Below are 144,179 nucleotides of genomic sequence, written 5' to 3' on the forward strand. Positions count from 1 at the left end.
GGCATTTCTGGCAAGGTATTTCTATCAAAAATGAAATAAATACGAAGAAAACACATCGCAATATCTTGAACAGAATTTTCAAAACAAGTCAGTAAAATAAAGAAAATTATTAATTAGACCTGATCCCTATTTTAAAATTGATTTACTGCAATTGGAACACACAGATTTAGTTTGTTGTTAACACATCCTAAAGCAATTCAGATAAATTTCTTGATGTGAATTAATTTCAATTTTAGTTTTTAAATGAACGTTAATTAATCACTGCAACCACCGTTGACAGGTTATTAAGAACGTTAAGAGAATTTCATGACAGATAACTGGAAACGGTCAATGCATTTCTTCACTAAGGCGATGTGCTTCCCAACAGTTGGAAATCAACTGCCACTTCTCATGCAAAGTTACTTTCCCACTCATGATAGTATTTACACAGGATGTGTAGGAAAATAACTGCAGATGCTGGTACAAATCAAAGGTATCACAAAATGCTGGAGTAACTCAGCGGGTCAGGCAGCATCTCAGGAGAGAAGGAATAGGTGACGTTTCGGGTCGAGGCCCTTTTTCAGTCTGAAGAAGGGTCTCGACCCGAAACTTCACCATTCCTTCTCTCCTGAGATGCTGTCTGACCCGCTGAGTTACTCCAGCATTTTGTGATACCTTCGATAGTATTTACACAAGTTGTTGAAATTGCATCTTATCACAATTCCGTTATCTGAAATGGACTCATGGTTCTATCTCACTTAGTATTCAAAAATAGCAATGAAAAGCAATTTTTCAGAATAATTAAGAACAGCATCAACAATAATAATTTGGAGAAATAAGAACTACAGAAGAAAAAGGACACAAAGTCCCAGAGTAACTCAGCAGGTCAGGAAGTATCTCTGGAACGGGGGGGGGGGGGGGCGGGCGGAGGAGGGAGGGGGGGCCTGGGGGGGGGGTGGGGGGGGAGGAGGTTTGGGTTTACCTACAATTGGAGAATTCAATGTTCATTCAGTTGGGTTGTAAGCTACCCAAGCAGAATATGAGAAGCTGTTCCTCCAGTTTGCATCTGACCTCACGCTGGCATGGAGGAGGTCCAGGACAGAAAGGTCAGTTTGAGAATGGGAAGGGAAGTTAAAATGGTTAGGAACCATGACAATCAGCAGGCCAAAACTTTGAGCTTTTGCTTGGTCTCGCTGATGTACAAGAGGCTACATTGGGAACACCATATGAAGTTAGAGGTGCACGTGAACCTCTTTCTCACCTGGAAGGCCTGTTGGGGTACCTGGATGGAGGTGACATCATCATCATCATCATCATAATAATAATAATAATAATAATAATAATAATAATAATAATAATAATAATAATAATAATAATAATAATAATAATAATAATAATAATAATAATAATAATAATAATAATAATAATATCTACTTTGATGCTCCTATATTGAAATAGTTTTTCAAATAAATCTACTTCATTATTTTAAAGAACTTTTAACATTTTGCATCAAAATAACTAAGCACTGCCACTGCATTCATTTTTCTGGCAGAAATGAAGTAAACTACAATGAGTGGTAGACATTGCCTGGTCCATCACAGGCAATGATCACCCCACCATCAAACAGATCTACAGGAGGCACTGCTTCAAAAAGGTAGTGGTTGCGTAGCGGTACAGCTACTGCCTTACAACGCCAGATGCCAGGGTTCAATCCTACTTTGGGTGCTTGCCTGTATGGAGTTTGTACGCTCTCCTTGTTGAGTCTATTCTAAACGGTCACTTCGACATTGGATCTTGGTTACTCACATCTATATACTAAAACTCTCGTTTGTTTGTTTGTTCCTGAACTACAGCCAAAACTGTACACGATAGCGCAACAGTTTTAGGCCCATCTTACTCACCGTCATCCCGTGATCCTATAGAAGAAGTTTAATTGAAATTGGTGAAATTACTCCAGCATTTTGTGTCTATCAGTAGTTTCTTAATAGTGGTTGCTTTTTGTGGCATTGATAAAGTAATTAGACATTTGGAAATTCATGCATGGACCTGTTCCAAAGTCTTTTAAATATTATTATAGTACCTGCCTTAACTACTCTCTCTGGCAACTCATTCTATATACCTACCACACTCTGTGTGAAAAACCTGTGTGGTCGTCAGGTTCCCATTAAATCTGTCCTCCCTCACCTTAAACCAATGTCCTCTGGTTGATGATTCCCCATCTCTGGTAAAAGACTCTGTCCCTATCTATTTTTCTCACGATCGTGTACACCTCTGTAACATCACCCCTCATCCTCTTGCTCCCCCAAGGAATAAAGTCCTCGCCTACCCTGGAAGAATATTACTTTTTCTAAAATTATAATTAGTCCCCAATGTTCATGAATCTCCATCTAATATGTTTATTGTTATCACATCTATTTTCCTGTTGTGAGTAGTATCTTTAAAACTGATTTTTTTTAAAGTCACAATTTAAGATTCCCACGCAATTTCCAAAACCATAGGTCAACAAGAAACAATATGCCTCGTGATTTTTAAAATTATTTTTAAGGGGTTCACTTTAAACTTTGGTACTTAAATTTAACGTATGTAACATCTGAAACTTAAATTTAATAGCAACAATTTTTTTTACTAAATTAATTCTTTTTTCAGAAATAAATGGTTTGGGTCCTTATTTTATGCATGCCACTATTCACATCATATGCCAAGAATGCCTGTGCGATCCATTAGCACAAATTATAAGGATTTCTAGAAGGATTAATTGGCTAAATTCCACAAAGCTCTCTGAACACATCCGAATATTGTGCTGAAACTAAACAAAAAGATGATTATATGAAAGGTTCAAGGGCAAATATGCTTTCTCCAACTTGATATCTTTCAATTCTATTTGCCCCACTCCCTGAGTAACTCATAAGGTCATAAGTGGGCGCCAGGGGTCACCGCACGATGGTTGGCTCGCCAACGGTCTAACTTCGTCTTTTTCCTTCGTCTTTTTAGTTTGCTGTACAATGCATGTTTTAGTTTATCTTTAGTTTTGTATTATGTGGGGTGGAGGGGTATGGGGGGAACTTTTCTTATCTCTTTCCCCGACGGAGATGTGACTTTTTCCGTGTCGTATCTCCATCCGCACTGCGGCCTAACATCATGGAGCTGGCGGCCTCTTGCTGGGACTTCTAGAGATCCAAAACCGCGGAGCATGTGGACTTTAACATCTTGGAGCGGGCGATCCCTTTGCCAGGGGTCGGCCTCTGCTGCTCCAATCTGCGGGAGCTGCGGACCTTAACATCGTGGAGCTCGCGGTTCCCTGGTTAGCGACCGACTTCTGGAACTCCAAGCCACAGGAATTCGACCGCCCCCAACATGGGAGCTCGATCGCCAGCTGTGGATGGTTCGACTCCCTCGACCGCGGGAGGAAAGGAGGAGAGAAGATAAGACTTTATTGGCTTGCATCGCAGTGGGGAATATGGAGGAGCTGCTGTGGTGGATGTTTATGTCAAATTTGTATGTAGTTGTGTGTCTTGCCGCTTTTTTGGTATGACTGTATGGCAAACCAAATTCCTCGAATGTTGCAAAACGTACTTGGCTAATTCTTAATAAGGTTTGTCATGGTTTGATTCACCAACCTGCTGAACCATTTCAGAGGGCAGTTAAGAGACAACCACAGGGCTGTGCATCTGTTGGTACTAGTGACCAGCTATGTGGTCAGGTGCATTGGAATGCATCTACAACATGCCTGTGAGTTGCTGGCACTTCCTTGCAAGAGCATTGAATAATGCAGCTTCTCAATCACATTTACTTCTAGGCTCCACTATTTTTAGACTTTTCAACAAAGGAGGTTGTTGCATGGTAAAACATGATTAGGATTATGATTGGAGCAGAATTAAGGCATTCGGCCCATCAAGTCTACTCCACCATTCAACCACTCTGAATAACGAAATTCCTCCTCATCTGCTTCTTAAAGGAACGTCCTTTAATTCTGAGGTTATGATCTCTAGTCCTAGACTCTCGCACTGGTGGAAACATCCTCTCCACATCCACTCTATCCAAGCCTTTCACTATTCTGTACGATTCAATGAGGTCCCACCTCATCCTTTTAAACTCCAGCGAGTACAGGCCCAGTGCTGTCAAACGCTCATCATATGTTAACCCACTCATTCCTGGGATCATTCTTGTAAACCTCCTCTGGACCCTCTCCAGAGCCAGCACATCCTTCCTCAAATATGGGGCTCAAAATTGCTCACAATACTCCAAATGTGGCCTTACCCACGCCTTATAGAGCCTCAACATTACATCCCTGTTTTTGTATTCTAGCCCCCTTGAAATAAATCCTATCCGTTACCCTTAATCTGTTACCCTCAATGGGGTTTTTTTAAGCTGCCTTTACCCGTTTGCTTTCTTTTTGTATATTACTATTTTGCAATCCAACATTTTTTTACTGATTGTAATTTAAATATTCCTTGATTACAGCTACCCAAGTAATTCATTTACTTTAGGAAAAAAACTGCAGATGTTGGGTTAAATCGAAGGTAGACACAAAATGCTGGAGTAACTCAGCGGGTGAGGCAGCATCTCGGGAGAGAAGGAATGGGTGACGTTTCGGGTCAAAACCCTTCTTCTTCAGAAGAAGAAGTATGGTCTCGACCCAAAATGCCCTGCGTGTGAACTTAAGATGACTGATAGTTTTCCTCTTGTGGCGGCATTTCTAGTGAGAATGGTCTATTGCAGCGTTGGATGGGTTAGAACATTACTGAGTTGCATCTGAGATGGAGGGGCTCAGGTAAAGTGTGATTGAACTCATCATCTATAACTCTCTTACTTTTTCAGATAGAATAATGTAGTTGAGTACCTCTCGTAAGTAATTGATTGCTGTTCTGGGCAATGTTTTATTCATCTGTACACTCTACATGTAGTTGAAGCATATTTGTTTAGTTTCCTGTGTAGCAGATGCAGCAAAATTGATTTCAGATCACAACAAGCAAGCTAAAATGGTCAGCATGTAAGTCTGAAGCCAAACCAGCTTTAGTTGTTGTGTCTCATTTACATATCTGCCGTAAAGAGCTGGAATATATCTATGAGTAAGTATGGCCTCTGGCGTAAAATGTAGGTGGAACTGGGTCAATGGGTTTGAAGAGGGATCCTGACCTGAAACGGCACGTATCCATGTTCCCCTAAGATGCTGCCAGGATTGCTGAGTTACTCCGGCACTCTGTCTTTTTTTGTAAACAAGCACCTGCAAGCAGTCTGAAGAAGAGCCCTGACTGGAAACGTCACCAATCCATGTTCTCCAGAGATGCTGCTTGGTGCGCTGAGTTACTCCAACGCTTTGTGTCTTTTTTTGCAAACTGGCATCTGCAGTTCCTTGTGTTTACTCTCAATGGATTTGATACTTATATTCAGTCCGGTATTCAGCAACCTTGGATTCTTAAGTTGCGTATTTGTATGCCTTCTTTGTTATTTTCTGGAATACCTCTGACATGATATGATATTGGGGCTAAAATTCAACTCTACAGGAGGTGCAATTTAACCATTGGCTGGTTTGCCAATCCCACTCCAATACCTCCAGCAACTCACTGCTTTCAACACAATTTTCAACTCCAATGAATTAATCATCAAAATCTCATTTCATCCCAATCCATGACCTGCCTCAATCTTGGTCAATAATCATAATCATCAAGTCATTCCATGAATTTAAAGTCTTATTCTATCGTAATAATTTAAATTCCTTACCCAAATATGTAACCGTTTTGAAGTACAGTTGCACTATATTACAAATGATCATTGATCTTTAAGTGCAAGTTATAATCAGCACAAAAGGAGTTTCCATATTCTCTTCCACTTGTATAAAAACAGCTCACTAAAAGTTGACATTGTCCATAAAGCACCTCATTACCAGACCCGAGGATAATTGGACACATTTCTGCAGAACACCAATGAGAATCCAACAAGTATCTTATTTTTGTGCTTTGAATGTTTTATTTTTAATTCACCAAGAGTCTAATCAGTTTCACAATTTAACGAACAAATAGTTTTAAAGTAATTTTCATAAATTGCTTACTCACAGATTTGTAAATCAAATTTTTTTTGGCAATGGATTTATTTTTGGTTAAATGAACCAAATGACACCAAGTTACCACAAGGAACCTTTATTAAAAAAAATACAAAAGTTATTAAAATTCTGCTGGATTGCACTAACTCACATTAGATTTTGTAACAGCAGAAACTCAGAAAGAAAAATCATTATAAGGCTGAAATTTGTGTGCAGATCAACAGTGTCAATTGGAGCAAGATTTCGAATCTATTTAGTGGAGGTTTCAAAACTTCTCTTTCAAGGATTTTTTTAGCCACAGTCAATGAATTCGCAACTCGAAATGGCTCTTTGTGAGATCAGCATAGTTGAACTATCCTTTCATGACCCCACAAGAATGCACCAGAAGTCTCCATTCAATGGGGTGGCACGGTGGCGCAGTGGTAGAGTCGCTGCCTTACAGCGCTTGCAGAGACCCGGGTTCGATCCTGACTACGGGCGCTGTCTGTATGAAGTTTGTACGTTCTCCCCGTGACCTGCGTGGGTTTTCTCCGAGATCTTTGGTTTCCTCCCACACGACAAAGACGTACAGGTTTGTAGGTTTATTGGCTTGGCAGAAGTGTAAAGTGTCCCTCGTATGTGTAGGATAGTGTTAATGTGCGGGGATCGCTGGTCGGTGCGGACTCGTTGGGCCAAAGGGCCTGTTTCTGCACTATATCCCTAAAGTAAACTGAACACTACCCCCACAAAGATTTAGCTGCCCCTGTGACAAAAACATGTCCTCCTGTCATTAATTATATGCAGGAGTCAATTCAAATTGATTGCTTGTGTTCCACAGCTTTGATGCCATCTGAACTGCTCAGCAGGCAATTGCTGTCTGAACTGCCCAGTATTCAATCACATGGGGAATTCTTCCAAACTACAAACCAGAAGGAAAGGTCAATGAGAAAGTTAAGTTTTTAAATATTGTATATTACAACAAAGTAAAGTCAGTTTTGTCCAGAGGCTCTGATTTCCTCCCTCATTCCCAAAACATACTGATAGATTAATTGGCTACTGCAAATTATCCTTTGGCATTGGTAAATGATAAATTAATTTTAAAAGAGAAATTGATGGGTATGTTTCAGAGAATAAATACTTAGGCTACAGGAGAACAGGTGGGGGGGGAACAGAACTTCTGTGATAGCTCTGTTGCAATCCAGTATAGAAACATAGAAACATAGAAAATAGGTGCAGGAGTAGGCCATTCGGCCTTTCGAGCCTGCACCGCCATTCAATATGATCATGGCTGATCATCCAGCTCAGTAACCTGTACCTGCCTTCTCTCCATACCCCCTGATCCCTTTAGCCACAAGGGCCACATCTAACTCCCTCTTAAATATAGCCAATGAACTGGCCTCAACTACCTTCTGTGGCAGAGAATTCCACAGACTCACCACTCTCTGTGTGAAAAAATGTTTTCTCATCTGGTATGAACCTGATAGGTTGAATGGCCTCCTTCTGCCTTGTAATAAGTCAGTAAAGATCAGAACAAAAGCAAATTATTGAGGTAGAAGCTGAAATACCATAGAACATATATGCTTTTAGAACCAAAAGGTTTGCTAATCATTAATTATGCCATTAGTGCTCACATTCACATAATGAAACATAGCATCAGGTTCCTCAGAGTACCTTGCAGCATAAAAATAAAAAGTCCTGGAAATACTCAGCAGGTCAGGCCGCATCTGTGGGAGAAGAAATCGAGTTAACAATGGAAGACACAAAGTTTGGAGTAACTCAGCTGGTCAGGCTGCATCTCTGGAGAACACGGAGAGTTGGAGTTATGGCTTGAGACCCTTCTTCAGATGTTCCCGATCCGAAATGTCACCTTTCAGTTTCAGTTCAGTTTAGTGTAGTGTCATGTGTACAGAGGTACAGTGAAAAGCTTTTGTGCGTGCTATCCAGTCAGTGGAAAGACAATACATGATTACAATCGAGCCATTTACAGTGTATAGATACATGATAAGGGAATAACGTTTAGTGCAAGGTAAAGCCAGTAAAGTCTGATCAAGGATAGTTCGAGGATCACCAATGAGGTCGATGGTAGTTCAGGACTGCTCTCTAGTTATGATAGGATGATTCCGTTGCCTGATAACAGCTGGGAAGGAACCTATCCATGTTCCCCAGAGATGCTGCCTGACCCACTGAGTTACTCCAGCACTTTGTGTCTTTTATTGTAAACCAGCATCTACAGATCTGTGAGTCTCTAGAGTTAACAAAGGGTGTCTTCCCAGTTTTGACAAAGGGTCTGTGGCATGAAATGTTAACTCTGTTTCTTTATCGGCAGATGTGATCTCTGAGTATTTCGAGCCTCTTAGATTTCTAGCATTTCCAGTTTCCTTTTGATTTTCAGTTGCTGGAGAAGGTAACAATTGAGGATTACTGAATCAATGATAGCTCCTTCCACGCACAGAAACCAAGAAGCTGCATTTCACTGAGGAATGGAAACAAAACACTGATATTTTCACCATCATTCCTCAACAAAATTTGGGCATCAATTTGTAATAAATCCACAGTTGCTGATTCTGGTAATTCTATACAGCAAATTTTAACTGGCTATACGAATTATTTGCACACAAATGTACCTTGCATGGTAAAACTATAGTACATATCTTAAATTCAACATAAACATCAATCACCAACCATGTTCCCATTATCCAGACTGCATTTTGAGGAGAAAACTCAATTAACAAATGCAAAGATTTAGAGTAGATCGATTGGGGATAGGCACAAACAGCTACAATATTTCTTGGCTATGACAGCACTTCGAATGTGGGGAGAAACATCGAGAATTAGGGGAAGAAAAGGATATTTTGGGACCTTTACACTGTATTTGCAGGACACCTCAAACTTTTACAAAGTTTCATCTCTAATTTTCAACTCTTTTGGTACTACTGATTGAATTAAGCGCTCCTATAAAGTAACAACATGTGTCAAAACGTGCAGGAAATAGCAGTTAAAGAGACAAATCGCTACTAGTACCGAGTTTAAATAGAGACCATTTTCAACAGAAGATATGTTTGTGTTAAACATTTTCTTCAGTGAGAGCGAAATACCACACTCACTTATCATTTTCCAATGTGCCAGTTCTCACAGGCTTTCAGTACAGTTGTTTTAAAAGTCAAGCTACCGTTCTAATTATTTCATAATATTTAGAGAATCCGTGCCCAGTGTGCATGTAAAACATTCAATTCATGGAGGAATTTAACAAGAAGACTTGTTTACTCAGTGCTTGAACTTCATTGCTGGTCAAGTAACATGGCCAGAGTGCAAGGTCTTATATAATCCAGCTGTAAATCTTGTACTCAGGCTTTGCTGTACAGGAGCTCCCTGGGTTACCAATGACCCGACTTATAGAAAAATGACTTCAGGCAAATTCTTCCAGACAACGCTAAAAAGCATTTACCATACTAGTAATGAATAAAAAACAGGTTTCGTGGTATTCATTGATGACTGAATGCAACATATATTCCGTTAAATTAATTGTGGGTACGATTAGAGTGATTATTAAATGGAGGTAAAGAAGTATAACAAATGCAGAGGTATATATGGTATTTACTGTATTTACTGTAGAAAATGGACAATTGTTCTTCAGGGAGGAATTGGTGTGCGGAACGCTTTTATAACCCAGAGTCTGTCTGGATTGAGACTGTAAAATATATTGCTGTTTATGTCTTCTCAGATATGTAGAATGTAATCACAGGATGTCAGCGTAAGGATCCCCAATTAACCCTGTTAATTGGGAAGAATAATTCCTTTGGGAATGCTGAGAAATCTGCGTGCGTAGTGTGGAAGTAATGACTACTGTAGCTTTCAGTATCAATGAACCTTGACTGAGTGCTTGAGGCAAAGAATCATTTTGAGGTAAGAAAGTTGTCATTGAATCCTGGCTGCTTGGTCGCCACCAGCTGCTGCCTGAACATATCAAACCCTTTATGGAGCAACCTGTATGTTCATCCTTCCCCTTCATGCTGCCAACCCCCAAACTCACAGCTGCACAGCCAACAGAATTTCTTCAAGGGCAATTTGTCCACCGTGAAACTGTATTTCAACAGAGCAAATAGGAGATCATAAGGTCAAAAGTGGTAGGAGTAGAATTAGGCCATTCGGCTCATCAAGTCTACTCCGCCATTCAATCATGGCTGATCTATCTCTCCCTCCCAACCCCATTCTCCTGCCTTCTCCCCATAACCTCTGACACCTGTACTAATCAAGAATCTATCTATCTCTGCCTTAAAAATACACCCCTACATCTGCTGCAAAGGTGACACGTAAAACAGCTGAAATCTTTGGTCTTGGAAGTGGAATTACATCTTCAGGTGTAGAAACCACAGGTTCATGTCTACCAACATGTCGCCCAGTACTACACTGTTTGATGTATCACCTTCAGAAGGGAGTCTCAGAATCCCGAACTAGAACTGAAGCTGCACCAAATTGGTCTTGCCAAAGTTCTTCCATTTTATGGAAAGGCAAACATTCCAGTGATTTCTGAGATCAAGGCTTGTCAGAAGATGATAAAACTGTTAGATGAAAATGCAAAAATCAGGGCCTCTTGCTGAGCTCAAACAAATGGAAACTGAAGTTACTAAGACCTTTCAATTATGGCCACCAAATGCTGCGAAGTTGATAAAAAATCAAGAAAATCTTCAATTTCTTCAATCAATGAAGACAGATGGTACCGCATCATTCGGATCTAGTAACAAGGTACTTGCTGGAAGAATGCAGTGCAAGGAAGCACGTACAAATGCTGAAGCAAAAAGAAAGGAAAAAGCTCACCAAGAGATGGCTGATTTAGCTTCAACTAGTTCACAGAGATTCAGTAGCAGAGAAGACAGTGGCAGTGAAAATAACATGACTGGTATTGGTGATAGTGTACAATGTACATCTGTATCTTCATCTAGTACCCCCAGGAGTCATTGTCTCACCTATACTGGAACAACTGCCTTCATTTCACACAATATATTGAAATCACCAAAACTAGTTTCATTGGCAACTCGGATGGAAATAAAACATAAGGCAGCTATTCTTTAATTATGTCAATATCTATCAAATAGCTGCCTCATGCTTAATTTTGTGGATATGAACAGTAAAATGATTCAACGTAACCTTAAATAGGGCAAATAGAGGATCTATATAGGAGCTATTATTTTTCAGAGTAACTCATTGCATAAATATAGCTGCCTTTTGCATAAACTGATAAACTTGCGATACAATTTTGATTGGCTTGTGGACTCCCTTGAAATCAATAATTGTTTTCAACCAAATTTTGTATGAGTGGTCCATTTAGGAATTGGAACAAACTGAGGGCAGGTAGAAGTTTAATGCAACCATTTTTAAAAATCATGGGGGCTCCAGAAACACCCTAAGGAGCCCCCTCATTCTTCTAAACTCCAGCGAGTACAGGCCCAGTGCTGACAAACGCTCCCCACTTTGGTGTAATTACTGTCAATTGGTTATACCAGGTGGTGCCGTACAATGGCTGCCTCGCCAACAGTTTGTCTCATCCCTTTCTCTCTGTTGTTTTTTAGTCTGTAGTTAAATGTTGTTTTAATGTATCTTCAGTTTTGTATTATGTGGGGCGTGGAGGGGGGGATGGGAGAAACTTTTAAAATCTTGTTCCTGGATGGAGATGCTACTTTTTCCTTATCGTAAGTCCATCCGCACTGCAGCCAGACATCGAGGAGCTGGCGGTCTCATGTTGGGGATCGACCTTGGGAGCTCCAACTGCGGGAGCCTGCCGACTTAACATCTCAGAGCTGGCGGTCCCTTTGTCCGGGATTGACCTTGGAAGCTCCAACCGTGGGAGTCTACGGACTTAGCATCGTGGAGCTCGCTGTCCCTGGTTCGGGACCGACTTCGGGAGCTCCAAGCCACAGGAGCTTCGACCGCCCTGATCACGGGAGCTTCGATCGCTCCGATGTGGGAGCTTCAATCGCCGGCTGAGGGAGCTTCAATCGCCCCGACTGCAGATGGTTCAACTGCCCCGTCCACGGGAGAAAAAGGAGGAAAGAAGATAAGACTTTATTGCCTTCCATCACAGTATGTGGTGGAGCCTTTTTGATGGATGTTTATGTTGAATTTTTATGTGGTTGCGTGTTTTTTGCTTTTTTGGTATGACTTTATGGTAAATCAAATTCCTCGTATGGTTAACATACTTATTTTGTTTCCATACTTGCAATAAAATCAATTACAATGACAAAAAACCCTCAGAAATACTCCTCAAGGAGCTAGTCTGATTCTTTTTGATGGAAATCAATCATCTTTTGTGATACATATTGCACTATTCCCCTTCATAATAAATACAAATGTACAAAACAATGTGCAAAGTTTCGTGTGGGAAAATTTCAAAGGTCACACTTTTGATTCATTTTCTGTCATTAAGAATAAGCTATGTGCAATTATATTATCACTGGTGGCAATTATGAAGCATGAGAGTGGATACAAGATTAAACTGCCTGCCAATTTACAAATGGGCAGGATTTCCACCAGAACTGGATGCAAATACTTAAAAAAGGGAAAATGTTGCTTTATGTGCACATTTAATACATGAAATTGGAATAAATGTGTGCAGTCACCAGACAAGTATTTCTCTATTAAGCTCTATTTGAAAAGTATTACCGTATGTTTGTCAAGATGAAACTCACAGGATTCACCTGCCTCTTAAAGATATAGAGAACTCTTCTATTCTTTGGTCTACATTCCTCATATGATTTTATCAGTTGGAAAAAAAACCTTTCAGAACACCCAAGCAAACACAGAGAAATGCAGCAAAACAACACAACGACTCATACCTGGCTTCTGACAACAACCCACCCTGCCTCCTGCACCCTACAAAGACTCTATCCCCTACTCCCAATTCCTCCGTCGAACTGTGATTCCCTCTGATAACAACAGTTCATTTCTCCATTTCTGCCGGCTTACGTGTCAATAAAACAACGAAGTCGATGAACTACTATTTAACAAATACAACATACATCACACAATATCATAAAGTGATTTCAAGGTTAATACATCATTTCAAATACTTTCAAATTAAGTTTTAACTTGATCAGCAAATCAAAGGAAAGTAATTTGTTATCATTCTAACTCACAGAACTTTGCATAACTTTCAGCATGATTCATGATATGGTGTCTAAACCTCTGTTGCCATAAAATAATTCTGGCATGATGACAGAGAAAGCCAAAAATACAGAGGAATACTTTCAGCATCGACAAAGACTAGTGATGTACTAGTTTTGCTTCAGGTAATGTGCATAATGGAAGGTCATGTAACATTATTCCAAGTTGGGTAATGCTAAAGACACCACAATTTGAGTTACTGTTCATTAAGATGTTTGAAAATCACATCACAATTTGTTTTAAGTGAAATATGCTTCTATATTGAATCAGGTTTTATTGTGGATGCAGTCTGTAAAGCAATATTTGAAGGGATTTATTAGTATTTGATAGGATTAACTAAAGGTTATTCTAGTCTTATTACAGAAATGCTATATTTACATGAGGTTTATTTCCCACATCTAAATTAATTATTTTCATTTAAATTTAATCTTTTACATACTCAGAATCTTCCAAGGAGCATCTTCGGCAAATAATTATTATGTTTCGCACAAATTTTTATTTCCTTATGAATGCAAATTCTTAATTTAATTTTGTTTTATATAAAGGTTTGTCATCACAGAAATGCATAAAGTGTCTTAGGGGATAAACAGAGCACTTGACTTGGTGCTGAACAATGTAGGCAGCAGGCTTCCAAGTTCCATCTTTATTTGTTCAATCTGCACTGGAAAAGCAATCTCCGAAAAAAACAATATCATTGCAATGAATCTCAATCTCTTCATGGTAGATATTTAACCAGTCTTTTCCTAATCATTACCATTGATTGGTACTGGAAAACAAATTTCAGTGGAATTTAGGAAGGATATTCAAGAGTCAAGAGTGTCTTATAGTCAGAGGTAGACACATAAAGCTGGAGTAACTCAGCATGTCAGGCAGCATCTCTGGAGAGAAGGAATGGGTGACGTTTCGGGTCGAGACCCTTCTTCAGACTGATCAGTCTGAAGAAGGGCCTCGACCCGAAACGTATCAGTCTGAAGAAGGGTCTCGACCCGAAATGTCACCCATTCCTTCCCTCCAGAGATGCTGCCTAACCCGTTAAGTTACTCCAGCATTTTGTGTCCACCTTCGATTTAAACCAGCATCTGCAGTTTTTTTCCTACACGTGTCTTATTGTCATATGTCCCAGATAGAACAATGAAATTCTTACTTGCAGCAGCACAACAGAATATGTAAACATAGTACACTGCAAACAATACAATAAACAAGAGAGAAAAAATAAAGTTCAGTGTGTGTATATATACACAAACTCACAAATACACATATATATAGATCATATATATACATATATATTACAGGCTTCCTTGTGATTGTTCAGTCCTCTACATGAATGGGCTCACCAGTCTCTACAATCGAAAAACATTCCGCATTCAATGTTTAGTTTGACACATGAAGAACAGTTAAGGTTATCTCCACCCATTATGGCAACCCTGAAATCTCCAGGACAATATGTTACACGGTGCAGGAAGGAACTGCACATGCTGGTTTACACGAAAGATAGACACAAAATGCTGGAGTAACTCAGCATCTCTGGAGAGAAGGAATGGGCGACGTTTCAGGTCGAGACCCTTCTTCAGGCTGAGAGTCAGGGGAGAGGGAGGCATAGAGATATGGAAGGGTAATATGTCAACGCACAGATCAAAGGGCACGATGATGAGGAAATGTAGAATGGTTCATTGTTAGCTGAGGGGAAGGTGACAATGAGGCATACCATCAGCAAGATATAATCAGGAGGACAATGAAACTAGTTGGAGAACTAGGGTGGGAGAGGGACGGAAAGAGAGAGGTCAAGCAAGGTTTACGTGAAGCTAGGGAAATCAATTTTCATACCACTGGTTTGTAAGCTGCCCAAGCAAAATATAAGGTGCAGTTCCTCCAATTTGCGTTGGCCCTCACTTGGTGAGGCCAAATAGTGCACCAACTAGAGAACACAATTCACCACAATATGCTGCCACAACTTGCTGTAACACATGTGTCATCTATGCTCACCACTCACCTCGGAGGCAATGAAAACTTTAGCATTTGTAGCTCTCCATTTTCAGTTTGCATTTCCAAATCAGCACAATCTCCAATATGCCCGAATGACGTTAGGACTCCACACAGACGAGTGGGGCAGAACACAGCCCACTCATAGTTGGGAAGTTGGGAAAAAATACTTGGACAACTGGCTAAGTCCTATCACCCTGCTTAACCAGATGACGAACCAATAAATCCCTCGCTGAAATGCTCTGATATTCAAAATCCTCATTAAAATCAAACACTTGAAACATCAAAAAGTATATATAAAAAGGTAAACAAATGACACAAAACATTTCAGAACACTTTTAAACAAGGCAAAATATCTACCTAAAGTTAATTTACAATGCTTTAAATTGTACAATAGATATTTTGCTCCCTTGCACCTATAATTCTCCATTTAAATGAACAAAGTTATTTCTGTGTAGGAAGGAACTGCAGATGCTGGTTTACACCGAAGATAGGCACAAAATGCTGGAGTAACTCAGCGGGACAGGCAGCATTTCTGGAGAGAAGGAATGGGCGACGTTTCGGGTCGAGACCCTGTCTTTAGACTGAGAGTCAGGGGAGGGGGGAGACTAGAGATATGGAAGGGTGAGGTGTGAAAACAACAGATCAAAGCAGATGCTGCTCAAAGACATGTGGAATGGTTCATTGTTAGCCGAGGGGAAGGTGAAATCGAGGCATATGCATTATTTCTGTATCTGATGTAATCTTGCATAGGTACAGCAGGCAGATTCCCCAAGGCATGAAGTTGGGAACTGGTTGAGCTCTGCCACAGCACTCGATGAGGAGTCCAACATTGATGCGCAGTTAGGAAACCACCAATGATGCATGGATGACTGATATTTCACTGAAATTCACTAATAATGTCCCTTTCTAGCAGGTTCTGACTAGCAGTTATGAGATATATTTGTTCTAAGCTTGGTCAATAAATAGTTTGGTTATGGACGTTACATTGACATATTTTCAAGAATAAATGAGCAACTCCTTATATTTTTCCCGAGAATTAAAATATCTCTTTTCATTACATTGTTGTGCACGGACATTCTAATTAAATAAATCAGCTCCTAAAATAATTCTGGATTTTGTGAATTTAAATACATTGTGTATATTCACGATATAACATATTAAGGACTGCCTGGGTACTTGCTTTATGTAATTGGATAAACCACTCTCAGATACAAACTCAAAGTCAAGAATTAATGGTAATTGCTGGCAAAAGCTGTTCCCATGGATATGGATGAAGGTTTGACCTAGTTTTCAGAAGTAGAAACTTCAGTGGTTGCTTTGTCCAGAGGAGTGATAAAGTTCTCTCTTTTGTGTCACTGAAGATCCTTGTTAAATTGTTGGCAGGTACCACATCCAAAAATTAGCAGCACAATGCAAGGATGAAATACACGAGCAATATGATCATGTGGCTGACAGGACACCAAACACTTACATCACATTGCTTAAACTAAAGATAACTACCAGAGTGATGTTACTCCATTCCCCTCAATCCTACATTTAGGACACATTTACCACAAACAAGCCAGGTGTGCAAACACCAGGTTTTTAGTTTAGTTTAATTTAGTTTAGTTTAGAGATACAGCGCGGAAACAGGCCCTTTGGCCCACCGGGTCCGCGCCGACCAGCGATCCCCGCACATTAACACTACCCTACACACACTAGGGACAATTTTTACATTTACTAAGCCAATTAACCTACATACCTGTACGTCTTTGGAGTGTGGGAGGAAACCGAAGAACTCGGAGAAAACCCACGCAGGTCACAGGGAGAACGTACAAACTCCGCACAGACAGCACCCATTGTCGGGATGGAACCCGGGTCTCCGGCGCTGCAAGCGCTGTAAGGCAGCAACTCTACCGCTGCACAAGACGTACAGGGTACGTCTTTGTACCTACTCCAAAGATGTACAGGTATGTAGGTTAATTGGCTGGGTAAATGTAAAAATTGTCCCTAGTAGGTGTAGGATAGTGTTAATGTACGGGGATCACTGGGCGGCACGGACTTGGAGGGCCGAAAAGGCCTGTTTCCGGCTGTATATATATGATATGATACCACCGTGCAGTCCATTCACTAAATTGATGAATTTGGGATAAAACCCAAATATGAAGTTTCTGAGTGGAAAGTTTCTCCGACAGGAGCTCTCTGGGAAGCTCTCTCACTGCTGCACCTCTGTGATCCCTGCTGCTCTCTTGCCTTTCAACCATGTTCCCGAGGAGACCGAGGAAATTCAGCACGATTCCAGTGACTCTTACATACCTTTACAGATGCACCAAAGAAAGCATACCGTCCGGTTACAACACAGCTTGGTTTGGGAACAACTGCCCAAGACCACAAGAAATGTCAGAGTTGCAGATGTAGCCCAGCCATCACACAGACTCATCATCTCACCACTGACTCCACCTATACCTCACGCTGCCTCGGAAAAGCAGCTAACATAATCAGACATTCCACCTCGAACATTCTTGGTTTGTTTCATGTGGGGGGTGGTGGTGGGGGAAATTGGGAGAAACCTTTTTTCAATCTCTTATCTCGACGGAGATGCGATTTTTCTCCGTATCGTATCTCTGTCCCTTCTGCGGCCTAACATTCAGGAGTTGGCGGCCTTTCCTGGAGACCGGCCCGGCGCTTCAAGCCGCGAGCGCTGCGCGGACTTTAACATCGGGAGCTGTGGTCTTTTGCCACGGATCGACTGTGGAGAGCTCCAACCGCGGGGCCTGTGGACTTTAACACCGTGAAGAGGCCGACTCGGGAGCTCCAATGCCGCACAGAGTGTTTCAACCGTCCCGACGCCGGAGTTTCGATCATCCCGAAGCGAGGGCTTCAGACCGTCGGCAGCGACAACCGCGGATGGTTCAACAGCCCCGACTGCGGGTGAACAAAGAGGAAGATGGTTGATCTTTATTACCTTCCATCACAGTGAGGAATGTGGAATCCGCTGTGGTGGATGTTTACGTTAAATTTTATTTTATGTGGCTGTGTGTCTTGTTGCTTTTTACCCAGTATGGCTCTATGATAACTCAAATTTCACTGTACCTTAATTGGGACACGTGATAATAAATTGAATCTTGAACATTCCTTCTTCTCCCTGCTCCAGTCTGACTAAAGGTACAGAAGATTAAAAGTGTGCACCTCTAGACTCAGGAGCAGCTTCTTTCCCTCTATTATCAGGCTTCTGACCGTCCTTCCATGAGCTAGGGTCCTGTCTAATTCACCTCTACCCCATTGCAGACATTGGACTTTGTCTGTGGGATTGATGTGCGACAATGCTGAGAAGTATGTCCTGCACTCTGTATCTTCCCCTTTGCTCTATCTTTTGCATTCAAGTTTGACTAATTGTATTTATGTATGGTTTATCTGATCTGTTTGTTGACAGCATGCAAACCAAAGCTTTTCATTGCACCTCAGTACAAGTGACAGTAACAAACCTTTTGTGATCTTGTTCTATGTCTGTATGAAACTGTGCGAGTCTTCAAGGTACAACAGAAGTCTTTATTACAGTAACTCAATGCTGGCAGCAAGACAACTAAAATGGCTGCCACCCCACACTCCACACTGTGTACAGCCAAGATAACTATGTACAAACATCTCCCTTTGTCCTGTGCAGCGCCACCTGCTGCACGGGAGGAGCAACGGGTCCTCCCACCCCACACAGTACACCAAACACCACAAAAACCTAAATTTAAATTGTTCTGACCTACATTCGCTACTACAGCTGCGTGTCTTTCCTCAGTACTTGCCTTCACCACCATCTTGTCCCACACAGCTTTCAGCCTCCCAGATCAGGTCCAGACAGGCTTTAAGAAGCCCACAGTCCATCCACCTCTTCTCGCAACAGTTCCATCTCCGAGCCTTATCCTCTACCCTGTCTGGGACGATGCGCCGGCACCTTCTGGCCTTCAGTCACTCCCACAGCTCAACACTTCACTCTTCCTGAGGCCCCATAGCCGGCGTGTGCACGTCGCGGGGCTGGAAACTGGAAGTGTCCTGAGCTAATTCTGCTACCACCATCGTCTATTGTACAAGTGATGGCTCCCACTGATTGTCGTCGGAACCTGCGCCCTTTTCAGGACGGACGATGACAGCGATGTAACATTTGAAACATAGAAGTTGGACACGAAAGAAGAAGACTCTTCCTGACTCTTGAAACTCACCTGTATTTCATCCTCTGCCAGGTCCACACCTTCAGCCAGTGTTTCTCCCGCGCTCCCTGCTGCCGCCACTGCCAGATCGCACCAAACTCCTGACCGCCTCCAGGACAGAACCCCGATGCTATCGCCGCTGGATCAAGCAGGGTCCCCACACCATGCCACCAAATGGTGCCACTTCCCCAGCCACCCCTGGCCGGGATAACTGGCATTGCCAGCTGCCAGTGGGCTGGGAGTACTGATTTTGCAGGATCCTATGTTCTCCCCCAGCCAGGGGCAGTTCTATGCCAGGGCCAATGACGCTGCCTGCTCTATGCCAGGGCCAATGACACTGCCAGTTCCATGCCAGGGCCAATGACACTGCCAGTTCTATGCCAGGGCCAATGATGCTGCCTGCTCTTACAGCTTCCTCGCTCAGCCACGATTAGGACAGAACCGTGGACTCTGCTGGGTCCTCCTGCTCCCCTGGCACCCTCCATCCACACCTCATGGCCCTGCTAACTATTCTCTGACACCTACGCTCCACTCCTATGCCACCTCGTATACGTCTCTCTCTTCTGAACCCCATTCCTCCCTCCACCGCATCTACCCTGAGCCTCCTATCCTCTCTCTGCCCTTCTCAGACCCTGTGTCTGACCCCAGTCCCAACTCATGTTCATAAGTGATAGGAGCAGAATTAGGCTAATTGGCCCATCAAGTCTACTTTGCCATTCAATCATAGCTGATCTACCTTCCCCTCTCAACCCCATTCTCCTGCCTTCTCCTCATAACTCCTGACACCTGTACCACTCAAGAAACTATCCATCTCTGCCTCAAATATATCCATTGACTTGGCCTCCACAGCCTCCTGCTGTATTTTCATCATCCATCTTGACCTCCCTTCTCCAATGCTGACTGGACTGTCCTCAACAGAGTGCTAATCCTTGTACTCCTGGTGAGTTTCAAGCCGCCATGATGCTGAGCTCTTCTTCCGCCACCTCAGCGCCTATTTCACTGGCAAGGAATCCTCGCCTCTTTTCTCCTGTCTCGAACATTCTCTTCCACCTGGACCATCCTTTCACCATGTAATCTTCAACTGCTGCCGTGACAGAGACTGTCAAAACTTCTCCACTCCCCTCACCCATGCCAATCACAACCTCTCCCTACAAGCAGCCATCCTGCTACCTGCCTCCATTACTGCCTCCAACTGATGTCAACTACAACCCATCAACTCTCACAGTTACCTTCACACCTCCTCCTGCCCTGCCACTTGCAAGGATGCCATCCCTTACTGCTAGTTTCTCTGCCTCCACCGCACCTATTCCCAAGATGAGGCTTGTTGATGTTGTATTTTTCCAATAAGCATGGATGGAGCCCTCATCCACGTCTCTGTGTCCCACAGTTCTGCACCCACTCCCCCACCATGACGATCACTGTCTCAGCCTCTCCACTCCCCTCACCCATGACAATCACAACCCCTCCGGACACATAGCCACCCTGGTACCAATCGCAATATTGTCATCAAACCCGTTAACAAGGGACGTGCCACTGTAGTCAGGCAGGTTGACCTCCACCATGCTGAGGCCAACCATCAGCTCTTGGACCCTCCTCATACCCAGCCCCTTGACCATGATCGCACTGAAGAACGCAGATGCCCCTTCCCCCAAACCATTATAGGTCCTATAGTCACCAGCAACGGCCCCTCCACAGCCTCCAAACTGTTAGTTAACTACCCCCGCACTGCCCGTTTCCATCTTCTGACTGGTAGCCCAATTGTTCTGACTGTTCCTGCCCCACCAAAATTATCTCAATACTTTGAGATGATTTCAAATACCTCGGCTGGATGGCCGAATAGCATCCGACTATATTATAAAGACATGTGGAATATGGAAATTTTCTGCAGATAAATACTGGATTTCAGTGTCATGAAGTCATTACGCGTGTGTATAGGCCCTTTGATGCACACAAAAAGTTTGAGTAACAATAGACAATAGACAATGGGTGCAGGAGTAGGCCATTCGGCCCTTCGAGCCAGCACCGCCATTCAATGTGATCATGGGTGATCATTCACAATCAGTACCCCGTTCCTGCCTTCTCCCCATATCCTATCTGTAAGAGTTCCATCTAGTTCTCTCTTGAAAGCATCCAGAGAATTGGCCTCCACTGCCTTCTGAGGCAGAGAATTCCACAGATTTACAACTCTCTGAGTGAAAATGTTTTTCCTCATCTCTGTTCTAAATGGCCTACCCCTTATTCTTAAACTGTGGCCCCTGGTTCTGGACTCCCCCAACATTGGGAACATGTTTCCTGCCTCTAACGTGTCCAACCCCTTAATAATCTTATATGTTTCAATAAGATCCCCTCTCATCCTTCTAAATTCCAGTGTATATAAGCCTAGTCCCTCCAGTCTTTCAACATACGACAGTCCCGCCATTCCGGGAATTAACCTTATGAACCTACGCTGCATGCCCTCAATAGCAAGAATATCCTTCCTCAAATTTGGATATCAAAACTGCACACAGTACTCCAGGTGTGGTCTCACTAGGGCCCTGCACAACTGCAGAAGGACCTCTTTGCTCCTATACTCAACTCCTCTTGTCATAAAGGCCAACATGCCATTAGCTTTCTTCACTGCCTGCTCTACCTGCATGCTAACTTTAAGTGACTGATAAACAAGGACACCCGGATCTCTTTGTACTTCCCCATTTTGTAATTTGACACCATTCAGATTATAATCTGCCTTCCTGTTCTTACCACCAAAGTGGATAACCTCACATTTATGCACATTAAACTGCATCTGCCATGCATCTGTCCACTCACACAACCTGTCCAAGTCACCCTGCATCCTCATGGCATCCTCCTCACAGTTCACACTGCCACCCAACTTTGTGTCATCCGCAAATTTGCTAACGTTACTTTTAATCCCTTCATCTAAGTCATTAATGTATATTGTAAATAGCTGCGGTCCCAACACCGAGCCTTGCGGTACCCCACTAGTCACTGCCTGCCATTCTGAAAGGGACCTGTTAACCCGTTTTGTCTGACCTGAACAAATAACAACCATCAGAGATAGTGTTGTATGACGAACCTGAATTATGTTTTAAAATAAAGGCAATGGAAACCAATGAAAGGGAGCTGGAATAATGTGGACTGTGGTTTGCTGATGCATGCTTGGGGCAGCTGAGAGGTTTCCCACTTGCAAGGACTCACACAATCAAATGATGCATGATCATACATCCCAGCAAAGCCTTGCACTCAACTTCTATGATTGGTTTTATTTCCTGCTATTTCCCCTCTCTTTTCTGCAGAGAGTGCTTCATGCAACAGTACATCTGCTGTAGCAGAGTTGGTGCACTGAAGTAATGTACCGAGTGTCCATTTATCATACTTAAGTCTGAAGAAGGGTCTCGACCTGAAACATCACCCATTCCTTCTCTCCTGAGATGCTGCCTGACCCGCTGAGTTACTCCAGCATTTTGTGTCTGCTCTATCATATTTAAGATGTCAGTTTCTCTTTCAATGTTTGTGTGATGATGAGCTTCAATGGATAATAATAGGGTAGGTGAATAAATTCTCCTGAAGCATCTGAAAGTAAATATCTCAGATAGTATGGAGTCGAGATAAATGCCTGGAATGAATAACCCCATACGTCCCAAAGGTTCAACATTCTGATCAATGGCAAGAAATGGTCAAGTAAGCTTGATGCACATGAGAAAGAAAATGAAAAGAAACAATCAGGACTCCCAATGAAGCTCCCGCCACCAATCTCTGCCACCCCCAACAATTTCAAAAAGTCCTGGCAGCTGATCAGTGATGAGGACACTGGAAGTGTTGTACAGTGTCCAACCCATTGACTGGTCCGATCTATCCTTACACTTGAGCAATGACCATTTGGCTGGTGCCCCGAAGATGTCATGGTGTCCGAGTAGGCGTTATCAATGTGAGCAACTAAAGTCATGTCAAGAGTGAGGAACAGAAGCACCAGTGAACAAAATCCACAGTTTCCACTTTGGCATTGCCACAACGGGATTTTAAATCGGATAAAATCCTAGATTGGTGGGTGCCCAATTGGAAGAACCAAGATAAGACATGCCCAACGAGTTACAAATGTAGGATGTCGATAAAAACAATAATGTATTCAAAATAAACACATATCAAACCCTGGTGAATAATATTTTGATGAGGTACTGAAATGTCATAGCAACTATGACATTCTGCTCGACAACTCTTCTACAACTACTCTACTTCCCTGTACAAGCATTTCACAGTGAATGCTACTTGCAGATGGTATTGGAAGCCCTAAAAAGTGAATCTCTTCCATAATATGCGAAAGAAGAATAACTGGATTGGGATTGATCATTTAGTACATGATATTATTTTAGCTTCATATTGTTTGTGATATATATATATATATATATAAATGATCTGGATGAAAATGTACATGGTCAGATTAGTAAGCTTGCACATGACACAAAAAAACGGTGGTGTTGAGGATAGTGTGGAAGGCTGACAAAGGATACAGCTGACAAAGGATGGAGATAAGTTGGAAATTTGGGTGGAGAAATAGCAGATGAAGTTCAATCCAGACAAATATGATGTGCTGCATTTTGTGAGGTTAAATGCAAGAAGAAAGTACGCAGCAAATGTCAGGACCTTGAGGAGCATCGATGACAGCAGGAACTTGTGGTCCAAGTCCATAAATCCCTGACAGTAGATGGGATAGTAATGTGGACAGGGTGGTAAAGAAGGTGTACAGCATGCTTGCCTTCATTGGTATAAAAGTCAGGTAGTCATATTCTTCTGTACAAAACTTTAATTAAACCTCATTGGGAGTATTGTGTGCTGTTCTGCTCACCACACTACTGGAAAGATGTGGAGACCTTGAAGATCCATCTGAAGAAGGGTCTCAACCCAAAAGGTCACCCATTCCTTCTCTCCAGAGATGCTACCTGTTCTGCTGAGTTACTCCAGCATTTTGTGTCTACCAGGGAATAAAGGGATACAGACCATGTACAAGCAGATGGGATTAGTCAGGTTAACATCATGGTCAGCACAGGCATGGTGGGCTGAACTGACTGTTCCTATGCTGCACTGTTCTAATGGGTACATTGTGTACATCTGCTGATGTTGTGAGCAGTTAAACACATTTTGAGACAGTGGAATTACACACAAGAGAGTATGTGAGTGGAGGGATGGTGTTTCCTGCTGTCAGGAACAGCACAACAGCAGTCGACCTGCATCACACCCGTATTTAGAGTAAGTACAGCTTACAAAGTAGTAATCCTAGTTGAAGTTCATCCAAAGACACACACGTGGGTGCAAACCACAAAGTGCTGAAGGAACTCAGCGGGTCATTATCCCGAGGTCCTAAACCACTTCCTAAAATCATGGGAAGTGTATCGCTAATGTGACGGTGGGTATTACAGGACCAAGCTCAGATGGATCATCTACTCAGCATTTCTGACCAAACATTGTCGCAAAAGCTTCAGCCTTTACTTTAGCACTCGCATGCTGGACCTCCCCATCAATGAAGAGATGAGATTGTTGGAGCAGCCACTTTCTCATAAGCTGTTTTACTGTGACAAAACACGATGGGACTGCTCAGGTTCGATTTGATCTGTCGGTTGTAAAATCTCTTAGTTCTGTCCACTGGATTCTCTGTCTCTTGGCTAAATGGCATGTATATACAGTAGTCCTGTATTGCAACAGTCACCTCAGTCTTAACTATGCCTGGTTTTGCTACTGGTCTGCCCTTCTGCACTCGCACGCTGTATCTGCAATATTTTGTGGTGTCATATGGAGAGCTATTCTGCTTTTTCACAATAATAAATAAGTGTTAGATTTAGAGCCATAAACATTGGCAGCATCAAAATAAGAAAGCGATTTCAAACCAGCTGCTGTCTAAGGATGGTGTGAACAATATACTGATCTGGCAACTAGCGTGAGTGCCAGGATCTGACATTGTGTATTCACCATTGCCAAAACCAAAGAATCAGAAACTGTACCAGGGAACGCAAGTGATTTTTTTAGAACTGGTTCTCAGACTGCAGCGCATATTTGTTTGAACATGGCAGACAATAGACAATAGACAATAGAAAAAAGGTGCAGGAGTAGGCCATTCGGCCCTTCGAGCCAGCACCACCATTCAATGTGATCATAGCTGATCATTCCCAGTCAGTCCCCTGTTCCTGCCTTCTCCCCATACCCCCTGACTCCGCTATCCTTAAGAGCTCTATCTAGCTCTCTCTTGAATGCATTCAGAGAATTGGCCTCCATTGCCTACTGAGGCAGAGAATTCTACAGATTTACAACTCTCTGACTGTAAAAGTTTTTCCTCATCTCTGTTCTAAATGGCCTACCTCTTATTCTTAAACTGTGGCCCCTGGTTCTGGACTCCCCCAACATTGGGAGCATGTTTCCTGCCTCTAACGTGTCCAACCCCTTAATAATCTTATATGTTTCGATAAGATCTCCTCTCATCGTTCTAAATTCCAGTGTATACAAGCCTAGTCGCTCCAGTCTTTCAACATATGACAGTCCTGCCATGCGGGAATTAACCTAGTAAACCTACGCTGTACGTCCTCAATAGCAAGAATATCCTTCCTCAAATTTGGAGACCAAAACTGCACACAATACTCCAGGTGAGGTCTCACTAGGGCCCTGTACAACTGTAGAAGGACCTCTTTGCTCCTATACTCAACTCCTCTTGTTATGAAGGCCAACATTCCATTGGCCTTCTTCACTGCCTGCTGTACCTGCATGCTTCCTTTCAGTGACTGATGCACTAGGACACCCAGATCTCGTTGTACGTCCCCTTTTCCTAACTTGGAATCCCATGTGTGGCCACACGTCATGGAAGAATTAATTTTCTGATTAAACTGAAACATAACTCCAAACATTTTATAAATTAGTATCTTTAGCATTTGAAGCAGTGTGACCACAGATAAATAATGGAACTAAGCTTCTATTGATCTTGCACTTATCTTTCCTATCATAAAAGTTGTCTGAAAAACACCGGATCACCATCAGTCAGTTTATGTTGTAAAATCTGATGACAAATCTGTGTTATTATCATAGATAAAAGATTACCTTTCCAGCTCCGAGAGTGATATTTTGATATCAGTTGACCATTTTCATTGATAGCGGATGCTGACTGACAGGTCATGAAAAAAAGATCTGCAAAATATTTCTTGCTCCTTTGTATCCGTGCATGCATTATTGAAGATCAAAGTCACGCAACTGGAAAAGACAAGTAAAAACAAGTCTGTTCCACTACTGCACTTAAATGGGCACTGAAAGAAGCTGTCTACAGAATTTCTTTTATTATTCAACTTGTTATTTGGAATATCTAGCCCGGCAGAGAGTGTTACAGACATGAAATAAAACGACGTCACGACATCTGGAGAGTAATGCCAGGTACCACACTGAGCAGTCCAAAGTGAAAGATTCCACCAACACATATTCACACGCAATAACTGGAACAAAAATATTAATACATTCCTCCATTTGATGGATTTTGTCATGAAGTATATTATTGCGTCGTCTCCCCATCACAAATGAAAGTTGTTTTGAACCGATTAGCTTCTGACTAAGAGAGGAAGAGAGAAAGGCAAGCTTAATAATGGCAGCTGTTTTAATGTAAGCGGAACACAGGTGTCCTTTCATCAAGCAGAAGAATATGTAATTATAGCGGAAAAAAACCACATCACTGCTTACTCAGGTGAACAATTAGTTGAGCCAAACAAAATATTCAATTCTTGTTGTTATTCTAACACGAGTTATAATTTCTCAATTTTTTTGTTCATTTAACCCACATTTGCTCTCCCTGGATTTGTCTCTTTAACTGGGTGGGCAACACAGCGGATTGGCTCCAGACATTGTGAACTTCCAAAGGTCTGTAATGGGCCAAATCTCCGTACAGACAGCACCCGTAGTCGGGATCGAACCCAGGCCTCCGGTGCTGCGTTCGCTGCAAAGCAGCAACTCTACCGCCCGGCCACCGTGCCGCCCTGCCCACAAAACTCCAGCACGTTAGTCCACGCAGGTATAAAGAATACAGTCAGGTACACCATCTTTCCAAGGGTTCACCCAGTGTAGGATTTTGTGACATTGCCCTTTGTGACTGAGATTGCACCACTGCCTCTAAAAATACAACCATGTTCTACTTGATTTTGCTCTATGGAAGTGACGGTGTGCAAGCCCTACCACATCTGCCCAATGCCCATCACATCCTCCAGCATGGACCAAATGTGTCTCTTCGCTTTTCTGATAGCATGATCAAGGCTGCAACTTGACATCCCGTATGATCCTGCATCACTAAACCTCAATGCCCAATCTCAACAGATGAAACAAACCTCTGAACTGAGTATATCCACTGGGGTCAATGCAAATCAGCAATCAACCAGGGCCTTCTGATTTGAATGGCTTTGTGTTGAATAGAGTCATCCATTTAGGCATGGCGCCATTAAGCCAGTTCCAGGATCTGCTTCTACTTGTTTTGTAGATTGTTGCTTTTGTCTAGAGCCTAAAAGAGTCGATGCAGCTGTGTTTGGTCGGGTGAAGGCTAAAGCAGTGTGATCTGCTATCTCTACAACTATGACGTAACCTTCAACAAATTGAAGAGCTTGAAGTCTTATTCTTAACTCTGTCTTACCTTTTTCTGAAAAAGCTTTGACAAGGCTGCTCCTGCAAGCAGTTGTTCTTGCTGTTGTGTGTCCCTTGCATCTTAAGGAATTGGACAGGCTAGATGCAGTAAAAATGTTCCCGATGTTGGGGGAGTCCAGAACCAGGGGTCACGGTTTAAGAATAAGGGGTAGGCCATTTAGGACTGAGATGAGGGAAAACGTTTTCACCCAGAGAGCTGTGAATCTGTGGAATTCGCTGCCACAGAAGGCAGTGGAGGCCGATTCACTGGATGTTTTCAAGAGAGAGGTAAGGGCCTGTCCCACTTTGGCGATTTTTTTTAGGCGACTGCTGGCGACTGTCAAAATCGTAGCAGATCGCCGAAAAAAATAACCGTACGACAATGTCCACGACAATGCCCGCGACAAGGTAAGACAACCTACCACATAGGTGACGGCAAGCTGACGAAAACTGGCAACTCAAGGGCCTGTCCCACTTAGGCGTTTGTAAGGCGACAGATGGCGACTAGGCCCCACAATCTTATTGCGGGCGCTGTCCCACACTGTTCCCAGGTATGCAAGGTTGTCGCCTGTACTTTATCATGACATGTCATTCACAGATTCTATTAGCATTCAATTTGACCATTAAAATCAAATGCTGACACACACACTGCGCTATGAGAACTCTTTTCATTCATTCACTAAGATTGTAAAGGAATGAATGAAAAGAGTTCTTATAGCGCAGCGCGTGTGCCAGCGTTTGATTTTAATGGTCAAAATGAATGCTACTAGATTCTGTGTGACATGTCATGATAAAGTACTTAGAAATTCAATACATTCCGACAGCTATTTTTTAAGAAATCAACAAAATCAACTTTATTCAAAAACAACATATTCCTATGAAAGATGGGTAATTGCATGCAAAGATTATTATTTTTTAAACGGGCACTTCAAACAAATGCAAAATATACCTAGAAATTTCACTGGCCGGACCTTGCTGTGGGTTTGTTCACGTGTGAGTTGTGCTTGTGACACCTCCACGAGTGTAGGTTGTCGTTGGTTGTCTTGCTTGCCGTGGTCCTTCTCGTAGTGGACGTCCTAGGTAGCGAAGAGTGAGTCGCTGGTTTTCGTCAGCTTGCCGTCGCCTATGTGGTAGGTTGTCTTAGCTTGTCGCGGGGATTGTCGTGGTCATTGTCGTGGACATTGTCGTACGGTTATTTTTTTCGGCGATCTGCTACGACTTTGACAGTCGCCGGCAGTCGCCTAAAAAAAAAATCGCCAAAGTGGGACAGGCCCTTAGATTTAGCTCTTTGGGCTAAAGGAATCAAGGGATATGGGGAGAAAGCAGGAATGGGGTATTGATTTTAGATGATCAGCCATGATCACATTGAATTGCGACCGAATGGCCTTCTCCTGCACCTATTTTCTATGTTTCTATACCAGGATACACTAATTTAATGAATAAACTTCTGTGTTTTATATGAACCTTCACAGCTGGTATTTAATTCCACTTCAATGTTTGGGTAACTTTTATAAAAAAATGTTCCTTCTTCAGTTCCTATTGTAATTTTCTAGCGAGTTATTGTGAATTCAACCTGACAATCATTGCGGTGGCAGAGATGTCGTAAGTCATACGTCCTAATGTGCAATGACAATTAGAATCTAAAGGAGTAAGACTTCAATTTGCAAAAATAAATATTCAGTGCCAGTAATTTTCATGCCATTGAAAAAAGCACGACCTAAAATGGACAAGTCCTAAGTTTTAGTCCATATCTACAATCTCAGGACAGGAACGTCCATTTAATTGAAATGGAATCCAAAGAACAAAGAACTGGGTGACATGTAAAAGAATTGTCCACCTTGGCCATTATTTTCTAGACACTTATCTGTTTTGTAAAAAGACAATGGTGTGCATTTCAAGCCGCATTTAAATACTCACAATAAATTCTGGCCTAGTGTTTCTGAACAAATTACTGTGACTCCAGAATACAAAGAACTCTCTGATGCAACCCACAGAGAATGCCCCTTTCATTGCTCCTTGTGTACATTTACTTTTCATGGATTACCAGTGAGTAGTTTGCATCTAACCAGAAAACTAGGCTTCACACAACCGTGAAAAGTCATGGTTCAGCACATAACCACCAATCGAAGAGGAAATAATGGCAAATGTAGACTTCTTCCTTAGTCCATTTGCAGATCAACAAATTTGCAGGATACACATTCTATTCAGCAGGAGAGAATTAGATTACATAAATTATTTTTTGAAGAACACTTTCAGAAAAACCTAAGGAGATCACATTGATCTGACTAGTGACAAATTGGAATGAAAGAGTAGGTATTACAAATTCATTACCTTCTGGCTTGGCTGCACATAATAGACACCACACTTACCCAGGGGAGGCATGGTAGCAGCATGGTGGCGTTGCGGTAGAGTTACTGCCTTACAGCGCCAGAGACCCAGGTTCAATCCTGACTCCGGGTGCTTGTCTGTACAGAGTTTCTATGTTCTCCATGTGACTGTATGGGTTTTCTCTGAGATCTTCGGTTTTCTCCCACACTCCAAAGACATATGGGTTTGTAGGTTTATTCACAAAATGCTGGAGTAACTCAGCAGGTCAGGCAGCATCTCGGGAGAGAAGGAATGGGTGACGTTTCGGGTCGAGACCCTTCTTCTTGACCCAGGTTTGTAGGTTAATTGGCTTGGTATATTGAAAATGTAAAATTATCCCTGGTGTGTGTAGGGTAGTGTTAATGTGTGGGGGTCACTGGTTGTGTGGACTTGCTTCCGCACAGTATCTCTAAACTAAACTAAATTTAACGGATAAATCTTAAACATCCCTTCCTTCCTACCATGCTTTAATTTTGTTCAGGTGTAGAGGACAGAAGTGGACGAAGTCAAAGAGAAATTATTTTTTTAAATACATCAACAATTTAAAAAAATCATTGCTCATCTCTTCAACACAAGAATATTTTCAAGTATCAATAGTTCCAAAAGATAATGAAGATTATTAATAAACCATCTCCTGAGATGAACCATTGCAACATAAACTCAAAAATTAAAAAAATAGTTTCAATACCTATCCCCACACAAAAATGTAAAATACGCAGTGGAGTGACTATGTTGCAAGTTATTGCAACCGAAAATTATATGACCTTGTAGATTCATTGAGGAGTAGAGAAGGACTCTACACATTGTAGTCTAAGGAACAATGATGCACATTCCCCCTTAGAAAAATGGTCTCCTGCATTCCTGGAACTATAAATTACATGAAAATCTGACAACGTGATCCCTAACCTCATGGCATCTGAGCACATTATGGTTACATGAGAATTATAGAAATGTTATTGCTAGAGGAAGCCATTTATCTCACAGTGTCACCCAGCACAGTAACACTATTCTTCACAAGCCTCCCAATGATTTTTTAGCATTCCTTCTTTTCAAATTTACTTCAATTATTCCCATTGGAATGAGAATGGTAAGTCTCTAGACTGGAAACATGTACATCAGGAATTTTCCTCCTCCTATCCTACGTGGTTACAATGGAAGTAACCTTTCAATTTTCCACCACAATAAGCTTCAACCACCAGCCCCAATGTTTCCTAACCCCATCTCTCCCCCGTAACCCTTGATCTCTAATCATCATCTGTCCCCAATCCATATTCTCCACTCTCTCCATTAACAACCCCAGCCCAGATGTCCCTATCTCTTCCACTCTTGACCATCCCTATCAAGTTTCAGAGTAATGTACAACCTCAGAGACTTCCCACATTATCAAACAAGATCCACACTGCCAGTCTCATCAGCCGTGTACATACGATCACAGCTATAGCTGATGCCAGCGCCATGGCTAATCTTTTTAAACAGTAACCTATGACTTGGTGCACGACTAGGGAAGGAGCATTAGGGTTTTGGAGCACATTGCACTGTGAAATTTCAGCAGCAGAGCATCATGAGCGTGGCTTCTGTGACATAGAGTGATACAGTGTGGAAACAGGCCCTTCGGCCCAACTTGGACACACTCGCCTACATGTTCCAGATACACTTGTCCCACCTGCCTGCCTTTGGTCCATATCCTTCCAAACCTGTCCTATCCATGTACCTGTCTAACTGCCTCTTTAACGTTGGGATAGTCGCAGCCTCAACTACCTCCTCTGGCAGCTTGTTCCGTACACACACCACCCGGTGTGTGAAAATGTTACCCCTCAGATTCCAATTAAATCTTTTCCCCTTCACCTTAAACCTATGTCCTCTGATCCTCGATTCACCCACTGTGGGCAAAAGGCTCTGTGCATCTACCTGATCTATTCCTCTCATGATCTTATACACCTCTATAAGATCACCACTCATCCTCCTGCGCTCCAGGGAATAGAGTCCCAGCCTACTCAACCTCTCCTTTTGCTCACACCCTCTAGTCCTGGCAACACCCTCGTAAATCTTCTCTGTACCCTTTCCAGCTTGACAACATATTTTCTATAACATGGTACCCAGAACTGAACACAATACTTTAAATGCGGCCTCACCAACGTCTTATACAACTGCAACATGACCTCCCAACTTCTATACTCCCCAATTCCAGAAAGGATGAGAATGCCATTTTGTTACAGGATGCATACAATAAGCCTTTTGTCTGCAATCACTCGGAGAAACGGCCAGCTAATATTTTTGAAGTTCCTCACATAACTGTTGAAATAATTCCCGGTTTACAGTCTACAAAAAATATTTCAAAAGAAGCTGTAGGTGAGAGATGACCTGAAGTTTAATATGTACTCTAGGTTTATAACACCTACAATTATTCTCTCCTGATGAGTGACTCACCCATAGTCATATACCAATCACATAATCAACAATTCAGCCCAAAGGCATCAAGTACTGTCAGTGCAGGATTGTCTACTGCGGGAAATATTTTATAGATGATTCTGTGGAAACTAAGAGACAGGATCTAAACACTGCAAGATAGACACAAAAAGCTAGAGTAACTCAGCGGGACAGGCAGCATCTCTGGAGAAAAGGAATGAATGACGTTTCAGGTCAAGACCCTTCTTCAGACTGAGAGTCAGGGGAGAGGGACACTAGTGATATGGAAAGGTAAGGTGTGAAAATGACAGATCAAAGCAGACGATGATCAAGTAAAATGTGAAATGGTTCATTGTTTGTGAGGGGAAGGCGATAGCAAGGCATGCAATCAGTAAAGTTAATCAGGAGGAGAGTGAAACTTATCAGAGAACTAGGGAGGGGGAGGGATGGAGAGAGAGGGAATGCAAGGGTTAGAGAAATCAATATTCACACCCCTGGGATGTAAACTGCTATTGGAGGCTATAAAAGAGCGCCCTTTAATTCTGAGGCTATGACCTCTGGTCCTAGACTCTCCCACCAGTGGAAATTTCCTTTCCACATCCACTCTATCTATGCCTTTCATTATTCTAATGAGTTGTTATCCCACTCATTCCCGGTATCATTCTTGAAAACCTCCTCTGGACCCTCTCCAGAGCCAGCACATCCTTTCTCAGATATGGTGCCCACAATTACTCACATTGGGCCAGATCATGATGAGTAGGGCCCATTGGCTGAAGTGCAACCCGTGTTTTAGTTTAGTGATACAGCATGGAAACAGGCCGTTCAGCCCACCGAGTCCACGCCGACAATCAATCACCTGTACACTAGTTCCATGTTAGACCCAATTTCCCATCCTCCACACCAGGGGCAATGTGCAGAAGTGAATTAACCAACAAACTGGCATATCTTGGAATGTGGGAGGAAATCGGTGCTCCCTGAGAAATCCCACTCGGTCACAGGGAGAACATACAGACTTTGCATAGACAGCACTTTGCATAGTCAGTATTGAACCCAGGTCTCTGGCACTGTGAGGCAGCAGCTCTATTGCTGCAACACTGTGTTTGTATTTCATTCAGGAAAATAGAGATTACAAAGATATTTGCATTTTATTATAGATTAGTTCAGTTGCAGAATATAAATAATCCAACTGTTTTGCTGGCACTTGAATGCATGTCTCCAGATCTTAATTTATAATGTGCATGTCGCTAGAAGGCATTTGTTATCCACCACACCTCCCCACTCTGAGCAGAGTGGATTGCTAAACCATTTACAACCTACACTATTGGTATATCTGGGATCACATATTATTCAGTGGCTAAGGACAGTTTTCAGAACAATCTAGGTTTAGTTTTATTATTATTGTCACATGCACTGCGAAAATCAGTGGAAATATAGCAGTTCAATGATTGCAAATTTTAATGGGTTTTTATTTCTGATTTATTCAATTAATTAAATTAATTGGTTTGTTGCAGCAGTGGAATTAAAACTTACTTCTCCAAATGTTCCAGGGAGGTGTTTACCAGGAATATGGGGGGAATGATGGTTCAAAGGGGCTGGCTTAGAAAATGAACTCCTGACAAAGATCAGGTCAGCTGTATTCCTTGCCGAAGAGGTGACCAGCCTCGTGGGGATATCTGGCTGCCTCCTGCTCCGATTTTTATGTGCACTGTGGATTACTCATCTTTGCGCACAATATCAATGATATCAAGTACCTGGGGATACAATGAAAAGCATGGGAAAAATTATAGATTTCCAGGAGGATTTTAAAGTTTCGTAAAAAACTGGAGTGCAAGAAGAGTGTTCCAGAGTGTAGAACTATGTTATGAAAATCTACAAAGTGGGATATATTTTACGCGTGTTAATATCGTAGTAATTTAGTAATGGTCTTTAAACATTAAAAAACATCAAGGGTTGATCTGCAGGATAATTCGCTTCGTTAAGTCCAACATACCACAAAGATGTCTTCATTGGGGAAAAGCTTAAGCAAGCTGCAAAATGTGGGGATGCTTTAAGGGAGAACTATGAATTGCAGAAGATAGTAATAGATAAAATAAACAACATGCCAAGAAACTCAGAGCATGAGCCATCAGACAACTGTGATATCCCCCACTAAAGCTGCTGAAAATGGATACCAAGCTCGGGTTGAAAGGCTGTCAAAACAAGATGCAAATGCATAAAGCTTCTCGTAGATGTTTAGATTGATAGAACAGACAAATTGAAAGATAAAGTTATTTTGTTATCATGGGATAAAGGAAGCAATGAATAAGTAACATCTTTCCGCCAATCCAACAAAATTAAGTCAAAAATGACAACTTTAAGGAGCAAATTTGGCACTTTAATTATCAAATCACTGATTTTCCGAATACTCACATCTTTGTTTTCCCTGTCATGTTGAAGGTTATCTTAGTGGTCACGGCGAATATCAGGTGACAGCTATTTCCCGTGATGCTTCAACAACTGTCAAACTGTCCATCTAGCTGTCACCTGACCAGCCGTTCCCATGGTTCCCCAGTGTTTCTATATGATGATAAATTGAGGGCCACCATTATCAGGTCCTGGTAAAGAAGGACTGTTTAGGCTTTGATAAGCTATCGCTATTCCCAGGTGAAAAGGACTGACAGCACATCAAGACAAGACAACACTTGAAACACTGTACACTAGGCAGGGTTTGCAAACAACTGCCATAATCATTCCTGGGTCTAGTTTCCCCACTCTGCTGCCATCATAGCCCATCATCATAAACAGGTTCTTACTTTGCGGTCCTGATGGTGGGGTGGTAAAATATATCCTACTTTCCATTTTACCGGGATTTTGTAACGTTCAATTGGATATAAGATACTTGCAGGGAGGCGATTCCAAGTGCCACGATGGAAAATTATGATCGTAAAAGATACACCTGAACTGAACAATTTAATTTCACAAGGAAATTTAATCTCCTATTCTCTAATTTGTTCTACCGTGAGCCCTTTATCCACGGTTTCCTGGGAGTCATGTAGAAAAATAAGTGGGCTTGTGATCATCTGGAATTTACTTCATATACTGCTCCATAATTTTGTGAAGAACTGCATCTGCAAATACATTCAGATCAGCTGAATTATGCTTATGTTGTTTGTTAAACTGAAATCCATTTATCGTAAACTTTTTTCGTAAATATCTTTTACCATTGAAACACTTGTACAGAAATAGATTTCTCCTTGTCCATAAGTGATTGCAATTATCTTTTATCAAAATGCAAGATGGTGGACACACAGATACAACAGATATCAACACAAACCCATTAATTAACCCATTACTAGTGTCAACTATATTGGCTCCCATTACAAACACAAATGCATTATTATTATTTGTTATAGTTTGGTCATCAGATGATTGGAATTGCAGTAAAATTGAAATTATTTTAATTTCTTCATTAGTAACCTCTGAAAGAAAGGACATTTTTCCAATATGCAAAATCCTATTATCAAGACAATGCATCAAGGACATTGCAAACCTTGTTTAATTGTGCTCCGTAAAATTCAATATGGTACATGTAGTGCGAAACCATGAAATGGTGTTCTCAGAAGGAAAGTCATGGCCACAGAGAGCACAGGTCAGAAATAATGTAGCCCAAATATGATCTGCCAACATTAGTGTAGACTGCCACTGAGGATAACAAGATTGTGAAATTATACCCCTATAATTTTGTTATCTTCACAGATATTTAATTTATGACACGGTTCACTAGAGATTGGAAACACGAGTTGTGCCAAACCTCCAAAAACCTGCTTTCATTTCATCTTTGTAGGAGCCATTTACGCTTAAATTAGTTACTGTTATTATATTATGGCCATGCTTAATATTTCTAGTTTCTATCTGTCTGTAATTTGGAAGGTTGGATTTGAAACGTAGAGGAGCGTGAGTACATCCGAGGAGGGTCGCGTAGCCACAGAGATTGGGGGTCAGTTTAGTCTCGGAGGATGGAGAGAAAACAGTTTTCAACCACATGGTAACGACCACACAGTAACGATTGTGTTGTTTGAAGAGGAAACAGTTGATAAGAACGATAAGCTGTGAATTATTCTTTTGATTTGTGCTACTTTAATAAAGACCAATAAATCAAGAAACAGCGTTTGGAAGATTAGTTTTAGCTATCTTAGAGTGTGGTGTGTGCGTAAGCTATATCTCCACCACATCCCCGAGCAGCAATGGCTATCGAAGTTGGACTTCGGGAAGGTTTAGACACCGCCATTACAATCTTATTCCTTGGTCTCATTGTCATATGAATAAAATAATAGCATTGCAAATAATAGCTTTGCTGTCATTAATGCATGAATATCTTCTCCAAATACTGACAGAAGTACATTTAGTGCACACATCACCACCTTGTGTACAAATAATTATTTGCATCACGATCAGTTTCTGTACATCAAAATGGAGGAGACAAGAACAAACATACTGTAACGTTAAACTCATTTTTTATTCATTTCATTACATCGTTTCTATTTTAAAACTATTTTTAAAAACGTTCTCCCCTGCTCCTACAAAAACCTTTGGGTAATACACTCCCTTGAAGTTATCAAGCTAAGAAATAAAAGAAGAGTCTCGACCCGAAACGTCACATATTCTTTTTCTCCAGAGATGCTGCCTGACCCGCTGAGTTACTCCAGATTTTTGTGTCTATCTTCGGTTTAAACCAGCATCTACAGTTCCTTCCTACACAAGGAAAATATTTTAGTGTGGATGAGGAAGTAGCAGAAATTGAAAGACTACTGAGGTGTAAGTGTGCAGTCTCCCATTTCTCAAAAAAAATCTCAAAAGTCTCATATCGTAAAACGGTATCTCAAAAAGACACGCACTTCTTTCCTGCTCTGCCCATTGTTAAAATACAAAATTAACAGATGTGAACAACTTTAAAATGCAACAGCTGGTACCTTTTAGGCACTGATGATGCTTTAGACTATAAATTATTGGGTGATATTATTTTGGCATTATTCTGTTAAGTCCGGTGTTTATTTTATCAATACTACTGTCTATATAATTCTTACTTTAAAAGGCCTTTTTAATTCCAAGTCTAATCATAGACTGATAATTTACAAGGCTGTTACAATGACAAAAAGGTCTGAGTTACAGGGAGAGGTTGAGTAGGCTGGGACTCTATTCCCTGGAGCGCAGGAGGATGAAGGGTAATCTTAGACAATAGACAAAAGACAATAGGTGCAGGAGGAGGCCATTCGGCCCTTTGAGCCAGCACCACCATTCAATGTGATCGTGGCTGATCATTCTCAATCAGTTCCCCGTTCCTGCATTCTCCCCATACCCCCTGACTCCGCTATCCTTAAGAGCTCTATCTAGCTCTCTCTTGAATGCATTCAGAGAATTGGCCTCCACTGCCTTCTGAGGCAGAGAATTCCACAGATTTACAACTCTCTGACTGAAAAAGTTTTTCCTGATCTCCGTTCTAAATGGAGGTTATTGAGGTGTATAAAATCATGAGAGGAATAGATTGGGTAGATGCACAGAGTCTCTTGCCCAGAGTAGGGTAAATCGAGGACCAGAGGACATAGGTTTAAGGTGAAGGGGAAATGATTTAATCGGACTCTGGATAACTTTTTCACATGAAGGTTGGTGGATGTATGGAACAAACCGCCAGAGGAGGTAGTTGAGGCAGGAACTATCCCAACGTTTAAGAAACAGTTAGACGGGTCCATGGATAGGCCAGGTTTGGAGGAATATGGACCAAACACTGGCAGGTGGGACAAGTGTAGCTGGGACATGTTGGCCAGTGTGGGCAAGTTAGGCCAAAGGGCCTGTTTCCACACTGTATCACTCTTTGATTTTATGACTCTACAAAGGGGATAATAACATTTATACAGTCTTTTTATTTAGTAAGTTACAGGTTTATCTCGAAACAGTGCTTAATTCTATTGAAATACCATGATTTAATATGTTATATGCAATTTCATTACAAACAGATATTAATAGAGATTTTCCATAATAAGTTAACTTTCATTCAAATGTTTTTACCAAATAATTTTGCCTGAGATGCAGAGAACTAAGTCTACCTGTTCAATTACGTTAAGATTTATTAACTGCAATATATACTCTTTTCAAAGGTATTTTCTGCAATTTACACTCTCTTAAAAGGTATTTTCTGCCATAGTAAGGGTAACATGGTAACAGGATAGTGAAGAAAAAGGAAGGTTTAAAGACCTTCAAAGCATTGGTACATCAAGAAATTGGTGAAAAAGGAAAGGTTATGTATCACGCATAGCTATGTAGTAATGCAGAATATACATGCTCATCCACCTGTGATATAGATTATTGCAATGTCTTGCAATCTGCAGGAGGAAAGGACATTTTAAAAGATTTGATAATTACCACAGTACAATTTTTCTAGCTTTTGGATTTTTGAATTGGCTTTTTGGGCAAAGAAATTAGCGCAGCGGTAGAGTTGCTGCTTTACAGCGAATGCAGCGCCGGAGACTCAGGTTCGATCCTGACTACGGGTGCTGCACTGTAAGGAGTTTGTACGTTCTCCCCGTGACCTGCGTGGGTTTTCTCCGAGATCTTCGGTTTCCTCCCACACTCCAAAGACGTACAGGTATGTAGGTTAATTGGCTGGGTAAATGTAAAAATTGTCCCTAGTGGGTGTAGGATAGTGTTAATGTGCGGGGATCACTGGGCGGCACGGACTTGGAGGGCCGAAAAGGCCTGTTTCCGGCTGTATATATATGATATGATATGATATGATATGAAATTGAAAAAATCCAGTCAAGACAGATTGGAGGCATCAGGTTCGGGCAATTCAGGTTCAGGGGTGTGGGGGTGGGGGAGAGGAAGAAATCAGCAATGTTGGGATGAAACAGTAAAGGGGATCAGTCATCATTCTAGTCTCAGAATCAAAGGAAATGGTTTTCCTAACCTCAAAAAAACTTTTCTTTTGTCACTTAACAACCAACAGTAATCCTTTTAAAAACTGCTGTTTTGTTGGCTCAAAGCCAACTTCCATTAGGCAAAGCAAGATTGGTGCATAGTCGACATGTGGACAGTTCAAAATAAAAAAAGCAATGGCTTTCCAGCAAACCAATGGTGCTTCAGGCACGAGAGAGTGTCTTAAGGTCATAAGGTCACAAGGAATAGTAGTAGAATTAGGCCATTCGGCCCATCAAGCCTACTTCACCATTCAATCATGGCTGATCTATCTCTCCCTCCTAACCCCATTCTCCTGCCTTCTCCCCATAACCTCTGACACCTGTACTAATCAAGAAATTGGAGGAGCAGCACCTCATATTTCGCCTGGGCAGTTTGCGGCCCGGTGGTATGAACGTTGACTTCTCCAACTTCAGATAGCTCCTCCGTCCCTCCCTTCCCCTCCTCCTTCCCAGATCTCCCTCTATCTTCCTGTCTCCACCTATATCCTTCCTTTGTCCCACCCCCGACATCAGTCTGAAGAAGGGTCTCGACCCGAAACGTCACCCATTCCTTCTCTCCCGAGATGCTGCCTGACCTGCTGAGTTACTCCAGCATTTTGTGAATAAAAGAATCTATCTATCTCTGCCTTAAAAATATCCACTGACTTGGCCTCCACAGCCCTTTGTGGCAAAGAATTCCACAGATTCACCACCCTCTGACCAAAGAAATTTCTCCTCATCTCCTTCCTAAAAGCACGTCCTTTAATTCTGAGGCTATGACCTCTAGTCCTAGACTCTCCTGCTAGTGGAAACATCCTCAGCACATCCACTCTATCCAAGCCTTTCACTATTCTGTATGTTTCAATGAGGTCCCCCTCGTTCTTCTAAACTCCAGCAAGTACAGGCCCAGTGCTGACAAACGCTCATCATAGGTTAACCCACTCATTCCTGGGATCATTCTTGTAAACCTCCTCTGGACCCTCTCCAGAGCCAGCACATCCTTCCTCAGAATTATTCACAATATTCCAAATGCGGCCTGCTCAGCGCCTTATAGAACCTCAACATTACATCCCTGTTTTTGTAGACAAACCCTTTTGAAATAAATGCTAGCATTGAGTTTGCTTTCTTTACTACCAATTTGACTTGCAGATTAACTTTTTGGGAATCCTGCACCAGCACTCCCAAGTCCCTTTGCACCTCTGATTTCTGGATTCTCGCCCCATTTAGAGAATAGTCTACGCCTTTATTCCTACTACTGTTGCAAGTCTAGATACACTACATCCACTGCCTCCCCTTCATCCATTTTACTTGTCACATTCTCAAAAAATTCCAGAAGAGTAGTCAAGCATGATTTCCCTTTCATAAATCCATGCTGACATGGACTTACCCTTTTACTGCTATCCAAATGCACCGCTATTACCTCTTTAATATTTGACTCCAGCATCTTCCCCACCACCGATGTCAGGCTAACTGGTCTGTAATTCCCCGTTTTCTCTCTCGCTCCTTTCTTGAAAAGTGGGATAACATTAGCTATCCTCCAATCCACAGGAACTGATCCGGAATCTATTGAGCATTGGAAAATGATCACCAATCCATTCACTATTTCGAGAGCCACCTCCCTGAGTACCCTGGGAAGCAGACCATCAGGCCCTGGGGATTTATCAACCTTCAGTCCCATCAGTCTACCCAATACTATTTCTCGCCTAATGCAAATTTCTTTCAGTTCCTCTACCCCCCTAGATCCTCTGTCCCTCAGTACATCTGGGAGATTGTTTGTGTCTTCCTTGGTGAAGACAGATCCGAAGTACCTGTTCAACTCTTCTGCCATTTCCTTGTTACCCATAATAATTTCACCCGTGTCTGCCTTCAAGGGACCCACATTTGTCTTTGCTAATCTTTTTCTCTTAACATATCTAAAGAAGCTTTTACTGTCCTTCTTTATATACCTGGCCAACTTCCCCTCGTACTTCATCTTTTCAGCCTGTATTGCCCTTTTTGTTACCTTCTGTTGACCTTTGAAAGTTTCCCAATCCTCTGGCTTCATGCTACTCTTTGCTGTGTTATACATCTTTTCTTTTAGTTTTATTCCATCCCTAACTTCCCTTGTCAGCCACGGTTGCCTCCTACTCCCCTTAGAATCTTTCTTCCGCTTTGGAATGAAATGATCCTGCATCTTCCGGATTATGCCCAGAAATACCTGCCATTGCTGTTCCACTGTCATTCCTGCTAGGATCCCTTTCCAGTCGACCTTGGCCAGTTCCTCTCTCATGCCTTCATAGTCCCCTTTGTTCAACTGCAACACTGATATTTCCGATTTAACCTTCTCCCTCTCAAATTGCAGATTAAAACTAATCGTATTATGATCACTACCTCCAAGCGGCTCCTTTACCTCGAGTTCTCTTATCAAATCTGGTTCATTGAACAATACTAAATCCAGAATTGCCCTTTCTCTGATAGGCTCCAGCAAAAGCTGCTCTAAGAATCCATCTCGGAGGCATTCTACAAACTCTCTTTCTTGAGGTCCAGAACCAACATGATTTTCCCAGTCTACCTGCATTTTGCAATCCCCCATCACCACTGTGGCATTATCTTTGTTGCATGCCAGCTTTAACTCCTGCTGCAACTTACACCCTACGTCCGGGCTACTATTTGGGGGTCTGTAGACAACTCCAATTATTGTCTTCTTACCTTTACAATTCCTCAACTCTATCCACAGTGACTCCACCTCATCATTCCCTATGTCACCCCTCGCAAGGGACTGAATTTCATCCCTCACCAACAGAGCTGTTGGAGCACAGATAGACACAAAATGCTGGAGTAACTCAACGGGACAGACAGCATCTCTGGAGAGAAGGAATGGGTGATGTTTCAGGTCGAGACCCTTCTTCAGACTACATAATTTGCATGGGAAGCACATACAAGTGCACTGCAAGAAGAGTATAGTCAGAGGGAAGGAGCTACGACTGTCCTGGGAGATCAACAGATTAAGAGCCGGGTGAAGATGTAGAGGTCTAAGAGGAGAGACACTGAATATCAAACAATAACAGGATAAATTCACCCAAAAATGCAATTATTAATTAATCACATTCAACATTTAGTCTTTGAAGCATTAACTGACACTAATTAACTCCTGAGCCAGGAGCCATTAAACAAACACCTACATCTATCCAAAATCAAACTTTACAGGGATCAGTCTATATTTAATGCTGATGGCCCTTTTTAGCCCTCTCCTGCTTCTACATCGTAGGTTGTGTTCTCAAATGCACTATTTGTTTAAAAGTCAGGAATCAACTCTCATTGATGACGCTAGGCACACAATGCTGGAGTAACTCAGCAGGACAGGCAGCATCTCTGGAGAGAAGGAATAGGGTGATGTTTCGGGTGGAGACCCTTCTTTGGACTGAATGGACATGGAAAATGAGAAACCCTTTTTGACCAATTTTAACAACTGAATGTTTTAATTATAACCATCTAAAGAGGCAGAAATTGGATGTGAAAATCCCAATGGGTACTGGTGATGTCTATCTGCATAGATAATGAAGCCCCTGTTTTCAACATTGTCTGGGCTACCCAAAATACCACCGATCAGCGCATAGATGTGAATGGCATCATAGATCAGTGCTGCCATTTTAATTTTGCTACCATCCCATTCATGTGTTGAAAGCTATTGAAATTAATCCCTTGATGTCCATGAACAATGCTGTTTATAAGAGCCAAAGCTTCACAGAAAATGAACGGCACGGCCTACTTTAAATAACAGAGATTTACATTCATCCTGTTCTTTTTCACCAGATTTCATGATGTGTTAACACAGCTTCAGGTTGGTGGGGAAATGACTAATTCATGTCCATCGAAGATAGACACAAAATGCTGGAGTAACTCAGCAGGACAGGCAGCATCTCTGGAGAGAAGAAATGGGTGACTTTTTGGGTTTTCTGCAGACTGAAGAAGAGTCTCGACCTGAAACATCACCTATTCCTTCTCTCCAGTGATGCTGCCTGTCCCGCTGAGTTACTCCAGCATTTCGTGTTTATCCAGCATCTGCAATTCCTTCTTCCACAATTCATGTCCATGGTCCATTATCAGCCTGGAATACACCATATTGAAAACTAATTCTTAAGCATAGGTCAACATAAAATAGGATTTCAAGCAAAATCTTGGACTTCATTATTCAAATATGAAGTTAGATTGAGACAATAAAAAATGAGAATCAAAATGGGCATTAAATGCTTTAAATATCATAGGGGAAGCCAATGATAATGGCACAAGTGAACTCAACAAATTAAAATATAGATAGTAAGAAATCTAGTTTTGTTTTGTTTAGAGATACAGCACGGAAACAGGCCCTTCGGCCCACCAGGTCCGCGCCGACCAGTGATCCCCGCACATTAACACTATCCTCCACCCACTAGGGACAATTTTTACATTAACCTACAAACCTTTGGAGTGTGGGAGAAAACCGAAGATCTCGGAGAAAACCCACGCAGGTCACGGGGAGAACACACAAACTCCGTACAGACAGTAGTCAGGATCGAACCTGGGTTTCCGGCGCTGCATTCACTGTAAGGCAGCAACTCTACCGCTGCGCCACCGTGACCGCACTAAAACTTGTCACGAGAGTTTCATTTTTATTTTAAATGAAACTCAGACTTGGATTTATCCTGGCAAAAAGAATTTCATTTATTTGTACATGCTATGAGGGAGACTAAAGAAACTAAGAGGAGTTAAGGATTATCCAAAATTATTCCCCAAGTGTCTTGCATGAAAAGTGCTCCCAGTATCACATCATCTAGCCACATCTTTCTTTGGTTTGAATTACACTCTTTCCCTCTTCTCGTACACCAGTGAAAGATTGTTTGTTCTGTTAATTAACTTTATTACCCTGATAGCTCCCTGCAGCCTTTGACGAAAACAATTACCATTCCTTTTCTCTGGCTAAAAGACTATTAATTAGAAATGGGCCTGGTCCCTGCTATGTTAGCTTGCCACATTCACAGGCCCTCGAGCCAGATAGCATTACATTGTCAGTAGTAATTTAGCTCTCATCTGTCTCTGCTAATTATTGTCACATTCATCAAATTCATCAAGGAAAGTGCTCTCAGAGGGATTGCATATTTGCAGTTAATATAGCATAAACTGGTATTACCCATCAGCACATTTGTGATGATGAGAGGGACACAACTTATTCAACCCTAATTAGAGCAAGCTGGGTAATTAATTATACATTCCGCCTTATTACTTCTGAGTTCCCTCATATTGTTTTCAGAAAGGAGAGGAGAAGCTGGGAATTGCAAAAGGGTGATGTGTTTTGTCACACACACTATGCTATAATTCCCACCTGACAAACTAGCTGAATCAGTGGAAAATTGCAACTTGTCACTGGTAGAATAAACTACAGTAATAACTGATTAATGTTCATCACCTGTGACAGGTGGTATATACGACTGTAAAGTTTGTTTTATCACTCCTTGCACTAATATATATTCCTGACAGGAGGTTAAAAACAATTTGTTTTTATTTCTTGACAAGTAAATGGTTCATGTCGTAAAACCAAGGAAAGAAAATTGGTGCAGGTGTTAATTGCTTCTCTTCATATGCATCTGGTCATATACTATATGTTTAAATTTTTTTGTTCTTGCAGTATGTCAACAAATACAGTGGATCACCATTCCTCCATTGTTATTGCCTGAAAGCACTTCTTATGATGTTCTATAATGTGCAGTGATGTTTTTACTGATGGTGCTGGCTCTCCACGGCTATCCTGCATGCATGAGTTGGAATGTTAAGAATTGGCAGGCTATTTAGCCATAAAGACATCACAGTTGAGCCAAATCCTTTTATCATGCTTCACTCCCTTCCCCAACACGACAGAACACTCACGAGCTCATATTTCCACGCAAGGCTACTGAAACTCGTCACGCGAGAAATTGTGTCAGAAGGAACTGCGGTTGCTGGTTGAAACTGAAGATAGATACAAAAAGCTGGAGCAACTCAGCGGGTCAGACAGCAACTCTGGAGAAAAGCAATAGGTGACGACCCGGGTCTCGACCCGAAACGTCACCTATTCCTTTTCTCCAGAGATGCTGTCTGACCCACTGAGTTACTCCAACTTTTTGTATCTATCCAAGAGAGTAATTGTGATGTTTACAAACTATATGGCAATACTGCTTACTATGGACAGAGTTAGAACTTCCACTTAAGCATCCTTTCTTGAAGGCAATGAACTCTCAACATATGGTTATGGCTGATATAAGAATGCACTAACAGTCATATGACATTGTATACTCTATACTTAAGGTCATGTGATGGATGTTTCTTTTTTTTTTTTGTGTTGGTTTGTGGTTGTGTAATTGCTTATTTTATTGCTCTTATTGTTGGACTGTGGGTGATGAAATCTCGTCCAAAAGACTTGTTTTTTGGATGACAAATAAAGGTGATTCTGATTCTGATTCTGATTCTGATGTAAAATCCTGTAACATTCTGATGAAATATCATTGATTTGAAATATTAAATCTGATTTTCACTTCCAAGAGGCCACTGGACCTGCTGAATATTTTCTATCATTTTATTTTTGCTTACATTTTCTGTTTTAATAACTCTGAATCTCACATACTCATGAGGATTCCGAATCATTTCATTGCTCTGAAAACCCCAAATCGCTGTGCAAATGATGCTCAGGCGGAAAACTGCTTGTAATAGATTTTCCTTCATTCTGGCACATCTCCCCCTGCTTCATCCTCTGGCCAGCTCATTACTTTGCTTCGCAGATTCAATTCCCAATTTGTGGTGGCCTTCGCAGCCGTTGCCATAATAGATACCTTCTGCCCCTTGCATCACAGCGCCATTATAATGTAATATTTGGTTCACTTGCTCAACCGCAGTGGAACATCCTTGCTGGCAGACTGTCACACAGTCAGCACTGCAAGGCCATTATATTCAAAGAATGCTGTTAATATTCCTTTAACATCACAGAGAGAAAATCCAAATCCACTTCAGGGGATATCGCATTTCACCATCATGTGGCTTCACCACAGCCTTTGAGTCTACACCACGCCATCATTTCTCCATCTCTTCAAGCACATAGCCATTGCGAGCAGCAGCCCAACATCGGACTTACCTTCTCCCAGGAATGCTCTGCATTTTTTACATATCTCTTCAGGCGAACTGTCATTATATTGCAGCTGTTATGTGTCAGCGTGCTGCTAAACAAACAGCGTTTGCCACATGCTCTTGTAGTGTGGAGCCAGCCTCCGGTGTACTTTTTGCTCTCTTTTAGTTTAGTTTAGAGATACAGCGCGGAAACAGGCCCTTCGACCTACTGAGTCCGCACCCACCAGCAATCCCCACACATTAACACGATCCGACACACACTAGGAACAACTTACACTTATACCAAGCCAATTAACCTACAAACATGTACGTCTTTGGAGTGTGGGAGGAAACCGAAGATCACGGAGAAAACCCACGGGGTCATGGGGAGAACGTACAAACTCTGTACAGACGGCACCCGTAGTTAAGATGGAACCCGCGTCTCTGGTGCTGCAAGCGTTGTAAGGCAGCAACTCTACTGTTGCGCCCACTTCTATGACTAAGCTTTCTTTCCCTTGCTGTTCCATGCAGAATTATAGCAGCTATCAGTCTCTTGTCTTCCATGACCATTTAGTTGATGGTGCAACCCAGGATAAGTTTCTCCGAGGTATAGGTATCTCAGAGCTTTTTAAACCTATCTGATCAATGGATGATTTGGCCGGCTCTCTTCTCTTCCCAACACCATGATTTTTTCAATCTTTGTGACTTCAGTCTGTGTGACTCAATCCAGTTGATGCCAATGACCATTGGCACAGAGTTGTGGCCTAAAACGATGATAAGCAACTGAACCTATTGATCTGCACTGCCCATCAAACCATTCTCCTCCCCCATTACTCAGATTGGGCCTCCTGCATGGAAAACATAGAAACATAGAAAATAGGTGCAGGAGGCCGCCATTTGGCCCTTCGAGCCAGCACTGCCATTCATTGTGATCATGGCTGATCATCCACAATCCGTAACCTGGACCTGCCTTCTCCCCATATCCCTTGATTCCACTAGCCCCGAGAGCTCTATCTAACTATCTTTTAAATTCATCTTTTTAATGGAGTTCAAGAACATTTTACTCTACCTCAATGGAAAGTGCTTGAGAAAGTGCCTGAGCTTACAACTCATGTGGCACGGTGGCGTAGCGGTAGAGCTACTGCCTTAGAGTGCCAGAGACCTGGGTTCGATCCTGACCACAGGTGTTTGCCTGTATGGAGTTTGTACGTTCACCCCGTGAACTGCATAGGTTTTCTCTGATATCTTCAGTTTCTTCCCACACTCCAAAGACGTACAGGTTTGTAGGTTAATTGGCTTGGTGTAAATGAAAAAAAAATTGTCCCTAGTGTGTCTCAGTTAGTGTTAATGTGCAGGAATCGATGGTCAGTGTGGAATCAGTGGGCCGAAGAGACTGTTTGCATGCTATATCTCTAAACTAAACTAAACTAAACCATTGCCCAGAGCAGATCAACATGCAAGTATCAATACACATGCTTATAATTGTGTTTTCCATCAGTAAGATGTATTGTCCTTGTAATTGTCCTTTGGTGCCTTGTAAATGCGACTTAACATCCCATTTCCATCACTCTGTATCTGATTCTACTGCATGCGGTACCTCAGTGGACTGTTTCAAATGCTTGACCCCTGACATAACTGGCATGCAGATTTGCCAGCAGTTAGTTTCCTCGGGCTCCTGTAATCCCAACAAGCATGTCCTGCCTTGCGACAACTACAGCATCAAACCACCAGGTACCCTTCGTGATTTTATACACATCTATAAAATCACCTTTCCAGCTCCTGTGCTCCAAGGAATAAAATCCTAGACTGCCCCCATCTCTTCCTATAGCTCATCCCTGGAAACTTGGCAACAACTTTGTAAATCTTCTGCCCTTTTCAGCTTAATGGCATCTTTCCCACAGCAGGATGACCAAAACTAAACACAATACTTCAAGTAAGGTCTCACCAAATTCTTGTATAATTGTAACATAATGTCCCAACCTTTACAATCAGTCTGAAGAAGGGTCTCGACCCAAAACGTCACCCATTCCTTCTCTCCAGAGATGCTGCCTGTCCTGTTGAATTACTCCAGCATTTTGTGTCTATCTTTACAATCAATTCCCTGGCTGATAAAGGCCACGTGCCAGAAGTCTTCATCACCTTATCTATCTCCAACAGCACTTTCAGGGAACTATGTACTGTACTCCTCGATCCCTCTGCTCTATAACACTCCCTAGTCTGCTCTGTTCATTGCGAAGATCCTGCCCTGGTTCGACTCAAAATACAAGACCTCACACTTTTCTGAATTAAACCCGATTAGAAATTCCTCAGATTACTTGCTCAGCTGTTCAAGATCTCACTGTAATTCTTGATAACCATCCTCACTGTCTATGATACCACCTATTTTAGTGTCATCTGCAAACGTACTAACAATGCCTTGTGCATTCTCATCCAAATCATTGATATGGATGACATAGAGCAATGAGGCCAGGGATCTATCCCTGAAGTACAACATTAGACAGGCCTCCAATCCGATAAGCCAATTTCCACCATCACCCTCTGCTTCCTTCCATGAAGCTAATTCTACATCCAGTTAGCTAGCTCTCCCTGGATCCTAAACGATCCAGCCTTCCAGTTAAGCCTGCCAATTGGAATATTTTCAAAGGCCTTGCTGAAGTTCATACAGCCCACTTTTACAACCCTGCCTTCATCCACCTTTATGCTTACTTTAAAAAACTCAGACACCATCCCCACTCACAAAACTATGCTGACGATTCAGCATTCAAACCATTCCTGTGTCTCCAAATGGTTCACTTGCACCTCCTCCAACCTCATCTACTGTATCTGCTGTTCCAGGTGTGGACTCCTATATATCGGCGAGACCAAGCGAAGGTTTGGCGATCATTTCGCTGAACACCTCCGCTCGGTCAGCCTAAACACACCTGATCTCCCGGTTGCTCAACACTTTAACTCCCCCTCCAATTCCCACACTGACCTTTCTGTCCTGGGCCTCCTCCATTGTCAGAGTGAGGCCCAGCACAAATTGGGGGAACAACACCTCATATTTCACTTGCGTAGCTTACACCTCAGTGGTATGAACATTGACTTCTCTAACTTCAAGTAGACCTTGCTTTCCCTCTCTCTCCATCCCCTCCCCCTTCCCAGTTCTCCGACAAGTCTTACTGTCTCCGACTTTATTTTATCTCTGTATCACCCATTCCCCTGACATCAGTCTGAAGGGTCTCGACCTGAAATGTTACCCATTCCTTCTCTCCAGAGATGCTGCCTGACCCGCTGAGTTACTCCAGCATTTTGTGTCTATCACCAAAAGGGTATACTTGTTTTTGAGGCAAATTACCACAGGGGATCCCATCTACATTCTGTCTGTAGCTTTGGTGTGACCACCTCACTTTCACTCCTATCCACCATGCTCTCATTCTCCTGATTCTGAGGTCATCCAGCTCCAGTTCCCTCACCTGGTCAGTCAGGAGCTGCAGCTGGATGCACTTCCCACAGGCGTGGGTCGAGGGGACACAGGAAGTTTCCCTAACATTCCACATCCTGCAGTAGGAGCATCGCAGTACTGTTCTAAGGTTAAGGAAACATAACAGAATGAAAAATACACCTTACCTTATGCTGCCATCACCCTCCACTCAGCCACCTCATCGAAGCCTTACAAGTCCAAGCCTCTACACTTACTCTCAAACGTAACACTTGCACCTCAACACACAGCCTCTCACAACACAGTCGCTCCACTAGTCCCTACCTCCCTATTATATGTTCCGAGGACCGGTCACTTCGGGATACCAATGGCTGCTTTTTTAATTCCCTGCACAGCTCCTTCTCTCAGCTGCCCATTCCCTGCTGAAACTAACTGAATCATATCCGTTTGTCAGACAAACATCGGGACAGGCAGCATCTCTGGAGAGAAGGAATGGGTGACGTTTTGGGTCGAGACCCATCTTCAGACTCACGTCGGAGAGAGGAGGAGAATTTCCTCAAAGTAGACATATCTTGAGGAGATTTTGCAGTGGAGCAGAAAAATGTGTAGGAAGGAACTGCAGATGCTGGTTTACACAGAAGTTGGACACAAAATGCTGGAGTAACTCAGCGGCACAGGAAGTATCTCTGGAGAGAAGGAAAGGGTGACGTTTTGGGTTGAGACCCTTCTCAGAATGAGTATGCCAGCAAGTTAATGAACTTTCAAAGTGTTTGAACACCGTGCAGCAAGTTCTGAAGTTGCCCAAGCCAATGTCCTGATATGAGCAGAACAGTCCTTTAAATACTGGACAAAGTAATAAACTAGTACACTGTGTCTTAGTCGTAGCGAGAGTCTTCCATCAAGGTTCCATCAACAAGGAAAAACTTTTTCATCCAGAGAGTTGTGAATCTGTGGAATTCTCTGCCCCAGAAGGCAGTTGAGGCCAATTCACTGGATGTTTGCAAGAGAGAGTTAGATTTAGCTCTGAGGGCTAAAGGAATCAAGAAATATGGGGAAAAAGCCGACACGGGGTACTGATTTTAGATGATCTGCCATGATCTTATTGAATGACGGTGCTGGCTCGAAGGGCCAAATGGCCTACACCTGTACCTATTTTACCATGTTTTCTTGTCTCTATGTTTCTATAGTCAGAGGTTGGACTTTTAAGCTCCAATTTATGCAGGTAAGGCAGAAACAGACAGTGACATCATTAGGTGGGATTCGGAAGCTTTTCTTCTGGGAATATTGCAATGAAGTTCCCATTCCAATTTCCAAGTAGCTGACATTTGGAAATGATTGGCCCATTAAACTACTCCAGGTTAAATTGACTTCTGCAATCTTTGCATGTGAAAAATAGCCACTAACTAGCCCAATTTCCTCCCTAAAACGATTTAAGAACAAAACACTGTACAACTGCTCAAGAGGCCCAAGTGCCCTGAATGCATTACGTAGATGATGGCATCTACATAGCTAGTGTCAGAAATTCACGTGCATGCACATAATTAGCACAGGTCCCGGGCTCATCTGTTTTTACCATGCCTTTTAAACCATGCTAGATTTAATAAGTCATGACTTTAGTGGAACACTATCAGAAAAGGGAAATTATAATATGAGGAAATAGAATGAGAAAGATGGGAAGAGTAAAAAGACCAAACCAATATAATATCACATGAAATCACATTTGTGATCACGTTTTCTTGATCTTAAGACATAATGACTGACACGTTAAGTTAAATTTCCAAATATATATTAGTATGGACAGGAGAAACGAGATTCAAATGTGAACATAATAAAATATCAGACTTGGAAGAATGATCACTAAATATAATTATCTAATTTTTAATATTTGCCTATATTACATAAACACAGACCAGTACAGCACGGGAACAGGCCCTTCGGCCCGCAATGCCTATGCTGAAAATGGTGCCAAGACCAACTCTTATCTGCTGGCACATAATTCATATCGTGTAGGAAAGAATTGCAGATGCTGGTTTAAATCAAAGGTAGGCACAAAATGTTGGAGTAACTCAGCGGGACAGGCAGCATCTCTGGAGAGAAGGAATGGGTGACGTTTCGGGTCGAGACGTCACCCATTCCTTCTCTCCAGAGATGCTGCCTAACCTGCTGAGTTACTCCAGCATTTTATGTCTACATAATTCATATCCCTCCATTCCCTGTATATCCAAGTGCCTATCCAAAAATTATTACACAATATTATTATTACATCATCAGGTAATATTTGACAGTAAACCTCAGAACATTGTCCTGCTGCAAGCATTTGCTAATTCATTTAATTAAACGATGGAACAGATCAATAATATTTAATGAAGTAGGAACAGAGGAGATATGTTCTGGTAGAGGGTGGCATTATATGGCCTGTGAACCAATCAGATGCAAATAAGAGTAACATTTTTATACATATTAAATAAGTCGTCGTCGTCATGGCGATCCCTCGAGGTCGAGGATGATGGTCTACTGTCCTTCACAGAACAAAGACACCTGTGCATGTGTTTGTTTAACGTGTACTTGATGTTGCACTCCAAGAAGCACGCGGTCCGTCACAAATCAATCAACTCATTCCAATGGCAAGGGAACCAAGACGACTGGAGCTGATAGATCTGTTGCAGCCTTCATCCGCCTTCACAGCCATTGAGTTCAAGATAACTTTGTCCACCTGGTCCGCCGTTGAGGTCTTGTAGGTTGGATCGTTCTTAGTCTGGACCCTCATCCTCGACCTTACCGCCATGAGTGGCCCTACCAGAAGCTAGTGCTTCCAACGACATCGCTCTCAGAATCACGGGGGCACGCAAGCCTCTTCACCACAACGAGGTGAACGTTCCGGAGAGGTTAAATAAGTATGAAAATAATGATTCATTAGTAAAGCTGCTCCATTGTTTCTGTTCATGTTAAAAGTACAATTTAACAATTGTGGTGCAATTGTGTTCATTTCTTTGGGGTTTATTTGTCCTGCACAATGTGCGTCATTTTCACAATCATCACCTCCACTGGTTGTATTCTGCTCTTGGTGTGATGCACTGAAATATCTCAAATTGGTAGCAAATTGAACTGCAGTGAACCAAAAATCACATCATTCATAAATAATAAGAAAGATTGAGAAGCTGATTTTGGCGTCTTCACTGTGGACTCAAGCAGTTACCAGGTTGTTTTGATGGGGAGCACCTGTTAAATTACAGTTTGCACAATACCACCGCATGGTGTTGTGTTCAGGAGGTTATTGAGTGCCTGACTGAAATAATGAAATAAAGAGAGGCAAGGACAATAACAATAGGCTGAGACAACCTCCAGCATCTCCATCTTAGCACCGACTGTGATTTCCCTTTCCATGAGGCAAGTTCTTCCATAGCCTTGTGTATGTATAAAGAGGCGGTGTCTTGGTTTAGTTTAGTTTAGAGACACAGCGCAGTAACAGGCCCCTCGGCCCACCAAGTCCACACCGACCAGCAATCCCCGCACAATGACATGATCCCACACACACTAGGGACAATTTTACATTTACACCAAGCCAATTAATCTACATCTTTAGTGTGTGGGAGAAAACCAAAGTCTTTGGAGAAAACCCACGCAGGTCACGGGGAGAACGTACAAACTCTGTACAAACAGCACCTGGAGTCAGGATCGAACCTGAGTATCAGGCGCTGTAAGGCAATAGCTCTACCGCTACTATACCGTGCCGCCCACTAAATTGGCTGTCTTTCTATTTGATGTAACCTTCTACTTTGTGCCTTGTCATGTTTCCCTCGCCTGACTGGCAAGTGGCCAACGGGAGATATGTTGGAAGCTCACCAAATACAAACAAATACGAGGCAACTTAAAAAAGAGACTGCTTTCTCACCTTTGCTATCACCCTGCCCAGGTTTTGTTGTCTTTCTGTTGAGAGATTAAAATGTTTCCCTCAGGTCTATGATCAAGTTAAAAATGAACAAATGACCTGAAATATTGCGCTGGACTTTGTGGAAAAAAAATGCTTGCGTCAGCTCTACTGTAAAATTGTGCTGTTGAATATAATTATAGTTCATCATAAACTTCTATATTCCTTTGCTTTGCACTCCAATGCAGTGAGCATTGCCAATTTAATATATTAAAGAATTCAGTGTGTCAATTAGGTTTCTATTTTTTGCAATAGTCAATTGTCATATGGTATCACACGCTTTTTCTGCGGAAGAATTCTCAGGACCCACCTTATTTCCAAAATTACAAAACCCAGAACTTCCACCTCCTGGCAAATTATTCCTAAACCTCAGAGCCATGGGGTAGTGAACTATCTTGCAACTGATCGTTATGATTGAAAAAAATCAGTTTGAAGGAAAGGGTAAGTACAGTAACCAGCTTAGTTTAGATATATCTTGAGTGGAAATCGCTCTAATCATGTTCCTAAATATAAGAATACGTGTCATGAAAATCCATGAAAGGTACCACAAGCGCTTCAGTCCAGTGTTTGCCAAGGAACCACAAATGACAGGCTTTTTCTGAAGATGGAGGTGTGGTAAACAAGGTGGATGATGGTAATAAATTGCAACAGAACATACTTAGGTCAGTGAGTAGTAAATGAGCAGCGGAGAGATGAGAATGAGGAGATTTAACATTGGTTAAATGGCACAGATATAAGATGCTGCAGCAAAGGAACCTGAGTGTACAGATCTTTGAAAGTAACAACAGAGCATTAGGATGCTGCATCTTGTAAATAGAGATATAGATCATAAGACCAGCGAGGTTGTGATGAACCTTCATAAAACAATGGTTAGGCTAACATTTATGTTATTATGTGCAGTTCAGTTCACCAAAGTTTAGGAAGGATGTGAGTATCCAAGACCCAATGTAGAAGTGACTGTTTAGAATAGTTCCAGCGATAAGGGATTTCAGTTTTAAAAAATTACTCTGGAGAACCTGGGATTTTTCTCTTTAGAGCAAAGAAACTTGACTGGAGATTAGATGGATGAGTACTCAATGTGATAGGTTTAGATAGTCCGAGGAAGGGTCTCGACCCGAAACATCACCCATTCCTTCCCTCCAGAGAAGCTGACTGTCCTGCTGAGTTACTCCAGAATTTTGGGTCTATCTTCAGTGTAAACTAGCACCAGCAGTTCCTTCCTACACAATTCAACTGATATTGTATTGTACAGGACATCATTGTAAAAAGAGATTTGCATTTGTAAGTTATTTCATGACCACTGGGCATCCAAAAATGCTTTACAGTCAATGTATATCTTGAAGTGTAGTCAGTGGTGTGATTTGGAAGATGTGACCAACACATGCATTAAGCTCCTTCAGATAACTATGTGATAATGACTAATATGTGTCACAGTGATGTTGCTAGGATATTGGCAAGAAACTGCCTCCTCTTCTTGAAAAATATTGCTATGAGACTTTAACTAAACGAAGGTTTAAAAACGTATTCAAAATGTTGCACTTCCAAAACTGCAGCACCAGAGAATCATCATAGATTTTTGTGCCAAGTCCCATGAGTCAAGAGTTAAAATTACATTTATATCGAAAAATTATATTATGATTTGTTTGTAGAAAATGACAATTATATCTTTAATGAAAAAGAAATAGGTTGTTTAACATGACTTTTCATTTTAGAATTCCAAATATTTTGTTTTTTTTAAATTGCTAAATGTATTGAATTGAGTTATGTATGTAGTGTAGAAGCGAAACATTGCAGACATCCATTTACAGCGGTATTGAGCAGTTAGACGGGTTACCGACATATAGACTTTCAATTTTGCAAACTGCTGACAAAACCTCTTGGATCTCTGCTACTTCTAAAGAGACTAGAGTCACATTCCTTCAGAATGTCAGATTAAACCAACATGTGCCAGTCAATATTCTTACACTGTGACCCTCAGTACTTCTAAAGCAAAACTATTAAGTTCAACATTTTCTGCTGTAAGCATTTATCTGTCAGGATGGCTTACATGTCCTGAGAAGCAGATATTAAAACTGATTGGACAATTGTAGATACCAGACAGGGGACTGAGGGCCAACCTCTGGAAATAGGGGTAAAAAATCTTAATCTTCAGTACAATACAGCTCTCTAGAAACTCTATCATTTTCACTTCCCGTGTGTCTGCAACCTGACTGTGAATGAAGTGAAAGGAATGGTTGCTGATGAAAATTGGATCAGCGCTAACATTCTCTCAATTTTATCAGCAACTGCCAAAGGTCATCTGACATAATAGCTGATGAATTTAAGCTCAGTGGATTTCATTTGCAATTTTCAATTTACTGAGGCTTCCGAACCCCACCGTGATAAGAGCCTCCCCTATCGTAGCCTGTCACAAACATCAAGAATCCGCATAAACCCACAGGAAAAAAAGAAAGCTGCAGATCATCAGAATTGACGATAAGAGGAGAAGGAGAAATAGTGCGATGTAAAAGGTGTGGAGCAGCTTGTGTGGCTGAACTCTTAAATGCCATTTGTGATGAGAAGTGTCTGTGAAACATAATCAAACAGCATTTGAATGGAAGAACAAATCTTTTACTTCAAGATAATTTTTTTAATCCCCTTTTCTTCAGTGGGATATATTAAAACAGCTCCATGCTCAAGTTAAAAAAAAAACCTTTCTTCGGATGGTTACTGAGAGGGGACTGTGACAGGCTGTCCTGTTTTACTGCAGTGATACATTTACCCAAGCTCTCTCGGGGCAAATGGGCATAGACCCAACCTTTTGTTTCATCATTTGGAGAGTTAAAATAAAATTGCTATTAGAGCAATTAAAAGAATCACTTGTGCTTAGTGTACTAAAAATATTCTCTGCTGGTGCAAGGCCAGATTGTGTCCTGTCATCTGAAGTTGGTTGGTGTGGTATAGGTGCAAGTTAATCTGTAAATGGAAGCACTGAGTAAGTTTCCAGATCTAATTTGCCTGCAGAAATAAATAATAATTAGAAGGCTGGCTCATGTAATTTTGCAGAGTACAAAATGTGCTCTTTTGCTTTCATAGTAAATTTGTTTCAGTTAGCTGCTTAATTAAATCTTCCCCATTGTATGCTTGTCACTGATTGTGGTACGTTCTTTGAACAATGTGCTGATTCAATATAGAAAGAACCATTTTAAAGCCTATTTATTACATTGTGAAATGCAGGCTTGGTTTCACAAAATTGATCGTGCTAATGCTTGGGGTACATTTACATTATGTTAGCAAGATGACAAACACTCCTTTTCCCTCGACTGCACCAGTGCAAAATGAGACTAGGATACAGCAACCACTTGTAGTCACTGTTAACTACATTGCCATTAACTATTTGTGTTACAAAATAATATGTCTTGCTCTCAGATCTGATCAGAATCCAAGTATTAGAAACATCTCTTGGTGTTTGCAACATTTCCCAATTTCTAGTTCGAGACAATTTCACCTGAATCAGCCAGATAATTGAAATCTGCCTTTAATCAAGTTGTTGTTTTCTCTCTATATCACCACCTATATCACTCATTTCCCTTTCTCCTGGCTCTCAGTCTGAAAAATGGTCTCGACCCAAAACCTTTGCTGTCTAACCCGCTAAGTTACTCCAGCGTTTTTTGTGTCTATCCATGGAATTAAATAATCCACGTTCTTCAGATTTCCATAAAATACATGCGTTGTTGTGATTAAAGAAAAAAGATCATCATGCAAAAACATTTACTCGCACATACAATGCACAACTTTGCTTCAGAATTTTTTCCCCCTCAGCCTTTTCCTATGGTTGAAGGAGATCATTCATACCACACAATGGTTCTGACAAGCATCAGATCATTCTAGCATCAGAGCTACAGTTCTTCAACAGGAAACAAAACAGTGAGGTGCCCTGTACTTGACCAAGAGAGCCCTAATAACTAAACCTGATCCATTGAATTTAATTACCTGGTTGTCACAGTGGAACTTGAACCCAAGTCATTGGATTGTAGGCCAGATCCAGAAATGTAGCCATCATGCTATCATAAATTATCTCCTCTCTTGCTGAATCAGCTGATTCCATGTAACAGAAGGACTTTAACGCAAAAAAAATTCACATAATGATACCTGGATGTGAGTGATGGTCATTTGATTTGAAAATGAAGAGTAATTTCTGGGGAGCTATTCAACTATGAGAGGCTTTTTAAAACTAGCCAAATATTCTCACAATGATTCAGAACAACTGTTCACTGATTAGACTTCCAGTAATTGGGGAAGGATCTCCATTTAAAATGGATTAAACCTCCAGCAATTAAACATGCAAGCCAAGCAGCTTATTTTTTCACCATCCGAGCTGCAGCTGCAAATAATAGACAATACTCGGCATGTTAACAAGAAATTGATCCTCGTGAAAAATGTAAGGAAACATGGGAAAATGATATTTTACTGATAGTCATTTACAGTGGATAATGAAATTAGCCACAGGAAAGTGAAAATCAATGACAAACCATTTGCATTAGCACTTTTAATATAATAGGATAACATCCGAAGGTGTTTCACAGAAGTGCTATCAACACCAATTATAACAGATGGTCAAAGGTTGTGTCAAAGAGGTGTCAAGAGGTGTCATAAAATATAAAACAGACAGTAATGTTTGGAATAGTGAAATACAGAATTTATGAGCAAAGCAGCTGAAAGTATGACTGCAATTAAAATTGGGTACAAATACAGAGATTTCAGGGGATATGAGGCTGGAGGGTTTGGAGGAATAAGGTTTGACACATTATAAACAGAGAAGTGAATTCTGTCCCTCCACCAGCACACAGCTTTCCACGGGTCATCGGAGCTGGGTTGAAGTCACAGAGAACAAGGCCTTTTTCCATTTACCATCCAACAGAGTAATGGTCAGATGCCAAAAGGATGGGAGGGTCTCTGGGAATGTGGAGGAAGCAACTGCAGATGCTGCTTTAAACCGAAGATAGACACAAAATGCTGGAGTAACTGAGCGGGACAGGCAGCATCTCTGGAGAGAAGGAATGGGTGACTGAACAAGGGTCTCGACGCGAAATGTCACCCATTCCTTCTCTCCAGAGATGCTGCCTGTCGGTGCAATAAACTCACAACAGAGCACATATCCAGAAGCAGCCCACATCATAGCCGGGGACTTCAACCATGCAGACCTAAAGTCAGTTCTCCCGAAACTTGAACAACACATAAGATGTGCTACCAGGGGGAAAAACACACTAGACAAGGTTTACTCAAATATTAAGAAGGGGTTCAGGTCAGCACCACTACCACACCTGGGGCAGTCAGATCACCTGTCCATATTCCTAACCCCAGCATACACCCCACTCAGGAGGAAAGCTCCAGTCACCATAAAGACTGTTAAGACATGGCCTGAAGGAGCTTCCTCGCAGCTGCAGGATTGCTTCGAAAGGACCAACTGGGATATTTTTGAGGATCAGGACTTGGAGGAGTACACATCAACTGTACTTTGCTACATCCAAAACTGTGTTGACAATGTCACCGTCGACAAACGCATCCGGTTGTACCCAAATCAAAAACCCTGGATGACAAAGGATGTCAGGTCTCTCCTCAAGGACCGTAACACCGCCTTCAGGTCTAGTGATAGAGCTCTATACAGTGCTGCTAGAACCAACCTGAAGAGAGGCATCAAGGATGCCAAAGCGTCCTACAAGAGGAAGATTGAAGACCACTTCTCCAACAATGACCCACGGCGGGTATGGCAAGGCATCCAGCACATCACCAACTACAAGACCAGCAACCGCACGACTGCCGACGGCGACGCCTCGCTGGCTGAGGAACTTAACTGTTTCTTTGCTCGTTTCGAGGTGAAAGCTACAGTGGCAGACATTACACCCTCTCCAGCACCTGACAGCAACACCTTCACTGTGCAGGAGTATGATGTTAAGCGCGTGCTCAGAGCAGTGAATCCCAGGAAAGCTGCAGGCCCCGATGGTGTGACGGGCAGAGTGCTGAGGGAATGTGCAGACCAATTATCTGAGGTCTTCACAAAAATCTTCAACCTGTCCCTTTTAAAATCCACCATCCCTCCCTGCCTGAAGTCCGCCATAATCATCCCACTGCCGAAAAAGTCTGTCATCAGCAGTCTTAACGACTACCGTCCGGTAGCACTCACACCGGTCATCACAAAGTGCTTCGAGAGACTGGTCCTGCAGCACATCAAAGCCAGCCTCCCACCCACCTTCAACCCACACCAGTTTGCCTACAGAGCAAATAGGTCTACAGGGGATGCCATCGACACTGCTCTTCACACTGCACTGACCCACCTTGAACACCAGGGGAGCTATGTGAGGATGCTCTTCCTCGACTTCAGCTCTGCCTTTAACACGGTCATCCCGAGCAGACTGGTCACCAAACTTTCCGACCTTGGATTTTCCCAAACCATCTGCAAATGGATCAAGGACTTTCTGACCAACCGCCCCCAGACAGTCAAAATAGGCCCTCACCTCTCCTCCACCATTACACTGAGCACCGGCTCACCACAGGGCTGTGTGTTGAGCCCCATCCTTTACTCCCTCTACACTCACGACTGCGCCCCCACCCATCCCACCAACACCATCATCAAGTTCGCGGATGACACGACTGTGGTTGGACTCATCTCAGAAGGAGATGAGACAGCCTATAGGGATGAAATCCAAAGGCTGGCAGCATGGTGTTCAGTGAACAATCTGGTCCTGAACTCCTCCAAAACAAAGGAACTTATAATTGACTTTAGGAAAACCAGTGGAGATTACGACCCACTCTACATCAATGGGGTCTGTGTGGAAAGGGTACCAGCTTTCAGGTTCCTGGGTACGCACATCGCAGAGGATCTCACCTGGTCTACCAACACCATCACCACAGTAAAGAAGGCACAGCAGAGACTCCACTTCCTGAGGATCCTCAGGAAAACCAACCTGCAGGAGAAGCTCATGTTGTCCTTCTATCGCTGCTCCATCGAGAGTGTGCTGGCATACTGTATAACCACATGGTATGCCAGCTGCTCAGAAAAGGACAGGAAGGCCCTTCAGAGGGTCATCACGACGGCCCAGAAAATCATCGGCTGCTCACTGCCCTCCCTGGAGCACCTGTTCAGCCTACGCTGCCTCAGTAGAGCAGGCAAAATAATAAAAGATCCATCCCACCCCGGCCACCGTCTGTTTGTTCATCTGCCCTCTGGTCGACGTTTCAGGTCGATAAAATCCCGAACAAACAGACTTAAGAACAGTTTTTACCCCAGGGCCATACGAGAACTGAACACTACCTTTGCACTAGGCAACACTAAAAAATCTTTGTACTTAACATAATTGTATTTAATTGTATTTATGTATTTATTTGTTTTTGCATTTATTGCATATATGTTTGTACGCACCGTCAGGATTGGCTATTTTTTAATTTCGTTGTACTCGTTGCAATGACAATAAATGAATATTATTATTATTATTATTATTATATTATTACTCCAGCTTTTGTGTCTGTCTTCGACTCTAGGAAGTTGCTGTTTTCCATGTTTGTTTCCACAGACTTTACAATTTAAAATTGTCCAAAGATATAATGTGCAGCTCTAGCTTTTGATATTCGAAGTTAGACTTCTGTCTGTTGATGTATCAAACTAATGCAAGCAAACCCTATTTTGAATACAATTTAAGTCTGATTATGCGTCTGATAGATATGTGCCTCTTGGACACTGCTTCTTTCCAATTCTAATCATAGTTTTAAAACATCTATCGCTTGATAATCTTAGGATAAAAATTGGTTTGTATATAAATCCAACATCCAAATTAAATCTATAATTTAAATGTTAGGTATAATCACAGACATTTTATCAGCTAAAACAAATGAAAATGATCCCAGTCAGTGAAAAGTATAGCAAAGACAAAAAGTGAAACTGGTCTTTGCACACAGCAAAATATTCCCAGGAATGAGTAGGTTAACATATGATGAACGTTTGTCACCAATGGGCCTGTACTCGCTGGAGTTTAGAAGAATGAGGGGGGACCTCATTGAAACATACAGAATAGTGAAAGGTTTGGATAGAGTGGATGTGGAGAGGATGTTTCCACTAGTTGGAGAGTCTAGGACTAGAGGTCACAGCCTCAGAATTAAAGGGCGTTCTTTTAGGAAGGAGAAATTTCATTTAGTCAGAGAGTGGTGAATCTGTGGAATTCTTTGCCACAGAAGGCTGTGGAGGCCGTGGATATTTTTAAGGCAGAGATGGATAGATTCTTGAAAAGGAGGGAATTTATGCTTGGAGTCAGAGGTGAGGTACTGAATGAGTACTTTGCATGTATTAGACATGGAGATAGTAAGATCAGTGTTGGGTATACTAATATTCTAAAGCAGTTTGGAATCAAAAAGAAGGTGGTGAGGGGAGCCTTGAAGAGCATTAAAGTGAATGAGTTTGCAGGGCCTGATGTGTTCGATCCTAGTTATTGAGAGGCTTTTGGACGGGCACAGGACACTGCAGGAAACATGCAGGCAGAAGAGATTAATTTAATTTGGCATCTCTCAAACAACAGATACTAGGTTAGCCCTGTGTGTCGGAAGGAACTGCAGACACTGGTTTAAGCCGAAGATAGGCACAAAATGCTGGAGTAATTCAGCAGGACAGGCAACATCTCTGGAGAGAAGGAATGGGTGATATTTCGGGTCGAGACCCTTCGTTAGCCCTAACATTTCTCTCATTGCATGGCAGTAATTCTTTAATGACATTACCATATATACTACTCATTTGTTTCACCGATTCTCAATGCAAATCATGCCCATTACAAAGAGGGACATATTGGCCTCACTTTCAACCTTATGAATCTTGCACATTTCTTGGATAGGCATGATAAACAATTCCAGCAAATAGGATTTAATCAGCTCATTACTTTCAATTCCCTTATGGTGGATGGTTCCAGAAACTTTAAATGAACTTCACTGGACTATAAAGCGTGCCCTGCTTGTTGGCACTGTGGATCTGAGAAGTGGGCCATGACTTCATAGCCCACCATGACCTTCACTTCCTTTGAAAATAGTTTCACAGCTAAAACGTGGGAACGGAAAGTTAGGACTTATGTTTCAATACAATTTTGTTCAACTTTCAAAAACCGATATATTACTCACCAAGATTCCCCAGAAATATTGCATGCACGATTTTAAACAGAAAATCAAACATTTTAAAATGAATTTATGGATCTTAAATTGCTGTTATTATGCTATGAGAATTTCAGCCATTCCCTAGTTGATCAGCAGTCTAAGTAGTCTACACAAAGCATTCATACATGCCATAATTCATACAGAATTAGATTCATAGTTAAATCTAAGTAGAATAACCCAGCACCTTTCATAAATCTATAGCCATGTAAACTTATTGAAGTAGTGATTACAAGGAGGTAATGATTTTCTTGTGGAAAAAAGTTTGTTATGAACCATTACACTAGACTTCCAGGGACAAATGATAGTAATTCATTTATGGCGAGCATTGTAAAAGTATCAGATTTTGAGATGAAATTTTAGGACATAATCTTCCTCACAGATTGCAGCATGATAATTCTAAATTCAGGGAAAGTTGAGGGCTCACACTCCTAAGAAAAGTCTACTGCTGAGATGCTATGATAAATTAATTACAGGAGGGCAATGTTGCAGTATTAATTGTAATTAATGTTAATTTTGCTTCAACTATCATTTTGTATTCAGATAGAACTTACTGCAGAAACGGCCTGAAAATATGTTTGGCTGCAAGACACACTGCAACATGACAATTGTGCTATTGAATAGCCCCATGCATAATCAGATTCAACACTGCCAACACCATTCCCAAATTTCAGTCAGATTTTAATTAATATCAACAATACAAAATACAAAAACACAGCCATGCTCTGTAACACTATTTTCTTTCACTGCAACGTTATTCAAGTTTTATTCAGAAGACTACACAAATTTCATTTAACCCTAATGTCTTAAAATATCTTGGGAACTAAGCAAAAAATAATAGAAAGAGACAAACAAAAAAATACACGCAATTAGTTCCACACTTTGATAAATGCCATCTCATAGGTGAATTCTATATTCCAAGCAGCTAAAAGAGATTTGGATTTTGAATTAAAAACTGCAGAGTTCCCTTCAGCAAAGTACCAGAACCACTTGCAAAGTGCCATTGCAGTGACTTCAACTAAAGAAATAATCACTGTTGAACAAATTAAAACACATTGAAAATAAATGATAACACAGTCAGAACTTCGAGGTTGCAATCTAAACTTTAGTTTTAGATGATGATGAAATATCAGAATTTTCACCAATTAGTCGCTCATATAATAAGCTCATTCTCTAAAGCTAAAATACCATTTTGGAAACATTCCTAAATATTCCTTAATATATAACATTCCTGTTAAGGAAAGTAATATTGCGTACCTGTAAATCTGAACCTTGTTATTTCAAGCTGAGGGAAGAGATTGAGAGAAGATTGATTTCTTCAATGGTAAGTGAATGTTTACACAGTCTTACTTGAGCCTGTAACAGTAACTATCAGAAACCAGTGAACAATGAAGGTCAAATAGTGCAACATATAAAACCAGGGGCCTTTTTGGCTTGGTTCCTATATAATTGTTTGGCTGGTTAATAAATAAGTTATGTGGTAGAGAAGCACTCAGCACCTTATTTGTTCCTGATACTTTATGCATTAATTAACTAAACCATTACAGCTTTTTAAACCTGTCAAACTGCACAGGTTGCCGTAAGTTTCCCTGAACAAAAGTAACTGACAACACTAACTGCCTTCTTGGCATTTGAACTTCTTCAAACTGTCATCTCAGTATAATAAGAATGAAAGCTGCAAGACATTGCTGGGAGCAATTACTGATGACTGGTATTAAAGAAAGAGCCTTTGTTGTTTCACGGAATTTGTACCGAGGTGAGCACAAATCTGATGGGGAGTTAGTCAAACTTATGTAAATTGCCCATCCTTTTGTTATAAATTATTATTTTTTAATCCAAGGTGTTAGTTTTGAAAAGCGGTCATATTTTCACCTACCTCAGAATGTGCAGTTTCAAGTTTTACTCAATCTAAGCCGACACTTTGGTGTGGCACTGCATCATCAGAGGGGTTGCAATCTTACGCATCAATTGTGAATCTCAGGAGCCATCTGATATCTCAGATGCAAAGTTGCCATGGGTCTAATTGAAGAACACTGGAGTTTAAGGATAGGAAATGCCTGACGTGGGGAAAGGGGACAAGCTTACATGAAGCATTTTGGTCGGCATGGAGGTGTTGGGCCAAATGGCCTGTTTCCGTGCTCCATCACTCCATGATTCTATGAGTTATTCCGGCCAATCATTATCAGTCAACCAACGTCACTAAAGTATATTTTTGATGATGATATCATTACATTTTGTGGAAACTTGCACAAATTGGCTGTTGAATCGAAGGAACTAAAAATCCAGGTCAAATACAAACAGAAAGAAGCATAGAACAAAGACTGATTGGATCAAACAGGGGGAAAAAAATGGAGGCATGAAAACTAAAAGTTTTATAGTTTTAAATCTCATAACAATGAAACCCTAGGCTTATATTACTTAATTTTCAATATAAGAGAAAATGATTTTGTTATTATTACACAATGCTGGAGTAACTCAGCAGGTCAGGCAGCATCTCGGGAGAGAAGGAATGGGTGACGTTTCGGGTCGAGACCCTTCTTCAGACTGAAGAAGGGTCTCGACCCGAAACGTCACCCATTCCTTCTCTCCCGAGATGCTGCCTGATCTGCTGAGTTACTCCAGCATTTTGTGAATAAATACCTTCGATTTGTACCAGCATCTGCAGTTATTTTCTTATACTACTTGTTATTATTACATATCATTAAAGTATTAGAGTTCAGGTTGGAATGCTCAGTTCATGTCTGTTGTATAAATACAGCAAGTTCACATCATTCAGTGCATTTCAATGGAAAACCAAATAGCAAAATGTCATTAGCTTTGAGCAAACAGCAGGACAGCGCGACTCAGGTAGCAATTTTCATTGTTTGAGTTTAACTGCACATCAGCCGCTCATCTGAAGTTGGTGTGCTTTCAAACCTGAGAGTCCAATTGTCAAACTCTTAGACCGAGACCTATGCAAGCATGGGGACAAACTCCCATCTTGCATCTGGGCATGTTGCAACCTTTCAGGTTCAATGTTGGAATCTCCAACTTCAGATAACTGCCCTTCTTTGGCCAGCCTCGTTGTTATTTTGACTGCAACATTTTTCTTCAATGTCACATTACATATTGGCATAACATTTTATTAACCAGCACTGCTGAAACTTTGAGGCAAAAATTGAATTAAGAAGTCACTTATCAGCCATGATCTCATCAAATGCTAAAATGGAATTTCAGAATAAATGGTCAACTCTCACCACAGTTCCAGCAGATGACTTCACATTTCCATGACAGACACTTAACAGTCTCAAAAAGCAAGTTTGTGCTATATCACGATTTATTCACAAAATGCTGGAGTAACTCAGCAGGTCAGGCAGCATCTCGGGAGAGAAGGAATGGGTGACGTTTCGGGTCGAGACCCTTCTACAGACTGATGTCAGGGGGGCGGGACAAAGGAAGGATATAGATGGAGACAGGAAGATAGAGGGAGATCTGGGAAGGAGGAGGGGAAGGGAGGGACAGAGGAACTATCTAAAGTTGGAGAAGTTCATACCACCGGGCTGCAAACTGCCCAGGCGAAATATGAGGTGCTGTTCCTCCAATTTCCGGTGGGCCTCACTATGGCACTGGAGGAGGCCCATGACAGAAAGGTCAGACTGGGAATGGGAGGGGGAGTTAAAGTGCTCGGCCACCGGGAGATCAGTTTTGTTAATGCGGACCGAGCGCAGGTGTTCAGCGAAGCGATCGGCGAGCCTGCGCTTGGTTTCGCCGATGTAAATAAGTTGGCATCTAGAGCAGCGGATGCAATAGATGAGGTTGGAGGAGGTGCAGGTGAACCTTTGTCTCACCTGGAAAGACCAGGGAGTTACGGAACCGCAGAGACCGTTCCCTCCATAACTCCCTGGCCAATCGTCCCTTCCTACCCAAACCACCCCAACCCCGGGCACTTTCCCCTGCAACCGCAAGAGATGCAACACCTGTCCCTTTACCTCCCCCCTCAACTCCATCCGAGGACCCAAACAGTCTTTCCAGGTGAGACAAAGGTTCACCTGCACCTCCTCCAACCTCATCTATTGCATCCGCTGCTCTAGATGCCAACTTATTTACATCGGCGAAACCAAGCGCAGGCTCGCCGATCGCTTCGCTGAACACCTGCGCTCGGTCCGCATTAACAAAACTGATCTCCCGGTGGCCGAGCACTTTAACTCCCCCTCCCATTCCCAGTCTGACCTTTCTGTCATGGGCCTCCTCCAGTGCCATAGTGAGGCCCACCGGAAATTAGAGGAACAGCACCTCATATTTCGCCTGGGCAGTTTGCAGCCCGGTGGTATGAACGTCGACTTCTCCAACTTTAGATAGCTCCTCTGTCCCTCCCTTCCCCTCCTCCTTCCCATATCTCCCTCTATCTTCCTGTCTCCATCTATATCCTTCCTTTGTCCCGCCCTCCTGACATCAGTCTGAAGAAGGGTCTCGACCCGAAACGTCACCCATTCCTTCTCTCCCGAGATGCTGCCTGACCTGCTGAGTTACTCCAGCATTTTGTGAATAAATCGATTTGTACCAGCATCTGCAGTTATTTTCTTATACTACTTGTGCTATATCATTTGGAACCCTTTTAAGAATTTTTCAGAGAAATTATTTTACTTAATTGCAAGTCCTTATTTTCTCCTCTTCCAAATGTAATTATTATTTGTCTTAATTTTGATGGTTGCTTTCAAAAACTATGGTTTGTAATATTTTCAGTTATGGTTGTGTACTTCCAATGCAGCATAACAAGCAGTAGAATGTTTAAATGAACTGCAGTTTAATCCATGCAATGTATAAGGTATGATCCCGAAGGTGCAGAAAATTACCCAAGAACCTTCACTGAGGAGTTCTAGGAGCAGATGCTGAGGAAAGGAGAAATTATAAAAACAGAGAAGGGTTTTAAAGATAATTTTTAAAAAGTGGGGTAGAGAAGTGAAGGGATTTAAGGAGAACATTCAAACAAATGAGACCATGAAATTTGCCTTATGTACAGTATATTCAGACCCCTTCATTTTTTCCACATTTTGCTACGTTACAGCTTTATTTTAGAATGGATTAAATTCTTTTTTTTATCATCAATCTACACACAATACCCCATAATAAAAAAGCGAAAACAGGTGTTTAGAAATTTTTGCAAAGTAATTAAAAACAAACTGAAATATCACATTTACATAAGTAATCAGCCCCTTTGCAATGACACTCAAAACGTAACTTATGTTCATCCTGTTTCCATTGATTACCTTTGAGATGTTTCTACAACTTGATTGGAGTCCACCAGTGGTAAATTAAATTGATTGGAAATAATTTGGAAAGGCACAAGCATGTCTATGTAAGGTCCCACAGTTATCCGAGCAAAAACCAAGAGATGAAGACAAAGGAATTGTCTGTAGACCTCCGAGACAGGATTGTGTTGAGACACAGATCTGGGGAAGGGTATAAAACAATTTCTGCAACATTGCAGGTCCCGCAGAGCACAGTAGCCACCGTCATTCTTAAATGGAAGAACTTTGGAACCACCAGGACTCTTCACAGAGCTAGCCGCCTGGCGAAACTGAGCAATCGGGGAAGAAGGGCCTTGATCAGGGAGGTGACAAAGGACCCGATGGTCACTCTGACAGAGCTGCAGAGTTCCTCTGTGAAGATGGGAGAACCTTCCAGAAGGACAACTATATGTGCAGCACTCCACTAATCAGGCCTTTATGGTAGAGTGGCCAGACAGAAGCCACTCCTCAGTAAAAGCCACATGACAGCCCACTTGTAGTTTGCCAAAAGGCACCTAAAAGACTCTCAGACCATGAGAAACAAGATTCTCTGGTCTGATGAATCCAAGATTGAACTCTTTGCCTGAATGCCAAGCGGCACCGCTCATCACCTGGCCAATACTGTACCTATGGTGAAGCATGGTGGTGGCAGCATCATGCTGTGGGGATGTTTTTCAGAAGCAGGAACTGGGAGACTAGTCAGGATCGAGGGAATGATAAACGGAGCAAAGTACAGAGAGATCCCTGATGAAAACCTGCTCCAGAACGTTCTGGACCTCAGACTGGGGCACAACAGCACAACGACCCTAAGCACACAGCCTAGACAATGCAGGAGTGGCTTCGTGACAAGTCTGTGAATGTCCTTGAGTGGCCCAGCCAGAGCCCGGATTTGAACCTAATCGAACATCTCTGGAGGGACCTGAAAATAGCTGTGCATTGGCGCTTCCCATCCAACCAGACAGAGCTTGAGAGGATCTGCAGAGAAGAATGGAAATGACCTAAATACAGGTGAGCCAAGCTTGTAGCATCATACCCAAGAAGACTTGAGGCTGTAATCGCTGCCAATGGTGCCTCAACAAAGTACTGAGTGAATGGTCTGAATACTTATGTAAATGTGATATTTCAGTTATTTCTTTTTAATTACTTTGCACAAATTTCTAAACACCTGTTTTCGCTTTTTTATTATGGGGTATTGTGTGTACATTGATGATTTAAAAAAAACTTCATCCATTTTTAAATAAGGCTGTAACATAACAAAATGTGGAAAAGTGAAAGGGTCTGAATACTTTCTGAATGCACTGTAAATTAATTGTAAGATTGTTGGCCTATGAGTTTTGGATCAAATGTAGTTTATGGATGTTACAGCACTAGAGTTCAGTGACTAAACATCATGCCACAGTGATTATGTTGATATGAAATATTATATTCTTTGGAAAGATATAATAAATAAAGCTAAAAATGAAAGATTAATGAAATATTAACAGAATGCAAGTTCCACACAGACAAACAGATTTTTGACATGCAAGATATACATAGTAAATTGTTATTTCTATTAGGTATTAAACAAATATAGAATATTTAATATCTCTATCCTCAACCGTAGTCTGCAACATCACTTCAGAAGAACCCAGCATTTAAATGGTCTGTCTCAACTGTTCCATGGCTACAGACTGATTAATTATCCTTCATTATCTTTCTCTTGTTCATTTACCAAATGGATATTCAAAGTCGTTTCTCTAAATACAAAATAAATGATGACTCCTCCTGAACATGTTTTATTCTTATTCTGCAGCCAGCATTGCATAATGGTCTATTTCACACAAATTTGAATTTAAATTACAAAATAATATTTTAATAAATGTACTTACTTCAAAGACAAATGCATACATAGTGAACTGGGATATTTTTACAATCTGCTGTATTTTGCTGTTTTGTGATTTGGTCATCCACTGCAATATATTTGAGTATCCACAGATATTGAATTCAATGAATGTGAACAGTGGTAATCAACAAAGCATGAATAAATATTAAATCATACACTCAGGACAAGAAAAGGCTAAACGTGATTATCCCAATTTTTTATGTACTCATCCCATCATCTCCTCCATCAGTGTCTATTTATATTTATATTTTCTGTCAAAACCTGGTCCCTTGATGGTGATCGGGCATTTTGATCCCCAAATTCATTCATTCTTTTCCCAAAACCTTATCCAATGCCTTTGCAATGAAGTCTGGTTTTTACACAGTCTTTTTATTTTCCCTGTCCTGTAAAATATATGTATGAATTATAATTTGCCTGGTGTCTGAGACTTTGTGCCTGTGATGCTGTTGCAAGCAAGAATCTCATTGGTCTGCTATTTGGTCTGCCAAAGGAATAATATCTAAATACCCCATGTGGACTAACTAACGGGAGTGTTCACGGATATCTTTAATCGCTTCCTACTTCGTTCCGAGGTACCCACCTGCTTCAAGAAGACCGCTATCATCCCAGTGCAAAGAAAAGCAACCACAAAATCAAAACTATTTTGCTCATGAGGTCAGGAAGATGCTCACTCTCTGTTTCCGAGCCTTAAGGTTATCCCTGGCTGCTGCTGATGACCTCCACCACATAGAGTCATAGAGTCAGAGTGATACAGCATGGGAACAGGCCCTTTGGCCCAACTTGCTCACACCAGCAAACATGTCCCAGCTACCAGTCCCACCTGCCTGCGTTTGGTCTATATTCCTCCAAACCAGTCCTATCCATGTACTTGTCTAACTGTTTGTTAAACGTTGGGATAGTCCCAGCCTCAGCTACAGCCTCTGGCAGCTTGTTCCATACACCCACCATCCTTTGTGTGACTTCCCAAAGTTTTCTGCTCACTATTTCATGAGGGGATTTCCCAAATTCCCGGCTCAAGGAGATAAGACTTCATTTACTTTTCCTTTAGCTCACAGAACCAGTGCTTCCCAAAGTGCAGGCATTCATAGACTTCACTCGTGCCCTTACAGAGACCTCTGGCAACTTTCTCCTTTAACCCCATATTCTTCTGTAACCCAATATTAAATCATTCATTCATTCATTGACAACACATTCCTGTTGCTGGAAAACTGTTGGCTATATCCTGATATGTCTCTTTTCAGACCTAGCAGCTATGATTGCTGACAGGTATAAGAACTAACATCATTATGGAATGACATGCTGAAACCACTAATGTCGGATTCCACAAGACTTTACCAAGGAAGACCAACAACACTGTTCTGCGGCCATTACAACTGAGGTTCTTTCTCATTATATCATTTTCACAAAATGATTTGGATGACCTACAGTGCTGTTTTAAATCCCTGAAAAATGTCATGGAACAAGTTAGTTGTTATTTTTAATGCAGAACAACTTACTTAAGGCCTGAGCAGAAAAATTCCAAAGTAGTTGTAGAAGAATTATTTCAACATTTGACCACCTTTGTTATAAAGGCAACACAGGCATTTTGCAAGATCACACAAATATTAATGAGAGCGATAGTTTCATAATCCATTTTTGGTGTTTGAGGAAGGAATACTTGCCAGGACATCACAGCAATTGTTCCTTCAAATAACGTCACTGGATCTTTGTTAGTCACGAGAGGCTATTTTGTCGGCACGGTGGTGCAGCGGTAGAGTTGCTGCCTTACAGCGAATGCAGCGCCGGAGACCCGGGTTCCATCCCGACTACGGGTACTGTCTGTATGGAGTTTGTACATTCTCCCCGTGACCTGCGTGGGTTTTCTCCGAGATTTTCGGTTTCCTCCCACACTCCAAATTGGCTTGGTAAATGTAAAAATTGTCCCTGGTGTGTGTAGGATAGTGTTAATATGACCAGGGATCGCTGGTCGGCGCAGACCCGGTGGGCCGAAGGACCTGTTTCCGTGTAGTGTCTCTAAACTAAACTAAACCAAACTAGAGTATGGGCTTGGTTTAACATCTCATCAAAGAACATGATGAGCGGCACGGTAGCGCAGCGGTAGAGTTGCTGCTTTACAGCGAATGCAGCGCCGGAGACTCAGGTTCAATCCTGACTACGGGTGCTGCACTGTAAGGAGTTTGTACGTTCTCCCCGTGACCTGCGTGGGTTTTCTCCGAGATCTTCGGTTTCCTCCCACACTCCAAAGACGTACAGGTATGTAGGTTAATTGGCTGGGTAAATGTGAAAAATTGTCCCTAGTGGGTGTAGGATAGTGTTAATGTACGGGGATCGCTGGGCGGCACGGACTTGGAGGGCCGAAAAGGCCTGTTTCCGGCTGTATATATATGATATGATATGATAACATCATTTTCAACTGCCCTGCATTTCCTCAGTACTGCACTAGGCTGCCAGCACAGATTAGAGATGATAGATAGTGTGCAAATTTAAAGTAAATTATATTATTTGGATCTGACCGGCAACTTAGTGTAGAGCCCTAAGAATGCAATCTAAATTAATCTGTTCTACATTGAACAGATAACCCTACTGCAAAGAGCAGGCAAAGACGTGATAGCACCGTGAACTATTTGGCATTGAGATAAATGGCAAGATAAATTTTAAAATAAGGATTACTTTGTGGATTTAGATGTGATGTTGGATAATTTTTCAGGAACTGGCACACCTGTTTTGTGAGAAGCTTTCCTCATCAGTCCAACGGAAAGAGCCACATGCCCGATTAAATCACTTTTCCTTCCTCCAGGATAGAACTCAGAGGAGCTGTGAACCTAAGATAGACAATAAAATGTTGGAGTAACTCAGCGGGTCAGACAGCATCTCTGGAGAGAAGGAATAGGTGACGTTTCGGGTCAAGACCTTTCTTCTGACTTGTGAATCTGTTGGTTTGTTTTGAATCCTATCTGCCTACAAATCAAAATGTTAGTATGGTCTCTGTTAAGACAGATATTATCTGTGTTCTCTGCTTCCTTTTTTGTTCTCAGACTGATTTTACCATATGTTATACGACGTGCAACAGTTTATGGTTTCCACTTTCTAATTGAGATTTAGACAATAGACAATAGATGCAGGAGTAGGCCATTCGGCCCTTCGAGCCAGCACCACCATTCACTGTGATCATGGCTGATCATCCACAATCAGTACCCTGTTCCTGCTTTCTCCCCATACCCCTTGACTCCGCTATCATTTAGAGTTCTATCTATAGGGCCTGTCTCAGTTATGCGATTTTTAAGGCGACTGCCAGCAACTATCAAAGTCGTAGCAGATCGCCGACATTTTCTTTTACCCTACGACAATGACCACGACAATGCCAAGTCAGGTCGATACAAGTTACTTTTTTTGTGAAACTAGCACCTGGCTAAGAGATTACACCGTCTACGGAAAAATCGCGAAATTCCCACGCTTACCTGACCGTCAAACTGTCGCCTCCAATCTACCTGTCAAATGTCCTGACGGTAAATAAATTGGTTAAACAAAACTATCTTCTGGTAGCTTCAAATGCCTTTTTAAAATTTAATATTAGGTGCTTCTAAATGCATCTGCGACAACCTAGCAAACCTGGGGACAGCGTGCGACAGCGCCCGCAATAAGCTACGATAGCGGACGACAAGCCAGCTGTCGCCGAGAAATTTCTAGCAGGTACATTTTTCTGCGATGCGCCGAGATCCGATACGATTCATTGAAGACTCCTCACGATCATGCCCGCGACACCCCGGCAAACGTTTAGCGACAGCCTAGTCGCCCTCAGTCGCCTTAAAATTGCCTAAGTGGGACAGGCCCTTAACTCTCTCTTGAAAGCATCCAGAGAATTGGCCTCTGCTGCTTTCTGAGGCAGAGAATTCCACAGATTCACAACTCTCTGAGTTTTCTCTTACAAAGTTCATGACATTCAAGAAAGATACCATGCACAGTATTGCAGGTGCTATAACAGAATAAACTTACAATTCAGTTAAACAGTCATTATGTTGACATCATAGAAAAATATGAAATGTAAAGCATTAGAAGCCATGACACCTGTCAGCTTCCTTCACGCCAAGGAATAAAGTTCTAGCTGCCCAACCTCTCTCTGTAGATCAGTGTTGGCAACATCCTCTGCTTTCCATGCAGCTCAATGGCATCCGTCCTATGGCAGGGAACAGAATATTCCAAATGCAGTCTCACCAATGTGTTGTACAACTGGAACTTAATATCCCAACTTCTTTACTCAATACCCTGACTGATGGAGTCAAGGTGCTGAAATCCTTCATGACCACCCTATCGACCTGTGATGGTACTTTCAGAGAATCTTGTACCAGTACTACTGCATCCCTTTACTTTTAGACTTTAAAGATACAGTGCAGAAACAGGACCTTCAGCCCACTGAGTCCCCGCTGACCAGCGATCACCCTGTACACTAACATTATCCTACGCACAAGGGACAATTTCACAATTCTACCGAAGCCAATTAACCTACAAACCTGTACATCTTTGGAGTGCAGGAGCAAACCGGAGCACCTGGAGAAAACCCTGGAGAAAGCAGGCAGAAAGTCTGATCATCTGATCAGGCTGATCGTGTACAATCAGTACCCCGTTCCTGCTTTCTCCCCATACCCCCTGACTCCGCTATCATTGAGCTCTATCTAGCTCTCTCTTGAAAGCATCCAGAGAATTGGCCCCCACTGCCTTCTGAGACAGAGAATTCCACAGATTTACAATTCTCTGAGTGAAAACGTTTTTCCTCATCTCCGATCGAAATGGCCTACCCCTTATTCTTAGATTGTGGCCCCTGGTTCTGGACTCCCCCAACATTGGGAACATTTTTCCTGCCTCTAGCGTGTCCAATCCCTTCATTATGTTATATGTTTCAATAAAAAAGTACGACCCCTTTTCCTAACTTGACACCATTCAGATAATAATCTGCCTTCCTGTTCTTGCCACCAAAGTGGATAACCTCACATTTATCCACATTAAACTGCATCTGCCATCCACCTGCCCACTCACACAACTTCAGGGAATAATATTTTTATCAAAGCACAACGTGCTGGAGGAACTCATCAGGTCAATTAGCATCTGTGGAGAGAAATGGGCAGATGACATTTCGAGTTAGGACCCTTCTTCAGTCTGATTCATAGAAATGTAGAAACATAGAAAAAATAGGTGCAGGAGCAGGCCATTCGGCCCTTCATGCCAGCACCGCCATTCAATATGTTCATGGCTGATCATCCAGAATCAGTACCTTGTTCTAGCTTTTATCCCATATCCCTTGATTCCGTTAGCCCTAAGAGCTATAGCTAATTCTCTTTTGAATACATCTAGTGAATTGGCCTGCACTGCCTTCTGTGGCAGAGAATTCCGCAGATTTACAACTCTCTGGCTGAAAAAGTTTTTCCTCATCTCAGTCCTAAATGGCCTAACCCTTATGCATAAACTGTGACCCCTGGTTCTGGACTCCCCCGACATCGGGAATATTTTTCCTGCATCTAGCCTGTCCAATCCCTTAAGAATTTTATATGTTTCTAAAAGATCGCCGGCTGCGGGAGCTTCGATCGCCCCGACTGCGGATGGTTCGACTGCCCCGACCGCGGGAGAATAAAGAGGGAAGAAGATTGGGACTTTATTGTCTTCCATCACAGTGAGGAATGTGGGGAATCCGCTGTGGTGGATGTTTATGTTAACTCTTATGTAGTTGTGTGTCATGTTGCTTTTTTTTTAGTATGGCTGTATGGTAAATCGAATATCACTGTACCTTAATTGGTACGTGATAATAAACTGACCTTGAAACCTTTGAGATCCCCTCTCATCCTTTTAAATTCCAGTGAATATAAGCCCAGTCGATCTATTCTTTCACCATATGTCAGATTCCATAAGTCAGATTCCAGCATCTGCAGTCTCTTGTGTCTCCAATAATATTTTTATAAAGTGCTTTATTGATCTTTTCAAGTAGTTGGTAACCTTTCACTGTATTGCTCTCTCTTGCCAAAGTTGATGCAATTACAAAGTTACAGGCCCCCAGAACATGATTTGGCTATAATAACGTGTAGACATTAACAAATGTATTCTCTTTCCTGATATGAAAGGTCAGTGCCTAAATAAATTAACGTCTGCTTGTAATGTCCTTCATTATCATAGAAACAGAAAATAGGTGCAGGAGGAGGCCATTTGGCCCTTCGAACCAGCACCGTCCTTCATTGTGATCATGGCTGATCATCCACAATCAGTAACCTGTGCCTGCCTTCTCCCCATATCCCTTGATATGAAGCCCCTAGAGCTCCATCTAACTCTCTTTTGTGAATTGGCCTCTACTGCCTTCTGTGGCAGAGAATTCCACAAATTCACAACTCTCTGGGTGAAAAAGGTTTTTTCTCATCTCAGTTTTAAATGGCCTCCCCTTTATTCTTAGACTGTGGCCCCTGGTTCTGGACTCCCCCAACATTGGGAACATTTTTCCTGCATCTAGCTTGTCCAGTCCTTTTTATAATTTTATACATTTCTATAAGATCCCCTCTCATCCTTCTAAATTCCAGTGAATACAAGCCCAGTCTTTCCAATCTTTCCTCATATTGTATTTGATAGATCCAGTAACGCACACTACGAATATGTCTGTACAAATAAACTGCTACCTACAGTAGATATGATTGCTCCTCAGTAAGAGATTACCCCAAATAAATGCTGTAACACAAATGACGTAGCTCCAGATTCAAATTCCTCTGTAAACAAGTCCACGGTGAACTAAAACAACAACGCATTGCATGTGTGTGGGCCACACTCAGACATCAATTCCATCTTCAAATATGTTCCATTTTCTGACTCTTAATACATGTTGGTTCAGGAACAGGGTCAGCTGTGTTTTTGAAGATAGGGAACATGTTGGATGATTAAACTTTTAAGTGAGTAGTGTGGGAGATTTCCTCTTGTAATAATTGGCCTCACGCTATTTAATCAGAAAAGAACACGGACATATATCTTGATCGTTTAGTTGCTCCTACCCGCAGCCCTCATTTCAGTACAATAGAATGGAAAGCATGCGTGTAGTGAGGGCTGGAAATGGCCATCTGTCAGTCTCCACAATGGGCCTGTGTAACTAACTAGATAGAGTTACTCTCTGTCTGAATCAATGAATCAATGGGAAAACAGCTCTTAGGCCCCAAACAACAGAAGCGGGAGGTTGAGAGATAAAACACAAATCTGCACGGGGAATATTATCAAAAAGACACCAACACTAATATTGAAAAGAAAAATCACAAGTTATAATTCTGCATTCATCAAAATAGCAGTGAAAAAATTTGGTCTGCATGGTATGTTCCTGTGATGCCTTTACACCAAGACCTTTCCAACGCAGTTCTCTTACATGCTTTTATATCCCACTTCAATTACTGACTTAATAGATTGTGGTGACTTTCCTCGGGAGCCACAATGATAAAAGCATTTAATTTTGTTACATCACCACAAAACATATTATATCATCATCTGGGATTATTTCCGGATGGTAATTTCATAAGTGATAGGGGCAGATTTAGGCCATTTGGCCCATCAGGTCTAGTCTGCCTATTTTGGTAATTTAGTAAATGGTAAGGACTTCGGTTTCTTTTCAAATCTATTTCACAAGATATAGTCGTAACACAAGTTTATTTTGACCAAAAAGACTGGTCAAAAGTCTTGATTGGAGTCCACCAGTGGTAAATTAAATTGATTGGACAAGAATTGGAAAGGCACACACCTGTCTATATAAAGTCCTACAGTTGACAGTGCATGTCCGAGCAAAAACCACGCCATGAAGACAAAGGAATTGTCCGTAGACATCCAAGATAGGATTGTGTTGAGACACAGATCTGGAGAAGGGTATAAAACAATTTCTGCAGCATTGCAGATCCCAAAGAGCACAGTGACCTCCGACATTCTTAAATGGAAGAACTTTGGAACCACCAGGACTCTTCATAGACCTAGCCGGCCTGCCAAACTGAGCAATCGGGGGAGAAGGGCCTTGGTCAGGGAGGTGACCAAGAACCCAATGGTCACTCTGACAGAGCTCCAGAGTTCCTCTGTGAAGATGGGGGTAACTTCCAGTAGGACAACTTTATCTGCAGCACCCCACCAATCAGGCCTTTATGGTAGAGTGGCCAGCCGGAAGCCACTCTTCAGTAAAAGGCACATGACAGCCCGCTTGGAGTTTGCCAAAAGGCACCTAAAGGACTCTCAGACCATGAGAAACATGATTCCCTGGTCTGATGAAACCAAGATTGAACTCTTTGGCCTGAATGCCAAGCGGCACTGCTCATCACCTGGCCAATGCCATACCTACGATGAAGCATGGTGGTGGCAGCATCATGCTGTGGGGATGTTTTTCAGCGTCAGGAACTGGGAGACTAGTCAGGATCGGGGGAAAGATGAACGGAGCAAAGTACAGAGAGATCCTTGATGAAAACCTGCTACAGAGCGTTCTGGACCTCAGACTGGGGCGGAGGTTCACCTTCCAACAGGACAACGACTCTAAGCACACAGCCAAGACAACGCAGGAGTGGCTTCGTGACAAGTCTGTGAATGTCCTTGCGTGGCCCAGCCAGAGCCCGGACTTGAACCCGATCGAACATCTCTGGAGGAACCTGAAAATAGCTGTGCATCGACACTCCCCATCCAACCTGACAGAGCTTGGATCTACAGAGAAGAATGAGAGAAATGACCCAAATACAGGTGTGCCAAGCTTGTAGCATCGTACTCAAGAAGACTTGAGGCTGTAATCGCTGCCAAAGTTACCTCAACAAAATACTGAGTAAAGAGTCTGAATACTTATGTAAATGTGATATTTCAGTTATAGGAGAACACAACCATCGGAAAGAAAATGTTATTCTTGCAGCATTTTAAGGCTCTCCCTCTAAAAGTGTCTTCAGTAAACCTCTAACAAAATATTTTTGGTTTTGTAGCTACTAATCCAATCACACAATCACTTCATGATGATAATTCAGAGGGGTTCTGCCTGACTACATTCCTCCAATTCCGGTCTCTTGAAATTCACAGCTTTTCATAATCAATTGCAGACTTCTGTAGTTCAAACATGATCTGTCTGCATTTGAAAAAAAATAAAAATCCATGACTAATTAAGGATACTCGGCATGAAAGTTTGTGTGAGACGAATTGTGTGTCACGAAATTCATTGAGTATGTTGAAGAGGTGACCAAAAGGATTGACCGGGCAGAGTGGTAGGCATGTCCACATGGACTTTTGTAAGGCTTTTGACAAAGGCCCGTAAGGTAGGCTGATCCAGAGGGCAGAATCATATGGGTTTGAAGGAGTTCTAACCAATTGGAAGCAAATTTGGCTTGGTGGAAAGGGGTCAGGGGATGGCAGGGGAGGGTTGCTGTTCAGATTGGAGGCCTGTGCCCTGTGGTATGCACACAGGGACGAATGCTCTGGGCCCTTTGTTGTTTATCATACAGTTTATATATTAATGATTTGGATGAGAATAGTGTGGGCATATTAGTCAGTTTGCAAATGTCATCGATTTTGCTGGTGTGATGAGAAAGTTGGGTTACCAGAGGATCTAAATCAACTGAGAAAGTTCACAAAAGAATGGCAGATGGAATTTAACTAAAATAAATGCAAAGTGTCACATTTTGGGAAATTAATCCAGGACTGGGCATACATAGTGAATAACATGATCCAACTGTATAACAGAGGGGTGTATGTATGTAGTTTCCTGAAAGTGGCAACGCAGGGAGGCGAGGTGGTGAAGAAGACATATAGCACACTTGATCTCATTGGACAGGCATTGACTACTAGGAAAAAAGACACAAAGTGTTGGAGTAACTCAGCTGATCAGGCAGGGACTCTGGAGAACACGGATGGGCGACATTTCAGGATGGTATCCTTCTTCAGAATGACCTGAAAAGTCGCCCATCCAAGTTCCCCAGAGATGCTGCCTGACCTGCTGAGTTACTCCAGCACTTTGTCTTTTTTTGTAAACCACCATCTACAGTTCCTTGTTTCTACATTGATTAGTAGAGTTGGAACATCACGTGACAAGACCTTGCTGAGACCACACCTGGAATACAGCATGCAGTTCAGGTTACATACTACTGACAGAAGGTGATTAAACTAGAGAGGGTGCAGAAAGTATTCACACAGATATTGCTGGACTGGGAGGCTTGGATTGTAACGAGAGACTGGATAGCCTGGCACTGTTTTCCCACGTGTGAAGGAGGCTGGGGGTGACTTATCGAAATTCATAAAATCACAACGGCCATAAATATGGAGATAAGGTGGATGGTCAGCCTTTCCCCAGAGTAGAGGAATGAAAACAGAGGGCACAGGTTTAAGGTGATAGGACCCGAGGTGCAGGTTTTCACACAGAAGGTAGAGGGGATATTAAATGAGCTGCAAGAGGAAGTGGTAGAGGCAGTTAAAATTACAATATTTATGTGGATTTGGCCCAAATGCAAATGTAACGAGCTCAAGAAGCCATGGTTGGCATTGGCGAGTTGTGCTCAAGGGCCTGTTTCTGTACTGTTACACTCTCTCGCTCTAAAGTCCCTGAGCTCTGGAAATATCTTACCCCAAATGTCTAATCTTTAAGCTCTCACCTCTCTCAGTTTAAAGGCACTTCTTACAATCTATCTCTTTGACCAAGCTTTTGTTTACCTGCCCCATTAGCTACTGGGTAGCTCAGTATCAATTGTTGTCTGTAAACTCTTCTGAGAAGTGTCTATCTTTTGTGTCTACCTTCTGACAAATGCTTGGGTTACCGTGATAGAATAGCTTCGTTTTTTTAGTTTTGCTCAGAGATACAGCGCGGAAACAGGCCCTTCGGCCCACCGAATCCACACCGACCAGTGAACCCCACACATTAACATTATCCTACACACGAAGGAAATTTTACATTTATACCAAACCAATTAACCTACAAAATTGTACGTCTTTGGAGTGTGGGAGGAAATCAAAGATCTTGGAGAAAACCGGGGAGAACATACAAACTCCATACAGACAGCACACATAGTCAGGATCGAACTCGGGTCCCTGCCCTCTGTCATTAGATCTCCACACTCTGCATTCAATTGAATGGGTTTTAGGTAATGTGTTGAGCCTATCTCCTGAAAAGTCTTGATATCCTTTGGCTGTTGACAAAATTGTAACAGATTATGAGTTTTTACATATTTCTGGCATTCAGGATAATTTCTAAATGTACATGTTTCAGATTACATGAAAGCACCCTAAAGCTGGAAATATATTATACATATATTATATTTTAAGTACAACTAAGTCATTTTTAAAGAGTAACATCTTCAACTTTGTCTCCAGAAACCCTCATGAAATTAACGGGACTGCCAATTCTGCTTCAGTTCAGATCTGCATTGGAACCAAAAGGCAAATCGCTAAAGAAATGCAGAGGGATCCTACAATGACCCAGTACTTCACTGCTATTTATTCACAAAATGCTGGAGTAACTCAGCAGGTCAGGCAGCATCTCGGGAGAGAAGGAATGGGCAACGTTTTGGGTCATTTCGCGACGTTTCGAGACTGAAGAAGGGTCTCGACCCGAAACATCGTCCATTCCTAATCTCCCGAGATGCTGCCTGACCTGCTGAGTTACTCCAGCATTTTGTGAATAAATACCTTCGATTTGTACCAGCATCTGCAGTTATTTTCTTATACTTTAAGTACTTCACTGGAATCCAACACGGTGATTTCAAACAGGATGGCCTAGGTGGCCAGCCCAACAACATTCTTCATGAAGTCCAACAGCAGAGTGAACTCACACATATAACCCTCCACATTTGTCAAGTAATCCTGGATTTCAGCTTCACACAGTGCATGTGTGGAAGTCTGGGACTTATTTGAATGGTTGAATATGAGTGAATCCAATTGGGAAACCCAGCAGGAATCATCATAACCTGGTCCATCATGTTTACAGTGTAGAAAATAGTGTGTGCTCGTGATTGTATTTTGCAGCAGCCTCCTCCCATGTCTTCATTTCACCCCCACACCGCTCTGGCTTCTTCCTTCTCTGTGCTTACCTAGTTTCCCGCAGAATCTACCTGTGCTCTTTGGTTCAACTGCTCTTGGGGCCGAGTCCAATTTCTATGATGAAGCAGCTTCTTCATTGAATTTATGAAGGGGCTTCTTGTACTAAAGGTCTCTAACATTTTATTTCCCCAGCAGTGGAAACATATTCTGTAATTCTACTCCGTCAAACCTTTCATAGTCAGAAAGACGGGTGTAGTTGATCATCCCTCTGCTTTACAGTTTCTGGGGAAAAGGATTCCAGCTTAATTAATCTTTCCTAACAAATATATCGTCTCAGTTCCATTATCAGTTTTCGGAATCAGTTTTGAATCTTTTCCAACACATTTATATCGTTCTTCTATCATAACAGTGACCAAGTGTGGTTCAATCTCAGCTCGATGCAAGTTCAGCATTTCTTCTTTGCCTTTCAATCTTGTTCCTTCCCCAGTGCATAGCTTTGCCTTTTTATGCTCTTATTAACCTGTGATCATTTTGAAAATCTCATTATAATCTCCCCAGAAGCTTCTTTACTCAGTGAGCAAGAAAATAATTACAATGCTTATTGAAAACAAAAAGTGTATCATCTTTACGCTGTATCATTTTTCTGACAGTGAAACACTAACATCCGAGGATTATGCCGCACTGATCAGGTTTGATAATCAGATTTTCCCAGACTCTGGAATGTGCGTTTCTCCAGTGTGGCTTTTGAGATTTGCTCCAGCTCATCATACAGACCGCCCCTTCCCTGCCAACTGGTGCCTCTGTCCTACTGGCATCCAACAATAAGCCTGACTGCCACAAGCCCTGGGAGACATGACACAGAGAGTGTCCTCATCTTGCATTAATTGCTCAAATTGAAACTCTGCCACATCTCTTGAAGCTAGATGTTGCTCACTATCCCTTTGATATGATAATGACATGCTTCTTAGCAGATGAATATGCAAATTAAGAGCAGTAATTTGGTGGCATGCACCTGCCGACACGTAGCGCCATGCTCATGTACTCTGTGCAGCGCTAACCGCATAAAAGCATCGCGCCGGTGAAATTAAATTCTAATGTTGCACATTTTAAGCAGATGCCTCGCCTCTTGTTACTGAAATGCCTATCTGGCAAAAAGATTACCGCGGGAGACCACTCATTTCACACCGCATGCTAATATTTTGGCCAACATTTCATTTGCTCATGCTGGGTCAAGATAAAATAAAAACAATGCTCCTTAGCAGTAATATGGCAATGTTTTTAGTTTGGTTTAAACAGCACGAGGCAGGAGTACATTGTCATAAAGACATCTACAAAGAAACAGACCACTAAGCGACATCACGTTAAAAATACAAAAGTCTCACAGATACAATTAACATTAAAACACTAATTTTGTGGGTGGCATATGTTTTTATCCCTATGCCCAATTTGTTCATAATGCTCAGGTTATTTATTTTCTTTTAAAACAACACAACCAGCACAGATTTAATGCCAATAACATAATTGTGCATTTATTTTGCTTGTAAACATCAAAAGCTGTTCATTAGAACTTCATAAAAATTTCAACTGCATAAAGTATTCCTGGTTAAGTGTTTTTATCTTTATATTTGTATTTGTGCTGCCTTCTGTTAGCACTGCTTTTGGAAGGGACAGCACTGCACTCACTTTGAAGAACTAGAAAAATGAAGAGATAACAATTATTTATTGCCTGAAAACATCCCCCAAGGTGGCAGTGCACAAAGAAAGACCAATCCCATTGATTTTGGGATGTGGAGAAAGATTTTGGTCAGTACCTGTCGGGCAGGGCTTTGTGTGAGTAAATGCAACAATTTGCTGAACATAATGACCTCCCATATGTTTTGGAGCACAGTAAATGCACACATATTTTTCCAAATCATTTCTGTTACAGCTGTAGTATCTAAACGGTGAATAACGAGGTAGTTGGGTGAACTGGACGGAAGGGTGGTGCAGCGGTAGTTGCTTCCTTATAGCACTTGCAACGCCGGAGACCCGGGTTCGATCCCGACTACGGGCGCTGTCTGTACGGAGTTTGTACGTTCGCCCCATGACCACAATGGCTTTCTCCGAGATCTTCGGTTTCCTCCCCCACTCCAAAGACGTACAGGTTTTTGTGGGTTGATTGGCTTGGTACAAGTGTAAATAGTCCCTAGTGTGTATCGGATAGTGTTGATCGAGGATCACTGGTCGGTGCAGACTCGGTGGGCCAAAGGGCCTGTATCTGTGCTGTATCTTTAAACTAAACTAAACTGATTGGGTCAGGGTTGAAAAGAACATGATTCACCAATGGAGACTTCCAGACCTTTGTGGCAGAAATGAAAACTTCAAAGATTTGGGAAAGGTTTAAAAATTCAGAAGGCTTCATCTGATTAGATAGTCAATCATTGTAGCTCTGCCAATCACATGGATGTACACCATGAACAAATGAAGCCCTTTATATTTTACCTCTCCCAAAAAGAATATAGGCAATGATGCACCTCTTTACACTTCACATGTGCAGAGCTGCTTCCTTATTAGGGCCAGCTCTTCTCTGCAAAGCCACCAGTTTCCTTGTTGAACATGCGCAAATCCAATGGTTCAACGGTTTCTTTATTGTCACCTGTAGCAGGTACAGTGAAAAAATTTTTTGGCATACAGCTCAGCAAGACCATCCCAGTACACATCCCAAGTAGGCCTCTGGCTAGTGTTGTGGAGCAGAGGGATCTAGGAGTACAAGTGCATGGTTCCTTGAAGATCCAGTCACAGGTAGATAAGGTGGTCACAAAGGGTTTTGGCACTTTGGCCTTCATCAAGCAGAGTATTGAGTATAGAAGTTGGGAGGTCATGTTGCAGTTGTATAAGACGTTGGTGGACCGCATTTAGAATATTGTGTTCAATTCTGGGCAGCATGTTTTCGGAAAGATATTATCAAGCTTGAAGGGGTTCAGAAAAGATTTACGAGGATGTTCCCAGGACCAGAGGGTGTGAGCGAGAGGGAGAGATTAAGTAGGCTGGGTCTCTATCCATGGAGCGTAAGAGGATGAGGGGAGATCTTATAGAGGTGTACAAAATCATGAGAGGAATAGATCGGGTAGATGCACAGTCTTTTACCCAGAGTAGGGGAATCGAGGACCAGAGGACATAGGTTCGAGGTGAAAGGGAAAGATCTAATAGGAATTCGAGGGGTAACTTTTTCACAGAGGGTGGTGGGTGTATGGAATAAGCTGCCAGAGGAGGTAGTTGAGGCTGGGACTATCCCATCGTTTAAGAAACAGTTGGACAGGTACCTGGATAGGACAGGTTTGGAGGGTTATGGATCAAGTGCAGGCAAGTGGGACTAGGGTAGCTGGGACATTGTTGGCCGGTGTGGGCGAGTTGGGCCGAAGGGCCTGTTTCCACACTGTATAAATCTATGACTCTATGACTCTATGACTCTGTGGATGTAGCAGTATATTGATATCGCTACTGACTGTCCAGATAATTTGAGTGCAGAGACGATATGTCACACACACTGCACCAATGATCCAAAATTTCAAGATAGACAAAAAAGCTGGAGCCATTCAGACTGAAGAAGGGTCACCGAAGCGTCACCTATTCCTTTACTCCAGAGATGCTGTCTGACCTGCTGAGTTATTCCAGCTTTTTGTGTTTCTCTTTGGTTTAAACCAGCATCCGCAGTTCCTTCCTACACATCCAAAATGTCAATATGTGTCACAAGATTTAAACTGAATGCCATGATCCAATGCCATGGTCCTTAAAAAGCTGGGTTACATAATTAAGTTCAATGCCTAAAATTCTTTAAATGTTATTGCCATAAGTATTTGTTACTTAAGCGCTCAATAAACGCAACTCAGAGGATGCCGATAATTCAGCTCATCCAGTTGAAAAAGATCCACCAGTGGCATATTCAGGAGGTGTAAGTTCACCTTTCCTCTCAATACCATCATGGCAACTCATAGAGCAACACAACAAGGAAACAGGTCCTCAGCCCATTGATTTTGCTGACTTCCCTTTGACCCTTTACAGTGTGACAGATCAGGCTTCAGGGCAGCAAGACTGCTGGGATCAGCATCTCATTGTCCTGGATGTTAATCGACCACAACACGTGTTATTGGGCGGCCTCACGTATTAAAGGGCATACCCTTTGCAAATAAACTTTCCATTGATGTTGGTGCACGTGCAATATGTGTTACGTGACTTTTTAATATTGCCATTTAAAAAAGCTGACTAATCATCAAACCTGGCTGCCAGCTTTTTCCTTTTAAGTGAACACAAAGGACCAGCAACATACACAGTGAGCTGCTGTATCAGGCTCACGTGGAGCTCTGTCACACTAGGCCTTTCTCAACCATCCTAGCGCACGTAAACAAGTTAACTCAGCATTGCTCATTCAATGGACATGCAAGAAAAATCAGATCATGCTGACAAAGCCAGTATGGTAAAAGAGCTGTATGAGATCTTACAGTATACATGCTGGCACCCAGACTGCTTGATGACCTCAGTAGTCAATGTGCACGTAGTTCATTTTAAACAAGATGGTGACTGGATGAAATGATTTTTCACGATTTACAATTTTTTACAGCAATATCAAGCCTTTTGAACCAATTATGTGATTTGCATCTCATCACATTATTCTATATTTTCTTGCACCTGTGCACTATTTAGTAGTTTCCTACAAAAATCATTGTTTGCTCAAATTCCTGACTGTAGCACCACCCTAGGAATATATATATATTTATTTTAATATGAATGGAAGGAAAACAAACTTATTCCAAGGCCCTGTTATATTTGAATCGGCTGACTACATAATGATCAATTATTCCAGATTAATTATTCCAGTTCAAACTTTAGTGGATCAGTGCTTGTTTCTGGAATGCCTTATTCTTAACATATAACATATAACATATAACAACTACAGCATGGAAACAGGCCTGTCCGGCCCTACCAGTCCACGCCGACCATTCTCCCTGACCTAGTCTCATCTACCTGCACTCAGACCATAACCCTCCAATCCCCTCCTATCCATATACCTATCCAATTTACTCTTAAATAATAAAATCGAGCCAGCCTCCACCACTTCCACTGGAAGCCCATTCCATACAGCCACAACCCTCTGAGTAAAGAAGTTCCCCCTCATGTTACCCCTAAACCTTTGTCCCTCAATTCTGAAGCTATGTCCCCTTGTTGGAATCTTCCCCACTCTCAAAGGGAAAAGCCTACCCACGTCAACTCTGTCCGTCCCTCTCAAAATTTAAAAAACCTCTATCAAGTCCCCCCTCAACCTTCTACGCTCCAAAGAATAAAGACCCAACCTGTTCAACCTCTCTCTGTAGCCTAAGTGCTGAAACCCAGGCAACATTCTAGTAAATCTCCTCTGTACCCTCTCCATTTTGTCGACATCCTTCCTATAATTTGGCGACCAGAACTGCACACCATACTCCAGATTTGGCCTCACCAATGCCCTGTACAATTTCAACATTACATCCCAACTTCTATACTCGATGCTCTGATTTATAAAGGCAAGCATACCAAACGCCTTCATCACCACCCTATCCACATGAGATTCCACCTTCAAACTTCTAAAATGGCAGCTGCATTCAGCACACACATGTAGAGTCATAGAGTGATACAGCATGGAAACAAGCCCTTTGGCCCAATTTGCCAACACCAGCCAACAGATCCCAGCTACACCAGTCCCACCTGCGTTTGGCCCTTATCCCTCTAAACCTGCCCTATCCATGTACCTGTCTAATTGTTTCTTAAACATTGTGATAGTACCTGCCTCAACTACCTCCTCTGGCAGCTCATTCCATACACCCACCGCCCTTTGTGTGAAAAAGTTACCCCTCATATTCCTATTAAATCTTTTCCTTTTCACCTTAAACATATGTCCCCTGGTCTTCGAGTCCCCTACTCTGGAGAAGAGTACCTATCCTCTCATGATTTTATATACCTTTGTAAGATCACCCCTCATCCTCCTGCGCTCCAAGGAATAGCATCCCAGAATACTCAACCTCTCCCGATAGCTCACACCCTCTAGTCCTGGCAACATTCTCGTAACATCATGTGTCGCAAATCAAACCAGATATCATATTGGCAAGGGTTACCATATCGGTAAGGGCTTTGTCACATTAGTCTGTAGAATAGGGAGATTATGATGTGAATTATGTCAGAATCTTGAGTCAAGATCATAAAATGGCATTTCTAAAAAGAAGGCAGCAGATCATAACCTGATGCAAAGGGTGCTGTAATGGATAGTACAGCAAGCACCCTACTTCATGGAACAGGGAGGGAAAAGTGGAACATCCAGCGAGAGGAGCATCGTGATCTCCTCCCTGACCCCACCTAATCTACATGGAGTAGAAAGCCTCGCCTAGAAAGTTCTACGTGAGCTGGTCCTTCTTTGCATCGCAGCAGAATCCATTATTGTTTCCTACAGCAAACTCCTCAATAATGGTTCCAAGATAGAACTGGTGCAGGACCCATGGCCAAACACCAAAAACTGGTTTGCGTGATGAACTGGGCTGTGTCCATGATAGTGCAGGTTCTTGGTCTTTGGCTGAGCAGTTGCCAATGCAAGCGGTGACACATCCCAATAGGAGGTTTGCTATGTTGCATCTGTATACGTTGATAGGAGTCGTTGGGACATGCTGAATTTCCTTAATCTCCTGAGGAAATGGAAGCATTAGGGTGCTTTCTAAACCATATCAACAATAATGGTTGGACCAGGTTCAATTATTGGGGATATTTACACCTAGGAACTTGAAGCACTCAACCATCTCCACTTCAGCGTCATTGATAGTTTAGTTTAGTTTAGAAATACAGACCTTTCGGCCCACCGAGTCCACGCCGGCCAGCAATCCCCGCACATTAACACTGTCTTACACAAACTAGGGACAATCTACACTAATACCAAGCCAATTAAGCTACAAACCTGTACGTCTTTGGAGTGTGGGAGGAAACTGAATATCTCGGAGAAAACCCACGCAGGTAACGGGGAGAACGTACAAACTCTGTACAGACAGCACCCGTAGTGAGGGTCGAACCCGGGTCTCCGGCGCTGTAAGCGCTGTAAGGCAACAACACTACCGCTGCACCACTGTGCTGCCCTGATAGAGGTGTATAAAATCATGAGAGGAATAGATCAGGTAGATGCACAGAGTCTCTTGGTCAGAGTAGGTGAATCGAGGACCAGAGGACATAGGTTTAAGGTGTAGGGGAAAAGATTTAATAGGAATCTGAGGGGTAACTTTTTCACACAAAGGGTGGCGGGTATATGGAACAAGTTGCCAGAGGAGGTAGTTGAGGCTGGGACTATCCCAACTTTTAAGAAACAGTTTGAAAAGTACATGGATAGGACAGGCTTGGAGGGATATGGACTAAACGCAGGCAGATAGAACTAGTTTAGCTGGGACATGTTGGGCAAGTTGGGCCGAAGGGCCTGTTTCCACGCAGTATCCCTCTGTGACTCTATGACTCTAAAGCACATTTTAAACCAGAATAATTGATCACTAAAGTGTATTTGAGCAGATCAAGTTCAATCTGTGAATGACAGCTTTCCATTGGAGATCTATGTCATTTATTAGTCAATATTTGTGGCCCAACACTACAGCACTAATGTTGCTGCATTCCAGAGTCTCTTGTGCAAAGGAACATCAAATACACAGCACACAATGTGGAGATGCATCTTGTGCTACACTCACATTGTACTATGAAGTCTGGATAGATTTTCATCATTGACTCCACACTCAATTCAAACATGCAATAGACATAATATATATGTGAGAATTTCTCGCCCATAGTTCCTTATACATGTTCAACGTTTACAAGTGAAGAATGTTATTTGAAACTTGTTTCTGAAGAACCACATGTGTAGGAAGGAACTGCAGATGCTGGTTTAAATCGAAGATAGACACAAAATGCTGGGGTAGCTCAGCGGTCAGGCAGCAACTCTGGAGAAAAGGAATAGGTGATGTTCTGGGTCGAGACCCAGGATCTATATCGAAAGCATTAACTATTCCTTTTCTCCAGAGATGCTGTCTGACCCAATGTTACCTCAGTTTATTGTGTTGTTCTAAAGAAACCACAATTGCATTTGTCCCATTCAACAGCTTAAACTTTACCTCACCATAAACTCCCAGGGTAATCAACTCCCCACAGTTGTGTTTTCTCAAGTAGCTTATGCAAGCAAAACACTTGACATTGAATCACTTAATGACAGCTGTAAATTAAACAGACTGCTGTTCTGACAGATGGGGAAGATCGGAGGAGTTCAGGATCTATGAACCGTTATAAATAAAACAGAGAATGCACAAAAGCAGCTAAGGACAAACGAGCATTGACTGTGTAAAGTTTACTTCTATTACTGGAAGCAATGTGCAGACAGCAACAGACCGAAGATTGCACACCAGCGTAGATTTCATAATTTTGTCACTTCAACAAAATATCCTGAGCAAAAAATTGGAATTTTCAAGAAAAACATTCAGTGATATTGATTGACTACCTCAGAAAACAAAATCAGAATCACATCTCAAGCTATTTCCAAGTCACATGCCCAAAGATAAACAATCATAAGAGTTGTGGCACACTGTCAAATCGTTTCTGTTTAATAGCTGCTCGCTCAGGTAATTTATCTTAAGTAATGTGCACTTATGTTCGACGTGTTCACAAGAGTACAGCGTGTCTTACCAATAAGAGCCGATGTAATTCATTTGAAATATGGATCTGAGTCAGAGACTTGTCATGTGTCAGATGACAACAGAAAGCTTGTTGTGCCCCATTTCTAATTCCATCACTCATTTATTCGATGCAGGGAAAGACTCTCAGCCTGACAGTCACTGCCTCCATGTGTTTGTCACGGCTTTGACAGGGAGTCACAAGACTATCAAACCTAACTGACCTGCCTGTTTCTCATACTGGTTTTTTTCTCCACACATTAAGCACACTTCAGAGTTCCAGCCCACCCACAAACATCCAAGCAGCATTGGTCCACAAGGCTCACCTGACTGCCCGAACCCCATCCAGGTGGTAACGGTTTCTTTTCAACAAGCTGCACAGCTTCACCGTAAATGTACAAGCTGGCTATTTGCTGGGAATAATTGTGTAAGCAACTATCAAACCTCACGCTGCGATTATGCCACAGACCAGGTGTAGGTCTCATCGGATCTGGATGGTCTCCGTTCGAGTAATCACCTCACGTTTACACAGAATCATAACCCAAAAATCAGGTAGAGTGTTGCAAGTAGTAAGCTGCCTAACTGAGAGTGTCGGTTCCTTGCACGACACAATAGGAAGGTTCAATCAGATGTCTGCATCCAGCACATATAAAAAAGGGGAGAAAGGGTATTTTGTCAATTAAAACTCTCAATTGTTAGTTGAGAGTACTTATGCACTATCCACCTCTCATGGCCAGTAATATTATGTTCAGGAGAAAAAGATGAACTAACTGTTGTCGTAGGAACAGGAGTGGGTTATTTATCCCCTTGAGCCTGTTCCACTGTTCAATATAATCATGGCTGATCCGTGACCCATCTCCATTTTCCACAATTACCCATAATATTGGAGGAGGAGCAAAAAATGATTCACAAAGATGATACCAGAACTGAGAGGTTACAAGCATTAGGTTAATGGCAGGCTCTTTTCTTGGGAAGAGTGAAGGCTAAGGCTTGTGCTAATAGAACAAATAGACTTCTCGATTATTAAGGATGAGTTTAATAGGCCTCAAGCTTTTCTCTCTCATTGTGTGCAGAAGATTTCAAAGCACTATTCAAAGAGAAATAAGAAATGCTTCTGATATTTTAGGTGACTGCCAACCATCTACCTGTACCAAACATAAATGAGCGCTCCATGTATTTTGTTGCTATTTTGGGGGTACGTGTTGCATTTAATTAGAAACATAGAAACATAGGAAAATAGGTGCAGGAGTAGGCCATTTGGCCCTTCGAGCCAGCACCCCCATTCAATATAATCATGGCTCATTTGCAACTGCTTTTCCAATATCACAAAAGTTTCCACACTTTTTGAGTTTCAGCATTTTGAGACACCCTGAGTCTTCTTTATGCTTTCCCTTTCTCCCTTCACACTTCTCCCTGAAACATTCTTGGTCAGACTTCTCCATCGACATTCTGCAATGATCATTGTTGAGTTGAGTTTAGTTTATTGTCACGTGTACCGAGGTACAGTGAAAAGCTTTTGTCAGCGGAAAGACAATACATGGTTATAATTGAGCCAACCACAGTGTACTGGCACATGATAAAGGGAATAACGTGAATAACGTTTAGTGCAAGATAAAGCCAGTAAAGTCTGATCAAAGATAGTCCGAGGGTCTCCAAAGTGGTGGATAGCAGTTCAGGATTGCTCTCTAGTTGTTGGTAGAATGGTTCAGTTGCCTGATTACGGTTGGGAAGAAACTGTCCCTGAATCTGGAGGTGTGCGTTCAATTCAATTCAGTTTAGTTTATTGTCACGTATACTGACTCCTCATACATTTAGAGTATTGTGTTGTTTTGGTCACCCTGTTGAAGGAAAGATGTTGTCAAGCTGGAAAGGGTGCAGAAAAGATTTACAAAGATGTTGACAGGACTCGGCTTGACAGGGAGAGATGTTGACAGGACTCGACAGGGAGAGGTTGAGCAGGCTAGGACTTTATTCCTTGGAGCACAAGAGAATGAGGGGTGATCATATAGAGGTGGACAAGATCATAAGAACATGAGAGGAATAGATAGGGAAAATGCACAGAGTCTTCTACCCAGTGTGGGGAAATCAAGAACCAGAGAACCAAGGTTTCAGATGAAGAGAGAAAGAGTGAATAGGAATCTGAGGGGGAACTTTTTATACAAAGGGTAGTAAATGAGCTGACAGAAGAGGTAGTTGAGGCAGGAACTGTCATAATGTTTAAGAAACATTTAGACAGGTCCAGCGATAGGATAGGTTTAGACGGATATGGGCCAAACACAGGCAGGTGGGACTAGTATAGTTGGAGCATGTTGGTCGGCATGGGCAAGTTGGGCCAAAGGGCCTGTTTCCACGCTATATGACTAAGACCACTTAAATTTGCAGTCTCTTCCATGCCCTGTCTATGCATTTCACCGAAGATAGACACAAAACACTGGAGTAACTCAGCGGGACAGGCAGCATCTCTGGAGGGAAGGAATGGGTGACGTTTCAGGTCGAGACCCTTCTTCAGACTGGTTAGGGATAAGGGAAACGAGAGATATAGACGATGATGTGGAGAAATAAAAGAACAATGAATGAAAGATATGCAAAAAAGTAATGATGATAAAGGAAACAGGCCATTGTTAGCTGTTTGTAGTGTGAAAATGAGGAGCTAGTGCGACTTGGGTGGGGGAGAGATAGAGAGAGAGAGAGAGAGAGAGAGAGAGAGAGAGGGAATGCCGGGGATACCTGAAGTGAGAGAAATCAATATTCATACCACTGGGCTGTAAAAAGTGTAGGAAAATAACTGCAGATGGTGGTACAAATCGAAGGTATCATAAAATGCTGGAGTAACTCAGCGGGTTAGGTCGTATCTCAGGAGAGAAGGAATGGGTGACTTTTCGGGTCGAGACCCTTCTTCAGACTGGTCAGGGGAGGGAGCGGGACAAAGAAAGGATGTAGTTGGAGACAGGAAGACAGTGGGAGAACTGGGAAGGGGAGGGGAGAGAGAGGGACAGAGGAGCTATCTGAAGTTAGATAAATCAATGTTCATACTGCTGAGGTGTAAGCTGCCCAAGCGAAATATGAGATGCTGTTCCTCCAATTTGCAGTGGGCCTCACTATGACAATGGAGGAGGCCCATGACAGAAAGGTCAGACTGGGAGTGGGAGGGGGAGTTGAAGTGCTGAGCCACCGGGAGATTAGGTTGGTTAAGGCGGACTGAGCAAATGTGTTGAGCGAAACGATCGCCGAGCCTGCGTTTGGTCTCGCCGATGTAGAGAAGTTGACATCTGGAACAGCGGATACAATAGATGAGGTTGGAGGAGGTGCAGGTGAACCTCTGCCTCACCTGGAAAGACTGTTTGGGTCCTTGGATGGAGTCGAGGGGGGGGGGGTAAAGGGACAAGTGCTACATCTCCTGCGGTTGCAGAGGAAAGTACCTGGGGAGGGGGTGGTTTGGGTAGGAAGGGACGAGTGGACCGGGGAGTTACGGAGGGAACGGTCTCTGCGGAACGCAGAAAGGGGAGGAGATGGGAAGATGTGGCCAGTAGTGGGATCCCGTTGGAGGTGGCGGATAATTTGTTGTATACGCTGGCTGATGGGGTGGAAGGTGAGGACAAGGGGGACTCTATCCTTGTTACGAATGGGGAGAGGGGGAGCAAGAGCAGAGCTGCGGGATATAGAGGATGACCTCGTGAGAGCCTCATCTATAATGGAAGAGGGGAAGCCCCGGTTCCCAAAGAATGAGGACATCTCTGATGCCCTAGTGTGAAACACCTCATCCCGGGTGCAGATGCGGCGTAGACGGAGGAATTGGGAGTAGGGGATAGTCTTTTTACAGGAGACAGGGTGGGAAGAAGTGTAGTCAAGATAGCTGTGGGAGTTAATAGGTTTACAGTAGATGTCGGTTACTAGTCTGTCTCCTGTGATGGAGATGGTGAGATCCAGAAACGGTAGGGAGATGTCGGAGATGGTTCAAGTATATTTAAGAGCAGGATGGAAATTGGTGGTGAAATGTATGAAGACAGTGAGTTCTGCATGGGTACAAGAGGTAGCACCAATGCAGTCGTCAATGTAGCGGAGGTAGAGTTCGGGGATGGGGCCAATGTATGCCTGGAATAGGGATTGTTCGACGGACCTGACAAAGAGGCAGGCATAGCTAGGGCCCATGCGAGTACCCATAGCTACACCTCGGGTTTGGAGGAATTGGGAGGAGTCAAAGGAGAAGTTGTTAAGGGTAAGAACCAGCTCTGCTAGGCAGAGAAGAGTGTTAGTAGATGGGGATTGGCTAGTTCTACGGTCGAGGAAGAAACAGAGGGCTTCAAGACCATCCTTGTGGGGGATGTAGGTGTAGAAACACTGGACATCCATGGTAAAGATGAGGGAGTGGGGGCCTGGGAACCGGAAGTTATTGAGGAGACAGAGAGCATGTGAGGATGTGAGGTGTCTTGGACATAGGTGGGGAGGGATTTGACCAGAGGGGATAGGATGGAGTCGAGGTTGGTGGAAATTAATTAGGTGGGACATGAACAGGCAGAGACAATGGGTCTGCCAGGACAGTTATTTAGTTTAGTATAGAGATACAGCGCAGTAACAGGTCTGGTGTTTGTCGGTGGGGTCATGGTCCAAGGATTAGTAGGAGGAGGTGTCTGAGAGTTGTCGTCTGGCCTCAGTCCGGTAGAGGTCAGCACGCCAGACTACCACAGCACCTCCCTTGTCAGCGTTGTTGCAGAGCGAGTGGAGGGCTGCACGTTCAGGAGGGGAGAGGTTAGAGTGAGTCAGGGGAGTGGAGAATTTGAGGCGGTTGATGTCACGCCGGCAGTTGGAAAAGAAAAGTTCTAGTGAGGGTAGTTGGCCAACCGGGGGAGTCCAAGAGGAGGGGGTCCGCTGGAGACGGGAGAAGGGGTTATCACTGGGAGGTGAGGACTCCTTCCCATGGAAATAGGCTTGGAGGCGGAGACGACGGAAAAAGAGCTCCACATCGTGGCGGACCCGGGACTCGTTGATGTGGGGGCGGAGGGGAACAAAGGTGAGGCCTCTGCTGAGAACAGACTGTTCGGTATCTGAAAGTGGGAGGTCAGGGAGGATGGTGAACGCCCGGCAAGTAATACCACTGGGCTGTAAGCTGCCCAAGCGGAATATGAGGTGCTGTTCCTCCGATTTGTGTTTAGCCTCACTCTGACAATGGAGGAGACCCTAGGACAGAAAGGTCTGTGTAGGAATGGCAAGGAGAATTAAAGTGTTCAGCAACCTGGAGATCAGGTAGGTTCAGGCAGGCTGAGCGAAGGTGTTCCGCGAAACGATCGCCCAGTTTGCGTTTGGTCTCGCCGATGTATAAGAGTCCACATCCTGAACAACGGTAGTAGAGTTTGGACACCTGCTCTGCCCTGTCTGCTTACATTTCAACTTGGTTCCTTCTTATGTTACATTTACATCGGCAGTCTTCATTATGAACATAAAGATAGGAATCTATAATGTCGGTATAAAAATAACAGGCTCTGCCACACTTGGCAGAGGGAGCAGAGAATTTGGGAGACTATGTCCAAGACTCTTGCTGACCAATATTTCCTCCACTCCCACCATTCCAAGTCGTACGTAATGTCCCAAGTACTGAAATCAATAGATGAATGCTTGCAGGACTATCCGAGCATGATTAAATTGCAGAGACTATACATTATGCAACTTAATACGTTCTAGGATCACGAGAATCCCTGCAAATTGGTCCAAAATGGCCACCTTGTATACTTCTTCCACATGAAAATGAACATAGGAACTATAGATCAAATACTGGATACCAGATACACTCATTCGTGCAGAGTGCATGCATGTTAATCATGTGTTCAATATATGGATTACATTTGCTTTGAGGAAGTAAATAGCTAGATAGACAAAGTGGATGTTGTGCAGGCCTTTGATAAGGTGCCACGGGTGATGCTGCTAAACAAGATGAGAGCCCATGGTATTAGAGGGAAGATTCTAGCATGGATAAAAGGTTGGCTGAATAGCAAAATAAAAAGAAAGGGAATAAAGGGGGCTTTTTCTGGTCGACTGCCAGTGACTGGTGGTGTTCCACAGAGTCGGTGTTTGCACCGCTACTTTTCACGGTGTATGTTAATAATTTTAATGATTGAATAGATTGTTTTGTGGCCAAGTTTGCAGATGAGATGAAGATAGGTGGAGGGGCAGTCAGACTTGGACAGGTTGGGAGAGTGGGCGAAGCAGATGGAATACAGTGTAGCAAAGTGCACTTTGGTAGTAGGAATAAAGATGTAAACTATTATCTAGATGGGGAGAAGATTCAGATTTCAAAGGAGCAAAGGGACTTGCTGGTGCAGGACTCCCAAGAGTTTAATTTGCAAGTTGCAAGGAAGGCAAATGCAATGTTAGTGTTCATTTCGAGAGGATTAGATCCATAACAGCAGGGATATAATGCCGTGGCTTTATAAGGCATTTGTCAGACTGCGTTTGGAGTATTGTGAGCAGTTTTGGGCCCTGTGTGCTGGCATTGGAGATGGTTCGAGAGGAGGTTTACGAAAATGTTTCTGGAGGGATTGAGTACACATAAAATGAGTGTTTGAAGGCTCAGGACGTGTACGCGCTGGAGTTTAGAAGGATGAGGGGGACCTCATTAGAAATTAACAAATAGTGAAACGCCTGGACGGAGTGGATGTGGAGAGGATGTTTCCACCAGTGGGAGAGCCTAGGACCAGAGAGCACAGCTTCTGAATAAAAGGACAAAACCTCAGAAAGGAGACGAGGAGGAATTTCTTTAGTCAGAGGGTGGTGAATCTGTGGAATTCATTGCCACAGACAGCTGTGGAGACCTAGTCATTGGGTATTTTTAAAGCAGAGATTGACAGATTCTTGATAAGTAAAGGTGTCAAAGATTATGGGGAGAAGGCGGGGGAATGGGGTTAAGAGGGAAAGATAGATCAGCCACGATTGACTCAATGGGCCAAATGCCCTAATTCTGCTCCTATGACCAATGAACATAAAAACCTTCAAACTTTTATGACAAGCAGCTGAGAAGATTCCATTTTAATAACGAGAAAGAAATTTTAACTGCATGAAGTTTCAAACCTTCCTCATGTTTTGCCTGGAACCCTTGAGAAGTAATTAATCCTGGGTCTGTACCATTAAACATGCTATGTTCCCACATCAAAGTATTGCAGTCTGCCTCTGAAAATCATTCAATTGACTTTAATAGGACACAATAATAGGTCTACCCGAAACGTCACCTCTTTCTTTCTCTCCAAAGGTGCTGCCTGACCCGCTGAGTTACTCCAGCATTTTGTGTCTACCTCCCTGTGACCATGTGTGTTGCCTCCAGGTGTTCCGGTTTCCTCCCACATCTCAAAGACATGCTGGTTTGTAAGTTAACCAGCCTCTGTCAATCGCCCTTAGCGTGTAGGGAGTGGTTGCATAAATGGGATAATGTAGGACTAGTGTGAACTCAGTGGGCCAAAGGTCCTATTTCCAAGCTGTGTCTCTAAAGTAAACTAAATTAGACCCAAACAGCATCAATCATGGCAGATGAAGGCAGAACAATGCTGTGCCACTCCATCCCTAAAGGTAGGAAAGGAAATTCAAAACTATTTAAATTCACTGCCTTCCACTGAGAGGGAGTAAAGTTAGGATGAAAAAAAAAACCCAAAACACAGTTTCATTCAGACAAACATCTGGAGACAAATATACTGTGTACAGCTGTCACCACATAATGCAAGTTTGAGTAAATAGTACTGTTGACTGATAGTGGGGTTTATTCCAGCAATCTTTGAGGAGAAATAACTTGGGAAACAATGAAAGTGAAGCTCGCAGAAAATGTTGGAAACATTCAGCAGGTCAGACAAAATCTAGAGAAACAGAGTTAACATTTCATGATTGAGGTTCTGATGAAGATTATCAGAAGTCCCTGCCTGCCCTACAGTGCATTTCCAGCACTTTTTTAGATTTTCAGTACTGGTGATCTTTACAATTTTTGAATGGAAGTGGTACTATTTTAGCAAGTCTGGTGGAATGTGTTGAAAGGTCTCCTATCTATTCCACCAATTCCTTTTCTCCAGAGATGTTGTCTGACCCGCTATGTTACTCCAGCTTTTTGTGCCTATCTTCGGTTTAAACCAGTATCTGCAGTTCCATCCTATCTCTCTACTTCTGCAAGGTACTGGCCCAGAATCTTTGGCAGGCTACTGTCCACCAAATTAAGACTCTTGGATGTTTTCCCTTCATGAAGGATCTGAGTAAAAGCCAGATATCCTATTCAGGTAAGCTCATAGCCTAAACTTTCCAATGCACAAAGTTATACAGAACCATTTATTTCAGAAGCTTTTTGCTCCACTTTTCTCAACGCAGCCATTGTTTGATACTGTCATACATGGAAAATAAACAACGTGTGTACCCCAAAGCAGAAGCAATCTGAATAGGATCTCTGCTTGTGTGTACTGAGAGGGCCAAGACTCAATATGCAGTCAGCATAGGGAGGTGCAGGATGAAGAGTGGGTGGGTTGAGGAAGTGACTCTGAAAGAAACCACTGATTCTGCAAAATCTGTTAATAAATACAGGAAATCTGCTGTGAAAAGAGCAAAGAATAAGAATGTGTATGTGACTGGCATGAAAAGGAGAAGTAATCAAGTGCCCTGTTGTTATGGATGGTAAAAGAAGTGATATTGGGAGGGGATGGATTGGAGATGAACTACCGAGGCCCTATGTTCCTCTCGGAGGTTAGAGACGCTCACTCACCTTCCTATTATAGAGTCATAGAATAACCCAGCACGGAACTGCACGTTTATAGCCCAACAGCGGCAGTTGGTGCAGTATCAACAAGACAAGACAAGAAATAAGCCTTTCGGTTCAACTCATCCATGCCAACCAATTTCCTTATTAGTTAGTCCTATTTGCCTGTGCTTGGCCCATATCGTTCTAAACCATACCCACCCATGTAATTGTCCAAATGTCCTTTAAACAGTGTACCTGCTTTTACCACTCCCTCTAGCAACCTGTTCCACAAAACCCACCACCATCTCGGTGAAAAACATTCGGTGCCCCTCAGGTACCCTTTAAATCTGTCCCCTCTCACCTTATATCTAGTTTTGGATTTTCATACCCTGGGGGAAAAGACTGTGACTGACCATTCACTGGATCTATAACTATTCACTGTACCTGCTACTCCAAAGCACAAGCTGAATAGTTGAATAACATTTATGCTTGTGTGTATATTGAGAGGGCCGAGGGCCAATATGCGATCAGGATGGGGAGGTGCTGGATGAAGAGTGGGTGAATTAACCATAAAATAAAGTATTGATTCAGCAGAGACTGTTAAGAAATACAGGAAATACTGATTTACCTTATGAAGGTTGTTCTTGTGAGCTCACTGTGGATAATTTAATCCACCTGATGACAATCTAGAGTTTACACTTGCTTCACATTTTACACTCTTTTCAAATCCACCTGTGATTAAATTTAGCACAATATCTGATGGTACTTTACGAAGTATTTCATAATCAGATTTTTTTTTAAATGTTGATCACTGCTGCACAGATGAGCTATCAATGTACTCAAAATTAGAGCAAAATGCATTGATTTCACACTGGAGAGCCACACTTTAAGGGCAAAGGGTGTGATGAGCATGTCCTTATTTCACTCACCTTTCCTTCAAGTGTAGTCCCTTGGTAAGAGGCAAATGTTTTATAATGAGCTTTATTGCAAAGTGTTGCACAATTTTCTATTACTTTGGAAGAGTCTGGGTCTTTGATGATAAATCTGTCAAACCAAGTTCAAGTTCTTAATATTTATTGGTAATTTTTAGAGTTATTTATTTCAGGCTGGCAGTGATTTGAGGTACTGTAATGAAACTCGGGATATGGGTTTGTCTGAGAAAGTACATTAGGGGCTTGCATTGGAGTTTGTGGATCATTCCAAAGAAGGTATTATAGGTCATGGAGTGTGAGGTGATGTTTGAGAGCCAACTCTTGAAATCTGGCCCTTGTGAAGTTGTGAACACTGTTTGGTGTTGTCCTTCCGGTCACAGGCTCTGTTCTGCTGTGAGGTTCTTGTGAATTCTAATTGTGCTGGAGAGCAAAGACTTGGCAAATCCACAGAGCACAGGCTCAGAGGGTTAGTGGCTTGCTTAAAGCTCTACATACTCTTTGTGAAGTTTATGAAGGATGAAAGTGTTCTTAAAAAGTAACACACTCGGATTTAAACTTAATTAATTGCAAAGATAGACAAACCAGCATCTGCAGTTCCTTGTCGTTACATTAATTAATTGCAGTTCATCAGTCCTTAAAAGTTTAGATTTTTAACGAGAATAAATAGCAACTTATTATTTTAAGGATTAATTTGGCAAATACTACAGTTGTTATTGCTTTTGTTAGTGTTAGTTGTTTTCCAACCAGTTTGGCTGGTTAGAGAACAACATTATCTGAATTTCTAAATGCTATTGTACTCCCCCAAAGTGTGTCAAATATTACACCAGTGGAAGAGACAGGAACTTGGGCCAACAATACGCTTAAACTTAAAAAGGTCAGAAAGTGGATGAACAAAGTATATTCTTGGTGTCACTTATTAATTTATCCTGAATGATAGCAATCAACTTTTTCTCTGCCATTAGCTGATTAAGAACTTTTGTCGTGATAAATTAACACAGAATGTGGAATTACTATAGGATTATGTCATCATGAGTCTGCAAGCTGAAGGCTTCAATTCTTGTGCTCAGCTGCCAAAATACTGTGCACAACAATATCCAGCACAGAAAGAAGCACACAGTCCTTTTGGAAGTGGAAGGTTGTATGCATATTAATGAGTGCCGAAGTCCCCACTCCACAACAAGTTGCAGCACTCACTGGGTCATAGGTCAAGGCAGTGATTCTGAATAGGACTGATCATTATCTATCCATCTCCAGCCAGATGAGAATGTGGCATAGTCTCATTAAAGAAATGTTTGTTCCGGCATCAGTGAAACAAGTAAGCAAACTCAATGTGCATGAGATCAGTCCTGACTTTTAATTAAATAGATAAATCTCTTTTGCTTTGCGAACAAATCTACTCAACAAAGAAAAAAATAATCTCTCTGGGAATTTAAGCTATCTACATCTAGTACCACCAAACAAGCAGCGTCCCATATCCCACCTCTGTTCGATTTGAACACTCCTCTCTTGCACGATGCTGGATTTGTGAATAGTTCATGCTGTTTTCCCTAGTCCTCCTATGCCTTGCATATGAGTACAAAACTACACTAAAAAGTAAACCTCACCAAACACCAGGTTAAAACGTCCTCTCCGGTATTTTTTTGAATAAAAGCCAAATCATCCAAAGCAAATTAAAAAATAAACAACAAAGAGATGTACATTTCTCTAAATGTATAATTTTTCCAATATAATTCTGGCTGAGTACCATCACAATAAATCAGTGTCATCAACAAGAAACCACATTGAGATCCTAACATGAGATTACAAAAATCAAAATGGACCGACCTATCCAGATCCAAAACCTTTATCCCAACACTCCTTCCAACAACTCCTTCCAGTGGAGATGTTCACAAAATAGGATAGGTTTATAAGCTGAGATTCAGTTCAATTTGTAACTTCACTTTTATTGTACAAGTAACAAATGGTCAACTATGCAAAAGCTAAATGCATGAATGAATACTTTATTGTCACATGTGACAAGTCACAGTGAAATTCATCATTTTGCATAACCAAGGTTTGTCTGCATGGGATTTTTTTTTTAAATTCTGTCTGAAGAAGGGTCCCGACCCAAAATGTCACCCATTCCTTCTCTCCAGAGATGCTACCTGTTCCGCTGAGTTACTCCAGCATTTTGTGTCTATCATCAGTGTAAACCAACATCTGCAGTTCTCACCCACAAATCTTTAATCAGTTGCCACTGGAGTGTATTCTATTTGTGCTTTTCCCATTCATCAATGGAAAATCTTTGTATTCTCACCCATTAATTGTTCATAGAAGTATTACACGGTTACATTAGCACCAATCATGATTTTCTTGTGTTTGATACTGGAGAAAATTTACTTCCACAATAAGAATTATGACTTCTGCTACCATTCCAATTGTCTGCCAATTTTTCATGAGTAAATAGCAGGAGCAGAACCTCTTAGCTCCCGGTGAGAAATAAGCCGCTGAAATATTATGCAGCAATGTGATCAGCCTCCAATATGCAGATGTTATCTAGCAATCCAAATATTAAAACTCAGAATCCATGACAGCTAGTGGCCTGGAAAGTTATGATCTTTTCAGTCTGTGGTCCGAGCAAGTTTATGTTCACTTTGCAGATTTTTGTGCAAGACTTATCATCAGAAGAAAGCACCACAAGATGGATCAAATGAAAGATTAGTATCCACAATCGAAACTCACACATTACGTACATCAAAGTAGATTTGGCAGCATTTAATAATTTAATAATAAATGCCTTGTTTATGGTTTTGTTACACGTTAATAGGATATTTTTTTAATGATTTGGTCTTGACCAAAATAGCCTTCGCAAGAACAATGTACAGAATTTTACTGCTGCTATTTAATTCAGAAATTGGAGTACTTTGACAAGTTAACTTTCAAAGATAATTGCAATTCAGTAGTTTGATCTCAGGTTGAATGGCTTGCTTTTTTATTGTGAGATGATTCCCCATCTATCTTGTTAAACAAAACCAAGCAATCCAACAGCATATTTTCACTCCCTTTTCCCATCTCAGTTCCAATAGGAATGAAAGCCACAAATTATTGGAATTACCCATCTCTGCATTGGATGAGGGCCATTGTATTATGGTGCTTTCTACGTCTGTGATCGAAGAGGCCGCAGAAAACACAATGAGCATGTAACCAAAAGAGAATGACTAATTTCTTACAAATTGCTTTGGTACTCTTTTGCTATTTGTTTGATGACTTTTATACTTACTCCTTGACAACAAGTGAGCAAACGATACATTTTCTTTAGTATTCTTGGATGAAATTAATTTGATAAAATTCTATTTGGCTCCTCAATGTCGGAATTGCAAAATCAAAAACCTTTTGCAAAATGAAAGGCAATCAGTTTGAACCAGAAATGGTTCCCGGCAACCAACACTTTCAATTGCTTGTTCACCGAGCTTCAACGGGAAAAGGAATCAAACACCTACAGCTACTGAGAATGAAATGAAAGAGCTCTGAAAAATCAGCTAAAAATTGCAATATTGTGACTCTCAGGCCACAATGCAAAAGTTTTTCTATTTGTATTGAATAAAGACATCGATGAGGTCAAGATGAGCTGGGAATTAATACACTGTTTTCTAAAGTGCACTCTTTTTTGTTGAAAAGCAAGGTAGAAAACAACCAGCATTTGCAAGTTTTGGTCAAATTGAAGTCAGTAAACAGGAGTGCCACTTCATAGGATTACTGACACTGGTCAACTGATTTTGTAATATGCACACTCCTGAACAGTCTTGGGGCTCAGGGGCAATTAATAAAACCTTAGTACCACTATTTCCATTTCTAACAATGAAGCTTAAGTCACTATACTGAGATGAAATCCATCCTCATGTTGCAGTCTATTCTACAAAAGATGTAAGCTGTATAGCAATCACTGCAATACCTTACAAGATACACATAGGAGTTCGACCATCAATTGACAATTACAATCAGAGGATTGATAGGAAAGTCTGGATACATCACCAAGGAAGACATTTAGCTTTGCTTACAAATTACCTGTAACCATGGCCAATAACCATGGAGACAAAAACAACTGCAGATATTGGAATCTGGAGAAAAAGTAAATTGCTGGGAAAATTTAGAAGTAGAAGCATTATCACAATACACCATGTAGCATTATCCATCATATGTTGTCACCAGCCTTTAGATGCAATTTAGCATTACATTGGTTGCTATCACTTTAAGAACAGTACTACAAGAAGGGTCTTGACCCGGAACGTCACCCATTCCTTCTATCCAGGCACACTGCCTGTTCCACTGAATTACTCCAGCATTATGTGTCGATCTACATGATCAATTATCATGTTGGCACATTTTAGTGGAGAAGATTCCAAAGAAAACTTCTTCAGTCTGAAGAAGGGTCTCGACCCGAAACGTCACCCATTCCTTCTCTCCCGAGATGCTGCCTGACCTGCTGACTTATACATAAGATATCTTTCTTTGTAAGTTTAAATTATTAACTCTGCTCCTCTAACCTAAAGAGCATATGTAAGAAATACTGAGAAGAGGAGGCACAACATTAGAATAAAGTAAAAGTGTAAAGATATAGGTGATCACCAGGTTAGAACCATTTGGTTATGGAAATTCTCCCCAACAGAATTCTCAAATCACTACTTAAAAACTTGAGCTAGAGTCATAGAGTGGAAACAGGCCCTTCGGCCCAACTTGCCCACACCGGCCAACATGTCCCAGCAACACTGGTCCCACCTGCTAGCATTTGGTCCATATCCCTCCAAACATGTCTTATCCATGCACCTGTCTAACTGCTTCTTACATGTTGGGATAGTCCCTGCCTCAACTCCCTCCTCCGGCAGCTAGTTCCATACATCCACCACCCTTTGTGTGAAAACATTACCCCTCAGATTCCTATTAAATCTTTTCCCCTTCACTTTAAACCTATGTCCTCTGGTCCTCGATTCACCTCTGGGCAAGAGACTCTGTGCATCTACCCAATCTATTCCTCTCATGATCTTATACACCTCTATAAAATCACCCCTCATCCTCCTGCGCTCTGAGGAATAGAGTCCCAGCCTACTCAACCTCTGCCTATAGCTCACACCCTCTAGTCCTGGCAACATCCTCATAAATCTTCTCTATACCCTATCCATCTTGACAACATCTTTCCTGTAACATGGGGCCCAGAACTGAACTCAATACTCTAAATGTGGCCTCACCAACATCTTATACAACTGCAACATGACCTCCCAACTTCTATACTCTATCGAATAAAAATTACCCTTACTGAATTGATGTAAAATCCCAATAAGCACTGTTTTCACAGAAGGCACTCCCTCCGTTACCGAAGGGTCGCCTGTGTTTGTTTCTGTAAAAGTTATTTCATGGGATGTGAACATTTTGTCAAGATCGAGCGACGCAGCGGTAGAGTTGCTGCCTTACAGCACCAGAGACACGGGTTTAATCCTGACTACGGGTGCTTGTCTATGGAGTTTGTACGTTCTCCCCTTGACCTGCGTGGGTTTTCTCCAAGATCTTCGATTTCCTCCCACACTCTGAAGCTGTATAGGTTTATAAGTGAATTGGCTTGGTAAAATTGTACGTTGTCCCTAGTGTGTGTAGGATTGTGTTGGTGTAAAAGACTAATGATGAGGTGTCTTCTTGAACATCAGCAGTCCTGATGATAAAGATCCTTCCACAGTGCTGATGGGCAGGATTTCCATGATGTAGACCGAGCAGCAATGAAGGACCAGACAATATATCTCCTGGAAGGTGTAGGCGGTGACATCCCCAACTGCTTGCTGCCCCTGTCCTTGCCCTGCCCTTGTCCTGCCCTTGCCCTGTCCTTGCCCTGTCCTTGCCCTGCCCTTGTCCTGCCCTTGCCCTGTCCTTGCCCTGCCCTTGTCCTTCATGAATGCTGGCTGGCTGGCAAAATAATATTGGAAGCATCATGGTGAGTATTTACTATCGATTTAGTAGTCTGTATGGTAGCGAAAAGCAAGAGACGCATTTAAGTTCACAAGCTAGTAACTGGTGCATCTTCAGAAATAGGTTGTAACATTAATTCTGAATTTCCCAGTGAGTAGAAAAAGTTCAACTGTAAAATGTTTCTGCTCTTCATCGTTAAAATTAATTATTCCCATCTAATGCAAGGAAATGACTGCCCACTACACTCCAGCATAGTTTTATAGCTGTGTCCTATGTCCCACAGGGCACTATTTCTGAATCTGCACCCTATGTATTGTCTTTTGTTTCTCCAAAAGAACACCAGTCATTTAAAAATGTAGCCGCTGGAGCTGACATTTAGTGAAGTCATGGTTTGGCCCAGATTAGCAGCCTGTGTGGTAAACCTCCGTACCAGTCTGATTATGCTGGCAAGCTCTCCTTCCCCACCCACACACTCTGCAGGCTAATTTTTGTCTCACTGCCCTGAATGAAAGAAGTCCTTTTATAAAACTCCAGCCACTGGCACACTGCCTTTTTCATGGACCAAACTAACTGTCATCTTGGATGTAACAAATTAGTGCATTCTCGGAATAATAATTAGAGCAAACATGAACATGCCATTGTTTTGCTTGTATAATGGAGTAACCATTTGTTGGCCATGTGACTTTTCCAGCTTTTCTATGGCAAACAAAGGATTTCTAACTCAAGGCTGCTTACTCACCGAAGGATACATTCTCCAGAATATTAAAAAATTGACGAGGCAAGTTAACTCTTTCATTTGTGGTTGTGTCGTTACTCTTCAGACCAACAAAATCTGAAAAATGTTGGGCTCCATGTTGTTAATTTGGTACTTGATTGAAATGAGAAATGCAAGTTACAGCATTGGACACAATTAAAATTACTCAGGAAGCACACGGTTTCATTTCAGGAGTGTTTAACAGTGTCGATGCATACGTTATCCAAATACCATAGAAGCAATTAAAAGATAAATAGGTCAAATTCAACTTCAACGGGAGTGAAACATAATTGACAGCAGTTTATCTGCCTCACATGTACCCTGATATTGAGGGTAGAAACTGAATGAAGAGCCAAATCATTCAAATAAGAAAGTGGAGGGAAGAAGACTTTAACCTGCATAAAATTATCTTATAGGATGTGGATGCCATTGACAGTACAGCATTTATTGCCCAGGCATAGTAGCCTTTGAGAGAATGCTGATGAGCTGTCTTCTTGAATTGACATGTTCTTCTGGTGAAGATCTTCCCATGATGTTCTTTGCCAGGATGCACTCATTTGAATCCCCACTAAAGTTTACACTCACTCTCTCAGTCTAAAGTAGTTTTAGTACTTGCTATTATTCTTGCTTATTTTCCAACATTTTTTTCCAGAAATCACGTTCACTCATATCTAGGAGAGACACAAAAAGCTGGAATAACTCAGCGGGATTGGCAGCATCTCTGGAGGGAAGGAATGAAGAAGGGTTTCGACCCGAAATGTCACCCATTCCATCTCTCCAGAGATGCCGCCTGTCCCGCTGAGTTACTCCAGCTTTTTGTGTCTATCTTCGGTTTAAACCAGCATCTGCAGTTCCTTCCTGCACATTCAGTCATATCTGATTGTTTGTCATTTCATTGAATGCAAAACAATTGTGTTACATATTAATATCTAAAACTATACAAGTATTCTTCATCGCTTTATAGACGGTGGAGATCTTTGGCCACACGGGTAAATGGTGTACAAGTACCAACAGCAGTTTTACTCATTTTCTAAACTTTGTTGCCAATCTGAGAACAGAATGTATAGGAATACAATGTTACATGCAACTATCAACCAATACACTTGGACCCATTTTAAATTTGTATCTAAAACTAAATTTCAACTACCCCATCATCACCTCACCTTCCTTGATTTGATCCAAACTACAAAAACTATTTCGGGTCGAGACCCTTCTTCAGACTGAAGAAGTCTGAAGAAAGATCTCGACCCAAAACCTCAACTATTCCTTTTCTCCAAAGATGCTGTCTGACCTGCTGAGTTACTCTAGCTTTTTGTGTCTATCTTCGGTTTAAACCAGCATCTGCAGTTCCTTCCTATACACAACCTGTTTATTAACTCACTTATTGCTTCATGTATCTTCATGACTGATAAATCAAGGTGAAAAGTCATGTAAATTATGTCTGCAGCAGAGCATTATTTTAACATACAGTGCAATTTTAACTCCTTTTGCTGCAAAACAGGTCCATGTCAATTTTTTTTGTTACAAGAAAAATCCATGCAGATCTACAGAGATCAGTTCCAATTTAAGACCAACTTATTTGCAGACCATTGAGAATTAAGAGAGTTCCACTGTAATCAGCTTTGGTGACCTTAATTTGTGACTAGTCTATTCATCTTTTCTTTTTGCATTCAAACAATGAATCCTTTAACGCAGTACACACTTAATGTCTTCATGTATATACTACAGACTGATTTGAAGGTTCCACACAGTCAATAGACAAAACATAGATTGTATACAGTTGTCACTTTACAGGAAGTAAAATGACCTTTATGTGCTCCAGTTGCAGAGACAGCGACAATTACATATGTAATGAGAACATGCAATAATAGTTTTTGTGCCATTATCTACAATTTTTGAAAATATTTTAATACATTCAAATAGGGTTACTACTACGTTAAATTTATAAAGGGCCACTATTAAAAGAACAGAATCCAAGCTAATTTACTTTGAAAACATAATCCACCAAAACTGCCTGAAAGTTCATTTAGAAAAAGCTTAGACACACACCACTACCCAAAGTACCCAGCAGCCTGCCCTCTCAAGCACCCCTTGCCCCACTTGTGGCACAGTCTGTGGGTCCCATATAGGCCTTATTCATCACTTCAGAGTGACGTGAATGCAAGTCATCCACGCCCCCAAGGTACTGTGTAATTAACGATATATGAAAACAATCATAGAGCTTCCAAATGTATATAATGGCATAGAGCCCTACTTAACAATGGTCAGGCAAGAGTTGTGAGAACATCGACTATCTTAGACCATTACAAATATCTGTGCGGGTATGCTAAATGTAGGTAAAAGCCGCTGGAATCCATTGAGGGAGGTTTCTCCACTTAAGAGTCTTCCAAACTTAGCGCAGAAGCTACCTCCAAAGTTAAGATGCTGCTTTCATGTTGACACTCAGCTATAACTGAAGATTCTCTTGCAGGGCACTGCATAGGAAAGAACCTGCTTCATAGGCAATGAATTATTTTTGGATTTTAATCTCAGCTGGTTTGTCTGATAAATGCAGCACACAATCTTAGATGAATGGCCAGTACAATCTCACTTTATGGCTGTTATAGAACTTTCCCATCTTCCTGAAGAGATTACACACACTAGCCCTGAGAGATTGAAATCATAACCTTCCAAACATCAGTTGTACAGAGTGATCGTTAACATATTAACACAGTGTTTTACTGTTGTATTCATAATCACACAGTATTACTGAAGTTTGTTAAATGTTTCCTTTCCATTTGAATTTATTTTAAATCTTAATTTTGACATATTCTACCGCCTTAAGCTGTTTGTACATTCACAAAGTGAATTTTCTGAAAACATGCACACATTACATGCAGATATCACTTATCAGACAATACCTTTGGCTGAAAGTCATAATAATGTAGGTCAGTAGAAATAATAATTATTTCCTTTTAAGTCTTTTTGGTGGGATTTCCTCATCACATCACAGAATAGTGACATGACATTTTGGAAAAGGATTTCAAGCAACCATTGCACTTCCATTTATATTAAGCACATATCTTTGCAGTATTGACATTGTCAGCTAATGAATTATGTATTAACACATTATTTTCCAATCAAAATGAACGTAGGTTATATTTAATATATATTCTTACTTAGGTGTGTAAGGGCATGCGGTTGGCATCGTTTTAAAATTTTAATCATCTTTTGAGTATTGTAATGGTGTGACCTACTGCAAAATTGATAGCAGCAAATTTAAGCCGCAGTGATAAAAATACTTATCTAAAAATAATGTGGTTAGTAATAATTGCAGTTTCTTTTATTTACAGAGTAAAACAGATCACACAAAAAGTGTGTTTCAGAAGCATGCTCCAGAATTAATTAGGAATGGTATTTTCTTTCTAATTTTTGAAAAAATCTCAATTATAATGCTTTTCCATCAGTATGGTAACTATGGAAATTAGATTAATTGTACCAAAGGATTACTGAATTTCTTTTGAAATTTGTGCCTACTGCCAATTCCTAATTAAAAATGTAATTTACTGAAATGTCATCATAAACACAGATTAAAGTAAAAGAACAGAATTTGTCGAGAGAACAAAATTTCTTGAATATTACCTTAAATACTGATCACCACGTCCATATAGTCCTCATGCAGCATGCTAATTCTGCTGATGGAGAACAACTACATTGGGAAAAAGGGTCACTCAGAAATCTTAATGCATTCCTATTAATTAAACTTTGTTCATACAAATCTGCAGGAAACATCTGTATTTATTGTTGGCTAGATTTAGGCATTCGGGCCATTAGCTGCAGTACAGTATGGACACAGAGTCATACTATATTAACATTTTCACTAATGTAAGAACATACGATGGAAGTGAAGTATGCGAAAATAAATTATACTGATATAATATGAAAGAATAAATTGTAGATATTAATAAGATAGCTGATGGTAAATAATCTTATTGCTCCTGGGTATCCTTTGGTCACTCGTGTTCCACTAATTTGATCTGTGCACGGTGGCGCAGCGGTTGAGTTGCTGCCTTACAGCGCTTGCAACGCCGGAGTCCTGAGTTCAATCCCGACTGCGGGTGCTGTCTGTACGGAGTTTGTACGTTCTCCCCGTGACCTGCGTGGGTTTTCTCTGAGATCTTTGGTTTCCTCCCACACTCCAAAGACGAATAGGTTTGTAGGTTAATTGGCTTGGTAAATGTAAAAATTGTTCCCAGAGTGTGTACGTGCGGGGAACGCTGCTCGGCGGGTATCCGGTGGGCCGAAGGGCCTGTTTCCGCGCCGTATCTTTAAACTAAATTAAACTAAACTAAACTTTGCATTTGTTCAGCTCACAAAGGACAAATGCTAATCTTTACAACTTGGGTTAATGTCGATCTCTCAATTTCTATCCTGACACTGCAGTCCTCATGTGAAGTACATTACGAATCCTTTAGGATGTTTCATACAAACTGCATCAACAGTCTAAATAATGAAAAGAAAGATTTCTGTCATGGAGCAGGGCAATGAGGAATTAGCAGAGGCTGAGACAGAGACAATGGTTCTATCACAGGTAAACCTATTGGCTATTCATTAAGATAAAGAGAAAGATTGAAGTGTGGATAATGAGAGAGAAAGCCAAGCTCGGATGGTCGATGTGGATGGGTAAAATAAAATAGAAATGTCAAGGATTTCTAGAATGGATGACAGATACAAAGGACAGTCCAGAAGAGTTTACTGCCTTTTATTCACAAAATGCTGGAGTAACTCAGCAGGTCAGGCAGCATCTCTCCCGAGATGCTGCCTGACCTGCTGAGTTACTCCAGCATTTTGTGAATAAATCGATCTGTACCAGCATCTGCAGTTATTTTCTTATAGAGTTTACTGCCTACCTGGTGTCAAAGAAGGGACACTTCCAAATAGCTAGAGTGGTTGTTGTCCTAACTATGGTAAGGCTGGTGCAAGAGTAAATTTAAAGTAAGCATCTAAAGTCCGTTGGGGAATGTTGCCAACTGGCCCACTACAGACCGCAGGAGTACGTGCTGAGGGGCGCACTGAAGCTTGGTGCAGCCAACGCTAAGACTCTGTGGGGGAGGACCGCAGTTTAGGGTCCTTCCGCTGCTGGACATGGGGGGCAGGGTGTGGTAGAGATGCCCCTCAAAATAATGGAAGGGATTCCACGTCAGTGGGCCACATGAGTGGCAAGGGTGGGGGAAATCTTATGTAATTGGTGTATTGAATGTATGTATTGAATGTATGTATAGCCTCCAAGAATGTCGGATGGAGTTTTGGAAGGAACATGTTTTGTATATATTTATTTCTTGAATAAAATATTTTTTGATTAAAAAAAAAATTTTTTTTTAAATCTTGGAGTTAATAATCAGTGTATAATTTCTTGAGCAACGTGCAAATTATGAGGCAGAAATTTAACTCGTGGCGAATGGGATGATTTAGGAAGAGGGATTCCTTGTCATTGGAACCTATGCCATCAATGACAGAGCAGCAAATGTAGTGCAGGCACCACCTGAACCAGAATGGGCCGTGTCCCCCAAGATAAAGAGAGAGAAGGGAAAGGTTTTAAACTGGAAAGGTTGTTGGGTGGGGATTTATAGATTGCAATGAGGAAGCTACAGGGAATGAAACAGGCCTGAATACAAATGAAATGAGCAAATAAAGTAGGGAAATAAATAATAAAAGATCAGAATATTAGAGCATATTTAAATTTCAGCAAAAGAAATTAACTGGAAGAGGTAGGGAAAAAGGTGGCCCAATGTGTAAAGGATGTGGTTCGCTCCCATCACAGAGCTGGGCAGGGGAGGATTCACCACTGGATGGAGCAATGGGAGATTAATCAGACTGCACAAATACAATTAGAGGAACACTAGTGCCCAATGTGCACATTAGTGTCTACAATTTGATGTGTTTTATGCTAAAAGCACCCCAAAGACAAAAACCCTTCCGAAACCAGAGGGATCGTGACTGTAAAGAACAAAGCGTTTAATATTACTGAAGAGGAAATAATTGGTGAGATCTGAGGGGCAACATTTTCACACAGAACTTTGCAGAGCAAGCTGCAAGAGGAGGCAGTTGAAGCAGGTACAATCAGTGTTTAAAATACATTTGGGCAAATACATGGATAGGAAAGGAATAGAGGCTACTGGGTCAAATGTAGGAAAATGGAATTAAGGAGGATAGTGTGGCAGCATGCTCTCCCTCAGATACCGCTCTGATCCCAATCACTGGCTGACAGGAGAGACCAATCAATCCCCAGCAGCATTCGTAACTGCAGGGTCCCATTAGCTGATATTGGTTTGGCCACCTGCACCTTGTCAGCCTAGTCCCTGTAAAACCCAGGCATTGTAGCCAGTGGGGAGAAGGGGAGAGAAGAAGCTGAAGAGAAAGTGGGAGAGAGAAGAAGAATGAAGAGAGAGAGCAAGTTAGAGAAAGTAGGGAGCCTCTCCGTTAGCTGTTGTGAGTTCGAGGAAGACTGAGATAAACCCAATACCATTGATCAAGACTGAGCTGCCGGGAAGAAACCCGAGACACCCATCATCCCTACTGAGGCTAAGACTGTGGGGTCTGGGGCAAGCCTGAGACGCCAGTGCCTCTTCCTGCCAATGGACAATGAGGGACTGTGCGCACAGGCAGAGCTTTCAGGATAAATCTGAGTACCTCCTCTCGAGGCAATGGTGAACTGAATGAAGAAACCTGAGATCACTACGCCTCCTCCTTTGAATACCAAGATTGACCTGCTGGGACAAGCCCGTGATTGCCAGCGCCACCACACTTGTGCCCTGAAGGCATGGGACAACGCCCCATGTGGTCCTGGACCTTCTTACCACTTTAAATAAAATATCTATGTCAGTTCACCCTACTGCAAGTGTCGGTGTTTCACTGCTAAACCCGGCATTATCCCTGATGCCACAAAAGGCAAATTGGTTAGCATGGGCGAGTTAGGCCCAAGGGCTTGTTTCATCCTATGTGAGTCTGACTCTGAAGGGAACACTATCCCAACAAATTATCTGCATCCTAAGGTTTCAAAAGAGGTGCTACATAAGTGGGGAATGGGCATTAGGATCTGTGACAGTGCTGAGTGACCCAATGACTTATGATATTTCTATGGCATGTTCATTTAGGCTCCTGTTCAAATGTGACCTTTTGGATATGGATAGTGGGAACCAGGTCACAATATTGCAATTGAATATCAATAGAAACATAGAAATATAGAAAATAGGTGCAGGAGGAGGCCATTTTGCCCTTCGAGCCAGCACCGCCATTCATTGTGATCATGGCTGATCATCCACAATCAGTAACCCATGCCTCGATTCCACTAGCCCCTAGAGCTCTATCTAACTCTCTTTTAAATTCATCCAGTGAATTGGCCTCCACTGCCTTCAGTTGCAGAGAATTCCACAAATTCACAACTCTCTGGGTGAAAAAGTTTTTTCTCACCTCAGTTTTACATGGCCTCCCCTTTATTCTTAGAGTTAGATTCTAATAGTTAGACCCTCTTGTTGTTGGTGACATTGTCTGGTATTGTTGTGCCTCAAAGGTTATTTTTCATTTATCAGGCCATGAATTCATTTGGTCGAGTCGTAACTGCAAGGATATATGGCCTGTTTAATTTGCCAAAGAATTGAAAATGCGATTAAATATTGTGCCATCATCATTGAACATCCACGCTTCTGATCTCTCATCAATGATGAAGATAGCTGGCTCTAGGTCAGAGGCCTGAGGAAATCCTGCTGCAGTGCTCTGGGTCTGAGATGATTGATAGAAGGATGAGGAGGAACCTCATTGAAACTTAGCAAATAGTAAAAGGACTGGGTAGAGTGGATGCGGAGAGGATGTTTCCGCTAGTGGGAGAGTCTGGGACCAGAGTAAAGCACCTACCTTTAGAAAGGAGATGAGGAGGCATTTCTTTAGAAATGGGGTGGTGAATCTGTGGAATTCATTGCCACAGACTGTCGTGGAGGCCAAATCATTGAGTATTTTTAATGCGGAGATTGACATTCTTGATTAGTAAGAGTGTGAAAGATTATGGGGAGAAGGGTGGAGAATGGGGTTGAGAGGGAAAAATAGGTCAGCCATGATTGAATGGGGAGTAGATTCAATGGGCCAAATGGCTTAATACTGCTCCAATGACATGAACTCATTCTGCCACATTCACAACCATCTTTATTTGATGCAAGGAATGACTCCACCCCTGGAATATTTTTCTCTTATACTTTGGTTTCAGGTTCACCAGGATGTTTTGCTGCTACACTCAACATCTGCAGCTTTGGAATTCAGTCCATCAGTCCATTGTTTAGATCATGCTATGACAATATCTGGTCAAGATGACCTGATAAAACCTAATCTTCTGTGAGCAGATTATTGAATAAAAATTGCTGCTTGTTAGCAAGATCAACAACACTTGTTATCACCTTGCTGAGATTGAGAGTAAATTGATTGAGTTGTAATGAGCCATCTTGGATCTGACTTTTTTTTCGCATTGTCAGGTTCATGCCAGTGTTAAATTGAGAGAGAAAACGGGGAATTATAGACCAGTTAGCCTGACATCGGTGGTGGGGAAGATGCTGGAGTCAATTATCAAAGAGGTAATAACGGCGCACTTGGATAGCGGAGGATTGGTAAAAGGATTGGTCCAAGTCAGCATGGGTTTATGAAGGGGAAATCCTGCTTGACTAATCTTCTGGAATTTTTTTGTAAAATGGATGAAGGCGAGCCAGTAGATGTGGTGTATCTAGACTTTCAGAAAGCCTTTGATAAGGTCCCACACAGGAGGTTAGTGAGCAAAATGAGAGCACATGGTATTGGAGGTAGGATATTGACATGGATAGAGAATTGGTTGGCAGACAGGAAGCAAAGAGTAGGAATAAACGGGTCCTTATCAGAATGTCAGGCAGTGGTGAGTGGAGTGCCGCAAGGCTCAGTGCTGGAGCTGCAACTATTTAATTTTTTTTAAAAATATTTGGATGATGGAATTAAAAGTAACACTAGCAAATTTGCAGATAACACAAAGTTGGGTGGCAGTGTGAACTGCGAAGAGGATGTTAGGGTGTCCTTGTACACCAGTCATTGAAAGTAAGCGTGCAGGTACAGCAGGCAGTGAAGAAAGCTCATGGCATGTTGGCCTTCATAATGAGAGGATTTGAGTATAGGAGCAAATGGGGTCCTTCTGCAGTTGTATAGGGCCCTGGTGAGACCGCACCTGGAGTATTGTGTGTAGTTTTGGTCTCCTAATTTGAGGAAGGACGTCCTTGCTATTGAGGCAGTGCAGCGTAGGTTCACGAGGTTAATCCCTGGGATGGAGGGAATGTCATATGAGGAAAGATTGGAAAGACTGTGCTTGTATTCACTAGAGTTTAGAAGGATGAGAGGGGATCTTATAGAGACCTATAAAATTATAAAAGGACTGGGCAAGCTAGATGCAGGAAAAATGTTCCCGATGTTGGGGAATCCAGAACCAGGGGCCACAGTTTAAGAATAAGGGGTAGGCCGTTTAGAACTGAGACGAGGAAAAACTTTTTCACACAGAGAGTTGTGAAATTTGTGGAATTCTCTGCCTCAGAAGGCAGTGGAGGCCGATTCACTGCTTGCATTTAAAAGAGAGTTCGATAGAGCTCTTCGGGCTAGCGAAATCAAGAGGTATGGGGTGAAGGCAGAAACGGGCTGCTGATTGTGGATGATCTGCCATGATCACATTGAATGGCTCGAAGGGCCAAATGGCCTACTCCTGCACCAATTGTCTATGTATCCATGTATATTACCTTTGTAAGTATTTCATACCTCATTAACTGCTGTTTGCTAAATATTTCAACATATCAAATGCAAAATTCAAGAGAAGAACACAGTGTGAAAGCTATTAAAAAAGGAGAGGCAAGATATTATTGGCTTTTTAGCTGAGTGGCATTGGAGGATATCAAAGAATTTAATAATTCTTACCACCTCACCCTCCACTCTTCCTTATTTCCTCTTCTCCCTCTTCCTCTCCCTATTCCTATTCCTATTCCTCTTCCCCATTTCCTCTTCCTCTTCCTCTCGCCATTTTAATTTTCTTTTTCTTTTTCCTTTTCCCCTTCCCACCAATCAGGCTCCATCTGTCCCCTTTTCATTCTCTCTTTCTGTCTCTGCCAATTATCCACCAGTGGCCAACCCAACCCCACCCCTCACCCACTTGTCTCCATCATCCCCTACCTCATCTGGTTCCACCTATTACCCCCTGCCTTGCCCCGTCCTCTCACATCCTTACCCTCTGCACTCTTGGTCCTGATTTTGACTATCAACCTGAAACATTAATCATCCATTTGCCTTCAACGATGTTGCTCAATCCACTGAGCTCCTCTAATAATTTGTGTTTGCTCCAGAATGCAGCATCTGCAGTCTCTTCTATCCCTTAATTCATATTTATGTTTACTCCTTTTGCTCAGTTTATAGTATGTCATACTTAATTTTCAGTCATTTACCATTCTTGTTCATAAAAAAAACTGTAAGTAATTTACTTTAACCCAATTGAATGTGCTTACATTCACATTGAAAGATCATAAATTAAGCAATCATTTAAAATACTGATGGAATTTCAATCAGTTAACAAATTACTTTCACAAAATTTTAATACCATACGGAACCGTCAAACTTGAACATTTTCAAATGTTGCGCTAAAATAGTTAAGACTGTGAAGAGAATTTTGGTTATATGTTGTTTCATCTGGAAACAATTGCAGACATTGAAACTACATATGGGATAATATGTGGTCGTAGAACATCGACTTCTCCAACTTTAGATAGTTCCTCTGTCCCTCTCTTCCCCTCCTCCTTCCCAGATCTCCCTCTATCTTCCTGTCTCCACTTATATCCTTCCTTTGTCCCGCCCCCCTGACATCAGTCTGAAGAAGGGTCTCGACCTGAAACGTCACCCATTCCTTCTCTCCTGAGATGCTGCCTGACCTGCTGAGTTACTCCAGCATTTTGTGAATTAATATGGGAAAATATTGGTGGGTTCTGAGAATAAAAGTAGATCATCCAGGATCTTATTGAATAGTGAACAGGATATAAGGAAATCCTGTTCACTTATATAAGGATATATAAGAATATATAAGAATATATATATTCTTATATATATATATATATATATATATATATAAGAATATATATATATTCCTTCTCCTGCATCTGTTCTTCTAGTGAAAGGAATCAGCATTAAATCACAAATCATACGTTACGTATGGAGAAAATCTATTGCATGCTTCAGTCACATGCCTAATCACAGTGGCAGGACAGCAACAAATGAATTACATTTTACACCATGCTATTGTTACTTCTATAAATGAGCATCAGTTCAGAGTAACCGGTCAAGGCAATGGACCTGGAGTAGAGAGGAGCAGGGACCAAGCATAGACCATTGGAACAGCCTGCTGTCTGGTGTGTAAAATGCCACGTGCTAAATCGCTTGATTTAAGAGAGGGACCTGCTTCTGGCAGAGGTGGACATCAATTATTATGAAAGATACATACAACTAGAAATTATCGGACCAAGAGATATTTATTTTGCTAGAACTGATATTTAAGACATTTGGAGAAAGACACAGACTCTTTCCCCAAACAAATCTGTATTTTTCTTTCGAAGATAGACACAAAATGGTGGAGTTACTCAGCGGGACAGGCAGCATCTCTGAAGAGAAGGAATAGGGGACATTTCGGGTCAAGACCCTTCTTCAGATATCTCACTCACTCCTACAAATACACTATTTTGTATGGGTGGGAAGTGCATAAACTGTAATACAGATGAATCAGATAATGTTTTGCATCCATTATTTGGATGCTGGCAGTAACTAGTAAAGCGAAAACATAACAAAAGTTTTGCTCAAAGTGTGTGCATTTGAAAAATTATTTGAAAGATGACAGACTAGCCTAAAGGAGATGTTTGCATGGACAAGTTGCATCATATGCCTTTTATTCCTCATCCCCATTTCTAATATTTTTATATATAATAAACAACTTGGTTATAGAAAATTGAATACCTCTGCTTTTTCTCCTGGATTGTTTGTGGCAGTGTTTGATCTTTAATTATTGAATTCTCTGTAACAATCTTCAATGGTTGCCATTCTATTTCTGCTGGATGGTGACAAGCAATAAAAATACAGAAACATATGCGGCAGAATTAGAAAAGGTCGGAATGCAAGAGAAAACTGCAGGATCTCTTTGCCAAGGTAGCCTTGATACAAAGTCTGTCTCTTCAAGGTAAAGCACTTCCAGTGTCTCATTCCAGTCAAGAGTGTTTCATTGTTGTATGTTCCAGATAGAAGAATGAAATTCTTACTTGCATTCCTGTCTCATTCCAGTCAAAAATATCTAAAGATTTAGCTTCACATTATGAGTTTTCCAAACTAGAACTCCATAGATCTAACTTGATGACATAATCTTGCACATTTTACTAAACCTGTTTATTTTAGAATATCCTGGTCCTGCATTTCATGGTTAGATGATGATTTTTTGGCAGTGCAGAATGCCCATTCATCTGCGACAGAAATTCTCAAGTCATGTTATCTCAACCATCTTGAAAATCGATGTCATTTTAGCATTATCTAAACTCACGACTTACATTTCATTACAAGAGGCTAGGATTATCTGAACGATGGTGGAACGGTGTACCACTCAACCCTCTCCCCCAGAAGTATTCTGCTGCTAAACAGTGCTTTGCAGTCCAACAAAATCTAGGATTCTAGACTTATTATTGGGCTCCTTAAGTAAGTAAAGTGATCATCTTTGTCTGAGAAGAAATATAGGAGATATGAACTACAAAATAGTTTTCAAAATAGGGAGGCACTTGAAAAGATTAAAACCTGATTTTCAACAATTCCAGTATGCTTTACTTATCTGAATGTGGTATGAGATATTTCTTTACAGCGTATCTGGTTAAAAACATCACAAAAATTCTAAATTAAATGGCTGTGCTCTTACCATGCCATGCTAAAATAGTTCACAGGACTCTACCGTATATTTACAATGAAATGGCCTGAACTGAAGAACCCACAATCGACGGCATAATTTGTTTAAAAATTGCCAGGTGCTATCAGCTGATAGAGTTGCTGCTTCATTGTGCTAGAGACCCGGGTTCGACCCTGACTACGGGTGCTTGTCTGTACAGACTTTGTGCGTTCTCCCCGTCACCTGCGTGGGTTTTCTCTGAGATCTTCGGTTACCCCCCACACTCTAAAGGCGGACAGGTTTGTAGGTTAATTGGCTTGGTATAAAATGTAACATTTGTCCCTGGTGTGTCCAGGATAGTATTAATGTGCAGGGATTGCTGGCCAGTGCGGGCTCGGTGGGCCGAAGGGCCTGTTTCTGCGCTGTATCTCTAAACCAAACTAAAAAGAATATAAATGCATACTATGTTTGTTGCAAAGTTTACATCACAACAGATATGTGTTCAATTCAATGCAAAATTGCTCTGACCATGGAGATAGGAATATTCAGCATAAACCATCAAAAGAATTGAGGATTCTTTATTTCATTCATTTCCCTTCTGATCCTCTTTTCCTTCTCCATCAATATTCACTTCCTTTCTAATGGCACCTTCCCATGAAACCACAATAGATGAGACCACTCTCTTTTACTTCCTTCCTTCCTTCCCATGGTCCAGGTACCCAAACATTCCTTCCTGTTTTGACACTGATTTATGTGCAATTTTTCCAATTTAGTAGAGTGCACCCAGTGATCTGGTAAAAAGAGAGATTAGGTCACCATTTTGCACACCACCTCACCTTCCAATTGCATGTCACTTCAATTCTCCATCCCTTTCCTAATCTGACCTCCGTTTTTAGCCTCCTACAATGGTCCGCCAAGGTCCAACAAAACAAATTACCTGTGATTACAACCCTGTTATTCCAACAGATATCTGCAATCCTCCTACATATTTGATCCTCTAATTCACACTGACTACTGGGAAAGTGCATTGTGCAGCCCCAGTAAAGTGATCACTTCCTTTTTAATACCTAGTTCTGCCCATATCGTCTTACTAGATAATGCTATCAAATGGTACATACTCTATAATAACCCACTTAATGAGGTAGAACTTCTGAAGAAGGGTCTCGACCCAAAACATCACCTATTCCTTTTCTCCAGAGATGCTGTCTGACCCGCTGAGTTATTCCAGCTTTTTGTTTCTATCTTCCACTTAATGAGGCCCATTTGGGAGTTTGCCAGTATCATTCAGCTCGAGATGCATTACTGCCTTGATCTAAGAATGGATAGCCCAATGGATGTAAATATTTTCCAATCATCATTGGAGATGCAGAGGCTGTGTCAATGTTTCCTTGAACCTCCTATATATTTTTCCAGCTTTTGTCACTGCAGTTTATGATTTGAACATTAAATATTTGCAAACTGTCCTTACTGCAAAAAACATTGAAACTATTAGAAAAACAAACACTGCAGATGTTGAAAATCTGAAAGCAGAACAAGCCGGAAATGTCTGTTGAAGAGTCATCTCCAGTTCTGGCAAAGGGTCTTCAACCAGAAATGTTAACTCTGTTTCTCTCTCCTCAGATGTTGGCTGATTTGCTAAGTGTTTCCAGCATTTAATGTTTTTATTTGCAATGATTAGCCCTTGTTGAACGTGTTACCCTAAGCCTAAAAAAACCTTCCTGCCCACAAATAGCTATTTTTATGCATGTTAATTGGCATTCAGAATTCTATAGGTTTTTAAAAAATAATAATGATCATTTATTAACGTTTATGATAATTCATCTTCCAATTTAATCATCAAGGTAAGTCCTAATCTTTATTTCACACTCTGTAAGATGATAAAAAAAACTTTGTTAAAAATCTTTTTTTTCTTTCTTCTTGTGTGTGACATATTTTGCAATGTTGCTGGCTGGCCAGTCCACACTGACAACACTGCTATGGGGTCTCAGTAGGGTTGCCAACTGTCCCATATTAGCCGGGACATCCTGTATTTTGGGTGAAATTGGTTTGTCCCGTACGGGACCGCCCTTGTCCCGTATGGGACCGCCCTTGTCCCGTATTAGGCCCGGACGGTGCTGTAGGCCTGGACACTGTAGGCCTGGACACTGCATGCTCAGACATTGTAGGCCCGGACACTGTAGCCCGGGGGCCGCAGCAGTCCCGGACAGTGTAGGCCCGGGCGCCGCCTAACGGAGGTTGCGTGGCAACCCGCCTCCCGGCCCGGGCGGCCGCCGTTGGTAGAGCGGGAGCACGTGGCCGCTGGCTGGGTGAGGTCACGTGGGGTGCCAGGCGGTGACGACACCTTGTCCCTTTATTTGGGAGTGAGGAAATTGGCAACCCTAGGTTTCAGAGACTCCGAATAACACTGACACTTGAAAGGACTGATGTTGAAGAAATGAAGTACGACTCCAAAATCACATAATGTTTTAGGACAGCTTATTTTAAGGTCCGCATATCTGTCGGCGCTTCATTTTTGTCTTCCAACTCTATATAATGTTCCTTTAATCAGAGCACTGTTTTTATTGACATCTCACCCAATCAGCCATTTTAATGCAGAATCAAATGGTGAATAAGAAGTGGCTTCACAGATGCAAGACTCTGTCCTCACCCTACACTCAGCGTCTTTCAAGAAGAGGATCATGATAGTAATTTCAGATTTTTCCCTTAATACTGTGGCATTGTGGCACACGTGTTCTCTTTACTGCTGTCTTGTTGACATTAGATAACGCAGCAAAGACCAGCTTATATTGAGTACATGGCTCAGCACTGCACACCAAGTGGGGATGGTATTTTCTGAACCACTGGGGAAGCACCAGCTTTTATTTTTAAATCCAGGTTTTATCTAACAGTTGCAGATGGTTCCAAATTGGCAGCAGTAGCCTGAGGTGGAGTTGCTGAAGAGTTCTGGAATCACCTCTCTTAGCATCTTTTATAACCATTTTTGTTGCTGGATTTTAGTTTAGTTTAGTTTAGTTTAGTTTAGTTTAGAGATACAGTGCGGAAACAGGCCTTTCGGCCCAGCGATCCCTCACATTAACACTATCCTACACACACAGCGACAATTTTACACATACACCAAGCCAACTAACCTACGTCTTTGGAGTGTGGGAGGAAACCGAAGACCTTGGAGAAAATCCATGCGGTCACGAGGAGAACGTACAAACTCCTTACAGACAGCACCCGTAGTCGGGTTCGAACCCGGGTCTCCGGTGCTGCAAGCACTGTAAGGCAGCAATTCTACCGCTGCGTAACCGTGCCGCCCAATGTTTAGATTTATTTATGTATTAACATAGCATGTGCCTCGAATTGAAACACTTTATCAAGACAGATGTTCTGCGTGGCACAGTCATAAATGTTCATAACCACATTGGGTTCAGCCATTCATTCCATTTAATAATACCACCTGTGCTATGGTTCTGTGCACAACAATCTACATCAAAGTCGGAGATCTACAGCTATCAACGTCTGAAATGAATAAGGAACCTCTGTGGAATGTTGTTCTAGTGTAAGTGAAAGACAGATTGTAGAAGTAAGCTGATGAGATTTTATAATGCCAGAGGTCATCTTAATGTCGTAAATATCAATTTTTAGGTCATAACCTTTTAAATACTTGCACATACTTTCACTGTTAAAGGTCCAACAATGCATCGATGACACTGAATTAGAGATGATTGAAAGCTTCAAATTTCCAGAAGTAAATATCACCAACAACTTCTCCAGGGCCACTCATATTGAAGCAATGGCCAAGAAAGCACACCGACATTTCTACTTCTTTAGTAGGCTTAGGAAGTTCAGCATGTCCCCAACAACTCTCACTAACTTCTACAGGTGCTCCATAGAAAGCATTCTATCGGGATGCATCACAGCTTGGTTTGAGAACAGCTCCATCCAAGACCGCAAGAAATTGAAGAGAATTGTGGGCGCAAACAGACCATCACACAAACCAACCTCCCTTCCATTAACTCCATTTATACCTCACGCTGCCTCCGCAAAGACAGCAGCATAATCAAGGATGAGTCGCACCCTGGCCATTCCCACATCACCCATCTCCTATCAGGCAAAAGATATAGAAGTGTGAAAACCCAGATTCAGGGACAATTTTTTCCCAGCTGTTATCAGGCAACTGAACCATCCTACCACAACTAGAGAGCAGTCCTGAGCTGCTATCTACCACATTAGAGACCCTCGGACTATCTTTGATTGGACATTACTAGCTTTATCTTGCACTAAACATTATTCATGTTATTCGCTTTATCATGTATCTGAACACTAAATGGCTCGACTGTAATCCTGTATTATCTTTCCGCAGCCAGGTTAGCACACAACAAAAGCTTTTCACTGTACCTCGGTACACGTGACAATAAACTAAACTAAACTCTAGACAAATGCATTCCCAGAGGTTTGCGCATGTGATGCTAGACTATACCACATATACCACAAAATGCTGGAGTAACTCAGCGGGTCAGGCAGCATCTCTGGAGAAAGGAATGGGTGACGTTTTGGGTAGAGACCCTTCTTCAGACTTCAGAAGGGTCTCGACCCGAAACGTCACCCATTCCTTCTCTCCGGAGATGCTGTCTGTCCCCCTGAGTTATTGCAGCATTTTGTGTCTACCTTCGATTTAAACCAGCTTCTGCAGTTCTTTCCTACTAATTCAAAGGTGGCAGGGGGCAAGATAATCTATTTTACCCACTTAAGAAAAAATCTCGAGGTGCTTGCTTGGTCCTGTTGGGTTAACTCCATGGGCACCACAATGGGAATGGGCATCCCTGGACCCGGATTAACAGATAATTTGTCTGTTAATCTCAGTCAAATTATCGCCTCTGTCACTTGAAGAACATTCCAGTTACTATGGTGATGGGTTTAACTACATTAACAATACACTTAAATGGTTTTATCTGGTGTTTCTTCTGATGGAATAGTCAACAAAGTCTCTATAGCTGCCTATGAGAGCTTTGGAAAGGTATGAAAGGGTGATGGTATCTAAAATGTCAAACTGTTTCATCACTGTGATCAAAGGAGATTTCTCTTTTAAGTGCTATTGCATATATTCAACAGTTAAATTCTTTATTGCAAAACAAAAATCTGTTAGTGAATAGGATACATTTTGCACAATTATATAAGTAAACATCATCTGCTGATGTACATCAACTGGGGTATTGTGTTAGTTCAACAGCTTCCTGACAGCAACCATGGCAACATCAAGAAAAAATATGTTACTCGATATTTGGTTCGAACACGCAATGTGTAATTACATAAAAATGGTGATAGACGTGGATTAAAATCAAGATCTTCACATCAAACAAAGCAAAAAATATATATCAATAAAAGGAAAATAAAGTTACTTCATCATGAAAATCATGGCACTTTTACCTAGAAAAATGCACAACATTCATCGCCACCTTACCAACAAAAATTTAAGAAACACTGTGCAACCTACGATCTTGGTTGATATCTCACAGACACACAAAGAGTAAAATTTGCAGCATGCACGTTAGGATATGTGAATTATATGATCCTGACTGAGATATGGATGTACCACTGTCTGCTTATGTCTACCGGAATTTTAATTTGATACAATGTTGCTGGGTTTCAGTGCCAATTGCAGACTTTCAAAATTATGCACGGTATTAATGTCTTGTGATCTCTGCCAGAATAAGCCAGTGCCGCACAAAGCTATGGGACCACGCAAAACAGGACTTAATCTTCAAGAAGTCAGAGAGGGGGTGGTACAGACACACACACAGTAAAGATACATCCCCCTGCCCCCGTCCCACAACAACACACCTTTTTTGCCATTGTACTGTGATTGCCATGGGGCGTTTTATTTAAAGACATGATCCACTCCTCATGAGTCCTAGAAAAGGTATAATAACTGCTATAAGGACCATGCAGGCCATGGTTTATGACTGGAGCAAGAGTGAACAGCAACTCAAATTACCTTAAAAGGTAATTCATAAGTGAGTGATAAGAGCAGAATTAGGCCATTTGGCCCATTAAGTCTACTTCGCCATTCAATCATGGCTGATCTATCTCACCCTCCTAACACCTTTCTTCTGCATTCTCTCCATAACCCCTGACATCCGTACTAATCAAAATAATCTATTTATCTCTGCCTTAAAAATATCCATTGACTTGGCACCACAGTCTTCTGTGACAAAGAATTCCACAGATAATTCTTCTAAATTCTGCTTTTTTTTTGCAGCTCCCCCAATTAGCATTAACACTAAATTGTATCTATTGACTGTACTGAATTTGGGTGAAAAACTATTTCTGATTTCGACCTCATCTAAAAGGTGCAGGATGTGAATACATATAAGTGTGTTTCCTGCCTCAACTTCGCCTTGGTGAAAAACCACCAAAATATGCCAAGAATTTTTCGAAAGGAAGAGATCATCTAAAGGTTATCCATATTTTTCACTCGCAAAGCTCCAAGTGGCTGGTTGCACAGGTGTACATTGACAAAGAATGGGTGACGTTTCAGGTCGAGACCCTTCTTCAGACTGAAGAAGGGTCTCGACCCGAAACGTCACCCATTCCTTCTCTCCCGAGATGCTGCCTGACCTGCTGAGTTACTCCAGCATTTTGTGAATAAATACCTTTGATTTGTACCAGCATCTGCAGTTATCTTCTTATAATATATGTACATTGACAAAGACAGCACCACTGTTCAAAATTCAAATGACCTTTTATAACTGGGACTTTATAACAGCAGTGGTGTCATTTAGGTTATTGGTCCTCCAGGGATAAACCCTCCTAAAACTGCGGAGTATCTTGAACAATACAGCTCATCCCCTCCATGATGCACAGGTCAACCTGAGGAGCACCTTCAGCAACAGACTGGTTCCACCGTTTTTCTAAGGAAAGGGTCAGGATGGGAAGATGTGACTGTTGGCGCAATCACTCTACAGCTGGAGGAAATGTCGGCGAATGATGCTTTGGAAGTGGAGGCCGGTGGGGTGAAAGGTAAGCAAGCTATAACAAATTACATCCACTGTTCGGCAACTGCTGAAAACTAATTTTCAGTCACCCACGGAACAAATCATACGACTTACAGGTGAAAAAAAGATTCTGGTGTGAATGGTCCATCTGTGATCTAACAAAATCAATCTCACACCCCTCCCTACACACCCCCGCTTCCAAACTACAATGCTCAAGTCAGGGGTGCAATGGATTATTCACCTGTCACCAGGAGGAGATTTACTGCAGTCACACTCCGTAGGTTTGGTACTGGAATTTGATTAGCACAACTGGACACAATCTTTCTCCTTCTTTCTCTTCTTCTTCTCCTCAAGATCAAGGGATGACTTACTTCTAAATCTGGTTTGTGGGTTCAGAGGTAGCGCGTGGCTAGGGTTGCCAACTTCCTCACTCCCAAATAAGGGACAAGGTGATGTCACCGCTCCGCGCCCCACCTGACCTCACCCAGCCAGCGGCCACGTGCTCCCGCTCCACCAATGGCCGCCATTGGTGGAGCGAGAGCACGTGACCACTGGCTGAATGAGGTCACATGGGGCGCGGAGCGGTGACATCACCCTTTGTCCCTTATTTGGGAGTGCAGAAGTTGGCAACCCTACTAATACGGGACAAGGGCGGTCCCATACGGGCCAAACTAATTTAGCCCAAAATATGGGATATCCCCGCTAATACGGGTCAGTTGGCAACCCTACCTGTGGCCTTTGTGGCAATAGTGGATAGTTCCACAGGGAATAGGAGATGCCTGCCAGTGCAGGTTGCTGGGTCATTTGTAATATGATGTTCTCTCTCTGTTGCTAACGCGAGACTTTAGTGTGTACCTGATTCTTTCACCACCTCAACAACTCAACAAGTCACTCTCAAGCACTGCAACAACTTAACAAGTCACTCTGACAGCATCTTCCTTTGCTGCAATTCCAGCCCCAAGAAGAACAAAGTCACGGAATCACCAACACCCCCTTATGCCATTTCTCACTGTTCCAACTTGGTTTCTGACAAGAAAGAAAATCATTTAAAAGAAAAATCAATGGCTGCTTTCAGGAAAAGATAAAATTATAATTATAAAATTGTAACTATAAAAATATAATTCAATTATACAAAATACACAAATTCATAATCTAATGACAATAATTGTGCAATCACATTGGATATAACAAACCAAGTACTATGTCACGTAAGTGCACATTGCCTGAAAATTTGCAGTCCTTCTTCCTCAGACTGCACCAATATTTGCCCGCAACAAAGTTTGCTCTTGCTCAAAGAATGTTCCACATTTCAATATATCTGACAGACAAGATGTGATAATGTATCTTGTGTCGGGACAAATGTATATGAAAGCACAGGCAGCTCAGTGGCGCAGCGGTAGTGTTGCTGCCTTACAGCGCCAGAGACGCAGGTCCTGACTGCGGGTGCTGTCTGCACGGAGTTTGTACGTTCTCCCCGTCACCACGTGGATTCACTCCGGGTGCTCTGCTTTCTTCCCACACACCAAAGACAGACAGGTTTGTAGGTTAATTGGCTTCAGTTAATTTTAAATTGTCCCTAGTGTGTAGTATAGTGCTAGTGTACAGGCAAAGGCAGATAGGTCAGGATGCGTTCATGTAGAGAGGTAACTTAATCAATGTTATGGATGGGCAGTTCTGATAGAAACAGAGGAAGTGTGTTACCTGAAACGACAGTATTTGATATTTAGTCAAAAAAGTTGCCATGTAACCACAAGGAAGATGAGATGCAATTTCTCAATGTTGAGCATTGTTATATAATATTGCAGGAGATAGTTAGAACAGAATTGGAGTGGAATGGAGAATTATAGCAGCAGACAATTACACAAGCTTTGTGTTTCCCTGGCGGACTGAATGCAGGTGCTTCAGAAAGCTGCCAGCCAAGCTGTGTTTAGTTCCTCTCATGCAGTGGACAGTCATTGCAAGCCCTGAACGCAGTTCACTAGACTAGAACAAGTACAAGTGAATTGCTATTTTTTTCTACAATGTCTGTTTACATCTCTGGATGGTGAGAAGGGAAGTGATAACAGCACAGGTGCAGCATCACCTGTGGTTGCATGGGAAAATCGCCTGAGAGGGAGAGCGATGAGTGGTGAAGGAAGAGCAGACCAGGAAATAGCGAAGGGAATGGACACTTCAAAATGCTGAAAGGGAGAGGGAGGGAAACAAGTGTCTGATGTTGGAATTTTGTTGAAGATGCGAGAAAAGTGAATTGAAAAAGGAAGGGTGGAATATGAGGACCAGGAAATTCTATTTTTGTTCGGTTCTGGGAGAACAGGGAGTGAGTGTGGAAGTACAGAACATAGATGAGATGCAGCCAAGAGTTCTACAGACCATCTTCTGTGCCTGGAGGTGTGGGGGAGAATGAATCGTCACTTTCCAGGAGGACAGCAAAGAGGACAACATTGTGGAAATGTATTTGTCCACTTTATTAGCGCAGCATTTGTAGCCCACATACACAACAGATGCAGGGTTGTGGTGAATGAAGTGACAAACCATGTAGCTTGCTGCATATATCTAAAGAAGAAGGGTCTCGACCCGAAACGCCACCCATTATTTCTCTCCAGAGATGCTGCCTGACCCGCTGAGTTACTCCAGCATTTTGTGTCTACCTTCGATTTAAACCAGCATCTGCAGTTTTCTTTCCTGACATTTACACAAGTACATGCAAACATATAAGGCTGCAGTCATTTTTTTCTCAGTGGAACATTCAGGGAGATCACACTTTATCTTATTGTAAATTTGTACATTTTAAACCCATATTCTCCACCAGATATTCTGAAGGATAATTAAGAAATACAACATTCTTAATTTTTCAGATGTTTCATTGTGCTTATTCTGCGCCTTGCCTGATTTCACCCTGCAAGAAACCACGTCTTTCAAAAGCAGGGTGAGACAGGAAGTGCCAGTGCAATTGCTCAGATAGAAGCCTCTGCATGTAGATGGTTGATTAATTGCAGGTCTGCCCAGACAAAGCTGCACAGAGTTGGATACTGCCAGCATGCTATCTGTTGCCATGGTAATCCCCAGTGTTCCTGCTTTCAAACAAAACCCTGGAAAATTGGAAGGACTGTGCCATATGTAAATAAGGTAAAAATCATTTTTATTCTTTAACTTAGATGTAGGCTTTGGTTGAAAAGAAATAGATTCATTTTTTTCAGTTTAGTTGTATAATGCCTGCACAGCAACCAACAGAAAAAGTTCCAATATCTGAAGCACATCATTTATGTACTGATTTGATTGTGGTACTTTGGTAATTTTTTTTTAGTTTTGCTCTGATTCTCAAATTAAATTTCAACTTGAAGATGTTTTAACACAGTAGATAGGAAATTAATAACATTAATATTAGATATGCTAACCTGTTTCCACTACTACGTATAACGTCAAGGGTGGTTGAAAAATCATCAGAGTTGCTTTTATAACTGTGTCTACATTCAATCATAAAATGTCATAATGCCATGCTGGCATCACTTCACACAATAACAAGGCTTTCAGGCATCATCCCAGTCCTGACAGCCACCTGACAGTAAGGTCATAAGGTCATAAGTGATAGGAGCATAGTTACGACATTCGGCCCATCAAGTCCATTCCGCCATTCAATCAAGGCTGATCTATCTCTCCTTCCTAACCCCATTCTCCTGCCTTCTCCCTATAACCCCTGACACCCGTACTAATCAAGAATCTATCTATCTCTACCTTAAAAATGTCCATTGACGCCCTCCAGTCTTCAGTGGCAAAGAATTCCACGGATTCACCACCCTCTGACTATAGAAATTCCTGCTCATTTTCCTAAAGGAACGTCCTTTAATTCTGATACTATGACCTCTAGTCTTAGACTCTCCCACTAGCGGAAACGTCCTCTCCACATCCACTCTATCCAAGCCTTTCAGTATTCGGTACGTTCCAATGAGGTCCCCCCCAATTCTTCTAAACTCCAGTGAGTACAGGCCCAGTGCCATTGAACGCTCATCATATGTTAACCCACTCATTCCTGGGATTATTCTTGTAAACCTCCTCCTGACTCTCTCCGGAGACAGCACATCCTTCCTCACATATGGTGCCCAAAATTGCTCACAATACTTCAAATGCAGCGTGACCAGCGCCTTATCGAGCCTCAGCATTACATCCCTGTTTTTGTATTCTAGCCCTCTTGAAATAAATGCAATATGCAGTAGGCAATATATAGCCTTATTCAAATAAGGCATTTCTGATCCATGCCATGAGATTGTTGTTGTAAATATACAAACATGGAATATTCATAAGTTCATAAGTTATAGAAACAGAATTAGGCCATTTGGCCCATCAAATCTACTCTTCACCCCATTCTCCTGCCTTCTCTCCATAGGCCCTGACACCCGTACTAATCAAGAATCTATCAATCTCTGCCTTACAAATATCGATTGACTTGGCCTTATCTCCACCACAACACCAGCCGATCCTATAGATTGAGAGCAACAATTTTGGGAGAGAATGGATAAGTTAGGTACAGTTAGCATGGCTTTAATGCGCAGCAGATTGTGTCTTACTAACTTGATCAAGGTTTTTGAGGAGGTGATGAAGGTGATTGATGAGGGTGGGGCTGTGATGTTGTCTACATGGATTTTAGTAAGGCATTTGATAAAGTCACGCATGGTCGGCTTATCCAGAATATTAAGATGTACGGGTTTAACAAAGATTTGGTTGTATGGATTCCGAACTGGCTTACTGATGGAAGACAGAGGGTTGTGGCAGAAGGACAACATTCAGACTGGAGGTCTGTGACCAGTGGAGTTCTACAAGGATCTGTGCTGGGACCGCTGTTGTTTGTGATATATATAAACTTAAATCTAGACTGGCTGGTTAGTAAGTTTGCAGATGACCCCGTTTGCTAGGGTCGTGGACTGGGGGAGGAAGGCCGTCAAGGTAAACAGCATGATATAGATCATCGACAGTAATGGGCAGGGAAATGGCAGATTGAGTTTAATTTGAACAAGTGTGAGTTGTTGCACTTTGGGATGTCAAATGTAAGGGTAAAATATACAATAAATGGCATGATCCTTAATAGCGTTGGTGCACAGATGGATCTTGGGGTCCAAGTCCATAACTCCCTGAAAGTGGCAGTACAGGTACATAGAGTGGTAACGAAGGCACATTGTATGCTTGCTTTCATGGGTCAAGCCATTGTGGATAAGGGTCAGAAAGCGATGATGCAGTTTTATGGGACTTTGGTGAGGCCACATTTGGAGTATTGCGTGCAGTTCTGTTGTCCCATTACATCAAGAATGTGGAGGCCTTGGCAAGGGTGCAGAGGAGGTTTGCCAGAATGATGCCTGGATTAGAGGATTTTAGCTACAGCTAGAGGTTGGACAGACTTGATCTGTTTTCTCTGTAACAACAGCGGTTGCGGGTTGACTAATAGATGTTTATAAAAGTATGCGAGGCATAGATAGGGTAGACAGCCAGAATGTTATTCCTAGGATGGAAAAATCAAATACTAGAGGACATAGCTTTAAGGTGAGAGGCCCAAAGCTTACAGTAGTTGTGCGGACAACTTTCTTTACACTACGGTGGTAAGTGCCTGGAACGATCTGCCGGGATTGGTTGGTGAGGCAGATACGACAGTGGCATTTAAGAGATTTATGGATTGGCATATGGAAATGCAGGGAATGGAGGAATGTGGATTATATGTAGGTATATGAGATGGTCTTGGCATCATGTTCGGCATAGACATTGTGGGTTGAAGAGCCTGTTCTTGTGCTGTACTGTTTTATGTTCTGTGTGGTGCTTCCTGATGATGTAGAGTCAGTGAGTTAAGTCATCAAATAATACAGAAATAGGCCCTCCATCCACCAAGTCCACACTAACTACAAAGGACCTATTTACATCAATTCCATTTTATTCTCTCAACATTTTGCCAACCAGCACCTACCGCCCCTTCCCATCCCAAACCAGATTCAACCACTCACCTGCACATTAGGAGGAATTAATAGTGGTAAATTAGTCAACTAATCTAAAAAGTCAGAACCTGAGTTCAAGATTGACCCAGATACTGGAGCTGTGAAGCAGCAGCTGTACTATCGGTGCCATACTACTGCAATGATTTAGTTTTCTTTTACTTCAGTTTAATATCGACTACAATGTCAGTATAACAAAGTAACAAATATTTAAAACTACAGAAAAATATTTTTTTGAAATATTATTAGAAAACAATCCCACAAGATTATTATTCTAACAATTAGTTGGTTCAATCTTAAAGATTCAGAAATTACACTTGCATAAATATACAGCATCATTCACAGTGGAAGCAAAGAAGCCTCATGGATGTGCTGCAATGATGAATTTACCTTATTTCTAATTTCACTTGATTTTACATCTGTGCCATGCCTCATGTTTGCTTTGAACATTTGTTCAGCTCATGCAAAATTCACTGATGATGCATATCTTCAAGAGGTAATTGTTATAAAACCACAAAGTGCTGGAGGTACTTAGTGGGTCAGGCAGCCTCTGTGGACTCGTTGACTCCAATGAAGGGTCCTGACCCAAAATGTCACCTGTCCATTCCCTTCACGATGTTGCCTGATCTGCTGAGTTTCTTCAGCATGTGCAATTTCTTGTGTCTCCAACTAATTGTTAGACGTAGTTTCTCGTCAATTCTATATAAGATTTGCTCTTCATTGTCCCTCGATAACTTTCATGACATCACACACCTTTCAACCCATTTGCTGATATGGACAGAAAATTTCAAAGGTAATCCCTCTGGTTGAGAATGACTTGTTTCCACCACAGTTCCGTAGTTTCTGGGGTTATCTAATGAGTCTGCACACTCTGCCACAAATGGGATAAGTGGAAATGCAGGGACGATGAGTGGATTGACTGGGTTATTGCTCCTTCCTCTGCTTCCGTTCAGCCCTCACATGTGTACGTTGAAAGGACTCAAGCTACTTGTGACCTTTGAGCTAGATTGAGTCAGGGATTCAAATCCAGTCGAATGTTATGTCCTATGCACCAGTACAGTGAGGTACAGGTACAAAATAAATCTTGCAGCATCACAGGGATACCTAGACTCAGACAAACACAAAAACATAACATACATAAATCAGTGCAACCACAAAAATAAGATAATAGTGCAAAACAGGAATCGAGAGTAAAACAAGTGCATGGTAGTGTATGAGGTGGTCCATAGTATTCTATTTTTGAGGTAGGATTAGGGTTGTACGGATTGGTTCAAAAACATGATTGTTGTAGGAAAGTACCTGTTCCTGAACCTGGTGGTGCAGGTCTTCAGGTGTCTGTACCTCCAGCCCAATGGTAGCAGCGAGAAAAGTTCAGAATCCAGATGATAAGGATCATTGATGATAGATGATACACGTGTGTACTTTTGATGGTGGGAAAAGCTGTGCCCATGATGGACCAGGCGGGTCCAGTACTCTCTTGCGGTCCTGTGCATTGGAATTGTCATTGCAGGCTATGATGCAACCTGTCAGGATACTTCCTGCAGTGCATCTGCCAAAGTGTATTAGCGTATTCAGTGACATGCCGAATCTCTTTAAACTTCCAAGAAAGGAGAGGGACTAGAGCTCCTATTGTGTGATCACATCTATGTGATGGGCCAAGGAGAGGTCATCCAGATGATCTGGTATTTGAAGCTTCTAATTCTCTCCATCACCATCTCACCAATGAAAACTGACACTTGGTGTCCTGACTTGCACTTTCTAAATTTAACGACTAGTTCCTTGGTCTCGTTGATGTTGAACAAGAGGTATTGATGCTCAACCACATATTCTATCTCCCTCTTGTATGCTAACTCCATGGGCAACCACAGTGATGGCATCAGCAAGTTTATAAATGGCATTGGAGCTACACTTAGCTACTTCGTCATGGGTGTAAAGAAAGTATAGTTAGAAAGATTGCGACATATTTCAAGTTTGCTTTGATGGTCTTGAAGCGTTTTCTCAGTATTCGCAGGCCGGGAGATGGCCTGCTTCATGGTGAAGCTCAGACTAGTGTGCTCATTTTGGAGGTAGTCTGTTGAGGGGATTTGCTCAAGCTTGATCAGAGCCTCATTGATGAGAAGGAAAGCATGGTACTGACACTGACACTGGTTTGCCTATCTTGCCAGTGGAGTTCAAGGTGTTTGCAGGTGCACTATGCGTGTTTGGCCAGTGAGCAGAAAATCAATGTGGCACTGAAAATCATACTTCTGCTTCCACTGCAGGAGTGAATGAAAGGAAACATAATTGTCCTGCCGTGCAAAATTGGGAAACAGGTAAAAGCCAGATTATATGAGGTTCATGTGACTAAAGAAGGAAACTCTCCTTTTGGTGTTACCTCTTCCTTGAGTTAAGGCATCTGATACCTTTCCTGTTCTCCTCAGCTACTCTGTTTTCTAAATACAATTACAGATTCACAATGCAATGATGTTAATGAATTTAGATGCAGTGAATCAACAATGTCATCCTGTGTTACCTGAACATTGCAAAGTCATGTTACGGTAATTAGCATTATCACTTGCCCTTTATATATTTCAAATATCGCAGAAATGTCTCTTGCTGTAAATTCATGTTCTGCCCTCTATTAATCAAGGAAAAGCATCTAGATTGAAAAAATGAGAGACTTTACAATTCCAGGGCATGAGGATGAAGTAAAGTTGCCTGTCGATGCTCTTTTCTAAACGTCAGTCTGGTTTTGTTGATAAGACCACACAGATCACCACTGAATAACTTCACCACCACAGAGCCCAGACTGTAACCCTCTCTGTATGTGCGTTGCTGGATTGAATTCATTTTCTCAGCGAGAGTAATGTGTGATTAGTTGTTTGCCAATTATCTCCCATTCCAGGTGCCGAGTGGTTTTGTTCCAGTTGCCAATAGCTGAGACAAGCGCTTCGTCATGAAAAATAGCCAAACATTACAAGCAACGCCAATAGGAAGAACACACGTAATTGAGAATGTAGAATTTAAAATCTCATTGGCCACGTGTGGTGCATGGTCTCAGAATAAAAATAGACGAGTTTTGTGGCCTCTTCATAATACTATGGAATTATTTTTTAAAAGAAGGGTGATAGTTGAGAAGCAAAATTAAATATTGGAGACATTTTCCAATCATCTTTTTTTCTGAAAAGAGCAGGCTCAAAGTTAGGTGAACTGTACACCAGTCAGGTTCGACATATCACACTATGCACAAAGCACTAAAATGATTAAAATCTTTAGTGTGTTAATGACAATTTGGGTACACCACCTGTAATGTGTCAGGAAACTATCAAAGATCATGCCTCATGAGCATACATCAAGAATATGGTGAATTCAATATGATTATACATCATTTTTTTAGTATTTTAAGATACACCGAATTCGGTGCCACGGCACATTGTGCAAAAATGGGATGCAATACATTTGTTGTGACTGCACCCTGTCTGTACAATATGTTCAGTGTGATTACATGAGTGAGCACAGAACACATTCAATGTGAAGTGACAGCTCAGTGACTACACACAGTGGTGAAACAGATTCAATGACAATGCACACTGCAGACAGCAGGGTCAGTCCCATCACAGAATGTTGGTGCAGCCGGTTCAATGTGGATAGATAGTGTAATAGGGCAGATTCAATATGACTGCGTATTGGGAACAGAAGAAATTTGGTGTGACAGCAAATAGCAGCAACAGCAGACACTTCATGTTTCACCATCTGCAGTGATCAGTATCTGGAAAGTGCACGGCATAGAATCAAAGTCAGCACCAAAAAAGCAGTCTGTAGCTCAGAAAATAAAAATCTTAACGTAGTCGAAAGTGTTACCAAATTCAAATTAAAAAGGAAAAAACTAAATGACATTTGCAGACATAGAAGTAGATGCAGCTGAAAATGTTCTACTTCAAAACACTGAAACATTGAGCCAAACACCTTTAAACTGTTAAGTTGATGAGGAAGAACATTAAAGAGGCTCTATGCAAAGGCCCTCACATGAAACTCGTGAGCTCCCTCTCTGCAAGAAATTCAGCCCAGGAGGAAAATCTGTTGTTCTGGCACGTTTGGTGAGTTGTGTGGCCTAGCAGGAGAGGGTTGAGATTGGAAGTATTAAAGGGAGTCAGGTGGAATTATGTGGGTAAAGAGGATCTAAAGGATCAGAGGATACCAGGGATAAATGCACAATGCTGGGGGCTGAACAGAGATTATCAAATTGGAAGATGGCACGAGGGCAAAGGGAAAGAGGTGTTTGAGAGATGGTGGAGTAAGAGGGGTTTGAGATGAATAATCAGCTTGGAAAGTAATCTTTAACCAGAAAATCTGAGGCATCAGAGACAGGGCATTTCAATTAGGATTGGGTGAGGGCGGGAAGCATGCCTGTGGAAAGCAGGGAAGCCTGACAACTTTGGAAATAAGGGATGTGGGAGTGATCACAGGGAAAACACTAAAATTGCCTAGCTGAAAGGTGATGGATGCCTCGGACTCAAGTCAATTCAGGTTGACACAAAATGCTGGAGTAACTCCAGATTGAGTTTATTGTCATAAGCACAAGTACAGAGAGGTGCAGTACAATAAAAAACTTGCTCACGGCAATATTAAACGAACATAGACTCAGGCACCATTTAAAACCAAAACGTATACATAAATTACACGTACATGCTACAAGATAGTGAAAAGAAAAAGACTGCAAAAAACAAGACGTTAGTGCAAATCACAATTAGAAAACAAGTCCGTGGTAGCACAAGATGTCACCCCCAGTGTTCTATTGTTGAGATAGCATTAGGGTTATGCAGGTCGACTCAAGAACCTGATGGTTGTAAGAAAGTATTCTGTTCCTGAATCTGTTGGTGTGGGACTTCATGCTTCCATAGCCCCTACATAGTATCTGAGGGCACGGCCTGAATGATAGGATCCTTGATGATGGATGCCACCTTTTTGAGGCAATGCCTTATGTAAATGCTTTTGATGGTGAGGACTATCCCCGTGATGGACTTGCTGCAGTCTCTTTCATTCCCAGTGCTGGAATTACCATACCAGGCCATGATGCAACCAGTCATGATACTGGCTATAGTGCAACTGTATGTGACTTTGTGGACAGCCCAGTGAATACTGGATCCCCTCTAAGGAATTGAGCATTAAACCTCTGCATAAGACCATCAATGTGCAACATTTTGTGTATGATACCTAAATGTGCATTGTAAACCATTTGAAGTGCGTCTGCTCTTTAGCCTTTGTGGGGTGTGCCTCACGTACATAGACCTGGAATAAAAACCTGCAAAATGGGTTCCTGATTTGAAAAATCACCACTCAATAGAATTTCTGGGGCAATGCTTCTCCTTTATATCTGCTTTTGTTATTTGCATTTTCTGTTTCTCTATATTACAGAATCAATCTGGCAGCAACTTCTGTCATCTCCATATTTACAGTAAAACATGGACATCCAAAGATTGATGTCAGAAAAATACGTGGGTCCTCGCAGGGTATACTGTTACAATTGTTCCCAATAGCATCAAAACTACTGCAACTTGTAAAGTTGTAGCATGTGCTGCCCAAATCTGTGCTGAAAACAGCAAAAACAATTGTCTGCACAAGCAACCGCAGATGCTGGAATCTTGAGCTCAAAACACAAAGAGTAACTCAGGAAGTCAGGCAGCATCTGGTTGAAGGGCCCGCCATTGCCTGAGCTGCTCACAAGTCCCACAGATGTCCTAATGGGAGCAATACATTGGAACACTGCTGGATTAGTGTAAATCCAAGCCTGTGAAGAGTTTATGCAAAAGCTGATTCTTCACCGCTGGGACCAAAATCTCGGCCATTGTTAAAGGCATATTCATAGGAATGGTAATAAACACAAACATCTTGGCAGGACAATTGCATTTTCAATTGGTGAAAATGGCTTAAATCACATATAGCACACTACAGCTACTTGATATATTTCATCGCATAATTTTATATATAGATTTATCACAGATGGGTGGAATAAGTGACAAAAGCTCAAGATGAAAAGGAGACAAGGGGGTGTCAGACAAGGAGAGAGAGGAGTGAAATATAATGGCTGAAAAGAGAGAGGGGGTAGGGGTAGGTAATACTTAAAATTGGAGAATTTCATTTATTCCCTTGGGTTGTAAGCCACTCAAACGGAAATTCACTGGAATTTAGAAGGATGAGAGAAAGACCTTATAGCAACATATAAAATTCTTGAAGGATTGGACAGGCTAGAGTAGGGGTAGGCCATTTGAGATGAGGAAACATTTCTTCACCCATAGTTGTGAATCTGTAGAATTCTCTGCCACAGAAGGCAGTGGAGGCCAATTCACTGGATGTTTTCAAGAGTTAGATTTAGCTCTTGGAGCTAAAGTAATCAAGGGATATGGGGGGAAAAATAGGAAAGGGGAACAGATTTTAGATGATCGTCCATGATCATATTGAATGGCAGTGCTGGCTCGAAGGGCCGAATGGCCTACTCCTGCACCTATTTTTCTATGTTTCTATGTGATGTTCCTCCACTTTACATGTGGCCTCACTCTGGCAATGGAGAAGAGGCCCACGACAGAAAGATCGGACGGGAATAGGTGTTAAAATGGTTAGCAACCGGGGAATCCGGCACGCCTTGGATGTTTGGCAAAATGGTCGCCTAGTGTACATCTTGTCTCACACAGGTAGAGGCGGCACATCATGCTGCAAATTTATGCTGCTGCATTCAGAAATGTGTGTGATAAATCATGATTACTGCTCAATAGCCTCTCTGGTCCTGCAAAAATATTTTTATAACTGTGTAACCTTACTCACTAAAGAAACTTGGAGATTCATATGCTAAAAGGGAAAAGTTAGTCTTTTTTAATTCTTTTCCGTAATCCTAGCTGTAGTTCTCAATCTTTTGTTTAATTTAATTTGTTTTGACTTTGGATACCTCAGTGAGGATATTTCAGTCCATTGCTTACGTCATAAGTGATAGGAGCAGAATTAGGCCATTCGGCCCATCAAGTCTACTCCACCATTCAATCATGGCTGATCATTCTCTCCCTCCTAACCCCATTCTCCTACCTTCTCCCCATAATCCCTGACACCCCTACTAATCAAGAATCTATCTATCTTTGCCTTAAAACTATCCATTGGTTTGGTCTCCACAGCCTTCTGTGGCAAGGAATTCCACAGATTTACCACCCTGTGAGGCGCAGTTGAAGGGCCTCACCAATGCCTGAGCTGCTCACAAGTCCCACAGATGTCCTAAAGGGAGCAATACATTGAAACACTGCTGGATTAGTGTAAATCCAAGCCTGTGAAGTGTTTAATGAAGGTAGATGCAAAAGCTGATCCTTCACCACTGGGAGCAAAATCTCGGCCGTTGTTAAAGGCATATTCACACAAACGGTAATAAATACAAACATAAAATAAATGCAGGTCCATTGCATTTTCAATTGGTGAAAATGGCTTAAATCACATATAGCACATTACAACTATTTGATATATTTAATTGCATAATTTTATATATACATTTAATTTTAGCTGCTTCAGAGCACTGCATTTCCATATTCCTTGCATCACACTGGTACATTAACACTGGCATACTTTAGGTGATGTATTGATAACACTGCAACCCACTGCAGAACAGCAATGTTCCATTTATCATTGCTGCTCATTTTCTAATTCTGGTCATTGTGCTCCAGCCACCATACAACAAATAAAAGCACCAGCAGCAGTAGGTTTTATATTTTCTTATCATTATTTCTCCTGCTGAACGAGTGACCGGATTTATGAATGGCATATAATCCATTAATTTCAATGTAGATAAATCATCTGAATAATCATCTGACTACTTCTCTAAATTAATCATATTAACTATTCTTATTGGTACTGCAATAGAATTATACTTATTTAATTTAAAAATCTTAATTGATGTTGCATTGCAAAACAACTACAATAAAGCAAGAAAAAATGAACCATTCCGTTTTGAATTTTCTGTCACGTCTACAAAACAACCCATTTTGTAAAGTAATTTTGTACCAGCTTTAAATCAAACCATAGATTCAAATAATTTATTCATTAACTGTACCATCTGATTAAAAAAACCTTCAAAATCCCCTCTGTTATGTTTGGGGTATGTAGCTCCAATAAAACTATCTTCGCCTTTGATACAGTGTTTATTATTTGTTTTATTTATATATTTCATAATTAAGAATACACTTTTACAACAGTCTAAGAAAACAGATTGTTATTGAGTATAACCTGAACTGGAGGATTTTGTGAAAGTTGGAAAGAAACTGCTGAATACTGCACACACTGGCTCGAATGGTACTCGGTGCGAAAAAAAGGCTTTGCAATTAAAAAATAAATTTAAAATCTGGTTTTGTAGGTCAGAGATCAAAAACGAGTGGTGCTCTACAACACACAGGGCCCAGAAAAAATTAATTTCACATTCTTTAATTTTCAGAATAAAATAGCCAGCAATTTCAGGGCAAATAATTGTCTGAACCCTGGATTTTATTTTTAATCTGTGAAGGCTGCTGAATTTAGGGTCATAGTAAGGGTTGATTAGGTACGAGGTGTACAAAGCTCTCTTCGGTCGATGCCATTGAAAGAAGCAAGTAATTTAGATTCAGAATTGGTCTAGGATTGAAGCTCACTCCATTACCGACCATTTTCAATTTCAGCTATACAATAAACATCAAACTCAGCAAGGAAATTAGTGCATTTGGTAATGTACTGGAATAGATGGGTGGGCCTCTGACAAGATGACAGTTATCACCAAAGCTTCAGTAAATGAAATCCTTGAGTGGTATCTGCATTTGACATATTTTGACATTTTTTGAAATTGTATCCTGCTTTTTTTAACAATGTTCATGTTAGAAGCATAAGTTCCACCGACCCTTCAGGAAGCTCAAGAAAAGTATTTTATCACAACTATTAAAAGATGTTTAATTAGCAAATCAGTGGGCTAATCTAACAATCCATTTATAAGGCTTACTGACTACGGAAAAAGCTATACCAATTTAGAAATCAAGTGTCAGAATTCTAATAATCAAATGAAAATTTGTAATGTTAAGTTTTCAGTTTCAAGGTAGCAGATCTGGTCTCCAATATATTTGCCATAGTTGAAGTATAAATTTATAAAATAGGTAGTTATTTGTAATTTTTATATTTCTCTGTCCACTATTTTAGACTTATGACGACAACCAAATACCTGTATGAAAGAAATAAACAAAAACTGCTCATGTCACAAGGAAATAACGAGGTTTACGTGAATGTGTTGTGGTAACTTAAAAGAATGAGTCTGAACAATATTTTTTTATTAACCGCTAAGACCTTAGGAAATGAAGTGAATTTTCATATTTACTTTCATAATAATTAGTATTTTGTAATATGAAAAATTATAACATTGTATAAATGTAATAAGTATTTAATGAGCTTATTCCTCCACTGCGATAACATTTTTGAAATTGCTTTTATTTTTTTCCCCACATTGCTTTCTGAGGAGACTGATTGTAGTTTGCTTAGTTATTAACTGCTGCCATTATCTGTTTTAACTTCAACAAAATGGAATTATTATGAAAGTTATTTTTTAAATATTGAATTCAAATCTTATTTCATTTCAAGGTTTCAAGGTCAAGGTCGGTTTATTGTCACATGTACCAATGTGCACATGTACAGTGACATTTGAGTTAACATACAGCCATATTAAGTGAAAAGCAACAAGACACACAGCCACATAAAGGCTAACATAAACATCCACCATAGTGGATTCCACATTCCTCACAGTGATGGAAGGCAATAAAATTCAATCTACTTCCTCTTTGTTCTCCCACGGTCGGGGCATAATATATTGAATTCATTTGGAATTACAGGATGGCAGAAACTACATATGAAAACCTAATGCAAAATAGAAACTAGTGATAAGTTTCTGACTGTATAGAACAAAACATATTTCATTGTCATGTGCTATCCTTGAAGAATAATAGACAGCATTCTGGAGGGATCTAAATAATTGGACTGAAGGACCATCTTCATCCAAATCTCTCTTCTGATTTTTATCTCTGCAGTGCATAGCTGTATTTAGCATTCGATCCTGCCTCATTGCCCATTCATATCCATTCCTGACAATCTCATAGTCAATATGACAAACTGAAATGAAAAATTCCTATTAAAGTGTTAGGTTTATGAGGTGTCAGAGTATTGGTCAAAGCTCCACTCCTTATATCAAATTCCCACTTATTACAATTCAAGCACTGGCAAAAAGAAAATATGCGGCAGTCTGTGGGCCCTGAGAAGGTTAGCTGTCTTACCTGTTAGCCAAAGAATAACATGTCACCCAGACTGAAAGAGAAAAGAGATTGAGAGAAAATATAAATAGAATACCCAAGAGAAAATACAAAAAAAAATGGCAGAGGCTACTGCTGGGAACATTTCAGGTTCTTTCTCAGTTTGTAGTACCATCAGAACATGTCTTCTTGTATTATCCTTTTTGCATCACATTTCTGAGTCAGTGTGGAGCCGATTTTGCTGCAAATCACAGCATGTTTAGACACAGCAATTTGAACAAAAAGCAGTGTGTGGGAAGGCAGGTGCTGATGGAGGGCATTTAAAACATGAGTTTTGCCATCAGGACCTCTTTCCACAGATTAATTTTAATGATAGCCTTTCTTCTTGCACTGCGAGTAGTGTTGTCTTCATTGCACTTCAAGTAAAACAGAGAAGGCACCAGAACCGAAAATGTTAAACAAAAGGAAAAGGGGGAGCACAACAGAAACAATGAATGGGAAAAAGGACTGCAAAAATAAAAGGAATGAATTGGGATATTTGATGCAATTTGCATCTTGGATTTGTGAGATTCAAAAGTGACTATTTGATGCTCCAGCCTAAATGAAGCACGCAACTTGCATTACCTTCAGTCTCTGAAGAACGCAGCAAATGCA

The sequence above is a fragment of the Rhinoraja longicauda genome, chromosome 13 (genome assembly GCF_053455715.1).
Source record: "Rhinoraja longicauda isolate Sanriku21f chromosome 13, sRhiLon1.1, whole genome shotgun sequence".
NCBI lineage: Eukaryota > Metazoa > Chordata > Chondrichthyes > Rajiformes > Arhynchobatidae > Rhinoraja > Rhinoraja longicauda.